This window comes from Microtus pennsylvanicus, chromosome 4 (assembly GCF_037038515.1).
Source record: "Microtus pennsylvanicus isolate mMicPen1 chromosome 4, mMicPen1.hap1, whole genome shotgun sequence".
Classification (NCBI taxonomy): Eukaryota; Metazoa; Chordata; class Mammalia; order Rodentia; family Cricetidae; genus Microtus; species Microtus pennsylvanicus.
Window position 1 is genome coordinate 51,698,639 of NC_134582.1, and position 144,179 is coordinate 51,842,817.

The following is a 144,179-nucleotide window of genomic DNA, read 5'->3' on the forward strand; positions in this document are numbered from 1 at the left end:
CGACATAAACACACACCCAAACACACAAATACATATACATCACAAACAAAATCACCACACACACAAACACACATACACCACAAATATCATACCACACCACACACATACTCACAAAACCACAACACTCCACACACAGAGACCATACACCACAAGCACATGCACACGTACACACGACACATCACACCATAAATACCATATACACACAGACCATACATCACAAATGCATCACACACACACCACATACATAGATCACACAGGAACACATACACACCACATATACATTAGTATTCATCCCCCATATCACACACATATACATACACAAACAGACACATACCACACATAGCACATACCATAAACGATAACTACACACATGCACAGTCATGCATGCACACATACACAAAACTATAAGAAGAAAGGTAAGAAATCAACTTTTCTTGTTAGCTAGAAGATAGCTCCTAAGAAGAAAGCCCTTCAAAGAGGACTAAAAGACTGGGAAAATATTTGCAAATGACTTATCTACTAAAAGACATTATCTTAACGCTAAGAAAATGGGCATCACAACTTGAAAAATGAACGAAAGATTTGAGATTTGTAAAGTTACCCTAGGAACCAAGAAGGATGATGTACAGGCAGCCAAAAATCAAATGGAAGGATTTTAGCTCATACATATATGTCATTCATGAATTGACATTTAGAATAATGGAGTCAGGCCAGTGATTCCAGCCAGTCTGAAGGAAGAGGCAGGAAGATCATATATTCAAAACCTGCTTGGATTGCAGAGTTGAGTCCAAAGGTAGCCTGCACAACTTAAAGAGACCCTGTCTCAAAGTTAATAGTGAAAAAGGGGAGGGGATGAGGATACAGATCAGAATTTGAACACTTGCCTAGTATTTACAAGGACCTAGGTTCTATCCTCAGCATTAAAAAGTTATGTAGCCATTAACCAGTAGTAACAATGGATAGATGATAGATAAACTAGATAGATAGGTAGATAATAGATAGATAGATAGATAGATAGATAGATAGATAGATAGATAGATAGATAGACAGACAGCTCCCACTGTATTCTTCTCGTGAGGGTGGCCACTGCTCAGCCCTGGCAACACTGAGTGCTAGTGAAGATGAGTAGCCATGAGAGCTGTCATTACTAAGGAGAATCCAAGGCACAGATACTTTGGAACACAGTTCAGCAGTTTTCTGGCAATGCAGCACATACTGATAGCATACAATTTGGCAACCCGCTTTCAAAATGAGTTGGAAACTTATGTTCACTTTAGCACTTGCGTATAAATGGTTACAGCTACTTTATTCAGAGTTGCTAAAAACTGGTAGCAACCGAATTATCCTTCCATAGGTGGAAGAATAAAGAAATGGTAGCACATCCATGCAACCGTACACAAGTCATCAATTCTGTAAAGAACTACTATCTATGAAAAGACATGAAAAATATTGAAGCCTATTGTCGATGAAGTCAGCTGATGAAGTCAGTCTATTATTCCAACTGCGTGCTAGCCTGAATAAGACAAAAGCATAGAGGTGCTAGCATAGGAGAGGTCAATATGGTTAAAGGTTGCTGCTTCGTTCTTAGAGGAAATGCAGAATGCTTTTGCGGCATGTTAAGAACTTAGGGCAGGGACGGCAATCTGCATGGTGCAGAGATGGCGTATACATGTAACTGTGTATTAATTAGAACCCATAAAACCAAGCGAACAGTGAAGCCACACTTAAACTCTGACCTTTAGTTAATGTGCATCAGTACTCCTCTTTTATTGATTTTTGTAAACATAACACATTACTGTAAGGCATTTATTACTGGCATTATCCCGAGTAAAGAGGAAGCGGTTCAGTAGACTACACAGCTTACAACCGATGTCTGTGTTTCTCAGTGGTGGGAAAAGGCTCAGTTGTGAAAGCGCTTGTCTCACAAGCAAGGAGACCTGAGTTGGATACCCAGAACCAAAGTAAACAAAAAAAACAGGCCTGGGAGCACGTGCAGTCCTGAGAAAGCAGACAGGAGAGGATCCCTGGTCCCACTGAATCAGCCAGCTAGGCTGGTTAAGTAAGCGCCATATTCAGTGAGAACTCTGTGCTCAAAATACGGTGGAGAGCAATGGAAGAATACACCCGATGTTGACCTCTGGCTGCCACGTGCACACGCCTATAGGAACATACACGTTACTTCCCCACATAAGCATACAAGTTAAAATTTAAACCCTCAGTCTACCAAGGCTGTAGAGCATCTGAGAAAAGAATGAAATGCAAAGAATCAATGCTTTGAGTTAAGAGATAGAGAACATACTAACTGGCCCCAGAGAAAGCAGAAACTGCATGTGATCATACTGTTCCTCCTGGATGCAAATCTGAGAGAATGAAACCCCAAAATAATACTGCTGTCCTCATTATCAAAACCTTACCCAAGTGGTATGATTTTCTGATCAAGTATTACTTTCATTGTATAGCCTTGTTTCTATGAGAGAATATTTTGCCCAGGAAGCCACATTTCTTATTCCTATATCCTCTTTAATCATACAAATCAAAGTTTTGTTTTTTTTTTTTAAAGAATCCAATCATCAGAAGCTGTGTTGCCTCAAAAACACGGATCACCTATTTAAAACACAAAGGCTTGTCTCAGGAAGGCAAGATCCTACCCTCTGATCCCAGACTAAACTATGGCTAACAGATGATGCCATGTCCTAGAAGCTCTCAGTGCACACAACTGAGGCACAAGGAGAAGGCACTTCTGGCCTGCAATACAGAATCTGTGGGCAGTTGGCTTGACAGCCACGCTCCAGCTCTGGCTTAGTGTGCACTGCCATCTAGTGGAAAAACTCTGTATCTACTCTGATTTGTCAGCTGAGCAGCTTTTCCAGCCCTAACTCAGCAACAGCTGTTAATATAGTGAGGATGACTCTACCATTTTAGCTGTTGGGCTTAATCAAGTGACGTCACACAAAGCCTGGGGCATAGCTATTGGTCAAAGCTGCACTTCAAAGATGCAAATTAGTGTTGTTTTCAGAAAAAGCAGAAGTTTCAAGGCCCTGAGCATGGAGATACGTTTGACTGAACACTATTAGGTTACTCTCTAAGTATGGTGGCGCATGCAAACCTAATTAGAGCATTTGAAAGTTTGTGAAGTGTCTAGCAGGAGCCCAACAGCCTTTATTTCATGAGGCCCACACAGGCCAATTAGGAGAGGAAGTAAGCAGAGTTCTGAGGCCATCCTCGAGTCTCTGTGGAGACTTCCATTCTCGGTGAGAAACCGGATAAAACCGGACATGGGGGTTGCACTTGGTTTCCACAGTGACTGGGGGACTGGTTTGTCTCTCCTGTCCAAGGCCCTCTAATTGCCTTTCTGCCTTTGGGCCTCATCTGTCTGTTCCTCTCTCATTCATATTCAGGACCATGATTAGAAGCCTTGAACAGAAATGCAAAGTGCTTCTTAAATGTAGACAATTGAAATATAAATGTTCCTCTCATGCACTATTAATTATTTTATAGCCTCCCCAAGCACCCTCTGTATATCTAGCAGCCTAAACGATGACCATAAAAGAGGGAGGGTATTATCCCAGGACTTCTGTCCCTGCTCCTCTGTTCCCCACTCCATCTGTACCCAAACACCCACTCTCTGGGGATCATGTTTTACAGAGAAAAAGCTGCATCCGTGATATGTTTTGCTTTTTTTTTCTGAAGAAAGAAAGAAAGACAGGAAGAAAAGAAAAAAAACTTGACTGCTCCTAGGCGTGGTGGTGGAAGAAATTTGTTGTTGATAAAAGGGAGAGCGTAGCCAGAGGCAGAGACATCTGGGAGAGTTCAGAGTGTACACGACCAGACTGAGCTGGACCGTGCAGGAAGAGGGGGAGGGGAAGGGAGAGGAGACAAAAGGGAACCAAGTGCAGCAGTCAAGAGGACAAAGGTACAAAAGGATGGCTAGTCAAAATGTCTAGATTATCTAGGGAAGAGCCTCTGGAGGAAGGGCAACCCAGCCCCTGGGTTGGAGAGTTGGGATAGAAGGCAGGGTATACCAGCTATATATACCCTGCAATACGCAGGGACTGAGGGAGCCTGGTGACCAGGCCCACTGATATATTAGGTAGACACCTCAGCCATTTGTCCCAGGATTTGAGACTTAATACTTTCTTTGTCAGCTGAGATTAGAAAGACCCCGACCTTTCTGTCACCCAAGCCCACCAATCGACCATGTGATTCTGGTTAAGTTCACCAGCACATGAGCTGTGAGCTACAGTTTCTCCATCTGCAAAATGGAGGGAGATAGCAACAGGAAATTGGGGTGTGGGACTTCAATTGAATGGCTGCTCAAGCATAAGAACCTAAGTTTGAATCCTCAGATCCTGTGTAAAGAGCCAGGTGTAGAAGTGTGTCGGTCTCAGTGCTGAGGAGGCAGACGGGTAGAGCCTTGGAGTCCACTGGCAAGTTAGCCTACCCAAATGAGTGAGCTTCAGAGGCAATGAGAGACTCTGTCTCAAAATGTAAGGTAGAGAGCAATTGGAAAGACCCCCAGCATTCTCACACACACACATATATGATATACATATGAACACTATACACGCATGAGCATCTACACAAACACACAAACAGCTGCAACAAATGGAGTCAAGGACTATACTTTTCCAGTGGCGGGTAAGGGCATGGAGAACTGTCTCTTGTGGGTGCTGTGACCAAAGTCATGAGTTTATAGCCTGTTAGACACTGCCCTGGAATAACTGAGTGACACAAATCAAGGGAGTGCCCAGGGTTTGTCTAGAACATCCTGTGGCTTTGTTTCATGACCAGCATCCACTTGAGTGCTCAGAAAGTGCCTTAGCTGAAGAGTGCCGACTGCTGATTTGACCACCACGGTAACTAAACACAGGTGAAAGGTTAACATCTCCTCCCTTCACGTCCTTTCAGTTTCCTGTTGATCAGCTAGGCATGTTAACCACTCAAGGACTATTGCCTACCCACCCTACCCACCACCTTGAAGAATGATGACACACAGATAAACTCCTGTCCTAAACCTGAAGTCACCTCACATTTTGGGAATAACTGGCCCTTATCTGATTGACCGTCTCACAGATGAGAACAGGGTGAGGGAGATTGGAGCAGACGTAAGCATCCTGTGGGAAGCCAATTAGTCCCCTGACCCCACTGTGATCACCTTGCAGAACCCAGACTGAGATAGTCACCAACCAGACCACACTTTGACCAAGACTGGACTGCTTTAAGGATACCTCTTGGTGCCCCCTTTTCTAGTTCCTTTGGTCAGTAGTCTGGAGAGGGTCTCATGGTCATGAATATCTTTACCTGTTCTTCCCAGTTGTTCTCTCTTTCCCTCCCACTGCGGCACTTCTTCTTCGTTGACATATTGTGATGGGTGGCTGAGCCTAGCCTTTAGGGGTGCTGAAACCTGGGGTTTTCTCTAAAATACCAGTAACATAGTAAAAGTACTTGCAATAATCAGGAAGTGGGAATCTTTTAAAATCATAAAATCCTGCCAGTTTCCTAGAAAGGAAAATGAAGGTGTCAGAGGCAGCAGGTGATGATGCTCAGGACGGCTGCTCTTTAACAGAATTCTTTGCAGAGACCTCTGCCCAGGTGCAGATGGGATCTTCTGCCATAGAAGAGATGAAACAGAGTCAGGATGAAACAAAGTCGGAGCTTATAATTATGAAAAGGATAGCATATACTTAGACTTAAGTGCAGGCATTAGGAAACACAGTTCTTTACAGAATTTTTGGAAGAACAAATTTTCAGCCATGCATGGAAACACTAAAATCCCAGGACAACTAAAACAATCTTGGATAATAAAAGGACTACAGTAGGTGTCGCCATCCCTGACCTCAAATTCTACAGCATTGAAATGTTAATAAAAGCAGCACGGTATTGGCACAGAAACAGACATAGTTGATCAATGAAATCAAATTGAAGGCATAGACATAAATCCACATACCTATGGATATCTGATTTTTTTTATAAAGAAGCAAAAACTTCACACTAAGGTGTAAAAGACAGCATCTTTAAAAAATGGTACTTGTAATTCTAGATGGATACATGCAGAAGAATACAAATAGATCCATATCTATCACCCTTCACAAGTTCAATTCCCAATTAATCAAAGACATCAACATGAGGCCAGACACACCGAGCTAATAGAGGAGAAAGTGGGGGAATAGCCTTGAACTCATTGGCCCAGGAGAAGACTTTATGACCAGAAACCAATAGCACAGGCACTGAGATCAACAGTTAAAATATGAACTCGGGAAATTGAAAATTTCCTGTATTGCAAAGGACGCCATCATTTGTGCAAAGTGGCAGGTTACAGAATGGGAAAAGATGTTCTATCAGCTACACATCTGATAGAGGGATAATATCCAAAATATATAAAGAACTAAAAAAAAAAAGGACATCAAGAAAACAACCAACCCAATTAAAAATGGGGTACAGATCTTAGCAGAGAAGCATTTCAAGGGAGATGAAACCAATCTTCTCAATTTCTTCTCTGGACATTGGCTCACTATCTGTACACTGTGTGCAGTAAAACCTATTCTCCCCAGGAGATGGAGTTTTGTGATTTAGAAAACAAAGCCACAGTCAATATCTTTCCTATAACATGTGAGATCCTGGATTCATCCTCAGCTTGAGGGCAAGAGGAAGAAAGGAAGAGTCAGGGCAAAACAGAGAGAATATGGAAGGAGGAAGAGAAAGGGGACCAGGTGAGAGAGGAAAGGAAAGGCTGAAAGGGAGAAGGTGAAAGAAATGAGAAAATATGGAAAAACATTTTGCCGAATTTTTTTTTATTGCCAAGACTCCAGAAGGAATCTCCACTTTTTTTTAATTTTTTTTTATTGATAAAAGAAGAATAAAGAAAAAAAAACAAATTTCCACCTCCTCCCAGCCTCCCATTTCCCTCCCCCTCCTCCCACGCTTCTCCCCCTCCTCCCACCCCTCTCCCCTTCTCCCCACTCCTCTCCCCCTCCCTCTCCAGTCCAAAGAGCAGTCAGGGTTCCCTGCCCTGTGGTAAGTCCTAGGTCCTCCCCGCTCCGTCCATATCTAGGAAGGTGAACATCCAAACTGGCTAGGCTCCCACCAAGCCAGCAGATTGCGTAGGATCAAAACTGCGTGCCATTGTCCTTGGCGTCTCATCAGCCCTCATTGTTCGTCATGTTCGTCATGTTCAGAGAGTCCAGTTTTAACTCATGCTTTTTTGGTAACAGTCCAGCTGGCCTTGGTGAGCTCCCAGTAGATCAGCTCCACTGTCTCAGTGGAAAAAGTTCTAGGATGATATGCAAGATATTCGTCAGTATTACCCTATCCTAGCGGAATCTCCACTTTTAAATTTGCATCTTTGAGGTCCTCAATGAGCTCCATTTAAAATAGATAGGAGATTGGCATCTTCAGGGATATAACAGAGCACAGGATAATTTGGGGACACTGTAGACATACAAATGGGTATGATGGGAAAAAAAGAAGAAAAAGCAGCCCCCTCCTCACTCATTTGACTACGTGGAACACTAACTCTAAAGATTGCAACCCTAAGTTCAGGAGGACCCAGAACTAGTAATGAGCCAAACTTCCTCAGCTCTCATCTTACTTTAAAATAGTAGTTTATTTTCTGAGTAATATCAGGACTACTAAATCAACCAAGAACATTCATCTGATAAAAGATATGCAAATATGTTTATAAATATACAGTATCATCTATTATGTTGACAATCCAGACAAAAACACTAATTTTCACTTAAAACTAAATTCTCAGTACAGGATGCAAATACAAAGACCTCTCTCTTTCTCTCTCCACCTCTTCCTCCTCCTCCTCCTCCTCCTCCTCCTCCTCCTCCTCCTCCTCCTCCTCCTCCTCCTCCACGCACGCACGCACACACACACACACACACACACACGTCAGACCATCTCTCTATCTCTGTCTCTCTGTCTCTCTCTCTGTCTCTCTCACACACTCTCTCTCTCTCAACACACATACAATCCATTTTATTTTCAGCTCCACAGATGGTCACAAATTGCATATATTATTCATACACACCCAACCCCAACTTACATTCATGTACAAACCAAACTTAAATATAATAGGAAGCTCCAATACTAAGACTTGAGTTTTAAAAACAAAAAGATTACCAGATTAATCTTGGAAATGTTATTAAGACACATATCATTGGATGTATTAACTAAGTTTTTTTGGTTTTTTGTTTTTGCTTGTTTGTTTTTCAAGACACAATTTTTCTGTTGTGTCTACAAAGCTCTGTGTAGAAGGAGCTGTGGGCTGCATTACTGCTGCCCAGCTCTCGGCTGCCTGGCTAGCTTATGCCCCGAAATAACAACACACAAACTGTATTCATATAAACACTGCCTGGCCCATTATATCTAGCCTCTTCTTGGATAACTCTCATATCTTGCTTAACCCATTTCTAATAATCTGTGTAGCACCACGAGGTTAATAATCTGTGTAGCACCACGAGGTGGTGTCTTACTGGGAAAGATTCAGCATGTCTGACCTGCGTCCATCTTGGGCTGGAGCTTCATCACATCTAACCTCACTTCCTTCTACCCAGCATTCTGTTCTGTCTACTCCACCCACCTAAGGGCTGGCCTATCAAATGGGCCAAAGCAGTTTCTTTATTAACCAATGACCTTCCTCCATCAGCTCTGTAGACCAGGCTGGCCTGAGACTCACAGAGCTCTGCCTGCCTCTGCCTCCCAAGTACTAGAATTAAAGACGTGTACTACCACCACTTGGCAAAACACAACTAAAATTTAAAACAACAAAATAATCCTCATCAAGATTTGACTAGCCACAACTCACCTTTCACCAGTTGCCCACTGCTACTGTCTACTACCCAACCCCAGATATTATCAGCTATTCCTTTTGTTGCCCAGATAGGTAGTTGGATTGTAAGGTTCAGAAGGCATTATATAATATATATAATTATATATAATAATCATCTACGATTATTAAAGGAAATAGTCTGATGCATTGTGGCAGTTTGAAACAAGGAGGTAAAGTTTAGAGCAATGCTTTTTGAAAGCCAATTTGACCTGCTATTAGCAAATTATAATTTTAATCTCCAACTTCAGGAAACGCAAGGGGGCAAGTGAACAGAAGACGGAGGCAGTCAGTAGCATGGCTGTTTAGAATGGGTTTGACACAAGGGGCTGGCCAGGCAGCTCTTATGTGGTCTAGGCTGTGCCAGAAGCCTCCGCTGGGAGTTGACACATAGCTCAGCCCTCAATTGCCAAAGGCAGGCTAACTACGGAGTATGTCCAGGTTTATAGTTCTTTGTTCTTGTTTCTGCAAGCACTGACTTCCTCTTTCCTCCTCATTTCTTCTCTTCTCCTCCTGAGGCTATTCTCCACACCGCTGTACAGTACCAAGAGAGAACAAAAATAAAAAGAAAGACTGATCAGGGTCAAAGGCTCAAAGGGCTGGTGTATGATGTGTCTGGTCCATCTGATGAGGCCTTGGGCTCCAGGATTTGCGACATCAATGATGCTAAATTAAAGGTTGTAATTCCAGAGTATGTGACAAGACATCAATGGCTCACTGTGGCTCAATTACAGCAGGGACAGTGTTATGGGGTTTACATGCAGCAATAAAGAAGAGAAGACATAGCCGAACGGGTCAGCAAGACTCTAAAGCAGACCATAGGAAGCCCAGCAGAGCTGTGATGAGCCGGTCCTACACATGAGTAGGAAGAACGGGCAAGGTAGGCAGATGTGGGCAATTGTGCTGGTGGGTTTATCTTAAACGAAGCTGCCTCTGGCTGAGAAAGCTTTATAATACCTAGAGAAATATGAGTCCATAAAATATGGCAGAGCTTTTGTTGAATAAGGAGAATGAGCCCCAATATGTGACTATGAATGTCAGGATCTGTCCAGTTTCATGGAGCCTTTACCAGCAGGCACAGCCAGAGTTGGCACACACTAGAAACACAGAAACATGTCTGAAACGGACAACAGCCTACATGCTGACAAGCAGATATAGTCTGTGGGCAAATGATTCAGTGTTTTCATTTTTATTGATCTTCAAATTCCATTTTCAATCTCGGTCAAACCATTTACACATGTGCTTTAGAAGCTCACCAGCTGTGCTGACCAAAGTAGTAATTGCTGCCACTATTCAACAGGGTAGTGTAGTCCATCAACTATTTCTTTCCATTTGACCAAACGTATGGTTTCAGGATGGCCCCATCCAACCTTTCAGTGTTCCCTCTTGCTGCAATCCGATGCAAAAACTGCAGTTCTGCTGACTTCCCTCAGCCACATTCCATCAGGTAGTGAAGCTGAGAAGCAGAAGGCTGCACTCAGCATCCGACATCTTCTCTGTCTCTCCTCTGTCCAGCATCACTATGCCCATTCTATAGGACTACAGATAAGGGTGGTCAGCTGCATGGCTGTGTGTGATAGGAGTCACATGCCGCCATGTACCAAGCTCCACTCTCCTTAAGAGGACTCTGTGGTCCTCTGTTTGGAAAACTACAGCTAGGGACTGGAGAGATAGTTAAGAGTACAGACATCTCACATAGAGGACCTGAGATAAACTCCTAGCATCCACATGGTGGCTCACAACCGTCTATAATTCCAATTCCAAGAGATCACACACCCTCTTTCAGGCATGCAAATAGAACCAGGTATACACACAATGCATACATGTATTTTTAGTTTAAAAAACAACTATAGCTAGTTGGAAGAAATGGGGAATAATTAATTCAAGAACATTTGCTCAGAATTGAAGGCAAGCAGAGATTCTGGCCATCTTGTGTTTCTTACTCAGAATTTCCTCACGGGTCTACCCTGTCCCACAGAAAGGGCTACATCCCTAGATCTCTAGATCCCACAGAGCAAGGCAGTGGTCGACAGACTCCTGACTGGGAAACCTGGGGGCCATGAATAATGTGTGAGACTTTAGAGACAGTACAAGACAGTCACTTCTATTGGGGCAAAGCATCTTCTCCTGGATGAGAGAGAGAAACACAGACCAAGATAGAGATCGATGGGGAAAGGGAGCAATAGAGAAAGACAGAGAGAGACAGCGACAGAGGGACAGAGAGAGACAAAGACAAGAACAGAGACACAGAGAGAGAAAAAAGGCTGAGAGAGATGGAGATAGAGAATGGGGAGCAAGAAAGAGAGAACGACAGGGAGAGAGAGAGACACACAGACCGAGACAGAGAGACACAGAGACAGGCACATAGAGAGACAGAGACATAGAGAGAATGCAAGCACAAGAGAACCAGTCCAGAGACAGGTCAAATCTCATGCAGGGAAGGGTGATGGGCTCCAACAAAGAGAATCTATGATGTGGGTTGTCAAGCAGAGGCCTGGGGCAAGTGTGCAGAGTAAAAGGATTCACTGGTAGGGGCAAAGCCCACTGGAACACCTATAAGAGAAAGAACTAACTTCCCAAAACCTCTGCAGGCAAACTCACAGCAGGATCATTCAGTGTCAGCAAATCTCTCACCCTTTCTCCAGCTTGTCAACTTTTAGATTTGTAGAGAGAAGTCAGATGCAATGCTCACGCCTACCTTTCCCTTGACTGACTGTGCAGTCTCTGCCAGGCAAGGCAGCTCCGTGGACAGACAGCTGCTGTGACTCCAGGTGGGGATGGAACTCGGTCTCCGGGTGCGCCTGCAAGTAGGTCTTAACTGGAAGGGAGCTGGTGCTTAGAATGTGGTGTTATTACTTAAACATGAAAACCAGGAAGATAAATCAAGTTGTCATCAAAGGATGGCAGAGAAATTAACCAGAAGCCAAGAATAGAGGGAACAATGGGGACACACAAAGCCACCCTTTTGGTCATGCTCCGAAGTTTTGTCTGTTCAACACTGTAGTTTAGAGAACAAGGTGACAGGTCCCAAATCACACAGCAGAGACCTGCAAAGCTGGAATTAAACTCTTGCCCATCCCGTTCCTTCTCCCTTTCCCTATTTACACAGAGTGCAGGAGGAGCAGGATCCTAGGCACCTGAAGTTTTTATGAATTATTCAGTTAAATGTAGAATTGGAGTAAACATGAAAAATGGATTTCGTTGTACACAAAAATACTAAAAATGGTTATTAGAGTGCAATCATTGCTTAGAGAAGGGATTAAATCAATTTTGTATTGACTAAAGCTGTGATTTCTAGAATTTATGCTAATAGAGTTTCTATGGCTGTTTAAATTAGTATGCATGCTTATCCTGTTTTCAGAGCTAAATCTAGACGTGTGAAGTTTGTTTACTTCCTGAGGCTCATAAACTGCCCACTCACCCAATCCCTGCTTCCTTGAGGAAATGTTTAAATTTGGAAGAAACTGCCTTAGAACGAGAGCCCAGAGTCACAGAGTGAGGAGGCAGAATGACTCCACAGGCCACTCAGGGGACTGTCATCTTCTTTCCCACAATCCTACTGAACTGGTGTCTATGTGTGTGGAACTGGAAGAACTGGAGACCCCTAGACAACCATGGATGCTCAGAAAACTCTCGCTAGGTCTGCCAGTGTAATCTCACTAACCGATGCTCAAAATGTCATGTTCAGCTCCTCCAAGATCCAGGCTTGGATTAATACAAAACTTTTCCAGTTTGGCTTTACTTCAGGCAAATACTCAGTCCTCTTGGGACTGATGGATCCAGAGCACCCTGCACTTAGCTTTCATCATTTTATTAGACCTTAGTCTCCTCTCGCTTTCTAGTACAGCACATTATGTCTTCCCTGCCTGGACCATTCCTTCTCTATCTCCGTCTCTCTTTTCTGTGTTACCAGAAATTCTTTTGTGGGAAGAAGTAGGTACTAAATAGGTGGTCATTAGTTTGTCTCTTAGTGAATTGCTAGGAAGTTGTTACACATCTTCAAGGAGTCACAGAAAATAAAGTTATGAGAGGGTGTGCAAGTGGTCTTTGGAAAAAAATTACACATGAAATATTTTTCTGGTTTTTCTACTAGCAGATGGTCAAGGACAGAGATCCTGACTAATTGTTGTGGTGCCGAATGTAACGGCAGGGTTCTATGGGGAACTTGGTTCATGTTGTGCCTACCTTTGCTCCAATGCAGAAGCCTGTGTGTGAGAGGAAGACCTTATTACTACTTACCTGCTGAGGGTGACCCATGACCTCTGGAATGAGTGAGGGAGAAGACTTGGCAGAATGTGAACCATAAACGTACTGTACATCCATTAGCCTGCTCAATAAAAAAAAAAAGCAAAGGTATGACCTTTCCGAAACTGAGAATCAGTGTGGGAAGTAAGCATTTTTAAAAAGCAGAAAAGCAGGGTACCAGCCCATGAAACAGTGGGGGTGAAACAAGAGGAAACTATCCTGACTATGAACAATTAGTTCTCGGCTGTTTACAGGAGTTAGGTTCGGTCCCAACAGTTTTATTTTTCTTTCTCTTTTTGACAGAGGCTTTCATACATCCCAGGCTGCCCTGAATTTGCTATGTGACAGAAAATTACCTTGAACATCTGATCCTCTTTTTTTCACCTCTGATTGCTGGGGATTACAGGTGTGTTCCACCACACCTGGCTCTCTTCAACATATTTTTTTTTTCTGACTGAATTACTCAGTCTCTCTAAATGGTTTGATTCAAGTTCATATTAGCTACATTTCCTTCACTGTACTCAAATAGCAGGCAAGAAATAACCTGTGGGGGAGAGGTCCATTTCGGCTCATGGGTTGAGGAAGAAAGTCCATGACGGCAGCGGAGGCAGTGGAAGGGAACTTCTGTCGTGGTTGGCAAAGGCTGTATGCTTGCTCATGTCACAGGAAGCAGAAAGGAGACAGGAAACACAGCTAGACTATAAATATCAGAGCATATCCATTAGTGACTTATTTCCTACAGCAAAACCCAACCTCTTTCCAAAGCTACCTGAAGCAGTACTGCCAATTAGGGCCAAATGTTTAAACACACATGCATATGAGAGACATTTCATGTTCAAATACCAATAGCCATGTGGGGTTTTCCAATGGCGTGTGTGTTTGTGTGTATATGTGAGGGGTTATAGATGTGGCATGTGTGCGTGTGTGCACCGCAATCCAGAGCTGTGTCTTTCTAGCTAAGAAGAGCAGAGTAGAAGATGATACAGGAGTGTCACTAGGAAACCACATAGGGTAGCCTCCCAGTGCCCAGTAATGACAGAATTGTGACCTGAGACTGCAGTGCAGTTCTGATCTACTGGGTGAAGAAACAGACATGAGTTCATTCCCAGGGTCTTCAGAATGAATCCGGACAGACAGCAGCAATTCAAACAGAGAGAAGCCTCAAGATCACACCCATGCACAGTAGCTTGAAGTGAATTTCAGACTCCAGAGGTTTGGCCAGAGCTTCTCCTGCTGGACCATGGTGCGGTGCAGGAGAATTGTCTGTATTCTGTCAGTCATGTTTTAAATAAAGCTGATTGGCCAGATAGGAAGTATAGGTGGGTCAACCAGACAGGAAGTAGAGGCGGGGTGATGAGAACAGGAGTATTCTTGGAAGCAGGAAGCTCCCTCTGCAGTTCTACCCAGACCACCGAAGAAGCAAGATGTGAGCTGCCCCGCTGAGAAAGGTACTGAGCCATGTGGCTAACATAGATAAGAATAATGGGTTGATATAAGTGACAAGAACTAATAAGCAGCCTGAGCTAATGGGCCAATCAGTTTTATAACCTAATATAGACCTCTCTGTGTGATTTTCTTTAAGACTTGCCAGCTGTGGGGTACCAGGTGGGAGAGAAACCCCAACAAGCCAGCCCTCATGTAACAGAATGGTGCCCAACGTCCGACCCGCATGTTAAAGGATCAGATGCAGGTGGGCACGGCCAGGGAAAAAAGAGCTCAAACAAAACCTCTGGAGAGGACATGTTGAGTCTTAACAGTGTGGATGTCTGTGAATGGGGCCTACCACATGTGTGATGATGTCATGTCACAGTATCAGGCTGTTCAACACCCTGACAGACATAATGTGGAGGCAATGGAAAATGAGGAGGCATCAGTAGCAGGAGGCATTGAGGTCTAGATCCCCCCAAAGTTGTAAATATGCCAGCAGAGTTGGTCCTCATTAGGCCATGCTCTCAAAGATATTAACAATGGAGTCCATGATTTCAGAGTTTAGCTTCACTCCCCCCCATCCCCGGCTTTCTTTGCTAGATGGGAATGGAACTTGGAGCCTCAGTCAGCCTAGGCTCTACCTCTATCACTAAGCAATTGCCCTATGGGGCCCAGCTTTCCTCTAAAAAAGAGGTAAACAAATAACAAACAAACAAATCCAGCATTATTCTAAGTTGTAAGACTTCTATAGAGGCAAGGAAGATAGATAGGGCACATAGGGATACTGGGGTGGGGCATAGAGATACTGGGGTGGGGCATAGAGATACTGGGGTGGGGCATAGGGATACTGAGGTGGGGCAGAGGGATACATGTAACATGAAAGTAGGAGAGAATACTTGAGGTGGAAAGTTTTACTGGGGTTGGGAGTGGGAGAGGAGGAGGTAAGAGAAAACTACAATGATTATTACATGAAAAAGTCCTACCTGTGGAAACCTACTTTGGAAGGTAACTAAAAAGTAGGATTTAAAGATGCATGATCAGAAATATGCTGGATAATGGTGCTCCAGGAAACCCTAGTCTATTAAACAGAAATCCTGGTACCAGGTGTCAGATCTCCCTATGAGTCATTGGTTAAGGAGGCCCAAGATCCTATTGCCATTGGTTTTGCTTGCCAACCAGAATCAGACATGAAGGCCCTGCAGCTGAAGACACCACAGACCTCAGTTCCAAGACAGAGAAATCAAGCTTCTACTGATCTGGAAATATCTTCCCTGCTGGTTAGCTTTCACAGTGGGGAAGGTACCATTCAGGCTTTGTGGGGGAGAATGTTAGCAATATTCTTTACCCAGCTGTGGAAACTGTGCTAAAATATCAGCTGCCGGGCAAGAGGCTCTCACAGGTGAAATAGTGGAATAATCAATAAAAGGGTAACTGCTTTCTCACTGGGTTTTAGGCCGGTGGCACTAGACGGAATTCATGCTTGGTATATAAACCTGGTCCGAATCCCATGACCGGGGAGGTCCTAGGTCCTAGGTGGGAAGTTACCACTGATGTGTTGCTAAATAAACGAGGTGTCAAACTGTCCTCCACATATTTATGTTTATACACAGAGGTTAGTATTACTCTCAGTCTGGGTCAAAAAAGTCTCTCTGCGCTGAGTGACACTGAATGCGGAGACTCATAAGGGTCAAAGTGATGAGATTCAGTACCTACCAATGCTGGATGCTAATAGGGACATTTAAAACATCCCCTCCAAGGCTTAGGGAGTAAGACAAAAGAGGGTACTGAGAGAAGGTAAGAAGTGCAGGTCAGGGTTACTCAGCAGTCCAGTGATGAACAGCTCATGAGGCTGGTTTTAGGGTTTCTCTATTGCCGCAATGAAACACCATGGCCAAAGAGAGAGTTGGGGAGGAAAGGGTTTGTTTGACTTAATGCTTCCATATCACTGTTCATTATTGAAGGAAATCAGGACAGGAACTCAAACAGGACAAAATCTAGAGGAAGGACCTAATGTAGAGGCCATGAAGGAGTGCTGCTTACTGGCTTGTTTCCCATGGTTCGCTCAGCCTGCTTTCTTATAGAACCCAGGATCACCAGCCCAGGGATAGCAGCACCCACAATGGGCTGCGTTCCCCATCAATCAGGCTTGCCTGCAACTTGATCTTAGGGAGGCCTTTGCTCAATTGAGGTTCTCTCCTCCAGATAACAGTAGTTTGTGTGTCGAGTTGACACAGACTAGCCAGCATAAAGCCCCCACTTCTTCCTGGGGTGCTACAGTCGGTTAGCGCCTCCTTAATGAAGAGTTCGCATTCCTGTGATGGAGTCACTGGTAATGTTGCTGGTTCAAGTAAATAACTGTAATCTATGTTCATGAAGCAACCTTACTGGTAAACAGTGGAAATAAAAGGGAAAGAAATGGAAGCGGGAGGGAGTGGCGGCTTGTAGGGAAGAACAGGTTTGGTAGGGAAAGAGGAATAAGAGAATATAATAATCAGTACACACACATACACACACATATGCATACACACATATATACAGATAAATGTGTAAAACTCTGGACACTCTCCAGCTCTTCCAACAACTGTTCACCTTGCCCAGATTCAGGCCACAGAATGTCACTGCTTTTCATCTTTTTTCTTTTGTTTGAACCTCCTAAGGAGCAAGCTTAAAATACTTACCTAGATTTATTTTTCTGCTCAGCAATATTAAGCAGCTTATTTAGATTCAAAAACCTCTGCTAACTCAGGCGCTTTGATCCCTTCCATCCATCACATTCCGACAGATGTTCTTCTCGAGCAGCCCAGCTAATTTTTCAAGCTCCTCGCTACACACAGTTGGTATCTCAATTCCTAACGAATCCCATTGTTCGCCACTTCTGCTTTTCGTAGTCTCCCAATGTCTTGGAAACGGGTGTTTCAAATTTTGCTCAAAGTCAAGAAGGTGACACCATTAGCAGTAACACTTTCTTCAGTTTATGACTTGCTCTTAATGTAAATCAGTCTCTCTTCTGCTGCCTGAGCAGGCAACGCTTCATCTGCACCCAGAGAGTCACTGATATTTAAAAATCGACTGACTGTATCAGAAAAAATATATGCAGATATGGATATAAAAATAAATACATAAATCTAAGTTTGCAGTCATGTTCTTCGCCCAAGGCATAGCTTTTTACTGGTACCTCCTCACTAAAATTTCCTTTCAAAATATCCATCATGTCATTTAAAAGACTAATGATCTGAAAACAGGCCTACCACAAAGCCCTGCTGACAGGCGCTCCATCTCCCAACCACTCTAATCCCAGCATTCCCCTGGGTCCACTATGGCTTCCTGGACGATGTCTTGGTGTCTCTGCTAATCTAGCCCTTGTGTTCCTATTCAGTTTTCTAATATTGATTTTTTTCCATGCTAAAGATTTTCTAGCTACTAGTTTCTTGTTACAAAAATTAGATATAGTTGAGGGAGGGCGGACAAAGTGTAAGAAAATATAAACAAGAAAATTAAAATGAAGATCTTCCAGGATGCTCACACCTTTGAATCCAAAATTAAAAATAGGAATTAAGCAATCTTCACACATTGCCTATCACATGCTTAGTTTTATAAACGTATGGGTTGTTGGACAAGCGGATTAAAACTACATTTTACCCAGAACAAATTCCATTAAAGGAATTTTTATTAAGAAAAGGGAACAAAAGATTATAAACAAATTTGGAGCAGAAAGAAAAATGCTTAAAGCCTCTTAAATTAGAAACCTGGCCACTGGGACATCAATTACCTATAATAGGAAGTCCTGCTAAAGAGACACGTTCTGCCCACTGAATCTTTCTACTTGACCAAATTATTTCCACCCCAGATTCCTCAGAACTTCTCTAAATTCTCCCACTGAGTCTAAGTCTGTTGTCCTCACCTTCCTAGTGCTGCGACCCTTTAATATAGTTCTTTATGCTGTGGTGACCCCAACCAAAAGAGTACTTTGGCTGCTATTCCACAACCGTAATCTTTGTACTGTTATGAATTTTAATATAAATACCTGAGACTGGACCCCTTTGGGGGTCGCGCCCCACAGATTGAGAACCATTGTGCTAAGCTGATGTCATTCAGGCATCAGCATCACCTTCTGTTGCCTTGCTTCTTGTTCTTCACCTTCTTGCTTTAACTGCCTAAGACCGTGTGATTACAGTGGAAAGGGCTTCTGATGTGATTAAGTGACAACAGCTAAGGTCACACTGAATACTCAGGGGGCTGTTCACTGGGATCCTTCGGTTTTATTTAGAGGCCTTCCTTCCTGATCTGGCTCCCGTTTCCTGCTGGGTATAGACAATTACATTAGCCTTTCAGATAGAAGTGATGGAGAACCAATTAGCTTAAGCCTCAAGTGTACTTTTGTCCGCTGTAATTGGGAAGACGAGGACAATCCTCCAGAACTTTATAAATTAGGGGTTCAAATGGCCTCTTTTCCTCTCCCAGGTGCTTATGAGTTTTTAAAACTTAAAATCTCAATGATATAGCAAAGGTTAAGTCCTAAATCGTCTGTGGGAAAGCTTTACTCATGTGATGAATTCAGTGACTAGTTATTTTTAGCAATCATAAGTATTCTCAATTAATTAGAATATGGAAATGGACGATCTGTGTGAACTGTAGAAAAAGTACCACGGGAAGGGAAAGGTACTGGAGGCTGGGCATTATCTGCTGTTAAAATGCCCATGAAGCCCAGGATCACATCTTCACAGGGAGACATATGAACAAGGGCAATGTGTGTTACACACTTAGGCTCCTCTCCCTTTAGGCACCATGAACTGTGTGTATGTGTTTGTCTGTGCCTACCCGTGGGTGTCTGCATGAGTGTGTGTGTCTCATTGGAAAAGGGAAAGAAAGAATGTGTCATTGCTAAAAGGAACTGTGTATGTGATAGCAAACTGGATGTGCTGGGCCCATGAGCATAGCTGCTATGCTATCTATTGAGTGAAATTGGACAGAAGGCAAAATTCATAAACCATCTGAACTTGGTGGGGGCTGACACAGTATTGAACAAGGTGCCACAAGGACACATTTTTAGTCATTCCAGTTTTCATTTTTCCACATACCCCTTGAATCTCATCTTCACTTACACAACCCCAAAGAAAGACTTGCCCAAAAGCTCCTCCTTACAACGGGAGAATTGCTCTTCCTCTTGGCATGGCCCTTTCTCATCCCCAGGATTTCCCTCCTGCACTTGGCCTAGACCTCACATTACTGGCTGCATCATCACAACTATCTAGGACTCTATAATAATCGATCTAAATAAATGATTGCTTTCCTGCTGTCTACCTGGTAAAAAGCTCGAGGCTCTGGAGATCCTGGTGGTGGAGGTGGGGTCTATTGCGATTCTGTGAAATGGTCGTTTAGACCCTTAGATATGGACTTTCGGCCTCACCTCAATCAGGGAAACTTACCTGACAGCCAATGCACATTCAATGGGCCGAAGTGATGAGAACAAGTGACTGGGTCCTTGCTCCTAAATGGGACATCTGTATCACTGTCTCCGAAGGCTCAGAACACATTTTGGAAGAAGTGGGAAGGTTAAGAGCTAGAGTATGAGGCAGAGGGCCACCTTCCTGGCATGACATGGCTGTTCTCACATGGCTGTTCTCAGTAGCTGCAACTGTCAATACAGGACCTGCCGGCCAAAACTCCATCAAAGACTGCGGTGGGGGCTCACAAGCTGAGGAGCTATTGAAAACTTGTGGGTGTTTCATATGGGAGAGTCATTTTCTTTTGGGTTATGGCCACTGTAGGTTGCCCTTTCTCCAGTGGATAGCCAAACACCTATGCATACATAAGACTCAGAAATACACAAAAAATAAAGGGGGCATCCAGAGGAGTTGGAGGGGAGAGTGGATATAATCAAAACATATTGTATACATGTGTGAAATTCTCAAAGAATAAAAGTAGGGAAAAACAATACAAGCAAACATTTCAATGAAATATAAGAGAGGGGTATACCCTAAGGGAAATGTGCTATGTACCTTCCACAGATTTTTAAGGGTATTATACTCATGCTGCAGTTATAAATGTCTCATGTAACAGTTTAATTATAAATTGCTGTCACATTAAAGAACTGTAAAAAGCAAAATAGTAACTGTCACCTTGATAGAAAGTCTTAAAGACTAGTAACTGATTTTGCAAATTGAAAAACCCAACTGCCTTACAGGCTAATAATAAGTCACTCTGTTGCTTTAGGAATATCATTCTAATTCTAGCAGCAAAGACCTCCCTCTACCCCACAAATACACTTGCTAGCATGGATCTTAGGTAATAGTTCAAACACTGTTTGCATATATAATTGGAGGTTCCTATCAAAATTACTTCAATCCAAGTAAGGACATGGGAACAAACTAACATGCTTTTTGGACTCTAATGTTTGCTCCACAGCTTGCATACAAACAAACCCAGAAATTTCAAGTTAATCAGTATCAAGCTTTCTTGCCATGTTATCAAACTATCTCACTAAGAAAATATGTGATCTTCTAATAGCTGATCTCTTAATTTGTCTGGAATTTCAATTGTTAAAAATTAGTTGTGTAGGTTAGCCAGAAATTTGACTTTTTCTGAAAAGACCTTAGCATACATCCCCTTCCCCGCCCCCTGCTTTCCTTATCAAGCCTCTCCCTCGCAATCACTATTGAATTTTCTACTGAAAATCCAGAAATATCTGACAGGCCAAGTCTGATCTGAACCTGGTGGTGACATCACCCCATGTGGCCTGTGTTGATTTTTTGAAGCCCTCCACAAGGGCAACTTTTCCTTTATCCCCATTTCTCTGCTCAGGACATTTAAGACTGAATAACTGAACAGATCACTGGGATCACTGGCCCCTCTTTACTCAACTGTGATTTTTTCCTCTACAGCCTTCATCCTCTGAATGGCTTAGTGCGGCGGTGCCCTTCAGCTGTTCCAACTGAGTCAATATTCTATGACACTCTAAATCTCAAGGCAGAGATGTGATTTCGACTCAGGACTGAATGAAGTGGAGTAGGGAAGCTGAGCACCAGAGGTGCATTTGCTGCTTGCTGCTGACTGCAGATGCAGCGCCAGCTCTCTCCAGCTCCTGCTGCAGCTCTAGCTGTGCTGACTCCCCACCGTGACGGCCTGTGCCCTGCAGTGTGAGCTAAAACATACCTTTCCGACCTTATGCTATTTGATCACAGCAACAGAAAAGCCATGAAGACAGAGAGAAAGCCTGAGAGTGGCCCATGCTACAAAGGAGGTTACAGGCCAGCTCCAGCTAATCGTAAGGCTGTGTCTCAAAAATCTAAAACATAATCAATTGAAGGAAGTAGAAAAGAATAGACACACAAGTCCTTATGCAGACATATTTGCGTGAGAAAATAACAAGGAGCTGAACTGCAGTACTGTATCACAAGTTTAAGTTTTAAAATTACCCAACACAATTTTTAAAATTATGTTTAAAAGGTTTTTTGGGATCTAGGAGGAAGGGCGGGCACTAAATGTGAAGGTGCAGTTTTGAAGACAGTGGCTGCAGGTAGTAGGTGGTGGTAAGCCTACATCAGAGAGAAACATGACTATCCAGGTCTGGCTTACAGCATAACACACTAGGGAGTGGGGAAGCAGTCCTCTAGCCAAGCCTAAGCAAGTCTCACTCAGCAGCATTTGCCTGCAGGGAATTTCATAATAGGGCAGAAATAATTTTCTGAGTCCTGTTTGCCACACGGGGTTCTATCTATACAACATTGAGTTTGCAAAGATCAGGGAGGCCGGGCGGTGGTGGTGCACGCCTTTAATCCCAGCACTCAGGAGGCAGAGGCAGGCAGATCTCTGTGAGTTCGAGACCAGCCTGGTCTACAGAGCTAGTTCCAGGACAGGCTCCAAAGCCACAGAGAAACCCTGTCTCGAAAAACAAAAACAAAACAAAGCAAAGATCAGGGAGCTGATACAATTTTATCTGAGAGTGAACTCCAAAACGCTCAGACTACAGGCCGAGCTCACTATCAGATCATGCCCACTTATTTACGTTTGTAGTCTCCTGTGTAACAGCACACACGAGGAGTCCATGAACGTCTCCAAGCTGAAGCTATTTACCACGATAGTTGGTCCTGTACAGAAAAAGCCTGACAACCCTGAGACAGGAAACACAAAAATAATGAAAATGTCCAACTCACCAACATGCTAATTATAAAGCTATGGAAACCCTGTCCAGAAGCGGAGCCTTCATTATCAACAGTCAGAGACTGGAGGAGCCAGCAGAGAGGGCTCAGAAGCGACCACAGAAGGGTGAAGAATTTTGATGATGAAAAATGGCACTGGCACATGAAGGAGAGGGGAGAAGGGAGCTGGCCAATTACTTTAGGCACAAATTCTAATGACTGAAAAGATTGTTTCCTCTTTATCATTTTTCTAACCTGCACTGTGTTTTATACCAATTGTGGGAAGAGAACCTGAGGAGAAGTGGATGGGGGAGGGACACAGGGGAGGTGTTGGGATGGGGCTGAGAGGAGAGCAGGAAAGAGAAACTCCATTTGGGGAAGTAAAAGAAAAAAAATAGAAATTGCGATGGTGAGGGAAATATACAGCAAGGACTCTCAGGGACACTGTCTTAGCAATCATGTAATTAAGGGACGTTCCCTAACGGTATGCTTGTTCTACAGCTGTGAGAAATAACAAGTGATGGAAGTCTCAGAAACTGCAGTAATTTAATGGTTATACATCTTGTTATTTGATACTTAATATTTATTGGGTCTTAAATAAGAAATACTCATTTTCCTTACAAGGTCACATGACTGTAATACATGAATGTGCAGGTACAATTGGGGGACCCTATCACTATGGATGCCCCTTTTCTTCAGAAATGCTTCAGAAAAGCTGGACACATTGATGGGAATTCTAGTCTTGAAAGGCAAACACTTTGGCAGGATGCATTACATGCTTGAGCTATATATAAAAAAAGATTTCAAATCTCAATCTGCAAAGAAAACCAATTTCCTGGGTAAGAAAGAGGGCTCACTGAGTGAAGAAAGGTGCCTGCCAGCAAGCCTGGCCATCATAAGGTGGCAGAAGAGACCCACCTCTTCAAAGCTGTCCTCTAACTTCCACGCCGCCCCATCTCTGCATGGACACAAATACGTGCAACAACCTCTTGTAACTTATTTTGTGACCTGGACGTGATGGACTCTCATGCTGAGTGACAGTATCGACGATCGCAGCTCACTGTCACCTCCCACTTTACATACGCAAACTCAGGAGAGCTGGGAACTGTAGTTTATAAAACAAAACCTCTATATTTGTAGTTCTAGGAGAAATCACCCTTTCTTGAGGCGCTGTTTTTCCCTCACCACTCTCCCCAGACCTTGTACCCCTCTCCATTTGTCTACGGGCAGAAACAACTGACTGGCAACTGCTCCCATCTACCACCTCTTGCAGAGATGCTCAGTGCTGTTTGTGGAAGCAGCAGACCCGGGGCACAGAGCCCAGGACACAGGGTACAGGGCTGGGCCTGTGCTGTGTACTGTTGAGTCCTGCTTTCTTACTACCCTCTGCCCACAAAAAGCTTTCTAAAAAACCAACAAAACAAAACAAAAAACAATTATTTAACTGTAAAAAGAATGTATCATAATGTATAAAACTTGGAGAAAATGTAAAAGCAAAGTATTATGTAAATTACATAGAAACTAAGGAACAAAAATGGGGACAGGGAGGAAGAGAGCAAGGGAAAGAGGAGAAGTGAAAAACCATCTTCATAACTGAAACCAGATCCACATGCATGAGAAGGAAAACCAGGCACTTCAGATTCAGGGGCTAAATGCTTTACTATTTCATAATTTTAAAACATATACACAATTCTCTTCTTATCTTTATACATTATAAGACAAATATACACAGTGAATTTTTGGCAGACCCAGAAGTCACTATGTAGCTGAGGATGGCTTCGAATTTGCAGCATATCTTCCTGCCTCATCCTCCGGAGTTCTGGAATTACAGACGTGAGCTACGATGGCCTGCCCTATACACGGTCGCTTTAAACAAACTCTCTATGCCAAGATTTAAGCAGTGGCATCCAAGGAGACAAAACTTGGCCACGATGTAACTTCTGGAGACCGTCTCTTCCTTGTTCACTCCTCTGATGTCTTTAGCATACACAGCAGCACCTTCTCACATTTTCTTACTGAGCCGAGTATCATGAAGGACCAAATCCACTTTCATTTTCTCCAGTACTATTAAAATTGAAAACAAACAAAAACAATTTAGTTCACTGTTTATGAGAAAAGATTAATAAATAATTAATAAAAGTGACTTAAACAGTTTGTTAAATGTCCCGAATGAGGGTCAGGATGGAACTGTCCATGTATAGGATTCCTGAGGCTTGGAGAGAAATAGTTTATGTGAGAGAATGTCTGGGGTGGGGGGAGTTGTTGATTCACTGTGAGCACAAGATTAAGATGACAAATTATTATGTGGGACAGAAAAAAAATCCAACCAGCATTGGAAGGCAAACCCATCCTAAATTACACTCCCACGCTTAGCTCTCTGTGCCATGCTCTTGAGACAACTGAATTCCTGCCATTTTTTCTCAGAATGCAAGTGCTGAATTCTGCCTTGGTCTGAAAACCAAACCTAATGCAGTCCTGAGAGAACAAAGCCAGCACACAGCTGAGTCCCACATGGACACATCCAGTATCATTCATACCCCTCAAGCCTTTAGTGCCTATGAACTGCATCTCCCAGGAAGTGACAGAGAAATCTTCCTGTCGGGTGCTGCAGTGTGCAGACGCTTGTGTGACCACGACACCGCCAGCATTCTGCGCAGATTCTGTGGGATACAACTTAAAGGACGAGTCTGGGTAAAACATGGTGAAATGGTTATTTTATGCTAACGAAAGAAGTAACTTCCATTTTCAGAAGCAATTTAAGCATTTTCACTAAAGGCTCTATCAGAGAAATGAACTCTGAAATATATCCCGACGCACACAGAACAACATACATTATCTGGATAGGTGGCAAGAACCAGGGTGGGCTCTACGGGTAATTAAGCAGACGGTTATGACCAAACAGTGGAACTAACTCCAACTCCAGAGTCCTCTAACCAACAGGAAACACGCTCCCAGCACAGCCAAGGCTGAGGTCAAGGTGACACTCTGGAAAGGGACCATTGTGAAACCTACAAGGTTGTTTATCAAAGCTTTCACATGACAAATATTGAAAAGGCTGGTAAAAGGCAAGCTGTAAAAAACCCATACTGACATGCTAACAGTCTAAGATCCTGAAAGCACTTCCGAAATCGAATTCCCATGCGTGTTTACGTATGTTTTTATGTGTGTGTGAGAAAAATCCTGTGACTGAACAGATGGTCTCAAATGATTTTTTAAAACACTTCAAACGTGTTCGTCGATTAAAAAAAAAAAGAAGAAAAAGAAAAGAAAAAAAAGACTAGGAATACTAAATATGAGAGCTGGTTCCAAACATTTCTCTCCTTATGCCCCTGAAGAACCATTTTAAGAAGGACTTAAGCAATCCCACAACTAAGGCTCAGGAAACATGCAGAAGAGGAGATGGGAGGTTCTAAGAGCCAGAGGATCAGGGAGTTGCTTTGAGATTGTACTTCCTAGAAATACCAGAAGCCATACCCATAAAGTTTCACTGACATGACTGCCTGAACATGAGCTGAACAAGATGGCACCAATGAACATGACAACCTCGACAGGAAAAGCCTAACAGGCCTCAGCCTACACAAAGAACCAAATTCAGTGGAGAGATGTTGGGAAAATCCCCAGAGAAGGGCCCACCAACTGGCTGTCCACTGCCAAATGGTCAGCTCTGAAAAATACATACAACTAACACTATATAGACTCAACAGGTTGTGTTTAGTAATGTATGTATACAATATATACAATAACAGTTAATGAAAAAAGAGGCTATGAATTCCAAGGAGAGAAGGGGAAATTATGGGACGGTTTGGTGGGAAGAAAAGGAAGAGGAAAATGTAATATTATAATCTCAAAAATAAAATTAAAAGAGTTTAAGGTGATACAAGTCTGGGGAAGAAAACAGTGAGTAGAAGCTGGTTTTAGTTGAGGAGGAAAACAGGGACAGACAGACTTTCCCCTGGGATCACATGGGAAGTGTTTAAAAAACTTTCAAATACAGGTAAAAGGAATCTGTATGACAGAAAATTAATATTTTGGGAATTGTAGTTGGCACCCATCAGGCAGGCAGGAGGCTGCCATCACAATAATGAAGCAGATGGAAGACCTTAATGCCACAGCCATGTAGCAAGAGACTGGTAGCTGGACTGGGTCCGAAAAAGCATGGGATAAAACCGGACTCGCTGAACTTAGTGGACAATGAGGACTGCTGAGAAGTCAAGAACAATGGCACTGGGTTTTGATCCTACTGCACGTACTGGCTTTGTGGGAGCCTAGGCTGTCTGGATGCTCACCTTACTAGACCTGGAAGGAGGAGGGAGGTCCTTGGACTCCCCACAGGGCAGGGAACCCTGACTGCTCTTAGGGCTGATAAGGGAGGGGGAATTGATTGGGGGAGGGGGGGGAAATGGGAGGCGGTGGCGGGGAGGAGGCAGAAATCTTTAATAAATAAATATAAAAAAAGAAAGAAAAAAATTTTAAGAGTCACAAGACAGAATTATTGCTGACTATGTATCCTGGATTCTTACATTCCATTGAGAAAAGAAGTGTTTAAATGTTCTGACCCTTATCTTATTTAAATGAATGCATCTATACTTCCCTTGTCAATAAATAGTTAACACTTTAAAAGAAAAAAAAAAGAGAGAGAGACTGGTAGCCAAGCAGCAGGGCTGACTACACTCAGCAGAACAGCAGGGGCCAGAGACACTCAGGATGGCTTTGCCCAACAGGCCAATCAGTGCTGTTCCACATTCACAGAATTTGTTTCTGATTAACTATTCCAGGAAGCTCCTTTACGTGTTACATGTTTTGGTGGCTTTTGAGCAGTTTCAAATTTTTTAACTTATTATTTTTATTTTGTTTTATTCTTTGAGACAGGGTCTCTATGTAGTGCTACCTGTCCTGGTCTAGCCAGATATGCAGACTAAGTGGCTTTGCCTTCACAAAGACCTACTTGTTTCTGCCTCCCAAGTGCCCGGATTAAAGGTATGCAAATTCATGTCCAACAGATTATTTTTACTTTTGATGGCCAGAAAATTAGGGGGAAAAGATGAAAGTATTTCTTTTTTTTACAAGTAAGTAAGTAATAATAATAAAGATAACCCTATTCATAACAAACTTCTCATAATAAAGGCCGACAAAGTGAATCTTGAGTACATAGCCACAAAAAACCTTTAGTGACAGGTATGGACCTGGACCATGGTACCAATTGGCTTCATTTTTCCAGGAGGTGAAGGTATGTCACAGCCAAGACAACTTGAGCGAGCTGCCATCAGTGCCGGCACAGACAGGTATCCAATAGGTGGCGCTGCCTCTCTTATTTCTGTTTCTCTGCAGTCATGACTGCTGTCTGTTTATTCCTCATAAAAGCCAAATGCATTAGGAACACATGTGGGACACAGGCTGTCACCTGACGATTAGACCTTTTGGTATGTTATTTAAACACTGCTTAGGGAATCATCTGGCTCTCCAAAAATTTCTAAATGAAAAAAAATGGGATTTTAGTGAAGAATTTCATTGGTAACAGAACCCAGTATTTTGTTTTGTTCCATGAGAAACTGTACACTGCTATTGTTCAAGCCTAATGGGGAAGTAAGGACTACATAATGGTTCTCTGAACAGCATCTACTTCTTTTCTTTAAAGGATATTTCGTATCTAGAAAAGAAGGTAGGCCAATACCTTGTGTTCCAAACAGATGGGCTATTATACACAAAGAGGCCCTTTCTCTAAGAGGTGAGACAGTGGGAACTACATCTAAGAAGTCTGTGCACTGGGTATCCCGAAGGACGTCAGTGTTGTGGCTTAGGATGTGGCTAATTAAGAACAGTCACAGCTACATGACTTCACACTCTATGGGAAACGTGAATAATACAGCCAGCAGAACTGGGTTTTACTAGCCAATATATAGACAAGGAAACTTCAAAAATCACAGAACATGAGGAAAGAGTATGGACTCTGGAGGGACCACTATGTCAAGTCACACAGTAAAAACAAAACACAACAGAAAAATCTCTGCTACTTATCACAAGAGGAACCACAAGCTCCACAGTCCAGTTACCTCTATTCCCATTTATATACGCAGCTGAAGAACAAAGGACACTGAATAGTCGTAGAAGAAAATAATAAATTCATAAAGGGTTTTTGTGGAAATGTTTATTACTTAGGGTATTTACTTATGTGCTCAAAAATTAGTGTATATTTTATTTTCTACTTATTTGTTCAAAGACCTCAACATGGTAACACATGTCTAGGTTTAAGACTTAAAGTTTCAAAGATACAGAACTAACAATCTTGCACAGTGATTTTCTCTTCTGGATGGACAGGAGTTGACAGTAGCCCTTCTACCTAAGCTGGCTTCATCAGAGAATTTTATTAAGACCAACATGTAAAGATCATCAAGTTCATTGTCTGATGGACTCAAGTTCAGGAAATAATCAAGCATCTGTATTATTACATTTGATACTGCTGCTGATGCTTAAAACCAAATACAGCAACTTTCAAACAACTGGAACAAAATAGACAGTTATTACCAGGCCACTACCGGATTTTTCCCTACACCGGGTATCCTGAACATGTGCATAAATCTAACACAGAAGAAGAGAACATACACCATCTTCACATATGCCAGGACATATCTGGTCAAAATTTAGAATAAATGTAAGAATGAATAGAAACAGACTTAAATATAGAGGAAAGTTTTAAAAAAAACCTGTTAGCTGGGTGGTGGTGGTGCACACCTTTAACCCCAGCATTTGGGAGGCAAAGGCAGAGAATCTCTGTGAGTTCGAGTTCCAGGACAGCCAGGGCTGTTACACAGAGAAACCCTGTCTCAAAACAACAACAACAAAAAACTAAAAAAGACAAAAAACCCAAAAGTTGTTACTATTCAAGATATTATCAAACCAGGGAAACCTACATTAAAACACTCTTCAGGAAAGGACTAGTAAAGGAGTAACTAAGAACTAAGGAACAAAAAGGGCTTGATGGCATACTAGATACTGCAGGATGGATCTGCACAACGACCTTGAACTTGAGAGCCAAGAACAGAGATTCAGTGAAGATGCGGAGTAAGGAAAAACTTCACAAGAGAAGGCGCCTGCCTGCTTTTGCTGACAGCCATTTTCATACTCATCTTCATTATGAAATTCATACCAGGAACAGATTAAATCTGAAAGTCATCATCCAGGGCTGCCATGCAGAAGTTTCCTTGCACATGAGAGATACTGCAAACATGAATACTGATCTGTTTCACTGATGGGTGTAGACTGCTTTCCCTGGATTCTAGCCTCCTTTCCTTATACTGCAGCGTTTTCCAAAACCCCAAAGTGTCTAAATTCATGTGACAAGCCTTGAAGTTTCAAAGGGGAGCTGTAACAGACTACATGGGACAAAGACTCCTATGACGGGGTCTACAGTGCTCCTCTATGTAGGAATAATATGATCTCAAGATGCTCCCTTCACCCACTGCTAAGATGCCACTAAGGCTTGATGGAGAAACAAAACCAGGAAGGATAATGTCAGCCAGCAAGGAGCATCTCTAATGCAAGGGTGAGACGAGCACATAGCCCTTGGGAACTTACCTGGGCGAACTTATGGATCTGCTCCACCACTGCAGCAAACAGCGCATGGACGCTCTCGTCAATCAGACTCTGCATGTAATGCACAGCCTCCTCATCTGAAAGGTCCAAACGGAACTTATCCTGAACCTAGAGGGAACCACAGACAACATCAACCTTTTCATGGGACAAGTCAGGAGATATGCTCTGCAGTGACAGGATCAAACTGACAGCCATCATCAAGATGCCAAAAGTTATGCCAATAAAGAGTTTTGAATGTATCTGTATCACTTCCAATTACAGACATGGCTTCCTTCTAAGGACAGAAATGCCATTACTTTAGCTCCAAATGCACTTTATACTTGAGCATTTCAGCTCAAGAGCTACTGAGTGACAGAAATAGACAAAACAAGGTGAGATCATATTAACAACTCCTGACACACCCATACCTTGATAGTCATACTTCACAAGAACGTTCTGTACCAGATATGAGGCATTTTCTTTAGTAAGGCTTACATGCAAGTGGTCAATTATTCCTATTTCCTGACGTGTGCGAGGCCACCTGTCATTGCCCTCTGCCTTCCTCAGAGTCTGCTGAGTCATCACACTTAAGCCTCTTCTCTTCAGCTTACATAACTTCCATACGCTGGCACGACACTCAACTTGCTGTTATGGCTGTGTAAGTTGGCACATTGCCTGAGGGGCCACGCTTCCAGCTCTGCTTTCCCGGGGATCCATGGAGCATGTATCACCTCAATATGCTTCCCCTCACTGCCTTTGTGTTCACTGGCTTGGTACCACATTTATCCATCTATTAACACACGCATTCTGGACGGTACGGAACAGAGACTGTAGGTTCTGTTGTGCTGATGTAAAGATTCATCCTAGTAGGTAGGCAGTTAAATTGACTGAGGTTCCAGCGAACACTAAGCACTCACTGTTGAACACTTGGCTCAGTTTTACTTACTTATATTTACAATATGAAATTGCCTTGAAGCAAAAAGCCGTAAGCTCAAAGTTTTATCCCCTGCTATTCGCCTCTCAGAGCTACACAGGCACTCTGCTTATGTATGCTGCTGGAAACGCAGTACCACTTCTTCATACCCTGCCTTACAAGGGCCACCTGCACTCTTGGTCACTGTTGTCAAACAGGGTACTCTAACACTCAGTACAGACATCAGAACATCTAAAGACATCCAAACAGTCAGAGTAGTTCCCCATTTGGGAAATGCCCAAATTGCCCGATCTTGGAGATCCACTTGCAATCTTGTGCCACAGTAGCCCCGTTTCAACTGCTATATTGTCAAGAAACAAACAGCGTCTCTTTAAGGGTCACTTAGCCAGCAACAACATTCTCACAATGGGTAATCATATTTTGAGGTGTCTACATTTCCTCTACCAAGTGATCTAAAAGCATAAATGAGCCAAAACAGGTTCAGTTATATGCTGCATGGACATCCCAGTCACCAATGGGCCACATATCCGAAGGTGTCCCTAGCAACAGTAACACTGGGAAGTCCTAGCCTTCGGACACAGCCGTCTCAGGCAGGGAAAGCACAGGAGTCAGTTTCTGAAGTCTCTGCTTGGTTCTGACTTATGCACTCACACCCTCATTGTAATGCACTTGGCAGCCTAGTGCCTTCATCTGCATGTAATATGCACACACCCCTTTCCAAATGATGCACCCAGCAACCTCAAAACCATTCTACACCTCCCAACCTGTACCAAGCTATACAAACTCCCATCTCTGAACAATGGTATAATAATTTTCCCTGCTCCCATTAACAATCCAATTTAGTTTTCTATTTACAGAAAAAAATTATTAAATGTGAATTTAATAAAATAAAATCCATAGACTGGCCTAAAGTTTCTGCACCATACAGGGATAATATAGCCTAAGTTGACTATATTCAATCATATATATATCTTAACAATTCTTAAGTTCACAGAATAATTCCTCCAATAAAGCCCTGAAACACATTTTTTACTATGAAGCACAGTGGTTTTGTTTAAGTTGGGTATTTTTTTTTTAAGTTAAGCATTTTTGAGAGTTCAATTTTACACAAGTTAATAGAGAAAGACCTTCGAATAAGAATAATTTAGTGCTCAGGATCTCTCACTCAGAAGCAGCTTTCAATTAAATAAAATGTAGACTTTCCCCATTAAATTCTTCCTATTGAGAAAGCTGGATGAAACTGGATACGACTCTGGGAGATGAAGGCAGAAGAACTATGACTTGAAGGCTAGCCTCAACTACAGAGAATCCTATCTCAGAATTAAACAACAAACAAAGCAGGGAGACTGTTTTCCCTGTAGCAACTTCTTAATAATATCATCATAAAAATAACTACAACAAAGGAACAAATCTGATTCATCCAGACAAAAGGAAAAGCTCTGACTTATCATTTTCTGGAGATCTTTTATTTGTGCTGTATTAAAATAAAAAACCAAAATTCCTTAGTGTAAAATAGATGAGGATTTAAATGAGTAACTTTAAAAAACAGAGGAAAACCAAATCCCCACCCACCCATGGCTATAGGGGACCCACCACTGGACACTGTAAACAAGGCATACAGCTGCTGCTGAAGCAAACCGGAGTCTCATGTCTCCCATGGTGCATCATGGGAAACCATGCCGTCTACAGGCTGAGCCAACAGGCGCCATGGGCAATCCAGCAGGAATCATGGGCAATTTAATTTTACAGGTTACCTCAAATACAGTCAACTATTTATAATACATATAATTTCTTTGTTTTAAAGTTTAGTAGGAAATCAATCCAAAGAAAGAATGTCTCCATTAAACTCTCTAATAGAAAGGAATGCCTTAAATTACTGAATAAACTTGGCATCAAAGTTTAGAGTTCTCCTTTTAATTACTGAAATAAAGGGAACAGCAACGACAAGGCCCTGGCTGTTAAGCAGTCATGTTTATATGTGGATCCATTAAACATCTTTACTCTATGCCCTCCCACACCGACCCTCTGAAGATGGCTATACATTTTTACAAGCCAGGAAGATTGAAAATCCCTAGAAGATCAGATCACCTTTTCAACTCGCCATCCCTAGCCACAAAGCTATGAACTGTTAGGGAGCACGCGTTCTGTTCCGAGGGCTGTACTCTTCAATAGCCAAAAGTCTTATTTCTTGCTGCAGGTTTACAAAATGTCTCCTCCAAATTGTCTCATAAAAAGTTTCTATCTTTCCCAGTGGGGCCATTTTTTGGCTACAGCTGAAGATGCCACCCCCACCTTTATCATCCACCACTGCCTAATCAGTTAGAACCTTTATTCATTCACTTTTCCCACTTCCCGTCTGTCCCTCTTGCTAGTTTCTGTGCACAGGGAAATGGATTCCTTTGACATCTATCCCACAAACACCAGGCACGGCTTCACAGACAAGCGTCAGCTCAGACACTGTGCAGGGGACGGGGAGGTGAACGGGAAAGCAGAGTACCAGCGCAGCCCAGCGCAGGAGCGGGTTTTCATTTCAGAGACCACAGGTCCTTAACATGGGTTACAGATGTGCTTTATGTACTTTTAGTTTTTAATTTTCTTATTTCCCCTGAGACACTGTTTCAGTATGTAGCCCACACTGACACGTGACCCAGGCTGGCCTCCTTCAGCTTCCCATGTCTATGTGTGCTCATCTGCTTATTGATTACGTAGCACGCTCCCACCTGTGTGCTGGGTGTGTCTGTGGAAGTCAGAAGATAACTTTCAGGGAACAATTTCTGCCCTCTACCATATAGGTTCTGAGATCAAATTCAGGTCAACTGTCTTGGCAATGAGAACCTTTACCTATTGAACTATCTTGCCAACCCAAAAGTGTTTATTTTCATATGATTTCAGTACTTTACACATACATTTTAATATTTATAAAACACATATTATATTTACATAATAAACTAATAGTATCGATTTGCTCAGGGCTGGATTATTTAATTCACCAAGCTCTGGTTATATTAACAACAAAATTAATTTTATCAAAACGTAGTTTTATTGATTAAACTATCTAACATCTTCGTTTGGGTTTAAGAGAATTATGACAGTTTTGAGTGAACTTATTAAATAACCGAGCTCTGCTTGACACTCTGACCCACTCTACGAGGCAGCCTCTGATGTGTACAGCTGGCAATGGTACACTAGCTCCTGGCCTGCAGGGAGGGAAAGCTCCCCAGCACAGGCTTCAAGGTGGTGGCCTCCGTGCATATCCCAGGTCACACACAATTATCTGTCACACATAATGTTTATATAACAGAAAGGTGCACACCTTTATCTGCCATGAATATTTCAGTAACATTAGTTCTCCTTCAGAAAGTGAAGACCCAATGGAAGAGGGGGAGCTGTGTTTATTTCATGGGGTCTGATGAAGGCGTGCAACAGCCTAAGGACACATAACTAAACCTATTTTATGTTCCCTGTTCTAGGCAGCATTTTGTCTGCCAGTGTTTGGCAGGCTTTTCTGAACTTAGGGTCTTGGGATTTACCTTAGATAAAGATCAGTGAATTATTGAAGGCCCATGCTAGAGACCTTCCTATTGGTGCTGTGGATTAAAGGCCAAGGCCCATGTTTAGGGGTTGAGCCTGCTAACAGCATTTCATATTTTAGGACAATTTTGTGCTCAAGAAGATAAATTTGAGTAACAAAATTGTTACGTGCAAGAAATCATTTCTCAAAGAATTATAAAGCTTGTTACTTACTCTACGAAGCCAAACCCAGGAAATGCTAGGGCCTACCAGCATATCTGACCTGCATCCCTGTGAACAAACAGCCTCATACACACTTGTGTGTTCGCCTAGCTGGCGTGTTGTCCCGTCAGCAACACGATGAAGTAATGGTGGCAACTATCACCTCAACAAAGTATAAAGCCTACTTCTTTGGAAAGAAGTAATTCAACTAATATGAGAAAAATTTCAATCAACTACAACACACATTTCAAGCACTGTTATGACAGTGCTGAGTCTATATTTAACTGGGTACTTCACATTTTGATAAAGGATCAGAAAGTAAAGACACCTGTTATGAAATACAGTTTCAAAAAATATGGCAAAATGCCCTTTAAAGTTCTATTTAACGGAAATAAAGTGGTAGGAATTACTAGTCTAAAAAGGTATCTAACAAATTTGCTTTCTGGCTCATTTTTCACAAAGGAATTGCTTTGCACTTTGAAACAGTGCTTTAAGGACAGCTGGTAAGAGAGTCATGTGACTTCCTGAAATAGGTGGTGGTGCAACAGAGGATGCACAAAGACAAGAACTGGCCGAAGAAACCGGTGCCTATGGCATGGCTTACTAGGCAGATACCACTGTCTGTGACACAGCTTAGCAGGCAAAGAAAATACTGTCCACACCCAGCAGAAATGGCTAAAGAAAACAATGACTATGGCATGGCTTAATTGGTCAAAGAAACCGCTGTCTATCGCAAGTCTGATCAACACTGCCAGAAATTTCCCAAATGGCTTCTGAACAGCCACACTCAGGGAAGACTGAATATGATTGAGATATGACAAATGAGTTTAGAAGAAACTACAGAAGAGATCCTTAACAGAGTGGATACAAGCGAAACACGGGAACACGTGAAGCTGGTGCAGGCATCCTTCACAGCTCAAGAGTTTTCCATCAGTCAATTATACTTCCTGATGGATGAGCTTTAGCCAGTAAAGGAAAAATAAAAAGACAAGAACAGGACACACAAACAACAACAACAAGAAATCATTGAATATTGCTGACTGGATAAAACAAGAAATGGAAAGGCCAATGTACCATCTGCCAGAATAAAACAAGCACCCTTTAAGAGTTTTTTGTTTGTTTGTTTTTCAAGACAAGGTTTCTCTGTAGCTTTGGAGCCTGTCCTGGAACTAGCTCTCTCTGGTCTTGAACTCACAGGGATCCACCTGCCTCTGCCTCCCAAATGCTGGGTGGGATTAAAGGCGAGCACCACCACCGCCCAGCTAAGAGTTTGTTTTCTTAAAGACTGAAGAAAATACCTCCACTCAGATACTTCTCCTAGCCTGCTAAGCCTGAGGAAAGAATTGGTCTTTTTCCTGTATAATCACTGCTGAACTTAATTTTCCAAAGTCCACTGAGCTAGACATAGATCTGCTGGTGTAAGCTGCCATCACCAGTTTTAAAGCCGGGGCAGCTCTATCTTGAAAAATGCTACTGTCTTTCAGAGATTTTATACTTCTGCGAGTTAAAAGCCCTTCACAATCTTCTCTGAGGACGAATACCAATCTGCATCATCATCTTTTACCTTTGGATACAAAATCTTTCTTCTATCTGCTCTCATCAGAAGCAGCTCCGAGAAGCAGATTAAAGGGAAGTATCCAAACCCTTCTCCCATTCCTGCTCAAATTCTAGTTAGGACAGCTGACCGACTGCTTGCATGTAGCAGTTTCCACTAGTTATCACTATAGGCTGCTTACAAAGAAAACAAATGGCGGGACTCTACAGTGACACAGCAATATCCAAAACAGAGGGGACAGAAAAGAAGACGACAGGGGAGACATCTAAATGATATGTGATCCACAGCATGGTCCACCTGCGACCAAGTCAGGCATCTTGTTGGCAATGCTGGGAGAGTTACCCATCTGAGGATGAAGAAGAGCAGTTCTCAGTGAGCTAGCTGTCCCTCTAGACTCATGCTACAGGTACAGAGATGAGGACAGATGGAACTGAACAGCTGTGCCAGAGAAGACTTGAGACTGCTGTGTCTGAAACATGAATAAAAGAAGACATAGGACTCTTCCTTAGATTCTGCTAATAATCTACGAGCTGGAATAAAGAGAGGGCATGCATTGTTAGTCTTTACCCAATTTTACTATGAAATGTAGATTGCATTATAGACAAAAAGAAGCACAAAATTACCTTTTTTACAGTTTTATCTGGTTCAAGAGCAATATCTGGGATGTTTGCATCAACCATCAAGGAGAACAAGTTCAAAATCAGATTGGAATACCTACAAGAACAAGAAAGAAAATGAAACCAGTGAGTGAGAATTTTAGGTTTCTTTGCCTTATCAAGAACACTTCCAAAAGTGTTGGCAACTGCAATCGTGTGATTCCTACTAATCCCAAGGAAGAGACAATATGAGTACACACACAACAGTCACTGTACTTCCTGAAGCTACAGCTGACTCTTAAGGGGGAGACTGTGTACTTCCTGAAGCTACAGCTCGACTCTTAAGGAGGAGACTGTGTACTTCCTGAAGCTACAGCTCGACTCTTAAAGAGGAGACAGTTTGAGTACACACACAACAGTCACTGTACTTCCTGGAGCTACAGCTGGACTCCATGGAGTCGCTCCTGAGTGACTCATGGGATGTTACTTCCCTTCCACTCATTTAGCCACAGCTAAATGACAACCTAGGTAGTCATAAAAAAATACTTGTCATCTAAAAAGACAGATCTTCAATGTTACAGAACTCTAATTGAAATGACAGTGTATTCCTCTTTGTTCTTATTTATAAAAATATTTTCTGAAAAAGAGGGTAATGTCATTATTAGATGGAAATTCTAAAAGTTAATATTCCATGGTATGAGACCCAGAAATTGTAATATGAAGGCCCCAGCTTTTCCCTCAGACATTGTGTGTATTTAAATGGAGACTGCTCGTTTGTTTCCCAGCAGCCCAGACCCAAATAATCACATAGAAACTTTATTAATTACAACAGTGCTTGGCCAATAGCTTAGGCATATTCCTAGCTAACTCTTATATCTTAAATTAACCTACTTCTATTAATCTATGTATCACCATGAGGCTGTGGCCTATAGGTAAGGTTCTAGTGATCTCTCCTTCAGCAGCTGCATGGCATCTCCCAAACTTCACCTGCACTCTCTATATAACTCTGTTCACTCTGTTCAGATTCTCTGTTCGGCTTTACTCTGTGAAACCACTGGCCAAAACAACTTTATTCATCAACCAATAAAGCAACACTTATACAGAAGGACACCCCACATCAATATTCACTCATATTGGCTATTTAGTCACTCTGTGATGTTGTTTGCAGTAAGGTATGGGAACCTCAGCTTGACATTAATAATTTGCTTCTATTTTCTCACTCTTCCTTCTACTGTAGAAGGAGAGAGAAGCCATGAGTCGCTGGACACAGACGCTGGGAACTTTAGGTGGTAAGCCACAGCCACACAGATTAATAGAAATGGGTTATATTAATATGTAAGAGTTAGCCAATAAGAAGCTAGAGATAATGGACCAAGCAGTGATTTAATTAATACAGTTTCTGTGTGATTATTTCGGGGTTAAGCGGCCAGGAACCAACAAGCGGCCTCCTTACATCATTCTACCAATGTTCCACTAGCAATTAATAAAACACGCTGTTTCCCTTCTGCTTTCAGTGAGACAGACATCCTTGGGCATGACTCCAGCTATCAATCTGCAACCTCTTGCCTGACCCCTTTCCCAGGGCACCCTGGCACAGCACTAATCACCTAAGGACCTCTCCTGTTCAAAGTCGACAGAGCCCCCCAGGAGTGCCAATCTGTGGACCATACAGATGGTCCTATGTGAGGTAGACACAATTGAAACATCTACCAAAATCTTACAGCTAACATTGTTCTGAATTACAAAGCACTAAAGGCTACAGCAGGGTCCAAGGCAGGGAAGTCTGTTCTCACTGCTCTTATTGTATTAGATTATTATTAGCTGCTCTAGTAAACAGAATAAGGAGAAATAAATACTTACAAATCAAACACACAACTGCTGCTCTTTGTACATGGCATAATAACCTGGTGAGGTTAGAGGCACAGACCCTGTAGGTTGGCCAAACCATCTTGACCCACCCTGGGATGGACTGCAGGCATAACTTACGCTAGGATTTCTGCTGGACTAGGAAAATTCCTTTTGCATAGTTAGGTGGAAAATACTTAAGAAGCCATGGATCCTGTCACTTCTGATTGTCAGAACTTTGTTCATATTCAAGTACATGACTTTATCTTTTTCCTGGTAACTTAAGTCATCCAGTCTTTTTAATCAGACCATGATGAAAGAAGCACAGAGTGACATTGAAGAAGAAAGGACAAAGTAAAATAAACCTTGTTCAAAGTAGAATGAGTCACTGAAGAGACAAAAAAAATGAAACCTGTGAATTATCTTGAACAGCATCCAAAACTGAGGTGGAGAAAGCATTAGAAGAAAATGGCTGACTAAGAGTGTACCTAAGGCAGGGCAGTGGCTACTACGCTGCTCGCCACCTCCTCCAGGGAGAAGGGATGGGTAAAACTCCTCCTGGGTAGCCAGCTTCTCAACTGGTAGGTTACAGATGGGATAATTAGTAGGAAAGCAAGGTATCCTTTGATGCTGGGTTCATCACTATATGTAGCAAATATTGAGAAATGCCATTATGTCTTTCAGAGAAAGGTCGGGCAGTAAACACACATTTCCACACTCATCCTAGTATTCTGAGACACACAGTCCTCACCTTCGCAGGTGGAGAAAGGCCGTGTAACACTGCTTTCGGAACTCTTGGTACTGCTCACTCTGCGTGCCGCCCATTCCTTCCACCATCTCTTTATTCAGCTTCATTGGAGGAGGAAGAGGCTTTGGATCTCGGCCCAAGATATACCCAAAATCAATGTGGAAGAGTTTGCCTGGATGTGAACAAGAACCTTGGTCATTTCTACAAGTGTCTTTACAAACGAGGAAGGAAATACTTTATTCAATTTGCGAAAGTGCCTCCGAAAAAGATTAATTCATTAAATTATTCTATACCTTCAAACATGCCCTTCAGAATACAGTGTAGTTTAACTCTTGGAAATGAAAAAAGCAAGCCTAAAACCATCCCAATTAATATTAATTTAAAATTTTTATCTTGTATATAGAATTGCAGAATCAAGGAGCAAACATCTGGCCAACTCAGAGAGGAATCAGTTTCAGCATCAGCAGAGAATCTCTTGTTCCTTAAGTCAAATGAACTGCTCTTTATGAGGCAGACAGCCACTTCTTTGATCTTAGTGCTCCTAAAATGAAATACCGACTGTTATGAAATGATGACTTTCAAAAAAAAAATCCTTCAAATTTCAAGGTGGAGAAATTTATGTCTAACAAGAGCTGAACACAGCTGCAATTCCTCCGAGAAGTCTTACATCATAATCTCAGAGCAGACACATAGGAATGGGATCGGTCCGCTTACTAGTACATGAAATCCAGGAAGCACCTAGTGATTGACAAGTTGCCATGAAGCAAGGATACTCTGGACTGAATTCTTAGAGCAGAGACTTGGCACTTAGTGCTGTTAACTCCTGCCTCAGCTTTTGGCACACAGGATGCACCAACCATTGAGGGATGGAATTAACTGGCTTAAAAAGCTAACTAAAGCCGGGTAGTGGTGGTGCCTGCCTTTAATCCCAGAACTCAAAGAGAGACAGGTGGATCTCTTTGAGTCCAAGGCCAGCTTGTTCCAGGACAGGCTCCAAAGCTAGAGAAACCCTGTCTTGGGTGGGGGTGGGGAGGATAAAAGCTAAATAAATTCCCCTCTAGGGCAACCTAACTGTCCTGTTTCACATGGAAATTAATCATCCACCTTATTTTTCCCATCAAAGGTACCAGCCTTGAGGACTGAATTTACCATTCATGAGCACAAGCAACGCTGTGCCAATCAATTTTCCACGCTAACTCCTGGTTAAGATGTTGGCTATGCCTTCCTGTTCTCTGCTATCCTGAGTGCTAGCAGTCACTTTGTCCCGGGGAGACATGCATCAGCGACTGGCGCAGAGACTAAGCTTGTAAACCCTGCAGGAGGAAGAGGCGGGGCCTACTAGGGAGCACAATTAACCAAAGCACTAAAGAAATTCCCATCTTCATGCAATGCTGCAGAGACCCATCCTAGTGTCACTGCGTGAATCATAATGCTGATGACCTGAGATGTAGAATCACAAGAGAATACTGTAACACAGCACTTGGAACACAGTAAGTGCTCTAAAAGCCAGCTGCCTCTCTGTCTCTCTCTGTCTCTCTGTGTCTCTCTCTGTCTCTCTCTCTCTGTCTCTCTCTCTGTCTCTCTCTCTCTCTCTCTCTCACACACACACACACACGACATAAGGTCAAAAAAACCAACCAACCAAAAGCCATTAAGGGCGCATGATTAACGTCTTAACTGGTTCTAAAGGGGAAAGCAATTAAAAATGATAATATTTATTCAAAATTAAATTAAGCTGTTTACCATCCAATAATCAGGTCCAATAATAAGTATTTATTTTAAATACTTTAATAACATGTAAAAATTAAAACTTTGAATGTTTCTCAAAAATAAATCCTGAGGCTGGCAAGATGATCAGCAGGAAAGGGCACCTACTGCCAGGCTGGTGATGTGAGCTTCATCCCAGGGCCCACCCCGAGGAAGGGGAGAGCAGGCTCTAGCAATCTGTTCTCTGACCTCCACATGCAGCCCACCCAAATAACTAACTAAATAAATACACAAGCAAACAAATGACAGTAAAATGTTAATAACGACGGCTTTGAAGATGTCTGAGCATCCAGAATTCACTGTACCCGAGACTCACCGATGACAGGAATTGGTACAAGTCAACAGAGAAGCCACCTACTTTTCCGCAACTTTTAGACATCTTTATCAGAAGAAGGAACTAAATGGTTACGTTGGACATTTTAGGGGAGAGAAAGTGTGCTTAACAGCTTAGCTGCAAACACCAAGTCTGGGAAATGGACCTGCCAGCACAGGCAGCAGGCCATGGGCGAATGGATGTTTATCCTAACTGCCTAAAGACTCACAGTGAAACAGCTGCACGTAAAAGCCAGCTTCTCTTCTACTCGGTCACTACCTTAACCTTTTCTAAATAAAGAAGTGGTTAAATCATGTAGGAACTAGGTTTGTTTCTTCTGCTATTTCTGGTGTAGATGGTGCAAATGAAACAAAGACAAGGAGCTACAGACTGAGCCATCCGATCATCATCAGACAAGGGGGCACACTCTGCATCAGCTCTCGGGGCTCCTGTAGCCTACAGAAGAGCACACGTTCCCTAAGCAGTTACTACAGACTGAGCCATCCGATCATCATCAGATAAGGGGGCACACTCTGCATCAGCTCTCGGGGCTCCTGTAGCCTACAGAAGAGCACACTAAACGATGCCCACTCACCTTTCTCCCCTACTCAACGTATGATGAGCCAGTAGGAGGCACTAGAAGTCACATTCTATTGTTACTATCCCGAATCCAGGCAGTTCCGAGCACCAGGAACTCTCCATGTGTCTGCTTTGCTCTATTAAGCCAAGGACCTTCATTCTAGCTACAGCCCAGACAACGTTTAACATTGCTGAAACAGGGAACGTTCTTCTAGAGGCTGGAGAGCAAGTAGGAGTTTTAACATCCTTCTTCCCTTTCTTGAACTTGTTTTAAACAGACAACAGAGGACATCTGAATGCCATGGTAAAGCTTACTACTTTGGCATCCTTTCATTTCTGAGTTCGTTCCCCCCCCCCCCCCCCCCCGGACAACACAGCCAATCTAAATGTTTCCAGCTAATGATAATGACAGAATGGCTGGCTATCCAGATGCTTCTTCAATTGTGATGCTGATTACATCTCTGCAAACACACCATGAAATGAAAATATGAGGCATAAAATAAATTAATGCACTGAACCCAAACTTCCAAACCCCACACCATGGCAACCACAGAATGCTACAGAGGGCCAGCTGTTTATTCCCAGGGTCACACAGATGGCCGGGAGCTGTGGCCCCTCATTTCTGCCCATGAGGGAATCACACAAATAAACATTCAAAATGAAGATTTTAATAACTGTGTATCACTCGCACACAGTCAGAGACAATCTGCACTTTGAAATCGTTTGGTGGCATCCAGAACAGACGGTGGGTCCATAGTTCACGTGGCATATACCTAAGCATCTTCACAGGGGCAGGACAGTCCAAATTCACACCCAAATCCCACACTGTGAATGGTATGTAGTTTTCATGCTATATCCATTGACACATAAATGTCATCAGATTAAATTTTACTAGTTTATATTACTTATTAAATCAATAAATCTATTTTCATTTTATAGTTATGAAAAACTATTCATATACGAAGTCATTATCAGGTTTGTGTTATACACCATTGCCTTAGTTAAAGTTTCTATTGTTGTGAAGAGACACAATGACCACAGCAACTCCTATAAAGGAAAACATTTAATTGAGGCTGGCTTACAATTTCAGATGTTTAGTTCATTATTATCATGGCAAGAACCATGGCAGCATGCAAGCAGATGTGGTGCTGGAGAAGGAGCTAAGAGTTTACATCTTGATCCCCAGGCAGCAGGAGATGCTGTACGACACTAGGCATAGCTTAAGTAGATAGGTGTTGTGGAATATTATTTTAAGATGTGTTAACATTTGTTTACACATTGGAGCACTTGTTTTAATGACACAAAGATGTGTTGTATTTCTTTATGTTGCATTTGTTTAACTCTGTGAAGTTGTGTTACTCTGCCTGTCTAAAACACCTGATGGTCGATTAAAGAGCTGAATGGCCAATAGCGAGGCAGGAGAAAGAACAGGCAGCGCTGGTAGGCAGGGAAAATAAATAGGAGAAATCAGAGAGCAAGAGAGACCAAGGAGTGAGAAAAGAAAGGGCCAGCCACCTAGTCAGTCACAGAGCAAGATGAAAGTAAGATTACAGAAGAAAAGGGAAAAGCCCAGAGGCAAAAGGTAGATGGGATCATTTAAAATAAGAAATGCTGGCTAGAAAAAGGCCAAGCTAAGGCCAGTCATTTAAAAGAAAGAATAAGACCCCATGTGTGATTTATTTTGGAGCTGTGTAGTAGGCCCCCTAAAGAGCCAAAAAAGCGAAAGCATAAGGCGAAATAAAAACTAACAACATATAGAACCTCAAAGCCTGCCCCAAGAGTGACACACTTCCCCCAACAAGGCTACACCTCCTAATAGTGCCACTCCCTATGGGCCAGGCATTCAAACACTTGAATCTATGGGGCCATGCCTATTCAAACCACCACAACCATGGAGCCTTCCTTCCACTTGAGAGCCATCAAGCTCTTGTTAAAGCATCATTCAAAAAGCAGCAGATAAAAGGAACTGTTTAATATATTAGACGTTTTCTTATCTCTGAAACTAGGAGTCCAACTAACTGTATGAGCCAGAAGAGGCATCCTTATCTCAGTCAGTCGGTAGTTCACCCTGGAGGGAAGCCATCATCCCTGGACCATGCCATATCTGTGAGCCTCACACAATAAGCAGGACAAGGGTTCTAGCCTTACTGTGTCCAGGAAAAAAGACAGAGGGTGTAAGTAGCCCAGAGGCATCAGAACTTTACTTTAGAGATAAATGCCTTCATTGTTAAGTCCGTTTTTTTTCCCCTCAGAATTTCTAGCAAAGTTAATTACACATAAAACTACAAAGCATAATAAGGAAGTTAAGGACAGGAGATACTCTGAAAAACTAACCCTTTAGGTCAGCAGTGACCAGTGTTAAACTGAGCTTTGTCAGAAGCCCTGAAGCAGGTCACTCTGAAGATCTAAGATAGACAGACAAAGACACCACTGGGTTCTCAGGAGAGGGTGGGCTGTTTTAGGAGCTACAAGTCAGTTCCCATTTAACCAAGAATGCTGGCATCCAGGGTTCATTTTTAGGTTAGTATCAAAAGCAACGAACACATACATCCCTTCAAATCTCCAGAAATAAAAATAAAAAATAATTCTTTATCAAAAGAGTTATGATAAATTCAAGCTTCATTTCATTTGAGTCCTGTGGTGGTATAATGAGAATCCCCCCAGAGGCTCATGTTTGAATGTTTGGTGGCCAGTTACTTGAACTGTTTGGGAAGGACTAGAAGGTGTGGCCTTGTTGAAAGAGGAATGTTTTGAAGTTCAAAAGCCCACGCCAGGCCCAGTCTCTATACATGCTGCCTGTAGATCAGGATATAAGCTCCCAGCTCCAGTGTCAGGCCAGTCTGCTTGCCTGCCTGCCACCACACCCCTGTCAAATAGTCACAGACTAACCCTCTAAAACTAAAGCGAGCCCGAAATTAAATGTTTTCTTTTATAAAAGGGGCTTTGGTCATGGTGTTTCACCACAGCAATAGACTAGTAACTAAAACAAGTTCTCCATGACCCATCACTGACTAAGCTATGGTTTTATCCACAGATATCAGCAGTGAATAACAAAAATCCCCTTTTCAATCTCATGCCAGTTTAAATCTGTAGCTTCCTGCTTTCTCCAGGCTGCCATAACAATTCAGTAACAAGTAAAACATCGAATCCTTTAAAAAACAAAAACCTAATTAACTGACTAACAGGCCTTTGATAAAGGCCTACAGTTTTATGGTGGGTATACAGTGCCCTCTGCTGTTTGTCTAAGGAAATACCCAACCAGCTAAAAGTACTCAAACCAAGAAATGAAAAATTAGAGAAATCTGTAATTGAAAGTCATGCTTACATTATCTTTAAACACACTTTGAATTATCCATATTTACAGAAGCACCTTATTTCACACGTGCCTCGAGTCCCTCGCTGGTCCTTTCCCAGCCCATCTATATTCCCTGGGACACTGTGAGCTAAATCTGAAGCCTTACACCTCACAACAGAGACCTTCACAGAGATAACATGACACCTCTGACTACTCTGCATAGCCGCCACCAAAGCAGACCCTCACGCTGAACTTTGTTTGCTATGCTGGCAATAAGAACAGAGTAGACAGACATTCCGTATCAGCTGTTGAGACAAGGTAGCTACATAGGAGAACCCAAAGTTCTCAACTTTTAATATGGTCTAAGATTTATGTTTATGGCATAATGGATCAAAAATGCACAAAGAAAGATGATTAAAATGAGGCATTTTAAAAATAAAAGAACGGAAATGTACTTCCTGCAGTGAACCAACAGTCAGAACTCACTCTGTTAAGGCTCAAATATCATACTATTTATATAGAACATAACTTGAAACTGCCTTGAAACATTGCCATATGTCCCCTCAGGTGAGAATTTTAAAAGAATGTCTCTGGTATTGTTGTTTAATTTTTTATGTTATTTAAATTCTTTAATGTTTTTAGACAGGCTCTCACTGTGAGCAGGCTGGCCTGGAACGTACTCTCATCAGACAGGCTAGCCTTGCGTTATAGTGATGGATTGCCTGCCTCAGTCTCCCCAGTGTTAGGAGTTTCCACACCCAGCTAGACTTACGCTTGCCTATAGGTATTGTTTAATTAATTAAGTTCCCTGGTAAAGAAGACTTATATGTTTACTGCAGGATATAACTGTATGAACCCTAGCTGGCTTGTGGTGGCACACGCAGAGGCAGGCAGATCTCTGTGAGTTCGAGGTCGGCCTGGTCTACAAGAGCTAGTTCCAGGGAAGCTCCAAAGCCAACCTGGTCTCAAAACCCACAGCGCCCCCCCCCAAAAAAAAAAAGAAAAAGAAAAAAACAAAACAACAAACAAAATACCTTGCATTTCAGAAAGAAAAAGAATGTTCTTCATGAACATTTCATGGAAGTTTGTTATCTAAAGAGGAAACCTGAGGCGCCCTCTGGTGGAAACTAATGCAGGCTCACAACTAAAAATTCACAGTCTGATTTCCACAACACTAAGACCTAGGTGAAAAAAAAAATACTATTCTATTTCATTTCAATTTTTAAAATTTTTTTTCTGGGTTTTCATCTAGGAGTTTCATGTCTTTTTAAAAATTGTTTTCATACAGTACACTTTGATCATATTCTTTTCTCTCCCTTTAGTTTCCTACCCACCCAACTTCTTGTTTCTCTCACCTCTGCAAAAAGAAAAAAACAACAAAAAATTAAAACCGAGATATGAAGAAAGAAAGAAAGTCAGTCAGTAAGACGAAACGTACCAAACCAAAGGAGACATAAACCCAGAGCCAAGCAGCAAGAGCTGCAGTGCTGGTAAGGCAGCTACTTTGCAGAGAGAATGGCTGCAGACCAGCTCAAGCCAGGAGTGGCGCGAACCACTGTAGTTCTGGAAGGAGCTAAAGAAGAGATACAAGAGAATATCTTCAAAATGAAAATGCTCTCAAAATCGTCATGAGAATTTATAAATATCTTTTGCTAAAGTGTTAAAGTAGCCCCAAACCTCTGTGTTTACCAAAAAGTCCTTTGGTCTTAGCTACTTCAGTGTGGTCAAAACAGAAACATGGCATCTCAGACACAAATTCAATAAAATAAATTTCACATACGATAATTCAAAATGAATATAGAAATTCTATTACAGTATGTGAGTTAACAGGGTTAGAATATTAGCAAGTGGTCAGATTGCATTCAACTATTCCATTAAATTCTGGCTACCATGAGAGAAATGCAAAAACACAGGAAATCATCTGCATATGAGAAAGATGCCTTTAACCAGTAATTTGAAAACCTAGTTTCTCCAAAAAGCTACAGACACTTGAATTATTTGTTCAGAGAAAGGACTACACAGAAGAGCAGAGCTGATTAGCTGCCCACTACTCCAACCCCGCCTTCCTGTCCCCCTAGCCAAGCGCTGCCCGCAGCTCTAGAGGCACAGGGCACAGTGTTAAATGACAGACAAGGCTCCTGCTCGCACAGGCCCTGCACCCTGACTGGGCGATGATTGATGAGCAGTCAGTAAGAGCCCCGGCTCTAGCAGGCCCTTAAAAAATACCTGTTGGCGTAAATGAACACCAGCAGCCAACATGAGGAAGACAGAATGAAGCAATGAGTACAGGGTGCCACGCTGATGCCCACCTAACGATTACAGGTTTGCTAAGAGCATCCTAATTCAGCTCAGACAATAGTCAAAGTCCGTCCTGCAAGGATCTGAGTGAGTAAAGAACTTTCCAGAAAGGGGAAACAAGGGTACTTGTCTTGTGGCAAGAGTGATGTGACATGCAGATAGAAGACGAGCTTGGGAGACTTTATGTTGGTGGCTTAAAGGAGGGACACTGAAAATGCAGAACTGGCATGTTACTGAGGGGTCCCGGAGCTGAGAAGAGACTTACAAACAAGGGTGATGGGTAAGGATGAGATGAGGCCAGGAAAGACATTAGTGGATAACGGTCTGGGCTGTTACCTTATGAAAGGAAAGGAGAGAAGGAGTAAGGCTGTAGGGGGGCAAAACTGTAGAGGGTTGCTGGTCCCACGTGATTAGGATGCAAGGAAGCAGCTGGCTCTTCCAAACTGACAGGAAGGAATGGAGGGGTGTCTAGAGCTGTACTTAGAGAACAGGCAGGTGATGTGAGCTGGAACCCCGTACTGGGAGGCTGAGGAAAGAAACTCTGAGAACAAACAAACAAGCTATCATGACGAAGGGAGAAAGCAATGATCACTCCTGGTGCTCCATGGAGAAGGAAACCGGGAGACAGCTGCTAAACCGAGGACAGCTACGAGTGAGAAGGAACAACGTACCTAGGCGTGCTCATGGAGTGTGGTGCCCCACACATGGCTCTCTACAGAGGCATGGCATGCAGGATGGGGCTAGAGGCTTCACTCACTGGCTCCCTGCTAACGGGTCCTTCTAGTGCCCCTCTTAAGGGACTTAAGAAGAATCTAGGGCAGTGACAAGGCTCAACAGCTAAAGGCACTTTCCACATGGGCCCAATGACTTCAGCTAGATCTCCTAGACCAACATGGTGGGCAGAGAGCTGGTTTCTGAAAGCTGTCCTCTGACATCCATATACACCAGGGCACACGTGCAACCACATACACATATAGAAATAAAGAAATGCATTAAAATTTTTTTGATTTTTTTAAAATCATTTTATATGCACAGTTCCTCCTCCATTCCCCCCCTTCCTATGCAACTTATTTTGTTAATAAGTTGATTCTAGGATAAAGGAAAAACACCACATACAAAAATACATCTTCTTTTCTCTGTCTCTCTCCCTCTCTTTGGTTTTCTGTTTTTTGAGACAGGGTTTCGGGCTGTCCTGGAACTCACTATGTAGACTAGGCTGGCCTCGAACTTACAGAACTCCATCTGCCTCTGCCTCCTGAGCTGGAATTAAAGGTGTGGGATACCACTGCCCGACCTAAAATGTGTCTTCTAATGGTATTGATTTGTTACCTGTTTTTGTTAACAGAAGGTTATCCAGGTGCCGATCTCCAACTCCAAGAATGTACGTAATCACACAGTAGCCAGCTGGAAGACAACAAAAGTTGGGAAAGACATATCAGCACACAGGTCACACACTCCACTGACCCTAACAGTAATCTGCGCTTCTTTAGTTTACACGTGGTTTTAGCGTCTCCAATTTCCCCACTAAGAAAGCTGTGGCTCCCTGGCCCTGGCTTTGTTAATTATTATCCTGAACACTAAAGAAATTAGTTATTTGCAACAGCAAATATTAAAGATTTTTGTCAAATTATTGAGTTTTTTTACTCTCAGAAGCTAAATTAAGCTTTGTGAACTTTAACTTAAGTATCCACTTAGCACGTCTCATTAGAAACAGATATGCAAATGGGGACTAAGTAAATACATATAAGGTAAACTGCAGTCATTATATATATAATCTCATAATCTTTAACTAGTCTATTTAGCCAATGCTCCACACCAGTATCATCTTTTCAATCCCTCCTTGAAATGAAAATGAGTTCTTATGACGATAAGCTGAATGGTGACTAGCACACATGACAGGAAATGACAAGTTCACCAGAAAGCATGGCCCTACTTCCTTCCAGGAGCAGACAACTTCAGAGGCCATGAGAGTCGCTCTCCAAACACAACTGTTAGTTCTGCTTAACATTAATAAAAATAATTATTTCTGACTGAGGCGTTCCCCAGACTTTACTTAATGATAATGACCTGAAACACGGAGACTTCAGCGGGAATTACAAAGCTCCACAATGGCCAAGCGGCAGAACGAGAGAGGGGAAGTCTTAACATATGAGATCAACTGCACGCACACTTTCACCTCCAGCATTTCAAGATTCCAAGGATTTCTTTTACCACCTTATACCTTTTACTTGTTTTCTTACAAGGCATTTTGATCTTAGCTTGTTGTAATTATGAACCAATATAGTATCATCAGTATGGCTGGCTTTTCTTCACTCGTGCATCTATGAAAAAAACGCAGCTTGAAACACCTACCACAGCTTTTGACGTAAGTGTCCATGACCTCAGCACTGATGCCATTCGGTCCAGTCTCGCTCGGGGCATACTTCCTAAAAAAGTTCTGAAAAGGAAGTGAACGCAAGTTTACAAACTGAGCACTTTCAACAGGTTAGGCACTACAAAACCATCGTAACATGAAGTCAGAGGGCAGTCTGAGGCTGAGGAAACAGCAATGGCAGCATCCAGTAATCCGAGCTGATGCAAGAGCCTAGAGACCTGAGGGTTACTTCCTGCACATGAACAGGTGGGCCTGCCCTTCACAGTGGGAGCCTGAATACACGAAGTGGAAATTCCACAGCACACCAAAGCCACAGGCTTCTCTTTTCAGCTTTCCCACACCTCATGAACCTGACGAAGGATCTGGATCTGGAATATATGAGGGAATCCTACACACTGATCATCTCATACAAAACACAATGAGGAGCGGAAGGAGGGAGAAGATGAGCAAGGAAGTCAGGACCACGAGGGGTGCACCCACCCACTGAGACAGTGGGGCTGATCTATTGGAAGCTCACCAAGGCCAGCTGGACTATGACTGAAAAAGCATGGGATAAAACCAGAGTCTCTGAACAGGGCGAACAATGAGGGCTGATGAGGAGCCAAGGACAACGGCACTGGGTTTTGATCCTACTTTATGTTCTGGCTTTGTGGGAGCCTAGCCTGTTTGGATGCTCACCTTCCTATACATGGACGGAGGGGTGAGGACCTTGGACTTTCCACAGGGCAGGGAACCCTGACTGCTCTTTGGACTGGAGAGGGAGGGGGAGAGGAGTGGGGGGAGGGGGAGAAGGGTGGGAGGAGGGGGAGGGAAATGGGAGGCTGGGAGGAGGGGGAAACTTTTTTTCCTTTTCTCAATAAAAAAAATAAAATATTTATATATTATATATATATATATAATATATATATATAAAAGAGAATGGTGATGGGAAGGAGCACTTCAAGGGAGTAAGGAGCCCTCCACAGGAGGACTAAGGAGCACATCGGAGGAGGACTATGGAGCCCTCCACAGGAGGACTAAGGAGCACATTGGAGGAGGACTACAGAACACTCCACAGGAGGACTATGGAGCCCTCCACAGGAGGTCTAAGGAGCACATCAGAGGAGGACTAGGGAGCACACCACAGAAGGATTAAGGAGTACTTCACAGTAGGGCTACCGGGTTTACTTTCAAATGTTCAACCCTGTATTCAAGCCAGAATACACAAAGGAAAGCTACACTGAGATTCCCAAAGCTAAAATCTCATCATGGGAGCGTGCCAGACCTTCCTAGTGGGTGCTACTGTGCAAGTGGAGGTAGACCTAGAAAAAGTGAAACTGCTGTGAAAATAACTCTTAGATTCAGTTGAATCTGAAATTAGAGAAGGCACATGGCTGCAGCGATCTACACACAGCAGCGATGGATGGAATCATCGGAGGAAATCTACACCTTTATGAATAGGTGACACCCCTGGACAATCTGATGGCTGAGGGAACCACAGCCAAACGAGGCACACTCCTGTGCCATGACTAGTGTTTGCTATAGTGAAAGGGCTCAACAGGATCAGATGGAAAAATGGCGGAAAATGATGTGGAAGCTACCTCTTCGAAGGGGATAAAATAAGTGTAACTTCTTGCAAGACCAAGGTGGTTGGAGTGGAGGGAAAGAAAAAAGAAAGAAGAAAAAACCTCCCCCAAATTAAAATTTTGCCATGATATGGGCACAACCATACAAATCATGTTTAAGATAAAATTTTGGTATAGACCTGTTTTAAGAACAAAAACTGAAAATAACTAAAAATGTTCATCAATTAATGGCTAAATAAATTACAGTATTTCCATGTTTTGGAGCAGAATGCAGTTCTAAGCTTTAGTCTGTATGGTGTATAGTATGGGGGTGGTGAGCTTTATTCTATCTGTTTATAGATAATGAGCCCCAGTTAGGTGCTGCACACAGTTTAAAGGCTTAAGCACTGAAATGACTAACAATGTAGCTTTCAACTACCAAGAGTTCTTACCTCTGTAGAGAACAAAGATGCAGAAAAAAAAGAGTAGAAAAGGAGACTAACAGAGTCCTTCATCATCATCTGTATTCATATGGATGTCATTACCTGAATGCTTCCCTCTGTGTCAAGTACTTCAGCAACAGGAACTGACTGGATGAACTGCATGAAGCCTACATGGAAAGAGACACATAGCAGTAAGCACCACACATCCGGCCCATCAGGAAGACCTGGTACACTGCAGTAAGCATCACATTGGGTACCTCAGGCTCCCATCAATCAGGAAGGTCTGACACACCGTGTTCATTCCATATGGGTTGGGTAACCAGAGAAAGCTAAGGCTCTGTTGGACACACCTTCCCACTTAGTGGACATTCTACTCTGTTCCCAGTGGACACCGTGCTAACTTTATGCTGGTTACAGAACTACTGGGCAACTTCATTTAATTAGTTTGATTCATCTGTACATTTTCCTAGGAGAATTTCTATCAGTTAACATTTAGTGATAGACTATATTAACTTGAACTTAGCATCCTGCCGTAACTTTAAAACAGCAGTACAAATGTGAAGTTCTGTCCTCCCACCCCAGACAGAAAGGACGCACACACTCCTTAGATTTTGCCAAGTGCTGAGAGTAGAAAGAGAGCCAGTCAACCTGGTACAAGATCATTAAACAACAGACGTGAAAAACCTAAGCATTTCTGATCTGGATTTGGTGGCCCTGACAGTCTAACAACTGTGGACAAAGGGTAATCCCTGCAGAGTATAAATATAGAAGAGAAAAAAGGAAAAAAAGCCTACATCCATTCACTCCAACAAGCATTTATTGATTTTCTATCATGTAGTATAAACTATGTCATATGTGGGGAATAAAAGATGCTTATCCCTAACTATACATATATTTTAAAGCTCAAATTTTACTGGAATAAATATCATAAATGAAAGAGCTCCATGAAAGTCAAGGAGGGAGATGGACCTTACACAAGAATGAAAAGCCACCAAGCACAGCAGGAAGAAATTTCATGTCTGGTACTGTAATTCTGTCAAAAGCTGGGGAAGTCAAAGTAGAACCTGTTATTGTTATTGTCTAAATGGTTACACTGTCAAATCTGCCTTCGAAATATTTGAGTCTATATCCCTGGGCTGGCTGCTCTCAACCGTGGAGTAGGCAGCAGAGGAGAGATGCAGAGTAAGTCAAAGTGCTGATAATAAGAGACTGAGGGCTCAACTCAGCACTCCTCTGTCTTTGTCCCGAGAGCACATAAAAGCTAGAAATAAACTTGTGTAGACAAGCTAGAAAGGCATGAAAAAGCACAACGGTGCTTTCTGGAAGATTGCTCTAGAAAATGAAATGGGGTGACATCACCAACCAGACTTGGGAGCGGAAATGGAGAGCTGAAACAGGAGGAGTGCTGATGTATAGAATCTACAACGAGCAACCGCCGGGCTCAAACTGTCCAGCATCGCAGAGACTATGTACACACAAAGGTGCACATCTGCACACACATGGACACACTACAACACGCAGCAGGCACTTGCTCAGTGACATCTGCAAGCCAAGTGTGCTCCAAGGCCTTTCTGGGCCACGGGAACTCCCAAAAGGACCATGCAGTCAGATGCAAGAAAATCTGTGAACTGTGAAGGAGGAAATGAAAGAGGGGGGTGCGAGCATAAAAACATAGAGGAGAGGAACACAGAGAAAGGGGGAAGAGGAAGAAAGGAGGAGAAGGAGGGGAGGGCAGAGGGGAGAAGAGAGGGAGATGGGAAGACATTCCAACATGGCTTCAGAGCTCTGAATAAGCTAAGTCACTCTCTAGCTTTTTTAAGGATTTTCAGTTTAAAAAGGAAAAGTATACTGACTGGAAACTGAAGAAAGTGATCGTGATGTAGAATGAACTCACCATGTTTGGTACTAGTGGCTAAGACCTTATAAGGTGTCAACTTCAGATCCAGATTCTCCTTCCGTAGCAGCTTTTGATTGAAAGATAAAACACAGTAAGTGAACGTAAAGACTGGAAGCAGGCTCATGGACATATCATAGCAAAGACATAAAATGAAGACAAGCGGAAATCTTACGGGTGATACCTAAACTCTCAGTGTCAAAATGAACTAATTTTCACCTAACTGAAATATGTCATACGCTGTCAATAAACATCACTGTTCTTCCTAATGCTTCGTGCTGATCTTCCAGGACACAAAGTGACACAGAAGGCAGAAGCAAAGAAAAAGGGGGTCTGTGGTTCTCTAAAGGTCAGAGACTGGGATGGCACTTGGCAAGGATCTAGCTTATTTAGATGGTTAAGTCTAAAACTGAGAACTTTGGAAAAACCACTGCATGTGCCTTCCCACTTGCCATGAGAGCCACTCTAAAGTGACGAAGAGAAGCTTGTTGGAGGTAAAGTGGAGACTGCCGAGCTGTGTAGCACTGTAAAGAAACGACACAAATGCTTGTGTGTCTGTGCACACGACAAATGGGGCACTGTTCCCACCAGCGTACTCAAGCCCACCTTGTCCATCAGGGAGATGATCTGCAGGATCAGCTGGTCTTGACGCAAGTCGTCGCCGTGCTTGAAGATGACCGGGTATTTGCCTCCGTCTTCTGTCTTAAAGAACAGCTGCGCAGGCATCAGAGCGCTCTGCAACAGAAAGACACCGCTGAACACTGGGTGGAGATTAGTGAACAAAGATCGACTCCATACAGAAGGAAATGCTGACGCTCCGCTATGTGCACAGGGGCAAAAGGCCTTAAGAAATGAATTGGCTGGGGGAAAGAAACTCGGGGTGCCAGGCAGGACCTACACACAAGGCAATTAGATCAGAATGGACAGGAGTGTAACCAGGTGGCAGCAGAGTGACCCAAACAGACTCTTGAAGCTGTTCCTCCTCTGTAAACCAAGGTTGCCCGTCTACTAAGACAGTAGGAAACCTCGGGGCTGAAGTCCGACACTGCTAGGGCCAGATACAGAGCTGGCTTTGGACAGATGTTCACCTCGTTGTTGTGGTGTCAGAGACCTACTGGAGCAATAATGTAAAAGAATGCCATTCAAAAATGTGCAGGATCACACAAAGTCAAGAATGCTACTTTTTAAAAAAAAATGTGTACAGTGTTCTGCCTGAAGGCCAAAAGAGAGCATCAGATCTCATTACAGGAAAGAAAGAAACAAACCCAAAACTTCTAGGAGTACTTTAAAACAACAGATGCTATGTTGTGCGCTGAAGCTCTCAGCAGCTGTGTGAGCTAGTGACAGGGTGCTGACACAGCACTAAAGGCTCCTGTTCTGCCTTACATGGTCTCATCTCCCAGGTTCAAGAAGCTCTTCCTCACCTGATATCAAAGAACATTGGTGAAGCTTAAGGCTGTGTGCTCCTAGAACCACAAACCTTTACCTAAGGGTCCCCAGATTATCCTGGACGCCTGATTAGCTTTCTACCTGTACAGTCAGGAGCAGTGAAAAGAACATTTGGCATACTGCTTAGAATAAAGGCGACTGCTACTTAAAAATTTAACCAAAGAAATATGAGTATACAGGAATGAGTATTTAAAAAAAAAATGGTAAATGGGCCTGATATCTAGCCACTTGAACTTACAAACTTTGAATATCTAATGTAAGCATTGAAATTTGCCTTTTAAAAATACCCTATATGAAATATAGTAACTGTGGCTCTGACTACTTTTCAAAGTAAATACTAAAAAAAAAGTTCCAGAGAAAAAAATGACATATTTTCATAGAAATGTCTCTCTAATTGAAACAAAAAAGATCTTAAAATTCAGTAACGGGCCAGAAAGACAGCTCAGCAGTTAAGAACACTTGTAGCATTTGCAGAAGACCCAGGTTCTATCCCTAGCTCGACTTCCAGAGGATCTAAAACTCTCTTCTGACCTGAGGGCACCAGACACACAGGCAGTACACACAGACATACATGCAGGCATAACACTCACATAAATAAAATATATCCAAAAATAAAAAAAACCACAATAATGTGAATAATAAAACATACGGATAAACAATAATGAAACAGGGAGAAATATGGTTTCTCCCTGAAATGTTTTCACTTTCTAAGGTGGCGGCTCTGCTGCATTCTCAATCATGGGCTCCAGGCGTACACGGGGATGACCTGTCAGACTTACCTTGAACAGGGTGGCTGTCTCTGGGATGATTCCTCTTATTTTCACCTGTGGCTCTAACGGCAATGGGATCAACTCCACATCCGACAAATTCATTTTTTCATTATCTCCAAGCAGCGCTTGAAGTCTCTCATTCTAGAACAAATTAGAAAGGAGTAATGAAAAATTAGTCCACAAGCACATAAAACAGACCTAAACCTGGGTCTAGTAATATTCTTTGCAAAGCACATAAAAGTATCTGAAAATTAGCAGCAACAAAGGCTCTGCCCTCAAGGAGAGAAGCAACCAGCGCCTACAGTCACAAACCACATTGTTTTGGGAGTCACCTGGACAACCCTCCCTTTCATAAGGCAGTTTCTCATTGCTGGTACTGGAGTTGTTTTTTGTTTTTTTAAATCTATGGTTCTTGTAGAGAACACTGTCAGTCCAAGTTACTTAATTTCAAGACATACACACACATGTGTATGAGTATGTATATAAATATGGGCATACACATCTTATACATTCAATATTCTATATTGTATGTAACTTTAGGTAAGTATAAAAGAGGCTTTAGTCAGCCTTAGTGTTCTTTGCCCTATTGCTGGATACATCACACACTCAGGACACATACTGGCCTTGAGATGGATCTGACCTGAGAGAGAGCCTCTTTCCTCAGGTCTGGCTTTAATGTTCCTGGAAAAACTATATAAGCTGCCAAGGGAGAGGAGCAATCAAACAGTTCTACCCAGATGCAACATTAGGAACCACGTTACCATCATCACATATGTGTGTGCAGTATATGTGTATATACATCCATACGCAGGTATGTGTATATGTAACAATCAAAGAAAGAGCAGCTATCAACTCGAGGGGAGGCATGAGAGGATTCAAGGGAGGGTAACTGGGAAGGACTTAAGGGAGGAAAGGGAAGTGAAAGGTGATATAACTTTATTTCACTTAGCAACATTGAAGTATATGGAAACACATGAATACGTATGTATGTATTTCACTCGAGCATGAAGCACAGGGTATACACGCAGACAACCGTCTCTATACACAACCCACTTGGTAGCAGCAGCATGCCTTCAGGAGGAACCTCCTGACGAAAAGCTAGACGTCTTCAACAGTGACAGGGAATGCACTTTCTTACTGCAGCTGAGGGAGAGCCAGGAACGTACATTTCCTTGTCCGAAGGATTTACAGAGTCACAGAAGTGCAGTTTCATTTGAAGCTTAATTCAGCATCACCAAATATTAGTCAAGTATTACATTATGCTACCCCAGCACATCTTTTTAACTTTAAGAAGAATATTTAATTAATTTGGAGGAAACTGCTACCTACTCCCGATTTTCAGTTTCATGAGCTCACAGACACACTGGACAGAACACAGACCTCAGAATCTGAGCAATCCGAGTCGTCTTTGACAGCCACTAAAGCTCATCTCCCAGCTTCAGAGCAATCCATTTTCTCTGAAGTCAACAGAACTTTGTAGTCTTTAAATAGGCAAGTCATGCTTTAAAGAGAGAAAACCTGACTTACGTCTCCAGAGCTAGAAAGTAACTCAAGTATGATTCATGCATAAGAGGTGTAAGTTCTAGAATCAGCAAGAACTAGCTGGTCAAAAAACAGTATTTAAGGATGACCAAGCACAAAATTACTTCCCTTCAGTAATACTCCAAGGTCCCTAAAGTTAAAACCAATTCTTAACTGGCAGAGATCTATTTAGGTGTCTCGATAAAGGTCATGAATAATATTCCTTCATAAAATGGATGGCAGATTGCTCACACGGAATCCAACGCTTGCCGTCCCTTTGCTGCTTCCTTGGGTTTTGCCCCTCACTGTTGCATCAGACTAAGCAATGCTGCTGCTGAGATCAAAGGTCCAAACTGTGGGCATGGCCACTGCCGGGGATATGCTAGAGATTGCTTCTCACTGTGGGGACAGGCATGGCCTATGGTGCTGGGCAAACGGCACTGGGGATTTCTTTATTTGATCATGGCCTATGATTCTTCTGAACAGCAAAGACTGCTGCTGGCCAGAGCAGACAAAAAGGCGGCACTGGCTCTGCAAGCTGCTCTGGTCCTTTGTTTTCTCAAAATGTTCACGTAAATGATCTTAGTCTCCGAACAGCTAGGTTCTAAGATGAGAGACAGTAATGCAGTACAGATGAAATTACACTTGGAGATAAACAGTTCCAAAACCTACTAGTTGTGTGACACTGGACCAACTGATCCCTTAATCCTCTATGCCTGCCGTTCCTTACAGTCAGGTCATATTAACCTATGATAACCACCACGCCATATTAACATATGATAACCTACAAAACAGGACCCCAATATCATCAGTGCTTCGGGCTTCTGGGACTATAATTACCCATAAGAAGTTACTATAAGGCCAGGCATAGTGGCTAATGTCTTTAAACTAGCACTTAGGAGGCTAAGGCAGCAAGATGAATTCAAGGCTTGTCTAGTTTACACAGCAAGTAAGAAACTATTTCTAACAGGAAGCAAACAGTGTAAGTTTGTACAATGTGCCAAGCCGACAAGACCAGAGTCAAAACTCCAGATTTCAGGATGTGAAGCCACTCTTAGCCATCAACAGGAAGTGACCCTGTGGCTTACCTTTTTCTTGCGATTTCCACTCTCCCGCTGCACGGCCTTCATCAGGTGCACCAGCCGGTCCACAAAGGTCTGCTGTGCCGCCAGCAGGGAGCGCATGACTCGGACCGACTTGTCACCCTGAGTGGGCAAAACGAGGAAAATCAGCTCTACCTCCACAGGGGGACCATTCCCTTCCTTTTCTAAAGCGATAAACTTAAAAAAAAAAACAGACTAGTTATTCTGACTGAGAAATAATGAGAAACCTGCTGTCCAGGGCAAGCGGCACCAACTGGTTAGGGCAGAAAATTACCTGAGTACTGAACAATCATTAGTCAATGCATAATATAAATGACGGTGTGACAGGACAGGATTTATTCACCCCAAAATGCTTCTGATTACGGAGTTAAAAAGAGTCTGATTCCAAAACGTTTTAAGAAGAAATCTCTTCAAAACAGAGAAATACCCAAATAGAACAAACGTTTATTGAGCAAAATGTCTTAAAAAACAGATGTCACCACATAGTAATCCCCAGCCCATAAAATAATATATAATGCATTTTCCCATTTATTTTTCCCAGCTACCTGGGAAGTGCAGCTGTGAAAACATCATTTTAAACACAGGATGTTCAGGCTCAGGGAGAGAGCGAGGCTATGATGGGGTGAGATGGAGGCTCACCTCTTAGAGAGCCTGATGCCACTCCGAGAGCTGTACCCAAGCTTAGTCTATTATCTGTGGTTTAGCTTTTCAAGAATATGAGACAGGAAACAGCAGATGCCAGGAAGCATCTCAGCAGCAGACCTGGAGAATGTCAGCTGCTTTTCTTTCCCCTTGCGCCCTCTGCTGGCTTGACCTGGACACTGCTTTAAAGAAGCAAAAGCAGCAAAAAATGGCCCCGTAATATCAGGCAAACTATCTGCTGAGTTTAGATAAGAAAAGAGGACAGAACTGTAAAATTAAAAGAGCAGAGATCTACTCATTGTTTTTTGTCCATGTAAAGTTTATTTAATAAAAGTCAAAACCCTGTAAGGGTCAGAGTAAATATTAGTTTAGTCAGTTTCCTATCCAATGATTGACCCATGCATTTCAAACCGGAGCACGCCCCCACACACTAGAAAATGAATAGCTATGTTTCAGCAATTTATTTATAATCATTGAACTTGGGATTTCAAATAATTTTCACATACCACAAATATTAATATCCTTTATTTAAAAAATAGGTTTATTTACTTTCATTTTATTTGTCTAGATATTTTGCCTGCATGTAAATCTGGTGCCCACAGAGGGCAGAAGAGGGTAGAGTGTCAGACCCCCTAGAACTGGGTTGTGGGTGGTTTTGAGCCTCTATGTGATGCTGAGAGGTCCTCTGGAAGAATAGCCAGTGTTCTTAACCACTGAGCCATATCCATAGCAACCTCTTCTATGTTTTTCTAAGCTCACAAGATCACTGTGAACCAGATCTAGCCAGCCCCTTGTAGCTCCTGAGTACCTTCAGCAAGGCTTGGCTGAATCTCCTCATGACGTTCAGGTACATCTCATGGGTCTTTGGATCTCTCTGCTGCGTGTCCTGATCTTCACACTCCACTATCACGTACCTTCAAAACACATTTAAGATGCTCAGAGGATGAGAAATGAAAGATTCATCGAGTAAATATTTGTATTATTTCATTAAAAAGATTAAAACATGGTTGTTAGAGTTTTTTGTCTCCATCCTTTTAGAAGTGAACACTAAGCAACAATATAAGCAGCCATCAATCAACAGGGCTAGCATCACTGTGGGCTATGCCTCATGTTTCCTACGTGATGCCATGGAAACACGCTCCACTATGCTATAAAATACCTGGAAAACTACTAGTGTGTTCCTCTGTCAATAAAGCTTGCACATCCACCAAGTAACTGTACAATAAACACATTACTTCCCCATCTCATACTTGGCACAGCAAAAGGTATTTTTACTCTGAAAACCCCCTGGAGCTACTTTCTCTCTGACATATTTTTGCAAGGTGACTAAAAGTTCAAGTTGATTTTTCTCTCTCCAATTTCACTGTTTCTCAAAAACGCTATAAAATCTAGAACTTTTCTATTATAAAAGTTGCTTTACATAGTTAACAAAACTTGCTTTCCTAAATATTAATTCCTTGAATGATAACAAAGGTCACACATACATTAATAAGTGAAAGGTAATTTAATGAATTTTAATTTAATGAATGTTCTGAGGGGAACGAACCATATATAAAACATAGGTGCAGGAAGTTAAAACGCAGAACCCTATGACACTTAATAGTTCTTACACCTATACTGTTTAAATTACAATGCTAAATTGTAAATCAGCTTTAAATCACTTTCAGTGGGCCAGATAAACAACCATTCAGATCAACCTGCGAGCCTTTTCCATAGTTACCTGTGGAGAGCAGGGGATGGTGGAGCACGTCTAATTCTATCATTTGGGGAGCAGAGTTATTAGTACTGGCAGGGGTTACATGAGATCAAAACTCAAAACTGGGAGACTATATATATATATATATCTCAGGATGGTACATCTGGTTGATTTAGGATATAGCTTCCAAAAGAGTCCATATGTTTATATCCATTCTTCCTCCTCCACCCTGCACCCCATCCTGTGTGTGTGTATGCATGTGTTATACGTATGTTCAGGAGCATGTGTATTAGTAGAGACACATGTGCATATATGTGAGGGTCAGAGGCAGACTGTTTTCCTCAAGAGAAGATTTCTCACTGAACCTGGAGCTCACTGATCTGTGAGGCCAACAGGCTGCTGAACTCTGGGCATTAGTCTCTGTCACCCCCAGGGGAGGCCAAGTGTCCTCCACTCACCTGGCTTCCTATGTGTATTTGGGATCCAAACTTATTCTTGAACAGCACACACACTGCCCTGTAAGCATCTCTCTACAGCCAGGCAGAACTCTTTCTATTCTGCTAAATTTACTCAATTCTACTCCAACTTCAAAACCACAAGGAACTAACAAATTCTTGAACTGGTAACATAGGTCAAATGTCAAGTCCTGGACACATACTGTCATCCGTTACACTGATACTAGAAGAATGCATTCAGCCACTTAGAGGATGAACCGCCTAAGACTAGAGAGCTCATGTGTCTTGTTCTCCACCACATCCCTGCAGGCTCACGTAAGGTATAATTTCTACCTTATAATATGATTTGGTTTCATATTCATCCAGTGAATTTTTTCAAGCACCAGAACTTTAAACAAAGATACTGCAGCATTTTTAAACAAAATATATAAAATAAACTTACCAAACTGGAATCTTTTTTCTTTAACTACTGAACACCCTATCAATAAATCCCCTATGATTTAAGGTGAATTTTTTCATGTAGTAAATAAAATTAACAAAATTTTTTTTCTCAAAAGCCAAGCAGGAGACATGTCTCAGTGACATGAATAGAAAGGGGTAAGGCGCGACACAGCCAAATCAAGGGAATGCAAGCCCAGGCTAACATCTATGCTGCCTATGGTCAGTGATGGTTCACATGTCCAGAAAGGCATCTTTAGCTTGTGGTCCTCTACCTACCCCTAACATGCCTGTGCTCAGGTACTCAATGCAGTCTGCTGTTTCCACTAAATGCTTATGATGCCTCTGCACCAGCCAGCCAGCCCGGCCCCACCAGGAATTCCAAATTAACAGCACACTTCTTCAACTCGAACAAAAAAATTCTTATTCCTCAACTTAACCACTTCAAATTTTCTTTAAAACACCATCCTGATGCCCCACGTCCAACAGCAGAAGTGTCAGCTTTTCGCTTTAAAACAGACTGTGCTTCCCTGAGCTTGCGGTGTCAGCCTCATCTCCCAGTATGCACTCGTACTCCAGACAGGTTAGTCCCCTTTGGGACTGCTAAGCACCAACTCTGTGATTTAGCACATATGGCAGCATCTGCCAAGACACCTTCCTTCCCTGTCTCCCCATGCTCCCAGTCTCTTTTCTGTCACCGCTATATCCTGTCTCTCTCACGAAGTCTACGCACCTTGCTTCTGGACTTACTTTGTGAGTGAACTCTTTTAGACACTTGTCCTGGCAATAGCTCCTTGTTTGTCATTGCTCCACATGTTTAACGCTCAGCACCTTCCTAGGTTGTGAAGGCATTGGTGGAAATGCCATACCTCTAACTCTTTCAGAGATGGCTGACGTGATCTCACAGACGGACAACTGTTTTAAAGAAGATAAGAGCTGTCCTCTCTCCTTTTCTCAAAGCTAAGCTACACCACAACAGCAGACATTCTTGAGGTCTGGCATTTCTAGAACAGTGCTGCAAGGAGTTGAAGCATGACCTGAAATCATATTACATCATCCTCTACGAGAGTTGTAAACTACAAATTAATAAAAGCAATAAGGACTAGCGGTGCTTTATAGAACATCTACAACATCATCAGACACAAGACTCTTTAGATTATAATTAACTCCATCTTGCCCAGTATTGTAATGCATGCTTACGATCACATCACTTGGGGGCTGAGGCAGGCAAACTTGACTTCTAGACCAGCACAGACTAAGAAACAAGATTTTGTTTCAAGAAACAATGAAAACAACAACAATAAACCAGATTGGATTCAAACTTCAGTAGTTCATACTGCCCACTTCTCAGGTGCTCAGAGGGCAGATGAACAGCTCTGCCCTCTTATCAAGAAAGACGGTTTAGAGGATGGCTCTGTTGTGGAGGATTCAGCCAGGACCCAAACGATATAAGCTCATATATTTTATTATGGTATTTTAGAATGTGTGGTCACCTGAGGACTACAGATAAGAATGTCAGAAGAGTATTTTCAGACTCCAAAAGCATCACTGTGATCTCACCAAACTTAAGCCTGGCTGCCTAAACTCATGGCTCCCCCACTGTTATAATTTTGTTTCTTTTCCTATGCACCTAAGTAGCAAACTCATCCACAAACAAGCATGCCCATGTCTGCAGGCCTCTCCGCTATGTTCACTACCTGCTAACTGCTGTGGAAACAGCTACGGCGTTTCCAGAAATTGAAGGTGCATGATCTCCATAATTAAACACCTTTCTAGGGCTTCAAGTCAACGTTCTGCTAAAGAAGAAATGAGTCATCTAATGTGCAAATGAGCATCATCTCCACAGACAGATGGGGACAAAACACCGGCGTCGAATCATTTCACAGTTCGCTGTCATCTAAAGGGGGAAAGCGACAATCTGGCCAGGCACTCAAGTAAGATGGCACCAGCAGGCTCACTCTTCCCTGGCAATTTCATTTTGTGGAGTAACTAACTTTCGTTACTTTCAAAGGTCTTAGAAGCTGGAGAAAACATGTCACAGCGTCGAAAGTTTACCTTCCTTCCCACATACTGCAGTGACTATAAAAATAAAAACCTGTAAGGATTTATAGATTCTGATGCCAACATTTTACAGACTCCAGACAGAACTGCCCTCTGTGGATTAAAATGTGACACTACTCGTTTTAAAGGGGCCGTCCGCACAGTTACTAGCCCCTCAAGGATTTAGCTAGAGCAGGAATCCTATTGAAACCACTGGAAAACAAATAAACACAAACAGCAAAGAAACCCAGAGTGTTCAGAAGAAAAAAGGACATCAGCAAAACTGGAAATTTTTATTCATCTGTTAGGCTAGAAGAAGCTTGGTGAGGTTCTAAATCCTCACACTTGGTTCACACTCAGGGGAAGCTTCATCACCTTAGAAAACTTAGAAATTATTTCTCATATAAGTATCCTACACTCATAAAATAGCAGTGTCTGCCAAAGTCAGGCGTCACTATCAGTCGTTTTTCTCACCAATGAATATTTCTAAATACATAATGTGTAGAGTGGGGGCTGGAGAGATGGCTCAGAGGTTACGAGCACCGATTGTTTCTCCAGAGGTCCCGAGTTCAGTTCCCAGCAAGCACATGGTGGCTCACAACCATCTGTTATGAAATCTAGTGCCCTCTTCTGGCCTGCAGTCATAATGTGTAGAGTGTTACATGGAGAGCTGTTACCTCTCCGAAAATGAATTGTTCAATGAATTAGAGACAAAAGAGAGAAACCCACATGGGGTCTGAGTCGGATGCAATGCTCCAAAGAGTGCGAAGAGGGGCTGCCCATGTTTTAAGCTCCCTGTAAATTCTTTTGTCGTTTCTTTTTTAAATATTTACTTAGCTTTTCACAAGGAAATGCTTTTTGTAATAGTGTGAACAGAAGTACACTAAAGCATTCAGATAGGAATGCAAGGAACATTAACTGTAGGTTTCTATTAAATCAAAATAGCGATTTAGCAATATGAGAATTTCTAAGTAAACTCTTAAATGGAAAACAGGCAATTAAAACTAGTCAAAATGTTCTGCAATGTATTTTCAAGGGCATCCTAACATTTAGTGTGAAGGGAATATATTTTTATGAATAATACATTCAACTGCTGAAGTAGACACCTGGAGATACTTGGCTTTCCAGCAGTTCAGTCATTGGACAAGGGGAAAACTCACAGGTCCCATTGGAGAAAATTACTCATGTCATAAAAATCACTGGTATTAGTCTTTCTTTGTGGCAGAGAAAACCATAAAGGCTTAGACAATATTGCTTATGCAGGCCAGGCATCTGCGCTTTTTACAAGCGCTCTGCTTCTCTTCCTATCTGAGAAAGGGAAAATTAGCTGAATCTTGATTCAACCCATACAACAGGGTTTTCAAACCCAGTCTAAAGTAAGATGGCATTTAAATTTCTTCAAGAAAAGGAAACTGTCTTATGATTACTAAAAAATGACAAGTTTTCAGAATGAACATGTATTAACTTGTGTTATTTAAATTAAGGCCATAAATTAAGTAGAGAATTGAATCGGAAATCATTTCTATGGTTAAAAACCCAACTTTCCGTCCAGCTCGCCCTAAGATCCTCTGCGAAAGTGGACAGGACTCATCTGTCCTCATTTAAACCCGTGATACTTCCCCACTGTTTCAATGTATTTATCAATATGGCCTCTGCCTCAAGATTCTAGAAAGAGAGGGAGCCATACTTCACACTAACTTTGGTACAGGAAGTCACCTCTCTGTACCTTTGTTTTACATTGTTTTCTTGCAAACCATGGTAACTACTCAGGGAAAAATGGAAAACAGTTCCCGAGACCCTCTGCAAGTGGCGAACAATCTATCCTAATCAGTACCTGCCAAGCTCAGTTAGAGCATCCTTCTGCTTCAGCCTCTTCATCTTTAAAATGAGAGAATGTAATTTTTAATTTCAATTACCATTTTTGTAGGATTCTAATTGTTTGGTAAATAATGTAAAAATACACTTCAAAAAAGTAATAAAATATTACATACTACTGAAATAACAACAATGACAACAAAAACAACAGACCAAACTGGGGAGGCACTTATAGCACAGTTCTGAAGATTAGCCGAAGAAGAAATGATGGCACTGACTTCCATGAACACAGCCGTGAGGGCGATGAGCGCCACAAGCACAGGACATTGGTGAGGACCTTTATTGTAAGTTTTCTAGGCTTACAGCATGAGGAAAGTAGTTCAAAGGGGTGATACAAAGCAAATAAAATTATTTTCACATACCAGTATAAATAATTAGCCAGTGTTGAGTTCTTACAGGCTCTTGATATCAAGAAGGTACATAGATCTTGCTGAAAAAATTAAAAGAAACACATATCACCACCTGTTACTGACAGAAGGAAAATGAGAGGTCCTAAGTTATGGTACAGATTTTCATACCTGAAGTTATGGTACAGATTTTCATCCAGCATCTATCTTTCCCATCCATCCTATAATCTACCCACTCCAAACTGACCACAAACCAAGACAATACATAAGAGGTGAAGGAGTTCCTTGTTCTCCTGATTAATGTATTTGGTAATCATTGTCAATAAAGACAATGAAAAAGCAATCATGGAAATAGTTTCAATGGATCTGAAAAGACAATGGTAAAACCATCACATCTAGGCCAACACAAGATGACAGTGCATAAAAAGGCCCTATGCTTGGCATGAAGCTCAATCACAGTGATCTGTAAAATAACAAATCTAAGAGATAAACAATAGTCAAAATATTCAACAGCTGTTGGGTACAATATAGAGTGTGAACCGAGTATGAAAAGCAGAGAATATCCACACCCAAGAAAAGGGTTTAACAGGAGTGTATGACAGGCTGACTGACATTTGGTTAGTTCGTGTCTGCAAAGTACAGACCTGAGGTCAGTGAGGATGTTTAGGAATAGATTAGAAAGTGAAGATGGCAAGTAAAGCAAGGTGAGAAATGTCTGAAACATAACGAAGAGGTTTGTGATGAAGAGGAAATGAGAAAGACAGAATTGACAGTAATTTCCAAATTTCTGGATTCAGTAAAAAGGTTCCTTTTTTAGATGCATTTAATTAACAAAGAGATTAAAATATTTCAAGGAAATACCTACAAGCATGCATAAAACAAACAACAGGAACCCTCACAATTCCCCCTTCACTCTCTGTGACGGACATCATTGTCAACTTGACATAAAATCATGTGGAAAGAGTCTAAATGAGGATTTTTCTAGTTCAGGCTGAGGGCATGTCTGCGAGGATTATCTCGGGTTATATTAAATGAGGAAGGAACTCCCATCCACTGTGGGTGGCACCATTTCCTGGGCAGGAGATCCTGAACTGACAGAGGAAGGAGGCAGGTAAGCACAAAGATGTCCGTATTAATCCACTGCTCCCTGCTCATGGCTGTGGTTTGGCTGCTTCCAGTTCCTGTTACTGACTCCACCCCCCACCCCCTGCAAAGCTGGACCTGGCATCATCTAGCCAAGATCTCAAAAACTCGGGTTTTATCATTTTTTACATTTAGCTGATCATATAAACTGATGTCTTTCTTGGAGCAGAAATAAACAAAGGGGAAGGCCAGAACACACGGCTCAGGTGTGCAGAAGGAGAGACTGGGTATCTCAGTCAGGAAAAAGAGGTGTGACCAACATGAAGGTGCTGGTGGCTTATATACTGTTAATTTTCTGAGGCTAAGGAAGAGGGCTGGCCACCACTCAAAAGGATCCCACTGCTCTAGGATGGATTGGATTACATGAACACTATGAGTAGCAGGCAGCCCCCAAAAAGTTGGTTTATCAGTCACAGAAAAAAAAATGTCAGAAATAGATAAAACTGTTTAAACTACAATTTGCTTGCTAGGTAGTAAGCAGGGTGACATTCTGAACACAACGTTTACAACCTCATCACGTCACAGCATTCCCAGCATAAGGTTCCCAAGGTGTTCACCTCAATTATTTCAACAGCTTCTAAAGAAAATCCCTGTGTTGACCTACGGGCCTGACATCAGCGACACCTGCTTCTCCCTGAGACCTCCTCTTTTCCATGCCCATGTCCTCACTCTGGACTGGCCCCCACTGTTTCTCAACATACACACAAGAGCTGGTGTAGCTTTTCAGATAACTACTAGTCAGGAAAGCTGCTTCTCTGTTTCCCTTCAACACTGAGTTCACCTGTCTGTATAAATTAAAAACATCTGCTTAGCGTATAGTTCTACAGAATAATACATTTCTATGGTACAATTACAAATACTGACAATTGCATTAACATTCATTAATATATGAAAACGAACATCCTGAGTCTCCCTGATAAAATATTTGAATTAGTTTATTTTCATATTACGTATAAACCTATGTATATGCTCAGAGCACCAATAAAATAAACCAAGTAATATCCAGCATATTACACGAGGGGGAAGGTCACAAAACGTACCATAAAGTCAGTTACTGAACAAAGTTACAATGGTTAGTTTATTAATCAAAACAAAGTCTTAAAGAACAACACAGAACATCGATAGACAGAACCTCCTGCACCATAATTTTGCAAAGCTTTTTACTAACCTCTAGATTTTCTCCATCTGAACCTTCTTTGGATTTCGATGCAGGAGGAGGGGAGGACACCGGAGGAAGAGGGTTGCTTAGAATTTGGGAGCTGAAAATGGAACAGAAGAGATAAGCAAGATGCAAAATGCTGTGTAATCATTTTATCTACAAGCAAGGGGCTGCAACTGTTTTGGAACTTTCCAGAGGAGAAAGCAATCACATAAACGAGTGTGGAGCTGTAAGGCTGCACAGTGAGGATGCCCACATGTGACTTTAACTCAGTTCTTCTGACTAGAAGGCAGGAATGGTCTCTAGGAATCTGTGCATATGTATTCTTGAGTTCACTTGGTGAGTTTTAGTTAGAAAAGCAAGAGTCTGTTTGGTACATGAGGGGAGACAGGAAAGAAGACAACAATATAAATAAAAGAGCAAGGATAGAGTGAGAAGGGACAAAAAGTCACCTGTAACAATAATCTTCCCTGAAGAGCCATACCTATCTACGTCTGCAGAACTGATTCCAGAATTTGACAGACTTTCTGACCCCGAACCCTGACTATCCTTCTTCGTAGGCTCCAAACCATTCTTTATGTCATCAAAGTTTTCGTATTTCAGAGCTTGGACCAGCTGCAGTAAGTACATCAGCAAATCCTAGAGACAAAGGAATGGAGAAGTGATTGGCATTAGAAGGTGAAAGCACACTAAGTGTAGACTCACTTATTTCTAGCAGTTGGGAAAACATGATTTGCATTTCTACCTCTTCCGTTTGTTGCCACTGGCATGTTAGTTACTAAGCTATGGAATTGCTGGGTGCATCCTTGCGTCTTTATTTATAAAAGACCAGGGCAGCAAAGACTGCAGAAACAGTCACAACCATTAAATAAGCAAGAGAGGCTGGAGAGTGTGCAGCACACAGTAAGACAGGAGAGTGCGCAGCACACAGTAAGATGGCCGGCCGATTTCTCTCCTTTTGTCATACAACAAAACAAGAAAGCAGGAAAGTATGAAAGGCTTAAAGCATCTGTGTCCCAGTCTGAGTCCCCTGATGCTTACTGCAGTCAGGAGGAGTCTGGAACTAAACACGGCCAGAGCCACTCCTCATCGGAATCTTCTCTAATGGGAAGCCTCTAAGTGGTGCTCACATTCAAACACTTTTTTTTTTCACTTGTAGGGGAATAAATTAACAGGAATATCAAGTAAACCACTTGCTCTTCCTTTATATAGTAACACGCTGGAAAATATAAACTTCCTCTACACATGGAAGATGGAAGCTTCTAAGTAAAATGAAGCAGAAGCAGGGGAGAAACAGATTTCTACCCAAGTCAATAAAACAACAACTTCTCAGGAAGCACAACAAATATGTGTAGCTATCACTGCCTTTCCCCAGAACAAACCAGTCCGTGCTGCAGAGAGCAGGGCTGCCACTAGTGAGAGCGCCGGCCCCTTCCCCGTGCCTGCAGACAGGAGCCATTGTCCATGCGGCTCTGGCTCTGCATTCCCACGCTCTTCTGCTGCCCCTGCCTTGACTCGTGCTGAGTTCTCTGTGTGGAATACAAACATCTCCTCCAGTGTGTCTCCACTACCATCCCCAATCAGTTCTCAAACAGAACTTCCCTGTCTGAACCACGGAAGGGTGAGAATCAATACTCTAAAAATTCCTAAATAGAATTATTAAAAAATTAAATTCTTATGCATATTAAGAGATATACTTTATGATTATGAGTGGTAAGGCCCTTGGAAAACATATGGCAATGCAGTTTGACATGATAAGAGCAAGACCCAAAGAGGATGGTTTCAAGAATCTTTCCTGACGTAAACACACACACTTTCCTGATATAAGTATGCCCATTCAAACACAAGTATAAACAAACAAGAACCATTCTGAACAAACTAAGACTGAATAAAACTACCATGAAGAACACTTCAGAAGACATTCATAATAAAAGCAAGGCAAAGATGTACATTATTTGTGCCTAGCTGCAATGAGAGGAGAGCAAAGAGACTTGAAAGGTATATGTAGTATGTGAGAGGTCCAAAAACATGCACAGGAACCAGAAGAGGGACAGTGAGGTGACCAAAAACAAACACCATACAATGACAGCTTTTTATTTTACCTAACAAATAATGAGAAATAAGTGAACATTTTGTAGCAGTAACTGTCATAACTGTAAGACAACACAATTTAAAAACTACAAAGGACTTTGTAAGAGCCGTGAGTAAAAATTCACACTGCCGTAGAAAGGGCTGAACTTCATAAAGCTGTCAATGGTCTCTTACTTTAGCTTAAGGTTAAGTACAGCCCCTTTGGGTGTCAGTGTGGTGATTTCTCAGAAAATTAGGAAGCAACCTTCCTCAAGACCCAGTAATACCATTTTTGGGAATGCTCAATTCCCAAAAGGATTGAGCATTCCCAAAAGGATTGAGCAACCAAAGGATGCTCAATTGTGCCACAAGAACTTGTGCTCAACTATGTTCATAGCAGCTTTGTTTGTCATAGTTAGAATCTGGAAACAACCTAAATGCCCCTCGACCAAAGAATGGATAAGGAAAAGGTGGTACATTTACACAATGGAGTACTACACAGTAGAAAAAAATAACGACACAGAAAGACAATTATCACATGTACTCACTCATAGGTGGTTTTTATTCATAAAACAAAGAAACCAGCCTACAAATCACAATCCCAGAGAACTTAGACAACAATGAGGACACTAAGAGAGACTTACATAGATCTAATCTATATTGGAAGTAGAAAAAGACAAGATCTTCTGAGTAAATTGGGAGAACGGGGACCCTGGGGGAGGTTTGAAGGGGGAGGGAAGAGGCAGGGAGGAGAGCAGAGAAAAATGTAGAACTCAATAAATATCAATAAAAATGTATATAAAAAGATTAAGATTCTTATGAAGGTTTTGTAAAACAACAGTTATTATAAAGATTATAAAAAAAAATCAATGTCCAAAAGTTAGACCAGTCAGTCCAAAAGGGCAGTTTTAGTTACCGATGGCCAATTGATACACTGATCGTGCCAAAGAGAGGAAGAGCCCAGATACAAAATGACAGCATGAAAATGTGTCTACACAGAGGACAAAGCTCCACCTAAAGCTCCATGGGGATGGAGACTCCGTGCTCAGGGCACCTCCCAAGGGTTCCATTAATGTCCTTTCATTAGCAAGCTCTGGTGTTAGTGGAAGCACTGGGGGAGAGGAGCCCATCACGTAACAGACCTGGAACTCAGTTTTCCTCTCACACCGGCCCTTGCAGAAATACTTTAAATACTTATGTAACCCTAACTATTCTATCTGTATATATTTCCCCTTAGAAATTCTCTCTCTCTCAAACACTCATATCAGACAGTAAAGCAAGGGTACAGTGAGCGTCACGCACCTCATCATCGGCCTGCCGCAAGCGGGCCACAGCGTACCGCCTCACTGTCGGGTTGGTGTAATGCGAGGAGAGCAGCTCCAAGGAATCCTCTACATCCATTGGCTTCCACTTTCCCAGAAGCTCCAGTGCCTGCTTGGCCTCCTGGGGTAGGTCCCAATTAACACACTTCAAGAACTTTGTCAAAGCCTAGAATCAGAAAGATTGGACATTTAGCTGGAACCATATCCTACTGCCAGGTGAAAGGTGAAGGCAGAGATCTATGTGGCTCTGCCAGGGGAACTTGTACAACAGAAGGGACCTGGTCCTGGAGCAGCACTGCAGGACACAGGACAGAAAGACACCTTCCCTGTAACTTGTAGTTTCCAGGATAAAAACACTGTAGGGCACTGTAAGTTTTTAAATTTGCTTTTGATGTTTAAAAATATTGGAGGCCTCAAGGCAAGGAAATAGCTGAGACAAATTGAACTAACTTTAACAAGGCTGGCAACAATCTTAGCTTTAAAACATCAATAGCATCTTACAAGAAACTCCACAAGTCAAGGTGACAGTTCCACAAGAGGCCTCACTCAGTATCTGATCAAGGTGGGTTCCTTGGTTTTGCTGCATAATTTCAAATGAAGATGAAACAGAAACCAGGATGTCTCTCTGAGAAGCAACTCTTTAAGACATGCAATTAAAACAAACACTAAAATCCAAACACCAAGACAGCTAGGTGCAGAGCCAGTCACAAGCAGTCTGTGTGGCAGGCGGCCAAATCGTCTTAGAAGCTATTTCTTTGGCTCTGCCACGTCCCCAAGTGTGCATGTGGCTGCCTGCAGGTGTCATTCCTGACTGTACATTAAACACATGCTCACTTCAGAAGGGCATGCTCCCGCTGTCCTCAAGGAAAACCCGACGGCCAGGTCTCCTGGAAGCACTGCTGGCAGGATGCACAGCTCTGTTAATTCTGTTACTACATCTACAGATCAAAGAAAGAAAGCTCTAATACTTTAAAATCCTGTTCCAACAAAACTCTACAATTTTCCCCAAAGTGCCAGCTCCACAAGCATGAGAGAGATAGTAGGGGAGGTGACGACAGAAAGGTCCTTGGAGCTCAAGGGCCAGTCACTGTAGACAATTGGTAAACTCCATGTTCACTGAGACCCTGTGTCAAAAAATAAGCTGGAGAGAGAGGATACATGCACACTCAACTCCCCAGCGCCCCCCCCCCCACACACATGGCAATAGCAGTATGAAGATAGATCATTATTAGCTCACTCCTTAAATCACACATAACCTCAATAAATTTAAAACTAAAATTAGTTAATCAGACTCTAAATTACCAACTGAGAGGTCTTACCAAGCAGACACTGTCATTCTATAGTGAAATTCTCCCAAATCCCCAACACTGTTCTTCTAGCCCAGGCTGGCCTCAAATCCATGATCCTCCTGCCTCCGCCTCCTTCAGCAAGCCCTACTGTCATGCGCCACTACAATCCGTGACAATGCTCTTCTAAATAAAGTTCTTCCTGCATTTCCCTTAGTCTGTTTCCATGATGCCACACACACCTGAAGTCTGAAAGGCTATCAAACAGCTTCTCTCTTCACTGTTTCCAACAAACTCTTCCAAGTTCAAAGGTGGTAAGTGACCTTAGCATACATTATCAGTACTTGACCCTATGACACCCCTGCTAGGAAGAGGTAGACAACAGTTATGCTATTCTAATGACCAATTTCCCCAACAGTCATAACATTTACAAAGAACTTATATATGCATGCATATAAAATATATACACAAATCCTATAATGAATCAAAAAACTAAACAAAGCAAGCAAAAAACCTACTACACCCAACCAAAAAGCCCTCATGTCATAACTTCCTCCCATTTGTCAGTTCTCATCTGTGAAGATTTATCCAGTAAAACGTTTAGAGCAATACTCAGTGGCAATTTCCTATCAGTCATCACTAGTAACTTCGTGCTGAGCCTAGTAACAATGCTACTCTCAACACTTGCTAACGGATTTGATTAGCTGACAATGTTTTCTTAACTCTCCTCTGGTTCTGAGCCCTTTGCTGTGACCTACGGCTCTCACAGCCACCCGCCTCGAGCATTTGCCACACATGATTCATGCCTGAACTTCTACACAACCACTATAAAATTCTACTTTGCTGCTGTTCCAATAGTCATTTTAAAACCCACATGCACACACATGAGAGAGAGGGGGGGGGCTAAAATCAGTTTATTTTGAGCATTCTTCTCCCACCTCTCTCTAGCCTAACACTGTTTCATCACTAACTATTGGAGTTTCCTAGATCTTCTAATCATGTTTCCTTTTCATCGTCAGCTCTGCTCCAATGTACCTGAGATCATCTTCCTTAAAGCCCCACATGCTAAACCACACTTCCTGACTCAGGTGCCCAAGCGGCAGTGAAATCCAATTTCCAGGTGGAAAACCAGGCTGTTTTCACGCCACTGCTCCTGCCTGAACCTGAACGTGTGCTTACACCAAAACTGGATAACCAGTGCCAACCAAATCCACTCAAACTTGGTATCTTCCTCAGTCCACAGCAAGCAGGCACTGCCCCTCAAACTTTATTACAGCAATTACCTATGCTTCCTCAAGCAGTATATTACTATTCCACTTCAACTGGATGTCAACATTTGTTTGTCTAAGATAATTTTAATGTATGTAAACAGAGCCATATGTTAAGAGACAGCTAGGCCAAAGGCAGATAATAAATACATCTAAGCTAAATCCACTTCTGTTCTGGTTCAATACCAACTAGTTGGCAACACAGAGATGACTTTTGCTCTGATGTGACTGTGTCAGATGCTGCCTTCTAAAAAACAAGTACATCTTCGCTATCTCATTGAGACGGGGCCTCCCTATTGCTTTTCCCCAAACAGAATCAAAGGACCACAGCTGCATTTTTGGGGTGGTTTTATTTTCCCTTGATCATTAGTAAAAATGTCTAGAGGTTAATTTAATACATAACCTATTCAACATACTTACTTTTTCTTGATTAGTAAGATAATATCTAAATTTCCAAACAAGATCTTGTTCTTCGTATGTGAGCTGCTTGGTTGGTGGATAACTCACAATAATCTAAAACAAAAGATAAAGAACTACATTTAATGCACCTAATATGCATTTCTATTTAATTTAATGTTTCATTTGCTTAATATTTCTGTAACATAATTATTCTGCGGGAGAAGGCCGCAGAGTCGACTACGGGAAGAATGTGCTGGGGCATCCATCCAGACAGCAAGTCATCAGGACACAGGAGCAAAGACGAGAAACCCGTTTTCCACATGAACATCTGATTTCAGAGCTTATTTAACCCAACCAGATAGTAAGGAGGGCAAAGTGGCAATGCCCTCTGCCATAAAATCGGTAGAAACAAAATGAACCCTCCTCTTGTCAAATTAACACATAATCCTGTGAGCTTAGAAACCAGTCTTCTTAAGGAACCCCAGGGATCATTTAAAAGAACACTAATGTCTGGGAATGTTTACAGTTTTCCAGTTTGTCTCTACAGTGACAGAATTACTGAAAACCCTGAATAGCTTAAAGAAAAAAAAACAACTACAACAGCAACAACAGCAAAAAACAAAAACAAAAAAACCAACATTCTGCAGACAACATGAAGCTGCTGAAGTCGTGAGGTTACATAATTCAAACTCTAAAATCACGTGTAATAGTGGCTATAATAAAATGCCCATGTAGCTGTTTTTATACAGTCCAAAACATCTCTTACATTTAGCTGATCTCTTGTGGCAGCATTGGGTTTGAGATCGTGGTCAGATGGTCCACTTCTTAAACTTCGAGCAAGCTTGTGGTGTTTGCTCTCCACTAGATTCTCCTGTAAATTATTTAGATACACAGAGAATGTAAACCTTACAAAGACAAATATCACAAGTCAAAAATAGCAAAGTCCTTTCTTAAAGCCATGTTATGAAGTCCAGCTATAGCCAAATAAATTCTTTCTTCCTCAAGTTGCTACTGTTCCTGTGTTTGTCACAGAAAAAGCAAACTGGGACCATGCAACCCTTACTCAACAACCCCATCCACTAGCTCTTCGTAGTTTAAGTGCAGTAGGTGCCCTGTCCTGCATCAATCAACCTTACTTTTAGGATGTAAATGTCTCAAGTACCCCATGGATTTCAATTCAAATAGCTGAAGTGTACTTACTACAAATCACGTCTCGATAGTTGAATTATGTGTATTACTATTTTAAAATACAATGCATGGGTCTAAGTTGTGTTTATTCTAGGGAAAAATACATTCTTAAAAGCTTTGCACAAGGGGCAGTGGTGGCGCACGCCTTTAATCCCAGCACTTGGGAGGCAGAGGCAGGCGGATCTCTGTGAGTTCGAGGTCAGCTTGGTCTAGAAGAGCTAGTTCTAGGACAGGAACCAAAAAGAAAAAAAAAAAGCTTTGCACAATAGCTTACCATAGACATTTGAGGATCAGGAACTTTTACTAACTCAAAACTTGTTAAAATTGGAGACGACTCATCACCATCCTAGAATATAGTGCAGGGTTAAAAGATAAAAAGAAGAGATTTTACCCAAGTGATAGTGGACATGATATTATAAAATGCTTATATTTAAAGTCTATTTTTAAAACATCACTGTTCCATTTATAACTCTTATTTTCTTTAAATTCCATTTTTAAATCTCTATCACTAATAAAAGATTTTGGCAAATAAAAGGAAAAATTATTACAGTTAGAAAGATTTGAAATCTGGAAACAAACTGTTTGTTTTTTATTGTCTGTGGCTACAATTTCAGAACTTGGTTTATTATAGCTATGGACAAGAAAACACCCCAATTTTTTTTAACTTAAATGGGTCCAGGTGTCACCACCAGGTCTTATTCAAGAACTCAAGCATCGATCACATTTTTGAACAATCAGAGACAGCAGCAACACAGCTTCTCAGGGGACAATACAAGCCATCACAGTGGCAAAAGCGCAGCACTAATTCTGGACATACATCAAGAATTAAAGCTGTCTTATCTTATTGGTGTCACCATGCTTGAGAAGTGAGCTTTTGTTTTAAATTGAACTCAGCATAATCCTGCTATAGGCTAATTATTGTAAAAATGTATTCCCTTGGGACTGTGTACCTAGCATTACGTTTTGCTATTTCCAGAGGTTAGTGCAATCTCAGTTTTACATATATGCAAGAGAATCGAGGGGGACTAAAGAAGTTTACTTCTACAACTTCACTTCAGTAATTGAGTCTTATAGGAAACAACAAATTCCCAAAGCTGTTGTTTAACAGGCTTGTTTGCGGTCACAACACCAGAAAACACATTTATCAGCCCAACTGTGACAGGTAATCTTCACTAAGACTATCTGTCTCCGGAGACAGGTGACAAGAACGTCTGTTTCCAGGAGACTGTGATGCACTAGCCCTGCAATCCTTACTCTGAGTGGGAAAATGACAGGATGGGCAGACAGACATTAATTCAGGAACAACTACCTACTTCTAGCCTGTTATTATTCCATCTATTGTCTAAGCTGCCTTTTAAAGACCGCTCAGTCTTTGAAAGAATCACCCAATTGGCAGGTTCTTCACACAGAAGCCCCATCCAAGAAGCAGTATGGCTTTAATAAACATTTATAGCACAAAATAGAAAGTAAATTTAAAACACATTGGTAAAAATTTTGCTCAATAACCTTTTCCTTTCTCTTTATAATAAACTAACGTATAATATTAAAAATCCTTCATTTCCACCCTTCCCAGTCTTCCTCATATATATAAGGCTGGAATCAGTTAAATTATCCCAGTGTTTTACCATAGTGAAAAGAACAAATAAGTAAGACATTAACTGGAGAAGGATCACAAAGTAATGATAAATTAGCAATGCAAACACAGATCCTTATGAAAATCTTTCAAGCAACCATCTTCGAAGTGTATAAGTCCCTGGAGGCAGCACCAGTAAGTGATATTAACATGCAAATGTAATTTACTACTTCTAATGAACAAAGATGCATGAATAAACTATATTGTGTGTTACAAGTGTTCATCTGTCAAATATAAAAATTTTGTTCTCATTTAATTGATTTAAACACTATTTCGATAATAATGAAAGAAACTTCACTAAATTACACATGAAGATAAAAGTATACTATACATACAAGTATATAAGTATACATTTATATATGAGTATAAACTTACCTATATAACTAAACATGTCTTAAGTATTTGTTTACATATGTAAGCATTTCAACATGAATTTAAAGCGAAAAATCTGAAATAGCTACCTCCTGATCACGAGGCTAATTCTTCCCTAATGAGTAAACATGAACAACACTCAACTCTTAATTCACTCTAGTAGAAACACTGTCTCCTAACTGTGAATAAACTATATAAATGCATGTCAATGAAGACTTTCATAAGCATATATAGTTCTAACACATTAGATACAGGTTAAATAACTGACATCAGAACTTTCAATGGCTTGCCAAGGAAACCATGATCTCCTACTTTATTGTGCAAGTAGACCGCTGTAACTAATGTGTCCGACTCACTAACTTGCAGAACAATTGATCAGAATGCTTGACTCACTTGCACACTTATTGAATTTTGTGACCCAAGGCGGCATGAACCAAACGGGCGGGCTGCAACTATGTGATATGACTGTGCAGAAGCAGATGCGGCTGAAAGCTACTGATTGCTCTCCTGCAACCAAACACTGCATCTCAGCAGGAGAGCCGTCATCTGTACCCAGCCCCGGATGCCAGGAAGCTCAAAAATTCCGAGGGAAATACCTTCTCATAGTAAACAATGCCATACTCCTTATCATCACACTTGACACAGCGAAACTCAACCATCAAGTACATGAAATTAGAGCTGCGTTTCTCACTCTAAAAAAGAAAACAGACAGAAATGACCATTTTCAACCTTAATACGAGTTTTCACCACAATTGAGCAACATATAAAATCAATCAGCTGCTACTTAAAATACAACTTTTGCCGCTATCCACATGCAGCAGCCCATGAGAATCACTGTTTTCTTCAGGAGAGCATGCACTCGGCAGGCGACACCCAAACTCCATAAAACTCCGGGTTCAATTGGCATTGTGGATTTCATGATTTCAAAACCTGAGGGCGTTTTGAGAACTATTTTATTTCAAAAATAAAGATGACAATTTTTGCTTGTAACAACTTTCAGCAATTTCACCTCAAACTACATAATTAACCTACTTCAGCAATTATTAAGTACACAGAAAAATAACCTTGTTTTCTTTTTTTTTTAACCAAAGAACTTAAATGATTTTTATCAAATTTTCACAACTTCTGAATGTTCATAAGATAACTTGTCATTAATGACTTTTTATCAACACTGTATGTGTACTGGGGGATATTTACTTTTCTTAACATGAACAAAAGTAGATTCGTTCTCTCTGTTGTATATATGTGTATGCACATACATATATATGTATATATGCATTTTCAAAAACATAAACTAAAATGATTTAACTAATCTTTCCAAAATACTTTCACTTATGTCTCTAGGGCCAGCGCATAAAATGACAATGTATAAACAGGTTACTTAAAGGAGAGATGGTTCAGGGGTTAAGAGAACCAACTGCTCTGCCAAAGGACCAGTGTTCGATTCCCAGCACCTGTAAATGGGCTGATGACGCTCTCTGCTGGTCTCTACTACACACACGGTGCACTGATATAAGCAGGCACAATGCTAACGTCACTGAAATTGTTCATCTCCATAAAGTGCAGTCTACTGTCTGGTAGAAAGCAGAAAGGAAGGCGGACACAGCCCAATGCTACATTTCCACATACAAAGAACCGACATGGAAGAAAACATACATGTTTTGAATGAACTGTTTATTTTAATGGAACTATTATTAAAAGTACAAAATTTTCTAGTAGTTTCTGTTGAGAACACATGAATTCATTTTTAAAAGATCTAAAAGTCACAATCAATATAAATGTTAAGAATTCCAAGATTCATTTAAAACAAGAACAGTGGGTGCCGGGCAGTGATGGCATACAATTTTTTTTTAATCCCAGCACTCAGGAGGCAAAGGCAGGTGGATCTCTGTGAGTTCGAGGCCAGCCTGATCTACAAAAGCTAGTTCCAGGACAGGCTCCAAAGTTACAGAGAAACCCTGTCTCGAAAAACAAAAACAAAACAAAACAAAAACCAAGAACAGTGTTCTTCACACTTAATCTCTATCATCTTTCTCTCTTTCCTTCTCCACTGCTGAGAATCCTTGAAGGTAAGTCATGTAAGGTGCATATCACAGTTGCCATCATCATGATCAGGTATTCTCCTCTTGGAATGTGATTCATAAAGTTGTTTCCATTCTCTAGACACGAATTCTTACATCAAACGTGGTATTCTTAAAACAAATACACATAATACTCAAATATAACTTTTTTATTAACTTTTTTATTTTTTGAGACAGAGTTTCTTTATCTAATAGTCCTAGCTGTCTGGGAACTAGGAATTAGCTCTTATAGACCAGGCTAGCCTCAAACTCACAGAGATCTACCTACTTCTGCCTCATGAGTGCTGGGATTAAAGGCATGCACAACCACAGCCAGGCTCAATTCTTCTGAATATAACTTTTGAAAAGACTCACTGAAGTCATCTTTTAATTAGATATTTACAATGGCCTGACACACAAGGTCAAGAAAATGTAAATTATGTAAATGGAATGTGACTGAGGGGCTAACATCCAGTAAGTAGTTAATGAATCAGGTGTGTGCTGGATGTCACGTGGTAACCTGGGGGAGGAGACAGTACCGCTGCAGCACTCACAAGCAATGGCAGGACTTGAACAACATGAGTGAGAACACACATGAGGCACTGAGCCTTCACATACGACAGCTAGTCCCTGCTAATGATCCAAGTTACTTTAAGAAAAACTCACAGCTAGGAAGTAAGGGCTTACTTACTAGCTAGCTGTCTAGCAAATACGAATTCTTTAAAAAAATTAACTTAGTAATCTACACTATTTTCTGACATAGGAAAGAAGACAACTCACCTCATTAATCATTTCTATCTCTCTGAATGTTAATCTGTCCAACCAATCCACCTTGACCATGTGTCCTTGCCGATGAGCCTTGGTCAGCTGCAGAAAGTAAACAGGGTTAATCTCAACAGAGACAAACAAAATGGAAATGAAGGGTAGCAACTGATCACTCAATCCTGACTTGAAAATCAAGAATCTATAACACTATGAAACCCAAAGCATTTTAGGAGGCCACATCAGCCTCACAGGATTGTTCACTGCATACAGTGTATTAAAATGATTATTACACTATTAAGGCAATATAATATAGATTACAGTAAGTGAATTCTGTCCTTCTGTTTGGGATCTACACTAAAGATAATCTTATCAAGTTGTACAAATACTTCAAATTCTTAAATGATCCAAAATTCAAAACACTTTGGGCTCTAAATATCTAATCCTGAGCCTGCCCTAAGAAGCCCTTCTACATATTCAATTCCACATACAAAGAGTTCCACTCATCAGAATACATGCATGAACACTCCTACACATTAGAGTCTATGTGTGTAAATCTACACATTAGAACACCAGATTCCACATCTACTCCTCAGACTCCCACATACAAAGCTAGACACAAATTCTTACATAAATCATGGTATTCTTAAAACAAATATACATAATACTCAAATATATGTATCAAAGCCACATACAATATCAGATATGTAAAAAATTAGGCAAGAGACAAACATTTTTCTAAAAATGGAAAAAAATCATTAAAAAGAAGTTTTTAAAATCAAGCCTGCTCAAAAAAACCAAAAAATAATAATAAGTAAATAAAATCAAGCCTGCAATCTTAGTAAGCAAGAGAAGAACACAGCCCTTCCTGAATGTTATCTAGATGTTCTATAGCTCTTATATTTTATTATCATACATAAAATCACAGTAAAAGATCCTCTAAAGGAGAATAAAACACCTTTTCCCTATTCTTCTCATTTGTAATGTAACAAACATTCTGAAGAAATGAATTATACACAGAAAGGCAATTCTCGGGGCCCAACAAATCATTACTCTAAGATTTACGTGCATACACACGTGCCTTTATTTTAGGAGACAACAACAAAGGATTTAAAATTCTAACATCGCTGACGCTTGAGTGCCCTGAGGTCTTACACACTGTCTTGCCCGAGTTTCTTAAGTTATATCACAGTGGCTTCAGGTTCATAGAGAAGTCAAGATAAGCTACAAACAAGGTCCTCAGATTAGAACTGGCTCTGACACTGTGTAAATTTTAAACATCAGCTTTACTTATATATCAAAACTCTTAACCAACAAATTCATAGAATGAAGGAACGCTGGGCATCAAAACCTTATATCACCACTTCTCTTAGCTCATCGATTTCCTCTTCACTGTCCAAGACACAGCAGTATTCCCATAAAGACATCAAACCGTGCCCTTAACTGTTACCTCACTCAGAACTGAAAGCCAGAACCACTAGTATTCTTAATCTTCCCTGACACCATCACTGAGTTCACAGTATTTCAGAAAAAAAAAAAGTGACAACCTTATGTAAAAGGTGTGAAGCTCAGGGGCTAGAGAGATGGTTCAGAGGTGAAAAACATTTGCAGCTATTGCTGAAGACCAGGGTTCAGCTTGCAGCACCCACATACTGACTAGCACTTGTAACTAGAGTTCCAAGGATGTCAGTGCCCTCCCCTGGTCTCTGTAAGCAGGAGGCCCACAAGTGGGCTGCGTTTTTCTCATAGACTAAATCTAGATGTGAAGTGTGTGTGTGTGTGTGTGTGTGTGTGTGTGTGAGAGAGAGAGAGAGAGAGAGAGAGAGAGAGAGAGAGAGAGAGAGAGAGAGAATGTGTTTGTGCATATAAAATGTAGAAGTAAAAAGTGGATTAAACTAGAAAGAGATCTTTAAAAGGGGAAAGGACAAGAGAACCAAAGGGAGGACAATGGACTATGTGGGACAAGAAAGCAAATAGGATACTTGGGAGAAGAAGGGGATTAGTAAATCAGAGGTGGGAAGTGGAAGCGAGGGTAGAGTAAGAACAAAGTAGGACATAATGACGGACTGTAACATGATTTTGATGCTAAATTAAACAGTTAATAAAGGGAGAACACCAGTGGGTGAACAGTATAATTACACACAGCAAGGGCTAGCTAGATACACTGTTGGCTCTGGTAGAACATCACACAGATGTGTGAGCTACATCAATGAGAATAAGAAACATCCAGAGGACCAGAGACCAAGCAGTGTGGCTTAGAGACCAAAGAGAGTGTCACACTGCAGCTGGAGGCTTGGTTCTACACTGACAAACTCTTCAAAATCTGTCACTTTTGAGCCTATGCCAATAAATATTATTTTCTATCTATGCCCTAACATGCAGGTAAATGCAAAACATGGCAAGCAGTATCATCCCATAGAGCTACTAAAGGCTGATATGAGTAATTTTTTCTTTCCATTACATAGCATATAAATTCTTACAGATTTTTACTACTACTTTGTTCATATGAAAAAAAAATGTTTATATAACTTCTGTATTTTCTACTGTAAAAGCCAGTTTGGAACGATGTGACTCTCAGGCACCCCCACCTGCCTGTCTTTGCTATCTGCTCTGTTGGTACATGGTAATTACGCAACTTGAGGTCCTCCAGCTTCTGTTATTTACTCGACATTCGGTCTGTGTTTGTGATCTAACAGTTGCTCCCCACAATGATTTGCTAGGAGGAAAGCACTGACAATGGTGAGCGGTTTCCTGACAGGAAAATGAAGAGAGGTTTCCGTCTTCTCCATGATGCACATCCAGACACATTGGGTACTTTCTGGAGCCGTCTGTACCGGCTGAGTCTATGTCGCTGGTAACACATGTCACTCCCTACACAGGCGAGGCCTTGCTTTCAAAGCAACCACAAAGGTCAAGCATAAATTATGTTACAGACTTCAATTGTAGGAGCTGTTCAGGAAGCGATGGGAACACAGACTCTAAGAGCTGCAATCAGAAATAGTGTGTAATGTCTGTATGCCTCGACAGAGAAAAATAATGAGGAATTCAACTATGAATGGAAAATCAGGAGTCATTTACATATGTTATGACGACTATTCAAGAGCTCCTACATTGCACCTTGACATTTAAAGAAATTCTAGATATTTTTCAACTTAGCTACAGAAGTTCTACAGAACTGAAAACGTCTCCCAGGAATCTGCCCTACTGACCAGTATAAAACACACCCAGCTAGAGGCCCACGGCATTTACTTCATTATTTCCCAGCATTCCTGAAGAAGCTATCGTCCTTAGAAACACGGAGCTGGAGCTGAGGCATCCAGAATGACTTCTCTGAAGGCTGCGCACCATGGTAGGAATGGTGGACTGGGTAGAAAACTCTTCTAGATCATTCACCCAAATTCAGTACAACAAATAACACACTTCAGCTACCGAGGTCCCTTTTACATTCTTCAGGCCATCACGGCTTTTATTTTTAGCTCAAGGCTAAAGAAATAATAATTATAAATAATTAAATATTTATTTACATGTATGGGAATTCACACAGCTATAATCATTAGCACAATGAAAGCTCCCCAGAGCCGTTATTTCATCTCTTGTTGGTGCTGATAACAACATAGCAAACAGGAGTAGACCTCCAGTTTACAGCCGTTTCTAGTTCCCTCCACTTCTACCGATGCTGAGGATCAAAGGCGACTTCTGTCAACATAGGTGAGTGTAGACAACTTGTATGTGGTGCTGGGATAAGCTTCCATTTCATTCTGAGTCTGAAATGTCAGTGACCTACATCTTTCCAACAAGATCTGCACCCTGCTAAGCAGCAGGGTGAGAAGTCCAATCTATTAAAAATGCTTGTGAAGAAATCATCCTTGCTAGGTACCCATTCTAGGAAGAGTCAGCAAGTGGCACTCTTTGTCAGTTACAGAGGATTCTAAAGAATTCACAAGAGCCATACAGAGTTGGAGAAGGTCAGTGTCCTCCAAACAATGGGATAATTATTATGCCCTAACTTCATCCAGAGTTAAGCAGGAGTTGCAAAGGCCATTTAAGTAAAAGAATCAACTAGAACCAACAGCAACATGGCCAGGAAAGTTCTTGGATTCCTAATCATATATTATCAGATATTGTAGACGATGTCATGATGAAGGACAATCTCACAGATCAGTGGGTGTGGATAAAAGTACAAAGGACAGAGACTACAGAAGCTCAGCTTGCCACACAGCATCCAGAGCAGGAGCAGCAGGTGGGGTCCTATCAAACAGCAGCCCTTGGAGACAGAGGAGCTCCCTGATTGGCCCAGCCTGCTGTGAGCACCTCAAATGCTAAAGCCATGACTCTGGCAGAGCCAGCACTTATGGCTCACTTATATCGAGTGAGACGAGCTATGTAGAAGGATGATAACCAGGAAGGAGAATAAAAATCTGTCAACTTTTAACCCTGCCCAGGACCTGTTCTAGCTTAGAAGTAGAAGGGACTAATAAAAAAAATTCATAGAAATAAAGTAATAGAAACATTCACCTGGAAGCTAGAGGACAAAAACAAACCAAACAGAACAGCAGAATGGCACGATCAAACAAAACTGGACTTAGCCAGTTCACACTGCTGCCCTCAAACATATAACAGAAAGTTCCTGACAATGAAATTCATGCATAGTGGCCCACACCAACCACCAGAAAACATGTCCCAACCGGAACTGCCCTCATTTGCAGAGTGACAATTACATGCCTGAAAACTGCAGGGGTTGGTCATAATGTAAGATCTACGTGAAAATGGAACCCACAAAACCCACTGCCACAGTTAGATGGTACTTCAGACACAACCATAATTGCTACACTTTGCTCTATCCTAAATAAACCTGCTTTCTTTCAGTTCTGGTCTAAAGTGTTCATTATTTCACCAGCTTGCCAAATCCCCTATCCAAAACTGTTCACATGAGCCAGCAAACTGGGCCAGAGCAGGCCTGGGACGATGACCTCCACAGAAGTAGGCACATATCCAGACCAGGGACATTTGTGAATTCAGGACTGAGTCAGCGACCTGGGCTGGAGCAGGCCTGAGACAGCAAACTCCACAGAAGCAGGTACAGGGGAGCAACTGCTGAGCCAGAGCCAGAGACCACTGTGGGTCAGGGCATGAATCTGGGACTTTTGAGGGAGTGAGCCTGAGCCAGATCCTCTGTGGGTCTGGACTCAATGGAATATGGGACCTCTAAGGGAGTAAATCAGAGCCAGACCGTTACAGGACCGACTCCAAGACAAGGACCTCTGCAGAAGCAGATCCACACCAGGGACATTTACAGAAAACAGGTCTGAGCTGGCAGCCTAGATCAGAGCAGGCCTGAGACAGCACACTCCATGGGAGCAAAGCAAACCCTAGGAGCGCTGAGCAACCTCCTGGAACACAGAATGAAAAACGGGGTACCTAGAACAGTGGCACTGAGTGTACCGTGAGGAACAACCATCTGAGCACCTAGAAGACGTATCACCAGAGTGACAGACAGCCCCAACCACACCTATTAGAGGAGAAGATGAGTAGACAAGGTAAGAACGCACGCAACACCACAAAGAGCAACACGAAACTAGTGAAACCTAAAGATCCTACAACAGCAAGACTTGAACAACCAAATACAGATGAAGCAGAAGAAAAAGACATAAAAAATAACTTCAGGAGAATGTTTGAAACTCTTAAAGAGGAAATGAGAAAGTCCCTCAAAGAAATGGAGGAAAAGAAACAAAAAATTGGAAGCCATCAGCAAATCCTTTAAAGAAAACCAAGAAAAGGCAATCAAACATATGAAAGAAACTATTCAAGACTTAAAAACTGAGATAGAGACAATAAAGAAAACACAAGAGGAGGAATTATAGAAACAGAAATAATGAAAAAGACGATCAGGAATAACAAACGCAAGCATAAACTGTAGACTACAAGAGATGGAAGGGAAAATCTCAAGCATTGAAGATACAATAGAGGGAATAGACTCATCAGTCAAAGAAAACATTAAATTTAACAAAAGCCAAAGTATCCAGGAAATATGGGATACCATGAAAGGGAGAAATTAAACACTTCCTAAAATTCAATGAAAATGACCACACAACATATCCAAATTTATGGGGCACAATGAAAGCAGTGTAACAGGAAAGTTCATAGCACTAAATGACTACATAAAGAGGCTGGAAAAATCCCATACTAGTGAATTAACAGAACATTTGAAAACTTTGTAACGGAAAGAAACAAACTCCCCCCAAGAGAACTAGATGGCAGGAAATAAATTGAGAGTTGAAATCAACAAAATAGAAACAAAGAAAACAACACAAAGAATCAATGAGACAAAGAGTTGGTTCTTCGAGAAAAATCAACAAATAGACAAATCTTTATCCAAACTAACCAAAAGGTAGAGAGAGAATATCCAAATTAACAAAATCGGAAATGAAAAGGGGAACACAACAAAAGACATGGAGGAATACAGAGGATCATCAGGTCATATTTTGAAAACCTATACTCCACAAAGTTGGGAAACTTAAAGGAAATGGTCAACTTTCTGGATAAATATCATTTTCCAAAATTAAATCAAGACCAGATAAGCAAATTAAATGGACCTATAACTGCTGAAGAAATAGAAAAAGTCATCAAAAGTCTCCCATCCAAAAAATGCCCAGGACAGGATGGTTTCAGTTCAGAATTCTGTAAAATTTTCAAGGAAAAACTAATACCAATACGGCACATAAGACTACTTCCTAAATATAACCTCGGTAGCAGAGACACTGAGAGAATCAATTAATAAATGGGACCTCCTGAAACTAAAAAGCTTCTGCAAAGCAAAGGACACGGTCAACAAGACAAAACAACAGCATACAGAATGGGAAAAGATCTTCACTAACCCCGTCTGATCTCCAAAATATACAAAGAACTCAAGAAATTGGACACCAAAAGATCACATAATCCAATAAAAAAATGGAGTACAGACCTCAACAGATGAATCTAAAATGGCTGAAAGACACTTAAGGAAATGCTCAACATCCTTAGTCATCAGAGAAATGCAAATCAAAACAACTCTGAGATTCCATCTTACACCTGTAAGAATGGCCAAGATCAAAAACACTGATGACAACTTATATTGGAGAGGTTGTGGGGTAAAGGGAACACTTCTGCATTGCTGGTGGGAATGCAAGCTGGTACAAACCCTTTGAATGTCAGTGTGGCAATTTCTCAGAAAATTAGGAAACAACCTTCTTCAAGACCCACTAATACCACTTTTGGGTATATATCCAAAGTATGCTCAGTCTGCCACAAGGACATGTGCTCAACTATGTCCATAGCAGCATTGTTTGTCATAGCCAGAATCTGGAAACAACCTAAATGACCCTCCACCAAAGAATGGATAAGAAAAATATGGTACATTTACACAATGGAGTACTATACAGCCAAAAAATCTTGAAATTTACAGGCAAATGGATGGAGCTAGAAAACATCATTTTGAGGAAGGTAACTCAGACCCATGTATGTGCTCATTCATAAGTGGTTTTTAAACACAAAGCAAAGAAACCAGCCTACAAATCATAATCCCAGAGAACCTAGACAACAATGAGGACACTAAAAGACATACACGGATCTAATCTACAAGGAAAGTAAAAAGACAAGATCTCCTGAGTAAATTGGGAGCATGAGGACCATGAGAGAGGATTGAAGGGGGTGGAGCAGAGAAAAATGTAGAGCTCAATAAAAATCAATAAAAAAATATTTAAAAAAAACTGTTTACATAACCCCACAGGTAATTAAAAGCACACATCTGTTTTGTGTTGCCTCTTTTCTCTGACACTTAAGAAATTTTCTTTTTCAGCAGACAGGGAACCTTTCAAATCCCCAGAAGCTATGCGCATGCAGCCATGCTGGCCAAGCCCCACTGTTGTTCCCCATAGGCCTTTTTAGCACAGGTGTAGCGCGATTTTCTGCTACTGTACTCTTCCTCAAGTTTAAACGTCATTACTTTACTCTTTCATCTCTAGTACCTTTCTTTTTTTCTTTTTTTTTCCTTTTTGTTTTTGTCTGTTTCTTTGATTGAAACAGGGTCTCACCATGTAGCTCTGGCTAACCCAGAACTTACTATACAGACCAGGCTGGCCTTGAGCTCACAGATCTGTCTCCCAAGTGCTGGTATTAAAGTCATGTTCCGCTGTTCCTGGTCTAACACTTTTCTTAAGACTGAAATAAATGGACATAAATAAATACTGACAAAAAATTTTATTCCTTGCCCTAACATGAAAAGTGTCAGCGGCAGACAAGGCAGACAATCAGACAGACAAACTAAGGCTGTTTCACAGATTTCTACTATCTAAAGATGTATCTCTGAAATAAACAAAAATAATGAGTTTCATATATATATATATATATATATATATATATATATATATATATCTCAAAATCCAACTTAAACTATGAAATAATTTGTAAGTAAGACACACTACAGCCATACATGAACTTCGTCTAAACAACTAACACGTGCATGTCAGAGTCCACCTAGGCATATATATTTAATTCTTAGCTAGCAAAGAAGTTCCATCTAAATTTTTCTGTCTTCTTGATTAATGAAATCTCGTCCACAATTCTTCAATTTTACTTTTAAACATTCCTCATAAATCTCATTATTCAGGAAGAGTAGTATTTGACATATAAAAGTGCCATTTAGTTAAGCTTCTCACAGATTAATCTAGTTATAAAAGCATGTTACTTTTTCCCCCTCGGGCAGAAACTATAGCTGTAAAGACAGAGAATTGATTTCTCAGAACATCAATCAATAACGTTTTAGGGCTCAATATCACACTGGCATCAACAGAGTCTACTCAGGGCCACTAGTTTTAAGACAAGTCTAAAGGCTTTAACAATATTGGAGAACTGTGAGCAAACCAATGAATTATCGAAAAGATGCCACTCAGCAAACGAGGAAAAAAGCGACAAAATGCCCCAAACCCTGGCTGTATCACTAAACAGTGGTGATAAGTAATCAAATCAAACAAGCTGTTCATAAAAGGTATGCTATCTAGAACAAAAATCATTCTTTATGAACTTCATACAAAATATTTTCCGTAATGTTACTGGCACCACTGAACAAGCCTGACAGCCTTGAAAAATCTCAGCAATTGCCTTAGTTACTTTTCCATGCTGTCCCCAGACACGATGAAGAGAGCAACTTAGACAAGAAAGCACTTAACAGAGCTTTCAGTTTCAGAGGACTGGAGCTCATGATGGTGAGAGCTTACATTTTGATCTGCAAGGAGTTAAAGAGAGCTAACTAGGAACGGTGTGGGCTTTTGAAATCTCTAAACCTGCCCCAATGACAGACACACTTCCTACCCCTTCCCAAACTGTTCCACCAACTGGGAACCAAGTATTCAAACACATGAGACTATGGGGACCATTCTCACTCCAATCACAACAGTCGTTATATATATATTTTTTTTAATCATTGTCACTTTAAAAACATCTAAAGGGATAAATGAAACAAGATAAGACACTTTCACCCAACCCAAATGTAATGGCCAGGAGTGTGCTTTTCCCATTTATAGAGTAATGAGTTTCTCTATGAACTCTAATTAGTCAAAAATTCTTTCTCTGTAAGATAAGCATTTTAAAAGCAGAAGCTGTGCTTGCTCGTTGGGATTAAAATCCACTAGGACAGTCAGAATATGTGAAGAGGGGCGTCACTGCTTCAAGGGAGAGAGTATCTGCGGTGCACTTCATACTGCATGCTGTCAAGTCTCAACTGTTTCCCCATTAGCACTAACTCCCTAAAAGTATGACGGGTTCTTCTCGGTGTCTATGCTATCCTTAAGAATGTATGTATTCTTTCAAAGAAATAGCTGTGCTTCATTAAGTCTTTTCATTTGTTAGACAGTTCACACTTCAAGCTACCATTCTTCTATTGTATTTTCTCTTAATGACTTAGATTATAGTTGAGCAGCTTGATCGAAGGCAGATTGCCTTCCATTCAGTTTTTACAAACTACCATGTAAATGATGTGAACAGCATGTGCAGTGCAGTCCTACTGTTAATTACAGACAGCACTTAAAGAGTATTCGCCCCATAATCTGCAACCCCATCTAGGCAGCATACAGCAGGGTAGCTTGTTTGTCCTGCTTCTGTTGTCCCCTGGCTCCTGCTGCAGGAAGCCTGAGATCCAGACCCTGACCCAGTGACCAGATTTGGTTCTGAAGTCCACGGTTCCCCTCTTTACTGCTGGCATGCACAGTTCCCCACCCCCCCAATATCCCCGCACAAAACATGAAACGTTTTTCATCTGCTTGTACTTTCTTTGCCTCCTCTTAATCAAACTGTCAGAAAGGAAAGCACACGGCAAAGCATCACGCAGAGCTGCTAAATGAGGGGAGGGCGGAAGCTGCTTCTGCACTAACCTTTCACGTCCAAAGACACAGGCTCAATATAAATCAGACACCGGAGCCCAGGGGTCACAGTCAAAGCCCCTGGAGGACATGCCTCCTATCAAAATTCTTACAGTATGACAAGCTGAAAAACAGAGATGAAGGGAACAGTGGACACACTGGGCCATCATTACCAAGAAGCTGGTCCAGACCGTGAAAGTCAACAGACAGCCCCGAAGTCTAATCTCTTACTATGTTCACAAATCAGCTGAAACAGAAGCAAGCATTAATTATAAAAGTTTAAAGATGGAAGAGAGGAAAATGAGCAAGATGTAGGGTGCTGCCTATTTTAATACATACTTTTTTTTCTATTCCCTATTAAACTCTAGGATATCCAAATTATTAAAAAGAAAAAAAATGAAGCCAGGCAGTGGTGGGGCATGCCTTTAAACCCAGCACTTGGAACGCAGAGGCAGGCGGATCTCTGTGAGCTGGAGGCCAGGTTGGTCTACAGAGCTAGTGCCAGGACAGGCTCCAAAACTACAGAGAAACCCTGTCTCGAAAAACCAAAAAATGATACCTAACCTGAGCACTATAAAGATTACTTCTTTTTCTCATATACATTTTTCCCCAAAGGAAAACTAGACAGATTTATAAAACAGTCTAAATCATTATAGAGATTTATTCCATTAAAATTACTATAAAAGGACTGTTTAAAATAAAACAGACTTAGATAGTTAATCATATTATAATTAGAATTTCACTCCATAGTTAAGCAAAAGTCAGAGTAAAAGCATTATTCCAGGTCGGAGTTGCCAATGCCTGCTTAGTAATTACCTAATACCGTGTTTTCATGGGCTACTTAATGGCTGGTCTTCATTTCACAGTCCCCAGTATCCTTTGGTAGCCAGACTGAAACTATGTTCTTGTGACCCTTAAAAACCGAATCTTTCACATTTTAGTAGCCCACAGAGTACACATGCGATGATTCTAATAAAATATCTATGTGTAAATCACGAAAAGTAACCAAATCCAAGTTCGCTGCTGATAAACTCTTAAAGAGAGGGCGGACCATGAGAGGCTTGTGAACTGTCCTACACCCCCAGGAAGAACACGGGTGGACCTGGAAAGGAGCAGCTGAAATGCGTTTTTACTCAGCTGGAGAAAGAAAGGAGCTGAAGACTATTCCAGGGGCGCACTCAGTAGGGAGCTCTGCTACCCTTTTCACCCCAAACAGCAATGTGTCTCTTTCTTAAGAGACATACCGATGGAAATATGGGAGACCTGCACTTCCAAATCTCACGCACATCTAGATAAACGGCCATACAGTACGTGATTTCACGCACGCAGAAGTCCACAGACAAAAAGTGGACCAGCCGCCATCAGGAAGTAAGGGAGGATGGAATAAGGGTGACAGCTGAGTACATGGAGCTTTTAGGGGTGAAAATGTCCTCAAGTCACACAGCGAGGAGGATCATGGAGCATATATATGCCTTTCAAGAGCGAAGGCTCATGAACCATATCAAAACTGTTACTAACTTTAAACTAAGATGACAACTGACAGGATCCACAATAAAAAGGCACACGAATCCACACCCGTCAGAGTTCGCCTCGTCTCAGAAGCCCACGTACCTTAGCGAGGCGGCTCATCTGATCCTCGGAGAGCGTGCTGCTCGTTCTGCCCGGAGTTCTTGTGGGTTCAGAGCCATCTGCCTCCACGTTAGGCCACACCTTCAAGTCATGCATTCCTTGGCGAAACATGCTGTAGGGAAAGGAGTTCAGAGCAGAGGTAAACCGAGGCAGCTCATAATGAAATGTGTGTCAAGCTTGTCCGGCTTCAAGGCCCCGATGGTTAGTGCAGCACTGAACTAAGCTACTAAAAACCGCAAATGTCTCCTCAAGCTACTCTTTCTCCCTTAGATGATCAGAAATGAAAGACGTATATAGAAATGACCTAAACCCAATGCATATGTTACCAGTGTGGAGGGAACTCCTTCCGGAGCAGACTTAAGCAAATGTGCACCTTTCGTATATGGCTCCAGTGGCAAACCAAGGTAAAATCCAGAGCATAAGTGAGCAGTTACTTACAGGAACTTAAGTGACCATAATGCAGCCAGACATGGGTCTGTCTCATCCCAGAACAGACTTCCGCATGGTCACACGAATGCAGCCCGCTTCAGTTAGCCTTCCACAGTCTACATAAGACCCCCGGATACAATGAAGCCACATAGTCAGGACAGAAATGCATAAAAATAAATGGCTGGAAGATGCGTGAGGGGACAGTGTGAATCCCAGGTGAGGGTCCCGAGACTCTCCCTACACCCTCCTCCTACAAAGAGTGGCAAGTCAACATGGCCAATCAACGGGGATCCCTCTCTGGAAGTATTCGTAGTTGTTATGAGGAAAATGGTGTCAGCCATGCTTGGAGGCCAGCACTCAACAAGCACCTCAGCAGACTTCTTAGAAGAGCAGACACCAACTTTCCAGCCAATAGAACAACATCACATTTACAGGATGTAAATGAAACTAAGTGACATCATTTTTCTGTAAGCCTGCCTGGGTTTGGTACCAACTGTGCCATCTATGGCATGCATGGCTGTGACTATGAATAAATAATGTTCATTCCTTAGTATACATCTTCTCATTAATAAAAACATCATATTACAGATTTTCTTGTTATTACAAAAACACATAAACACAGCCTCTTATACAGTGAAATTTTTTTCTCTTTTCATCTCAAACAGACCAGATAGCCGAGACAGGGGGATCACAGATTCTAGAGTAACACAGACAGTCTAATGAGAACTTGTCCGAAATGAAACAAAACGCGGTACAACCTTGAAGCAGGCCCTGAGGAACTGGTTGCAGTGTAGTATCTAAAGCACTAGTAAAAGGGGGATCCTCACATACACCTTCAGAAAGAGCACGTGGCAGCCCTTCCTGCTCTCTACCGCTCCGCTCCTCAGCAAATACTCTGGCTGAATTTAACTAGAAACAAAAAGCCACATTTTGCAGGAAGAAAGTTGGTTTACTAAATGATTTAGGCACCTTGGGACAGATCTAGAAAAGAGTTTAAAATGGGGAGTTTGTGAGGGGAATGCTAAGTGCCGGTAATGAAGCAATCACACCACTTTCTTTGGACACTAATGAAAACTTGTCTAAAACTACACTGTTCCCACCCCCCAACCTCCCGGTGGTGAGGCAGAGGATGCGCACTGCCTTACAACCACTTGGGAAATCAAGCCAAACGAACGAGACAGGGGACCAGCACAGCAGGCCCTTCTTCAGCTCCATCGGAGGCCCAGTACCAGCTGTGGATGCGGCTCAAGCTGGCAGGGCCAGGCCACTGTAGCAGCCCCTGCCAGGACCGCAGAATTCACACCCACCTGCACATCGCCTGTAGTGTGCCTGTGCTTCTACCAATGCAAGTGATAACCAATCTGCTCTGAAGCTACTCAGAGGTCTCTAAAGTTAGATGCTCAAGTTAGAGGCATTGGCTTTGGTGGAACTACTGCACAAGATCAGTCTTTAATAATTTATTAGCACTCACTAAGAATTCCCCCTTACTGACTCACACAGACAAAACAGATGTTGGCAAAGAGCACCAGCTGGTAGTCACTGTGCTACCTTCCATTGGAAGCTTCAAGGGCCACTTTACTAAGTGCATACTAGGGTCCTTTGGAGAAAGAGGCCACTGAAGACATCTGAGAAAACTATGGCCCAAAGCAGTGATGCTCAAAAATCGCACAACTGCGGCAGAGGGCATGGACAAACAGCATGAACAGGTTTCCTAAGACTTAATCTTAACTCATGGCAAGCGAACAAACTGAACTCCTAGTTATTACCACTAACTTTATGGAGAATTTTACGATTTAATTTGCCTTTCAGGCACATGTTCCACTCCCTCTGGATGGGAGGCACCTGTCTCAACAACATCACCAAAAAAGGAAGTCTTGCTGTGTGAACAACTGTATTTTAAAAAATGGACAAAAGATAGCATTAAATTAATTTACAGAAAATTGTCAAAACCTTTTAAGATAATTCTTATTTATTGATGTCTAAATTAACGTTTTTAAACTTTAAGGACCAAAACTAAGGCATATGGCAAGAGCCAGACAGTTCAAGTCCCTAGGACTTTCCATTGAAAGGCACGACATCTTCAGTGTCCAGATCTGGACCCGAAGCTCTCAGTCCCAATGACTTTAGTCTAATAGAAATGGTCCTCGCATTCACTCAACAGTAGAGCAGTATAAATTGTGTCTTGGTTCATTTAGCTGCTGGGATGGTTACTTCTGATTGACAAATCTGTAGGGTGTAGAACCTCCTAAGAGACAAATTTGGGGGCATACCTGTGAGGCTGTGTCTAGATGGGGTTAAGTCAGGCGGCCCACCCCAGTGTAGGCAGCAACATTCTACGAGCTGCTATTCCAGACTACATGAACAGAGGGAAAGTAAACTGATCCTCAGCTTTCATCTCTTTGTTTCTGACAACAGATGCAATGGGACCAGCTGCCTCACACTCCTGCAGCCACGCCTTCTCCACCCATGATGCACTGAGCCCTCGAACTTGGGTACCCTTGGGTTGCTTCTGTCGGGAACTGTGTCCCTGATAAAGCAGTGAGAGGAGTAACGAATACAGCACATCCTGTAGAAAATGCATTCATTTCAGACTGGTTTTCAGAGAGAAAACCAGACGGCGTAAACAATCAAAGTTCTCTAGGAAAGAAAAAGAGCCCTTTGTGGACTAGTGGACAGAATGCTTACCCGTATTTTCCAAAGAGTGACACAGTTGTTCCTCCCACTGGCACAGCTTCTCCTGGTCCATACACGTCCCATATAGTCAAGGCCACTTGGGCATTCCTGGGCAGGTCAGGGTATTTCACAGGGAGTTTTAGCCATTCATTCCAACTATGGAAACAAAGTCAACAGAATAAACATGTATCTTTCTTTCAAATTAGCCCATTAAAAAAATGGTTCAGTCAGAGGAGAAAGCTCCAAAAAGATTAGGTTTATATGCTAAAAAATAATGTGAAGAATTGAAATCGCCTCAATTTTGCTTGTTCAAATATAAACACAGGAATTTTGAATATAGCTCCTGAAATAAGTATATCAAGACATTTAATCAGGACACTCAAGCTGAGCAGTGTGACATATGCCCACAGTATCAGAATTTAGCGCGAGGCAGGACTGTTAGTTCAAGGCCAGTCTAGAGATTCATGAGTTTGTCTGAGTCCAGCCCACACTATAAAGTGATACCCACCCCCACCTCCAAAAAAAAAATCTAACGGAAAGCCAGGCGGCAGTGGTACATGCCTTTAATCCCAGTGGTGCATGCCTTTAATCCCAGCTCTAGAGGGATTTTAAAACAGGAGGAGACAGCTCTCAGACACAGTCTCATTCTAAGATTCCTAAAGGCAGGATCACCGTTTCAGATTAAAGTCAAGATAAGGGCTGCTTTGCTGGTCCAGTCTTCAGGTTGAACCCAAATCGAATCCTCTTGCTGAATTTTTAATCAACTGTGCATTATGTTTATTCACCATTTCCGTTCTGGTGGGTTGGGCAGAAAATTCACCTTCCAAATACTAATAGCAGACTTCATAAAAGCTGTTTTTCCCCAATTTCAGTCTATTTTTTTAAAACGTCAACTCTCTTATTACATACCCCAAATATTTTCTCAATCTATTTTCTACAGTTGTTTTAGATCTTTTATTGATCTATGTTTTTTTTTTTAATTTTACAACCTGCAAACATATAATAGCAAAGCAATGAATGAAAGAGCTAGCAAATGAGAGGAGGCAAAGTTGGTTTTGTTCTAAGTTCTTTTGGGCATTGTGAGGAATAGTGAATAAAATTTTTCCATAACAAAAGAAAAAGGGAAAAGTAGTATTAACCAAAGATGATGACATTCTATATTCAAATATATATATATATATGTATATATATATATATATATGTATATATATTTGTTTGTTTTTTTGTTTTTCGAGACAGGGTTTCTCTGTGGTTTTGGAGCCTGTCCTGGAACTAGCTCTTGTAGACCAGGCTGGTCTTGAACTCACAGAGATCCGCCTGCCTCTGCCTCCCAAGTGCTGGGATTAAAGGCGTGCGCCACCACCGCCCAGCTTCAAATATATTTTAAATTGCAGAATTCTGGTCCATTGTTTTAGATGTAATGATGGTACTATAATAATGTTTCTGTTCTTGTGTTTTGTTTTTGTTTTTTTGAGTCAGACTGGCCTCAAATTCACAGAGATCCATCTGCTAGAGCCTCCTGGGTGCTGGGATTAAAGACTGGCCTCAAATTCACAGAGATCCATCTGCTAGAGCCTCCTGGGTGCTGGGATTAAAGATATGCATCACCTTGCCTGGGCATATTATTTTCTATATTTTTATATAGTTGAAATTTCCCAGAATAAAATGTATTAAATATGTGTGTGTTGTGTGGATATAAATATTTATACATACTTGACACCAAAATGAACACTAGAGAATTTATACTACTGAAATCGTTGATTTGGATGTAGTCTGACCAGCAATGTTCAAGCTTCCTCGCTCTGAAAGCCTTTCCCAGGTTCCGGTACAGCAACAGAGCCATGTGACTGTGCACGTGGCCATGCCTTGTCGTCCGTGACACTCTGAGCATAGCTAACTTCTATGGGCACACACTTGGGGCTGGAGAGACAACTCTGTGGTCAAGAATATTCATTGTGCTTACAGATGATCTGGGTTCAGTTCCCAGTATCCATGTGGTAGCTCACAGCTATCTGTAACTACAGTTCCAGGGGACTGAACACCCTTTTCATGGTATAAATACATATATACAGGCAAAACCCTTTGCACACACACATTTAAAAAAAAAAGTACCAAGTACCTATGCATCTGTCATTCCACGTGACTGCAGAATAAAACTGACTGCACACTAGAAATGCCCCCGTGAAGTCTCTGAGATAATAAGCATCAGGAGATTAAAGATCCACAATACTATTGGAAAAACAGAGTTTTCTGTTACCTTATGCTGGCCCTCCGTGCCAACAATGAACTGCTAGTATAACGTGTAAATATATGAATAAACTACGAACTTAAAACTAAAGTTTCATTTGGAAAACAAATAAAGACTATAAATCTTACCTGAACCTATGACATAAGATCTACTTCTAAAGATCTAAACAACAAGATGGCCATTTCAAACTATCTAAAGCATTTGTATTAAAGGCCATGGAACAGCAGAGAGTCCAGACATGGTTGTACTCTGATTGATGGTGGAAAAGAGTAAAATGCTTAGTTTCCAAAATGTCAACATACTAAATACAAACATGACGTAATTACACACCAACACAACTATCTTTACATGCTCTCAGTAGTCTAACTAATATTTATAGTTTCATAGGTATACAGGTAAGAAACTCTATAGTAATTCCTGCTAAACTGTCTCTACTTTGAACATTATTAAAGCTATGGAAGAACAATATACAATCTTTCACATGGCAAATGAAAAAAGAGCAACAGCAAAGAGAACAACTTACTTCCATCTTGTACTAAATGCCTTGTAGGATGTCCTGACTGGTAAGGCCAGAGGTTTCCCCTCAGCAAAAACTTGACAAGTCACATACAAGTCAGAGCACGTCTCTTGGTAGAGCCCAGAGAACTTTAGCATCGGATCTTCGAGGACAGCTTTGTAACTCTTCTGCTCTCTCTTCCCTTCCAAACTTCCTCTGGAAGCACAAATAGACTGTTTCAGATGTGCAGTTTTAAAGTACGCAGGGGTATATAAAAAGATAAGAAGTTTATGTCTGCTAAAGTAACTATAAACTATCTAATGACAACTTCCTATTTCTAAAGTAACATCACTTTTATAAATGGTAAGGAACTCTGAAAACCCTAACATTGCGAAGCTTATTCTAACTTCCTGAAAAGATTTCTCTTCTTCGGGCTTCATTTTAAACCTTGTCACCTAATCTTAATCCAGGCTTTAGGATTAATTTCACTGATTCTAGCACCTGGGGGCAGAGGCAGGGAAGTCTCTGAGTTCAAGGCCAGCCTGGTTTCAAAAGCAATTTGTTCTCTCCACGCAGGAATCTGTTTTTTTTTTTTTTTTTTTGAGACAGGGTTTCTCTGTGGCTTTGGAGCCTGTCCTGGAACTAGCTCTGTAGACCAGGCTGGTCTTGAACTCACAGAGATCCGCCTGCCTCTGCCTCCCGAGTGCTGGGATTAAAGGCGTGCGCCACCACCGCCCGGCTCCACGCAGGAATCTGAAGTCTTCACCCTCAAGAAGGCTCTCACTAGGCACGGACCTCACATTTCTCTACCTATCCTCAAGAAATGGCACTGGGCAAAGTTCTGACAATATATAAAGTACACAGCAAAACTGCTCTTGCCCGGAAAGGTGAGCTTCCCTACTTATCCAAATGTTTCTACGGTGCTGAAGTTACCTTCTCTGGGGTCTTTTCTTTCCCAGTAGGGTTCTCATTTCAAGATGTCATGCCCTTGACCTGTATTTTAAAACTGCTGCCACAAGATTTTATTTAAAGACTCGACTCCCTCTCAACGTCTCTACCTTTAAAAATGCAAACTGTCCAAAGGTTCAATCTATGTCTCTGTTATCTCGCATGTAGTTAAAACTGCACCTATATTCTCATTTATCCCATCCTCAAGATTTCCGAATGCCCCATTCCACCTTTCAGCCCTGCTCTAAAGGAAAAATCTGCTCCCTCCCTCTTTCTTAGGTGGGGAGAGTTGTTTCCTACGGTTTGATTTCTTCTGCGTAAAAATAGATTGCAGTACTCCCGCAAAAGCTGAATATGCAAACTGCTCCGTGCCCCTCTGGGGAAGCGCCGGTTACAGCCGATTTCCTCCTAGGACCAGCCCCTCTCCCGGGCTGTTGCCCGCCCCTCACCGCCCTCACTCCCCCGGGGCTCTCACATCTTCAGCTGCACGTTGATGTCCAGGTCACAGCTGTAGATGTAGTGGAACTTCTCTGCCTCCCCCATGGCCAGCACGGAGAGCAGAAGCCGCAGAGACAGCCAGGAACGCGAAAGACTCCAGAAAGAAGCCGCCGGTGCCTCAAAACACGGAGACTTCCTGTCCCGCCCCTCCGCGCGTAACCTAGCAATCCCTGTCCCCAACGCAATACAAGCGACGGAAGAAGCCCGCGGCGGGCTGCAGTACGCATGTGCAAGAGGAGCCTGCCATCTTGCTTAAGGGCAAGTGGGAGGCCAGGAAGCGTGGCTTATGTGGTTACATACCAGTCTTCCTGTTTTGACAAAACTTTTTTTTTCTTACTTGAGTCAGAAGAGATATTCTGCGCAAAAATAATGTAGTAACATTCACCTGGTTCAAACCAAATAGAGAAGATGCACAAAACTATTTTGATTAATTTATATTCCAGTCTCCATTAAAAAAGATTTAATTATTAATTGGCTGTTTCCAGCCATAGGTTATTTTGTTTGCTTAGTTGAGTTTTTTTGTTTTGTTTTGTGTGTGTCTGTGGTGTGTGTGTGTGTGTGTGTGTGTGTGTGTGTGTGTGTGTGTGTGTGTGTAGAAGACAACCAAAAGGAGTAGACAAAGGCCGAAAACATCTGGGTTTCATTTTGACAGCCTCAATATTTGTGTTTCAGTGCTTTGTATTGGATATATTCTGATCTAATTAGCAGTTCAGGACCGAATTCTACAGCTATAGACTAGAAACCGCCAATAATAATTGGAACTGAGTTTCTGAACCTTCTGCATTCCTGTAACTTATTCTAGTAATATTTAATACACTCTAACACTTTGATCTTCGTTTACAATTATATGGCTCAGAGGTTAAGAGCATTGCCTGCTCTTCCAAACGTCCTGAGTTCAATTCCCAGCAACCACGTGGTGGCTCACAACCATCTGCAATGGGGTCTGGTGCCCTCTTCTGGCCTTCGAGCATACACACAGACAGACTATTGTATACATAATAAATAAATATTTAAAAAATTTTTTTTTGTTGAGGGCCGGGAGGTGGTGGCACAGCTTTTTAATTCCAGCACTCGGGAGGCAGAGGCAGGCGGATCTCTGTGAGTTTGAGGCCAGCCGGGTCTACAAGAGCAAGTTCCAGGACAGGCTCCAAAAACTACAGAGAAACCCTGTCTTGAAAAACGAAAAAAAAAAAAAATCTTTGAAATAGTTTGCTAGATGCTTCTGTTTTCTGTACCTTCTGGGTGTAATGTGTATAAGCTTAAAATAGAGGCCTGAGTCTCAGTAGTTTACCCTGAGGCAATACCTGGTTGCAGGAAAGACCACAAACTGAGATTACCCAGGTGCCACCCAGGAACAGACCATCCAAAGGTAATTCCTAACATTCCAACTCTTGTAGATAGGTTCACCTGCCAGTCAATCTGGGGTCCTGAAACTTAGAAATCCCTCATCCCCACCTTTACTACTATAAAAACCCAACTCTAACTGAGCTTGGGGCTCTCAGATCATTCTAATATGTTGGACACATGGAGAGTCTAAATTTGCAAACTTGTGTAGAACAAGGCTCTTTGCTTTGACATAAGGGACTGGGTCTCCTTGTTGGTTTTGGGGGAACTTTGCAGTTCTACGCATAACATAATACACTACTGATTTTAATAATTCCTATTTATTTCTACAGGGTCCATCGAAAAGTCTACTCTTCTGGATGTCTCTCTCACACACAGCATGAATACATGCACGGCACCCACATGTGCTGTTGTGTCAGAAACAGTGCTGGTGCAAGCACACCAAGTGGAGTGGAGGCAAGAAGACCACTCTCTGGGAAGCTGGTTTTCTCCTGCTTGTTGATTCCGGGGATCAGAACTCAAGTTGTGTGAGTTCCTAGTAGAAAATGCCTTTACCTACTGAGTCTTCTTGCTGGCCTTGTATATTTATTTCTAGGTACCACATTTTAAGACAATAACACCAGGGCTGGAGAGATGGCTCAGTGGTTAAGAGCATTGCCTGCTCTTCCAAAGGTCCTGAGTTCGATTCCCAGCGACCACATGGTGGCTCACAACCATCTGTAATGAGATCTGGTGCCCTCTTCTGGCCTGCAGGCATACACGCAGACAGAACATTGTATACATAATAAATAAATAACTAAATAAATGAAAAGCAAGCTACTGTGTACACTAAACTTATAAAAAAAAAGACAATAACACCAAAGTAATCACAATACAAGTTATTTAGAATTTTTAGTGGTCAAATAATAAAAGACCAAAGAAATTTCGAGTGGAATGAGGCTGTTCAGATTAGAAGAGGGAAAAATGGTAAATGCATGGTATTGTTCCCAATGTAAATTCTAAAAGTTAGTCTTTGGTGAAATAAAGACCACATGTATATTATCAAAGATCATGATGACTATCCTTCTATATAATTGAATACTTAAACAAACAAACACAAATTTGAGTTGTGTCTACATGTAACTATCACCAAATAGAACATAGAGAAATTATGTTTTCAACAATAAAATAACGGAGACAGTGGGGCTGATCTATTGGGAGCTCACCAAGGACAGCTGGACTGAGACTGAAAAAGCAGGGGATAAAACCGGACTCTCTGAATATGGCGAACAATGAGGGCTGCTGAGAAGCCAAGGACAATGGCACTGGGTTTTGATCCTACTTCATGTTCTGGCTGTGTGGGAGCCTAGGCAGTTTGGATGTTCACCTTCCTAGACCAGGATGGAGGGGGGAGGACTTTGGACTTTCCACAGGGCAGGGAACCCTGACTGCTCTTCAGACTTGAGAGGGAGGGGGAGAGGAGTGGGGGGAGAGGGAGAGGAGTGGGGGGAGAGGGAGAGGAGTGGGGGGACGGGGAGAGGAGTGGGGGGGGAGGAGTGGGAGGCTGGGAGGAGGTGGAAATTGTTTTTTTCTCAATAAAAAAAAGAAAATTAAAAAAAAGAAATTTATAAACATCAGAGCTCTGCAACAGTAAACAAATTGTGGCAAGTATTCTGTTTTTTACATACTTTGGGCAGTATTCTGTCTTTTACATACTGTGAAACTGGATCTAAATCAGGTTTTTAAAACATTACTAATTTTTTGGAAACTCTGTGCATGTGTCTGTGTGAGGTTCTGTCACATATATACGGTGCCTATGGAGGCTGGACCCTGCAGCTGGAGTTATCCAGTGTTATGAAGGACCCCATGAGCATCTGGGAGCTGAACTCAGGTCCTCTAGAAAAAGCAACAAATGCTTTCAACCATTGGACCACCTCTCTAACTCTGTGAAATCCTGACATGTGAAAGTAATTAAATTGTCTTGTTCTAGGGTGTAAATTGATTTGGGAATAATTCAACTTAACTTATAAATTTAAGCATATATATATATCATACATATATATTACCAAATAAGTGTATAAATTAAATACATACACTTTGAATAGGAATTTAATAAATTAGAATTTTTTGTTGGAACTCTACAGCATCCAAAACTAACTTCTTCCTGAACTAGCTCTTTGAAATTTAGCAAATCTATATTGTATTAACAGGGCAAGTTCACTTTTCTATCCTCTCTTTTCTATCTAGAACAACATGCCATATTTGGTAGTTCAACTATCATGACATTATTTGACTTTAACTTGGCTCCAAAATATCTTTATATTTTACTCTAACTCTATCCTGCCACTAGCTTATAGCAATTAAAATAATAGTAATTGAACCCCAAGAAATCATGAAGCACAATATAAACGTATTAATAATTCAAGAAAAGCAAAGCACCATTAGGGATTGTCTTGGTAATCTGTGTATGCATGATAAGAGTCCCATAAACTCAAGCTGATAGTGTCTTTCCTAGACGACACATAAGTCAGATTATTGGTGGATTTTAGTATTAGCATCTAATTGGCAAGAAGCATCCATAGGGAATATGGGAGCCTCAGGCATCTTCACTCTGAAAAGAATGATATTTTCTTCCTTTTCACTCATGAATATAATACACACTAATAATAATGCAACACGATTTGTACTGAAAACAGCCACAATTGCCTGTCTGTAGAAAAACAGCTAACAGCTGTGGGTGCTTTCTTTGTTTAATGGCCTGCTCCACTGACTGTGTGATCTGGCATTTAATTTTCCTTTGGAGGTGCAATTTGTATTTTGTTTTTGTTTTCCATTTCATTTCCATTTCATGTTTAATTATTCTAATAGCAGTTTTTAATAATGGTTTAGAAATGTGTTCATTTTGATCTCTTCTTCCAATTGCTCGTGACTCACAGTGATAATCAGTTTAGCTTTTGCCCATTTCTAAGATCCAATTTATTCTCTCTAGCTTGTAATTTAAGAAAAATGCAATTAGAGCTTTAAAAGCAACTCTCTATTATTGGGCTTCCATCATGAACAAATTATGATACTGTAAGATTAAGAGTGCCTCACAAATCCTTTTTCTCTAATTAAAATTTCCCTTATAAGTTTCCTAACACCCTTAAGTATTTTAAAATTCAATAACTTAGTGGAACATACAATAGTGCTAAGAAATGCTAGAAGTCTTACCCTAATTCAAGATGTTGACAATTTTTTTCAAGTGACAATGTGGGAATGCAGGGGCTTAATAAATATTCACCAGTCATTTCAGTGAAGGAGCCCCCAAGGCCCAGGGGAATCCATTCAAGAGTATAATTTGCATTAGCTATAAAAGAGAAAGGATAAAAAATGGGTTATTCAGAAAATATTGACTCATACTTAAATCCTTTTTTTTTTTTTTTTTGCAAAACAGGATTTTTCACAGAACCTGGAGCTCATTGTTTCGAGTAGCTGAAGAGTCCCTGGGATTCTACTCCCTCCACCCTCCCAGAACTAGGATTAGAGACATGTACCCAATTTTGCATGAATTCCAGGTACTTGTACTTAGAGCCTGATGCTTGCACAGCAAGCACTTTACACACTAAGACATCTTCTCAGGCCCAATTCTATATTTTAGAGTTATTAAATTTTCACTTTTCTCTTGACTGAATTAGTTAATTGACAAATAAGGAGCATTTTTCACTGATCACTAAACCAAGCATTTCCTATAAACATATTATCACCAACAACACTTTTGCTGCTACATTGATTCTTGGCTTCATTGTGATTACAGTTTGCCTGATTTTTCTGGCTCCAGCCTAGCACACCTTCTAACTTACTACAGTTCTAGCATCCAAACTTAAAGAGGCAGAACCAGTTTTATATACATTCCTGGACACTGCATATTTGTGAGAAATGATGAATTGCCCCTCTCCTCTTTGAACAGAATGAACTGATAAAACCCAAGCTCTGAGAAGTGCAGTAGGACCACAGGTCTCTATATCAGGTCTCCAGCAGCACAGAATTCATGGAAAAAACTCACAGTGTGCTGGCAATCATAGGCACAGATTCCTAGATCCCCAAGTTCTGCTGATTACACTCTACAAACTACTGCACTTTCTCAAGGGCTTTGAGACTCTTTGCATGGTCCTGACCCTTGGCTTGTTTTATTCATTTCCAGGCTTACCACATAGTTAAAGTTCCTAATTATTAAATTATCATCCCCTAGGAAAATTCTGATCACACATTGTCTTTTCTATATCCCTAGGTACTTTTCAATATTTTAGCTTGCTTAAACCTTTCCAGTTAAATAAATGTTTTCTCATCCTTGTCATTATACATAGTAATGTCAATACACATAATGATAAACTAGAAGTCTAGGATCATATCATATACTATAATATGACTCATTATCACCATACATATCATACCTTGACTTCAAGATATTGGACACTGTCAAGTTCTTTTTATTTTCACGCAGAAAACACTGTTTCTTTCCTGAATTATCACAGTGGCTTTCTGTGACAAAGGCAACATCATGTAAGTGCCGAATTTCATCATTTTCCTTGAGGCATCCGGAAAACCACAGTTTTCAATCCTATTGGTGGACAGACTATAGCCAAGAGACTCAATCCAGGAACTGAAAACTGAAGAAAGGAAAAAGTATAGCTCTTGAAGTCTTGGTCATCGAACCTCGGTGTCATTTGTCATACTCCATCTCTGTTTTAAATTCTAGTTGGGCACAGATGTCATGTAGATTTGTGTAAAGCTCCGAAAGTGGGCAAGCCAGAGTGTAGGAAATTCCTCAGTCTTTAAATCAATGCTTGGGAAACAGACTCCTATATGGACTGTGATATAAATTATAAAGACATTTCATGTTGCTAAACAGTGAGGTTCAGGATTAAATTATTAAAATATTTAGTTACATTAGCTAATAAGCTCCCTAACTACTTGGCTCATGTCTACTCTTTTCTAGTTTCTTTATATCACCTCTTTGATTAAGACCTCTTAAAATCTTTAGGATGTGGCAGCAAGGGAAGGCTAACCTCTATTAGAGGTTACAAAGGCAATTTGTTCACTTGACATAGCAAAAAATTTAGCCACCATCATTTTTTGCTTAGTAGATAACCAAGTGAAATCAGAGAAGTGCAAAGGATTAAGGCTGAACAAATGAAAATATTTCAGCATGACCTGAATTAAAGTTGTTGGCAAAGAGAAGCTGCAGGCCAGCTGGAAGAAGACACGGTTTATGTTTGGCTGGTATCATACTTGTTTTTCTCTGGTTGTCCCAAAATTGGAAGCTGGGGAGCAGGTGGAGCCAGGAAAGCTGATAATCATGATCATTTCAATTAGGCAGTTACTGAGGTTTTGTTTCTTGGACTGGCTGGTGCAGAATGTGGGTCACAGTGCTTTTTGTGTAGGGTCTGACTATTTTCATTTGTTATGTCACTTTCTATGTCTGATGAGAACCAACTCCAAAGTTCTCAACATGATATGAACATAAGTTCCCACCCCATGCTGAGCTTTAAGCACCCCCTTCCTTTGTTAGCAGAGCTTGAATTTAATTTGTAAACAACCGTGCTCACCCTCCCTTCTCACATACAAAGATGTCACAATAAAATAAAGTCTGGAGACCATATGGAGACTTTCAGATATGATTTGATAATACAAGGTAAAAATTAGAGTTGGCAGAAGGGAAGAATATGAGGTTCCTGCATCTTTGGCAACAAAATGGAGTCACCAAATAGTACCGCACTTTCCGGCGTCCAAATATCTTATGAGCTAAATCATAATTATATTTGAAGTTAAGCCACTTTAATTTTTATGTTACTATAAATTAGAGATTACTACTCGTAATAGAGCATTGAAGTATATTTTACAGACTGTCATCTTTAAGTGCTTGTTTCAGTTTATCAAAAATCTCCAAATTTCATTAAGACCAGACCTTTTAACTACTGTGGACCTTGGGATAATTTCCATGCTTCTCCCCATCCTTTACCAAAGAAATTCCTGTGAGAATTTTTAAATGAGTAGACTGAGTCACCCAAAGCCTCTTAGTGCTACATCAGTTGCTCAATACTAGCAAGTGGTATCACTCAAACCCTCCCCCTTTGTCTGAATCTGAGGCACAATCCTGTAAAACCAGCACTCAGGAGGAGATCACAGTTCAAAGCCCTATCCCAAAACACAAGCAATCCCTCCACATGTTTGTTTTTCACGGAACTTTCAAGATATTATAAAAATTTGGTTGAGAACTACTACCCCTCCTAATCCTAAACTCTAAACTCTGTTAAAAATGACTTCATGTCAACTCTATTTGCTAGTTTTTGTGAAAGTAATGCTGTGCTTCCAAAATTCTGATGCTGAATGGAAGTACTGACACAAAGGTGGATAAACTGGATCACGAGAGTAGAATGTTCATGGAGGAGATGAGAATTCTTATACATAAGAATCCAGAAGAGGCCAAAGAACTTGGTACTCTTGTTATGGGAAGAGAACTGATAGATTCCAACCTGGAAAACAACCCACCCCTGGCCCTGACCCTGACCCTGTTGACATCCTGTCTCCAGCATCCATAGCTGTGATGGTTAAGCCAGCAGATAGCAGTAATTTGGAACTAAGACACCAGAACACCCTATTGCCTCCTTGTTCAGAGCACTCCAGAAGATAAAGAAGGAGGAGGTGAGATAGCACTTGAAACACAGTTGCATTTATATGTTTATTAATAATTTCAATAAGTTAACGAATTAATTATTTTCAGAAAGATTTTATTCTATTTTTATTTCTTTGTATGGATGGGAGAAGATGCTGCAATGGTTAGAAGGGAGTGAAAGATCCCTGGAAGTTGCAGTTATAAGTGGTTGTGATCCACCCTATGTGGGTGATGGGAACAAAAGTGTGGCCTCTGGAAGAGTAGCTAGTGCTCTTGTCTTTTTATTCTTACAAAACAATAGTAATTGTGATACTGGATATATGATTTATTTGATGAATACCTAAAATTTTAGAAAGCTAGAGAAGTATGATTTTCAAAAGTATGATGTCTTTATTGGGTTTGCCAAGTTGGCAACCAAATATCTGTAACTGGTATTATACACATACTTTAGTAAGTAGACAGATTACCAATATAAGAAATGAATGAGTAATGAAGACTAGCTCCGGTCACACTGAATACAGGTATGTCAGTCAATGAGAGATCACAGATAGGTCTTGGAAGAGTATAAGAGAGTAGGTAATGTCTTAGTACCAGCAAAACTATGGCTTTTATTAATACTGTAGCACAGCACGTTTTTGACAGCTGTGCTAAGGATGGTGGCCTATGAGAATACAGCATACATGATGTGTAGTATTTGATAATGAAAAAAGAAGACTGTAATTGGCTTAGATATTTATTATGCTATATTTTTATTATTATTCCAGTGTAATAATGCTCATAAAAATTTTCATTGTAAAAAGTATGGTATATTGTCTCATAGAATTTGTGTTTTCTAGATCTAACAATGGAGAATCATTTCTATGAACATAATTTAATTTCCACTTTGTTGAGTTCATTGTGGTCTCAATAATTATATTATAGACACACATAACATATGGAATACACTATATAACAGTACATAAACATTTCTCTTTGTCTATATATGAAGATATATAAATAGCCATAGATATACGGATATATGTATAGAGAGATTAGATAGAGCTAGATAGGTAGGAGAGAGAGAGAGAGAGAGAGAGAGAGAGAGAGAGAGAGAGAGAGAGATTTTTCTAAAGAATGTGAACACTATATATATATATGGTCAGATTTTTTTTTTTTTGGATTTTTGAGACAGGGTTTCTCCTTAGCTTTTGGTTGCTGTCCTGGAACTAGCTCTTGTAGCCCCCGCTGGCCTCGAACTCACAGAGATCCGCCTGCCTCTGCCTCCCAAGTGCTGGGATTAAAGGCATGCGCCACCACCGCCTGGCCTATGGTCAGATTTAAGTGTTTCAAGTGGCAGATTATTCCCTGAAGATCTATGTAACTATGATTTATAATGTTTTCACAATGACAAAACTCATCTTGCATCACATTTCAAAGAACATATTCACCTTACAGATGTGCAACTGTAACTTTTTTATTGCTGTTATTTTGTTTCCTTCCCTGTGAAATTGCACTCAGACAAGGCAAAGTTCTATTTCGGAGTTTATTTTCTTTCCTGCAGCATGTCTGGCTTGTGGCAGATGCCCAATAAATATCTGCTGAAACTGTTAATAGATGTCAGGTGCAATAATAAATATGCATGCTGTTCTGCAGTGGAAAATACAAAGATAAATTAATTTTGGCTCCCAGCCACTTACATAAGATGAGAATGCAAATATATTCATATTAATAAGCACAGGGATTTCAATGATACGTGGAAGTTTGAAAGAGTTGTAACTGAAGATCAAGAAGGACTACATAAATGACTTAATTCTTGAAGGAAGACAATGAGAAAAGGGAACATCTTTTAGGGAAAGGGTGGAGATACATGAAGGAATATATCGTGAACAGGAACCACTGATTGTTGTAGAAACAATGCTCTTCAAAGGAAAAAATCCTTTTGGTTGCTATTATTTAAGGACATTGCAACTGCAAATTTGTCTACATGATTTAATGTATTTGCAATCCTACAACAAACACTAACGTAGAGTGGGAAAAAAGGCCGGATTGTATATTCTCAGCAGAGGCTAAACTGTGAATCTTCTCTTTTCAGCTTTCATTTTGCAAACAAGTCTTTTTGTGTTCTATTTGATACTGTGTATTTGCAATTTTGTGCTCTATGTTAATGACTCAAAGTTAAAATGGATTCCCTATGAGGTTCTTAATAACTCAAAGCTATGGTGTGCTTTAGACAGCAACTCCTGAGTTGGTTAAGTTTCCTTTAGACTGCAGCTACAGCACTGGTGATCATAAGCTCAGTGTTCATTAGTCAATATGATATATTAATTAAGGGGTTTTATGTAGAAACATAGACATTGTCCATGTGGAGGCTTGAAAAAGAGTGGCTGCCATTGACTCATATATCTGAATCCTTTGTCACCAAGGAACGGCGCTATTGGAGAAGGACATGACTTTGTTTGGAGTAGGTTTAGCCTTGTTGGAGGAAGTGTGTCACTGGATGTGGGCTTTGAGGTTTCCAAAGACCACACCACACCCAGTCCAGGATTCCCCCATCTCTCTCTCTCTCTCTCTCTCTCTCTCTCTCTCTCTCTCTCTCTCTCTCTCTCTCTCTCTCTCTCTCTCCTCTCTCTCTCTGCCTGCTGCCTGAGGATAAGGATGTAGATCTCAGCTACTTCTCCAGTATCATGTTTGTCTGTGTGCTGCTGTGTTCCTCACCATGATGATAATGGAGTAACTCTCTAAAGCAATAAGCAAGGCCTCAATTAAATGCCTTCTTTGTAAGTGTCGCTTTAGTCATGGTGTCTCTTCACAGCAATAGAACAATGAGCAAGCAGACAACAAATTCATCAAATTATGAGTATTGTGCCAGAGGTTACCAGGAACATAGTCCTGATTCTACATGGCACTAGCAGTTCAGATGTGCACATTTTCTGTACACTTTGTCTTTATAGAGCTACGAAAAAGGGAAATCAAATATATCAGTATTGGGAAAAGATAAAGGTGTGATCTGAATATATGAGAAAGCATGTTATTCTGAACTAGCACCCTCAAACATTGAAAAAATGGTAACAATGTCAAAAGTAAGTAAGACCTGGCTCCATGTCTCACAAGGTTCTGTGAATAGCCAAAGACACTTTGGTTTCATTTCATGGTAAAAGAAACAAATTTGCACAGCTGTACCCTGGTTTGACTTGATGTCTCTAAGAACACGGAAGTCCAGGTGTTTTATTTCTCATTTGAATCTTTTTTTCTCTGAACAAATCTTATCTCCAGCCCAGACAAGCATGCCTTTCTTCATGGTAGGAGTATTTGCTTTCAGAATTGCAAGGTGATGCACAATTAAAATTGAAGACTCTGGAGTTCTTTCTCTCTCTTTCATTCTAGAGATTCTTTCATTCAGTGCTTATATCCATTATTACCTGAATTCTCATGTGGACTTGGTTGTACTGGCCTCGATCTGACTCGGGGCTAATCTCTTCCCTTCCCATCCCTTTGGGGAGCCTTCTGAAATTGTGCTGTGAGATCAGAAGGAGAGGCACTGCCCCACTTCTGAGTAGCTCCTTATCTTTGCTTTTCCATAGCATGTCTGTCTCCAGATAGGAACTACCCTCTCACACACTGCCTGGTGTTTCTTTTCTTTTGATAATTCAGTGAAAAGCCAAGAGGTAGATGAGATATAATTCTGGTCTTCACTCTTCCTTCAAACTGTATCTCCTTCATCCTCATTCAGGTTGGCACTGCCTTGTCCAATGCCATAGCAGGAACATGGCGTTAGACCTATATTTTTGTGGGGATTGGGAAAATATCTTAATTCCTTTTAAAATCAAAAGAAAGGTGACCATAGCCAACTGGAACGGCTTTTATTTTATATGACACACTCACCAACTACACTCTTCAGTGTTTCCATATAAAGAAAGTAGGGGATGAGCTGCAGTCCACAGAGTCATGTATGGCTTTCCAAGCCTATGGCCAGAGTCAACACATCCTTTCCTAACTTATCCTCCTGAGGACCAGAAACATGCTATTATTTGTTCAGGACCCATTTATTTGGGATTCATTCACTTAGGCCTCAGTTTTCTTTGTAATCTACACTGTAATATGTGGAGTTGGTTGACCGTATTTTGAAAAATACTAGAGTGCTAAAGGCAAGTGTGTGTATGTGTACACACACACACACATGCACACATGTATGCTTATGCAGAATTAACAATAAGGAAAGGGCTGGGATAAGATTGGCATACAATACTTCTTGTTTTTCCACGGGATTGCAGACATTGAAGATGGATAGTTTACATGAAGAAGTTATTATCAATCCAAGTACAGGAGAAAGCCATCCTTCAAGGTGCCAAAACCTGGGACAAAAAAGTAATACTGGGGCAGATGAACTGCATCCTAGGACTCCTCTATAGGAAGAAAGATTGCTTAAAGTTAGAGAATGACCTTGACCCAGGAAGGTCTCTGTCTCTGTCTCTCTCTCTCTTCTTCCCTCCCTCCCTGCCTGCCTCTGTCTCTTGCTCTCTCTCTCTCTTTCTCTCTGTCTCTTACACACACAAACACCTCTAACACCATAATCTGTAGACATTGTTTATCTCACACAATTTGATGTGCCATTTAATTATTTTTAATAAATTGTTTTGGAGAATTTTATGCACTAGTAAGCTGTATACTATTTACATTATTTCTACTCCTCCTTCCCCCTCCAACCTCCTCCCAATTAAACTTCTTCTTGGATCCATGACATCTTCCTCTATAATTATTATCTCAGCGGTGTCTCTCTCTTTTGAAATAGAGATTTACACCCTAGAAGCAGCTCAACTTCTCAACTTTGAAGACTATCTCTGTGCAGATACACCTTCTGATTGATGGGGTGTTAAGGAGGAAAGGGGAAGAAAGAGAGGATGATTTCATAAATTCACTCTGGGATTCAAATCACATAAATGGCCCTGCCAGCCTCCTCCTGCATAAAATTTGGTATTTCAGAGGATTATTCTGTAGGTGTGCATTCTTTCACTGCTTTGCAAACCCTTCTCCAATTATAGGCTCAACCTCTTAACCTATTGAACTTGCAAACTTGCTGTCTTTTGGCCACTTCAGCCTTCTCATATAAGGAAGAATATAAATTAAAAGTATTGTTTTTAAAATGTTGAATTTATTGTATTTCTTATGAAAAAACAAGACTTTAATTCAGTTTTCTCCAATGGGATGCCCTGAGGTTATTTGGTTTACCATTCAGCCCACTATTTAAAATATTAACAATTAATAAACACAGGGATTTGTAAATTCTCACTGTCACCCACAAAGAAGCCATTACTCAAAATATAAGCAATTTAGCATCAATCATTTTTCTTTTGCATGTCAATGTCTGCCACTATTCTTGGATATTTAGTGAACACTAGAAGGCTAGGCTCATATCTTATGCTGAAGGGCATGTGCTGGAAAAGAAAATGCATGTGTAACAATAGCAAATAATAAAATAAGAAGTACCAACAGACACAGCAGCGTACCTCATGAATTCTAAGTGTTCCACACAGACGCTGAATAGGTAAAGCTTATGACTTATGTATAATACTCACCTGAAATACACATTTGCTTTTCATGGTTGTAATCATCTCATCCGTAGAACATGCAAATCCCTGGTTCAAATAAAATGGAAAAGGGGAAGGTCTCTTTCTTGTTCTGCTGAGATTGTTTCTGATGATGAAAAAAGAACTATAAACAACAGAAAAAAATCACTTATAAAGGCATTTTTACCTCTTTTGGTCTTTGTGCAAGATTTTATTAAATATCTTTAGAGAAAAACACCAATTCTCCAGGTGCAGTGACCAAGACTTTATTCTTAGTTGTTTTACAAAGTGCAGGTTTTCTTTGTTAAAACTGTTTTTATTGAGCTATATATTTTTTCCACTCCCCTCCCCTTTCTACCCTCTCCCATGATCCCCATGCTCCAAATTTATTAAGGAGATCCTGTCTTTTTCTACTTCCATTATAGATTAGATTCTCATCATGTATGTCTCTCTTAGAGTTCTCTTTCTTGTCTAGGTTCTCTGGGATTTTGAATTGTAGGCTGGTTTTTCTTTGTTTTATCTCTGAAAGCCAAAGTGCAGGTTTCCATATGGAATTTTCACATTTAATTTTTGGTGAGTCTTCCTGCCATCTTTGAACCCATTTCCCTGCTGTACTCTTTGGCCCCTGGTACTTTGTACTTTGATCCGCTATCATCTTTACTGCTTCTTTCAAACCCAGTCTCTTCAGACCCTCTCTTGTTTCTTTGTCCTTTATATTAATGCCCACATGGCCATGTATGTTAGAGCCAGAGACTACAGATAAGAGAAGAGTTACCTCCCATGTTTCCAGCTCCATAGGCAAGTTCTCAAGTTATGATTTGACTGTTCATTCAAGGTGGAAAGGATTATTCTTCAGAAGGGGTTCCTTCCACTGGAAAAACTTTTAATTTGTGCCGTGAAAAGAATTTCCCGAAATTCTGAAGTTGACTGTTATTATGAGTATAGAGATGCATTCAAAACATAGTCAGGTCACATGAAGCACCTACACAACCAAGTTCTGTCAAAGATCAAAACAGCCTGGGCTTAATGTCACTGCCAGACATTTTCTTTCCATTTATTTATATAGCTGTAACTACTTTTAGCTTAAATTATAAATAATTAAACATGCTAAGATGCTTTTGTTATTATCACAGAACTATTGAGCAGGGAGATACCCTCTTGTAGAGGGTCACAACAGAAATTACCCAGCAGTTGTAAAAATTACAAGGTGAAAAAAATCACAAGATGAAGAAAACTACATATATCTAAAGAGAACTGCCCGACGTGAGAGTGCACACTTCTAATTCCAGCACCTGGAGACTGAGGCAGGGGTATTTCTGTGAGTTTGAAGTCATCCTCAGTGCATAGGCTAGTCAAGCTCATACTGGGACAGACAATTACACTCTCTTAAATCCTTTACTCTCATGAGGAAAGGGAGGAGAAGACAGCAGTCATTGTAGTGCAGGGGGAAAGGAAAGAATGCTCCTGAATCTGCTGACTAAACCCAAGATATCTTTCCAGAGCTCTCTGAAAGCACTTGAAATCTACTTTGGAATCTAATAACTAAAGAAATTAATTTTATTCAAATTATTGAATAGCAAGAACACTCCAGACTAAAGTTGTAGCAGGGTTGCTTTATATTAGGCTTCCAGAGTGAAGAATAGACCTGCTATGGGTAAGGGAATTTTTTATTTTTTTAGTTTTTGGTTTTTCGAAATAGGGTTTCTCTGTAGCTTTGAGGCCTGTCCTGGAACTTGCTCTTGAACAGACTGGTCTCGAACTCGCAGAGATCCACTTGCTTCTGTCTCCCGAGTGCTGGGATTAAAGGCATGCACTACCAGTGCCCGGCAGGGTGGGGGAATTTTTAAGTTGGAACTTTCCCAGGGCACTGAAGGGCACGACTGGCTCACTATAGTCCTCTGATTTCATCTCACATGATTCTTTAGGCCTCCTGAGATGACACTGATCACAGAAACCAACACAGACCCCAGCTGCAGCTGGACTAGGGATTGAAACATAGTCCTAGGAAGCAGCTTAGTCCCCATGTGGAAAGAATGGCCACCCTCTAGGAATGGTTCTGACATTTATGTGGTCGCCGAATACCACCAAGGCCTCAGATTGCCATTCCAACCATGACCATTAGTGGCAATGCACGACTCAGACGTCACGTCATTACCCCAGTTGTGGTAGAACCATGGACCTCAACATGGCCATTAGTAGCAGCTGGGTCTAGACATCACCACTGCCCCCATCGGCAGCATGGCCCTGAGCACTAACTTGGCTCTTGTTCATTGGTGTCTGTACGGCCTTCGATGGCAACAGAAGCATGACATCAGTACAGACCCTGGATGCAGTGGGGTCACAGACCCTGGCATGGCCCTCAGCTGCAGCTCCGGCCCAGACACAGGCCACTCAGACATGGCTGCATCCTGGTTCTCCAATGCCAACCTGAACTCAGGTGGTTGGTTTGACTCCAGGCTTCTTCATAGCCCTTGGGGGTAAACTGAGCCACTGAGTCAATCTGGACCCTGGCTGTAACAGGGCCACAGACCCAGATATGACATCCGCAACAGCCTGGGACTGGATGACACCCTGGCCCCGGGTGGTATCACTGGCCACCCATATATGTACGGCCCCTGCTGTGATGTGAACCATCATTCCTCTTAATAATGGATCTAGTGGGGGACTGGAGAGATGGCTCAGAGGTTAAGAGCACTGACTGCTCTTACAGAAGGCCTGAGTTCAATTCCCAGCAACCACATACATAGTGGCTCACAGACATCTGTAATGAGATCTAGTGCCCTCTTCTGGTCAGCAAGCATACAGAAAGATAGAACACTGTATATATAATAAATAAGTAAATCTTTAAAAAAATGGATCTAGTGTATAGCCTGACTCACTCACACACATTTTCCTTTGTTGGTTTACTCATGGAAGGCTTCACATTGCTCTGCAAGATAGTTTTCCAAAAAAAGGTAAAAACAGTAACTTTTATTTACATATAGAAATGAATGTGTGTTAATAATTATCTTCTTCTCATTAAGCATTGAAAGTACTGGAATTCAACAACTTCCTAACTATATGCAAAGTATAAATACAAATTCAACTGTGATCTTGGTAAGTCAATTGCATTTATTTATAAGAATTTTTTGGCATTGCAAATTATAGCTGTAAAACATCAAAATAGGTCAAAGTCAATAGAAAACTAATATCATATAATCTCAGAGAGTATCACTAGGCAGAGTATAGTTCTCCACTAAAGCACATTTCCCCTTACACTGCCTTTAGAGTCAAGTCTGCACTCATCAGAGTTTTTACACAGGCCCCGGCTGCAAATCCTTCAACCATTGTTTGTTGTCCTTCCTCCTTTGTGTAACTTTATTTATGTTTTTCTTCAGAATTTTGATTTTAAACTCTCAGCTCCCAGTCATCTCATAATGTAACCTTATTTGAACAAAGGGTATTAGCAATCTTGCAATGTTAAGAAGCATACAGAAGCGCAAAATGTCAATTCCGGTGTGACTGCTGTCCTTAGAAAAGAGGGGGAATTTGTCAACCACAGAGAGACTATCACATACAAGTGAAATCACATAAGCTAAGAAACACACAGGTTTTAGGCAAATGACCAGAAACCAAAGCAACACAAAATAGATTCTTTATCATAGTTCTCTGATGGAATTAACCTTGTTGGCCTTGATCTTGGACCTTAAGACACTAGTGAGTGGAGTGGTATTTTGTAGACCTATCCCAGATGACTAATTGTCCCTCCTTATGTCGTGATTCTATCATTCCATCTTCTCTCAAGGAATTCACATTGTTTTCTCTGTCCAGAACACAACCCCCACCCAGAGCAGTTGTGTTTTTCAGGTACCTAAGTAATGTCTACCCTTCCTTAGTAGCTATGATCCATCCACCCTTTCTTCCCCTTTCTCATCTGCCTGTCAGCACTGTAAGGGAGAGCTTCTGTAGTCAGTGTATTGCTTCCTACACTTATCATTCCTTTTTACAAATAGGTCTGGTTATTTTCTGAAGTGACGAGTTACAAAATATTATAAATAACAAGCTATCAAACACAGAAGCATTACTACGGTGGGCTATACAGAGTCAGATTTCCACCAGTCACTGGTCACACTGTCTTCATTAACCAATGTATAATTTCACTATCTGCATGTTTGTGTTTAAAGGCAACTTGTTTGATAAATGTTTTCAATATGAAGTGCTGAACTATTATAAAACAGCACTATAACTCTTGCCTGAAGGAAGGCCATCTAACACAAGCATTTCCCCAGTAAGGCATATGTCAACCTTCTTATACTTATAAGCACCTACTAGTACAGCATTGAAGTGCTACATTTGGAAGGCATTTCAAACAGGGAAAATCCAACAAAAGTCAGAAATGGGTAAAAAAAGACTATAGGAAAGTCATTTGTTTAGCATATAATATCTGAAGCAAGAAGACAGAGACTTGTCTTGTTTGGCATCACTGGCAATATACATGTTGGGCACTGTATATTCATTTTGGCATTGTTCAGGTTTATGCCTTAGTTACTGTGGTAAACACCACAACCAGAACTACAAGGGTTTACTTCATCTTACAGGTTCCAAACTGTCTTCATGGAAAGTCTAGGCAAGAACTCAAGGCATAGCCTTAAGCAGCAACCATGGAGGAATGCTGTACTGATTTGTTCACACATTATAGTCCAAGGCATAAGAGCCATATGCTTTGACTTATCCCAGCAAGACCCACTTTCTGATACTAGGTTGTGTTGTAGTTTGATTTTTGGTGCCATGATAACACTCTGTCCAAGGCTAAGTTGGGAAGTAAAGAGTTTATTTCAGCTTACAGATTAACATCCATCATCAAATGAAGCCAACAAAGGAACTGAAGCAGAGGGCATGGGAGAATGCTGCATACTAACTTCCTCTGTCTGCTTCCCCAGGTGCCACTGTTAGACAGTTCAGGCCTATTGCTCCAGGGATGGCATTCTCCAGAGTGGACTGGGGCTTACCTGTGTTGATTTAAATGAGAATGTCCCCCATAGACTCACATATTTAATGCTTAGTACTCATTTGTTGGAATTGTTTAGGAAGGATGAAGAGGTATGGCCTCATTGGAGAATGTTTCACTTGGTGGGGGAGAAATGGGGATTGACTTTGAGCTTTCAAAACCCAATGCCATTCCCAGTTAGTTTTCTCTCTGCCTTGTGTTTGTGGATCAGACGTGTGTGTGAAGGGCGGTCATCACTTTTCTAAAGCTGTCTGTCATTTAGGGTCATCTCTGGAAGAACAAGGCACTGTGGAGGAGAAAGGGCATTATTCAGTGTTAAAGTTTCTACTTTAGACCTCATTCTGCTCCCCACCTCCTCTGTCCCATCTTACCTCATCTCTCAAACTTTTCAGAATCAGGCAGGCTGCTCGATAAAGAATAACACGGGGCACAGGGGAGTCTTTCCTGTTTATATTCCTTTTCTGTTCATCCTGCCTTCTTCTTGTAAGTTTATTCTTGCTAAATGAGCTGCGAGAACTCCAAACTTAATGCTTCTCGGAATCAACAGTAAAGAGTTCCGTGTTGCTGACAGTGTTTGGAGTTTTTACCTCTTTGGGAATACAGCCTTTTCCACAATGCTGATGCGTGGTTTTTTAGGCTGTGTTAGTTCTGTGAAGTTAGTTCTGAATGTTTTCGTAATATTCCCCTGGTAGTTAGAAGCGGGAAAAGATTTATTTTAAAGGGAAGAAAAATAGATCATTATTTCAGCCCCAGAGTCATAAGTTAAGAAAGGAAACTTGGAATGTGTTAGTACAATACTCTCAACTCAAACTCGAAACCACCCCAGGCTCTGCCCAGATCATTTCAGTTACAGAAGGGAGTTGCTGCTACAGTCATAGTTATATTGTTTTCTAAAAGGAAAAAAAGGCAATTTAACTTTAGACTCTATTATTCAAATATTTTCTACTCTGGAATTTGGAAATAAAGGCTTATGTATATCAAGTTTCTTCTAATTTCCGAATCATTTATGTGTAAACAATGAATTTCATTTCTGTGGTGTTTCATGCACCCCTTTTTATTGATGCATAGTTAATATGTCTTCGAATGTAAACAATTTTGCCTTTTAAAAATCATACAGTTGTAACACACAAAATATACTTAAAAGGTTCACTGATTTGCATGTTCCCTAAGAGTGTTCTTATCAAACTGTGTCCAACAATGTTTTCCCATAGAACATTAAAGAATCTATGTGGTATGTATTTTCTCATGGTACTATAAAAATACAGTATTACCAACAAGACCATCCATCCCCAAACAACTACATATTCGAGAATACATTTTAAAGTAGTGGTTCTCAACCTTCTTAATGCTGTGACTCTTTGATATAGTTCCTCATGTTGTGGAGACCCTCAATCATAAAATTATTTCGTTGCTACTTCATAACAGTAATTTTGCTGTTCTTATGAATCATAATGTAAATATCTGATATGCAACACCAACCATGACCCACAGGTTGAGAACCACTGTTTTTAAGGTATCATTACTATTTTGGATTAAAATTGCATATTCACATTTCAATGGGAAAATCAGACATATCAGTCAAGAAACATTCACCACTAAGTGGAGTAACTGTGGATGCTCTTAAAGCTAAAGCATGGTCTCTACAGAGTTGTGAGACATAAAATGTGAGATTAAGGGTGCAAATATGAGCTAGAAACATGGAGTCCCTACTTTCAATGTAAAGACACATGTACTTACATGTTTTCACAGTGCGCTGAAAAGTCCAGGATGTGAAAGCTGCCTATTTTTCTACCTTTACCAAACAGACAAAAATACTAATGTGAATGTGTTTGGAAACAATCTTTTGAAATAAAGACAAAGGACAAGAGCTCTAACCTAAGAAAAGTAGTAGGAAGATAGGCTCTTTTCCTCATCTGCATAGTAGCCATCAAGAATGACACAGTAGTTTATGACCAGGAAGTTCATGACTAATCCTCTTCTTCAAAGGAAATAGATGGTCCTGATGTCTGTCACCCTAGGAAGGCAACAGCACCAAAGATAGACAATCGGGAAAAGCTAGCCAAAATATACAAAACCCCAGCAGCTATCATCTTCGTATTTGGATTCAGAACCCACGTTGGTGGTGTCAAAACAACTGGCTTTGGCATGACCTATGAGTCTCTAGATTATGCAGAATGAGCTCAAACATAGACAGGCAAAACGTGGCCTTTATGAGTAGAAAAAGACTCCTTGAAAACAGCGAAAGGAACACAAGAACAGAATGAAGAAGGTCATGGGGCCCTCAAAGGCCAGCCAACGTTGGTGTTGGCAAAAAGCTAAAGGAGTAGATCTATGGTGACTTTATGTGCCATATCATGCAGACAATTTCCTAGAGAACAAATAAAGTAAAAGCTTAAAAGAAAAAAAAAGAAGTAGGAAGATAAGGGAAGGAGCCCATCAGGTGGGACATACATACACAACCCCCGTTTCTCTATTACACATAAACCTGAACTCCTTGTTAGAAAAGACTGAGGGTCAAGGATGTTGCACCCTTCTGTCTTCAGAACCAAGGACACATTAAGCATAAATTTTCACATCAAGAACTAGGAAAACTACAACCTAAATGAGGAAAGAAAACAGATAAGAACATTGCCACAAATAGTATGTTTAAAAGCCTGACAAAGAATTTAAAGCAGCTGCCATTGAATGTTTTGATTATGAGTTCTCTTGAAATAAATAAAAACATGTAAAACCCCAGCAAAGAAGAAAACATCTAAAAGAAATCAATGGAACAAAATATTAGAAATAAAAGACGCGATTAACAGGCATGAAAGCTTAATACATAGATTCAGAAGCAGCAAAAAGAATCTGTATCTGAGGGCAAGTCAAGAGAGTATGCCTTACTTGACCGAAGAGAAATGTACTGCAAAGATTTGAGTATCAGAGATCTGGAATAATTTCTAAAGCTTTAGAATTTCCTAAAGAGTAGAGAGTAAAGAGTTGTTCAGAGAAATAGGGACAGGCATGTCCTTAAAGTTGGTGATAGATGTAAGTAATGTAGATTAAAAATCTGAACCTATCCCAAATAAGGAGGTCTGCAGCATCGCCTCCTCTCATGACTATAGGAACCAGAGCTAAAAGAGTTACTAGCTTCTGGGTTGCAGAGCACACTAAGGTATGCTTTCCTGTGTTACCTGAAACAATCTGTGGCTGGAACTGAAAAAAAAAGTAAATAGATGAAAATGCCTTTCTGTGGGATGAAACACATGTGTCAAAAGAAGTCAAGATAAATATATAAACAAGCGTTTGCTGTACCTCCACTTACTTCCCCTGTTCTGGATCACAGTGTTTTCTGAGCCTCAGCAATCTTGAGTATTAAAGCACCTCCACTTCTTCCATTTTGTTTTAAACATCTCCTCTTGTTGTCTTGAATTAGCACAAGCAGTTACCTCATTCTTGTCATTAATGAATCTTGCACAAGGCATCATGTTCCAGTGGCTGTGGTCTGAACCTTTGTGCTGCGTGGCTAAACACGCTTTTCTTCTCTACTTTAGCACATTCTTTATTCTCTTATTTCACTCATAAGGATATACGCTTCTCCTTTTGCTCAAATTTCATATTCTAGCTTGATTGTTTCCCCTGTTTTCCTCCTAAACAATAACCATTAATGACACTGTTCAAATGGAACACCCTTTTCATAAAGTGCCATAATTTGGGCTCACATAAATCAAGATTAACAGGCTGTGTCATAGCAACACACATCAGTCATCTAAGGAATCTATTTCTTGTTTCACTGGGGTCTTCAGGGATCCCCATAATCACTCTGGGATTAGCTCTAAGGACCAATGGCAGTTCTGAATACCCCCAAATATAAGCCAAACAGCACTCTACCATCCAATTAATTCTTGCCATGTAGATGCAGAAAATACTTTTTTTGAAATTTTAAAATTCTCTTTTAATTATATATATCAGGGAAAAACTGTTAGATGCATAAAAATCATACTCAATGAATTGTATAAAATGATAGTTTATGAAGCCAGAAGAGATATTTTCTATGGGAGTCACCAGATCTATCTTTGTGCTTTGAGAGTGGCCCAGATTTCTTCTTTATCTTCCAGAAGGGTCATTATGTCACTGTGTGGAATAAATTGTTGTTCATTTGTTTTATTTTGCTTTTCTCTTGTTCTTGGGAAAACCAAAACCAAAACCAAACAAACAAAACCACTAGCTGACCAATTTTATGTACTTCAAGGTTCATACATTTTAATTTCAATATAATCATTTTTTATTGGTCTCCCTACCAATACACACATTTTGTCTATATTGTGTCTGAATGACTCTATAGACCAGTATTGTGTCTGGATGTGTAGTCCCTTTTGGTTTGTTTGTTTTTTATATTAGATATTTTTATTGAATTAAAATGAAAAGTAAACAGTTGATACTTGCTTTTGACTACTTATTTTTCTTTTTTAAATTTATTTAACATTTTACATTCCATTCATAGTTCTCTTCTGCATCCTCTATTCCCCCAACCCCAACTTTCCTCCCTAATCTAACCCCATCTGCTCCTCCCAATGGGTAAGGGCTCCCATGTGAAGGCAAAAAAAGTCTGGTCCATTAAGTTGGGGCAGGCCCAAGCCCCTCCTCACTTTGTTAAGTTTAAGCATGGCATTCCACCATAGGGAATGGGCTCCAATAAGCTAGCTCATGCACCAGGGATCGATCCTGGTCCTATTGGCCAGGGGTCACTCAGGTAGTCCAAGTTTTTTTTTATTTATTAAAGATTTCTGCCTCCTCCCTGCCACCGCCTCCCATTTCCCTCCCCCTCCCCAGATCAAGTCCCCCTCCCTCGTCTGCCCAAAGAGCAATCAGGGTTCCCTGCCCTGTGGGAAGTCCAAGGACCACCCACCTCCATCCAGGTCTAGTAAGGTGAGCATCCAAACTGCCTAGGCTCCCACAAAGCCAGTATGTGCAGTAGGATCAAAAACCCATTGCCATTGTTCTTGAGTTCTCAGTAGTCCTCATTGTCCGGTAGTCCAAGTTTTATCACTGTCTTCCACATACAGAGGGCCAAGTTCGGTCTGATGGAGGCTCCACAGCTGTTGGTCTAGAGTTCATGAGTTTCCACAAGTTTGGTTCAGCTGTCTTGTAGATTTCTCCATCATGATCTTGGCCTCCCTTGTTCATATATTCCTTCCTCCACTTGTCCAATTGAATTCCTGGAACTTGGCCTCGTTCTTGGCTGTGGATCGCTGATGCAGACAATATTAAAGTACTATTTAATATGCTTCAACATTGAAATGTTGGGAAGATAAACAAAGAAAAACAACGAATTAAAGCCATACTGGGGGAAGTTTGTCTCAGTGGGTTAATATTTCCTTTATTTAGAAGAGAAGATAGAAGTCAAGCCCTTCCCAACACCCTCAGTTCAAAGACGGAAAGTATGACACGAACAAAAGAATCATTCAGTTTGTCAAATGATACATTCAGAAGAAGGTGATACGTTATTTAAATTGTATTTCTAAGAAATCTTGAGAAACTAGTAACCCACTCTTTTATCTCCTACTGCTGAGACTGAGTGAGATAAGGACTCTCTTTCAAGCTCCTGGGCACGTCAACACCTGTTAACATCTCCTTTGCTACCCTTGTCAACACATGGGAGTAGATGAGAGAAGGTGCTTAACTCGTGTCAGAGGGCAGTTGTGAGAGCTACATATCTATATTATGAAGGACTACATGTCTATATTAAATATTGGTACCCTGCTGGGGACCTGCTTCAGCAACAAGGAGTTGAGGTCCGAAAGAGGATGCGTGGAGTCAGTGGGGAGGGGGAAGGAGCCACACTATCCAAGGGTAAATCAGGATGGCTGCCAGGCGCCTTTAATTGAGAAAAGATTACACCTTTTATACAGTAGGATTAAATAGGAGACAAGGGACTTGTGATCTGGGGTTTGACTTGAGACCAGGAGTTGAGGTAGCTAGCACTGACCTTGACAATAGGCACCAGTTTTTCTTACTAGAGATAAAAAGACTGGTTGCTTTATCAAGCAGGAACTTTCCTCAAGCTCCCCAGGGAAATGAAGACCTTTATCCAAATGCCTGACCTTGGGAATACTACAGTTTCTTAGTCTTACTATATGGACCTGTTCCCCTCATAATTCTCCTAAAAGGGAAGGTTGTGATATCTTACTCTTTTCCCATTGTACTGTACCATTCTGATTTCTCAGTATTTATTAACTGAACTCTTGCCTTTCATGGCCTCAGGCTCTGGATCTGGATTGTAGGCATTTCATCCTGGGGATCAGGTGTGTCTAGTGAATCTCTAACTTTCCTGACCTTGGTATAATTAGGCGGGCACAATGGAATTCCTGGTTCCACGGTGGTGGGGATTTTTTCCCAAAGAATTATTTTGTTTAGAGAGGCTAACATTGTACACATTTTTACCCTTTACCAAAGCCCACAAAAAGTTTCCCAAAGGGAAAGGCATTGATATTGAGAATCATTAAAAATGAAAATAAAGGGTGCTGGAGAAGTGTGGTCTGCAGTGTTGAAATGCTGGAACTTTGTCACACATCCATGGTCACCATGTGGTCCATACCAGTACATAGTTCTACTCTTCTGTCACTCCTTTGGACAGAAATGATGGAATTTTTTCCATTCTTCAACCAGGAGCCATTAGAAGAGGAAGACTAACTGGACTCAAGAACCTTTCATCTCCCAGGTATGAGGGAGTTATGGCAATACAGAGCGCTGGATTTTTATTTTCATTTTATTTCTCAAAAAACCCTTTCTTTTCTCCTTTAGAGGAAACTGACATAAAATACTGTTTTCAGTTAATGCGCAAGGAAGGCCTAAAGAGAATGGAAAGGCTCTCGTGGAACACCTGCAAGGCTATCACCTAGGATGGCCAAGCTTGTGAGCAGATGCCACGCAAACCCAGGCCAGCCTTGGACAGGGCTTAGCAGCCCAAAGCAGCTAGTGGCTCTTCCTCACGATGACCCCAGTTCAGAAGGGAAGGTGATTATACACACATTTTTTTTTTTGCCTCAAAAGTCATGGAAGAGTGCATTTTGAAGTTGTTTCTAACAAGCAAGACTGAGAAAAAGGCAGGTAGGCTTAGCTATAAATAGTTCCCAGTTGTTCGTAGCATCTCGCTCCTTCCATTATAATGACAGGCCATAACATCACCACATTTTGATTTACATGAAGGATTTTCCTCAAATCACATGAGAAAGAGTATATATTTTGTATTTAGACATAAAACCTAGGAGGGGAATGGAAGAAAAAAATCAATATTTGGTAATAGAACTCTTGGGTTCATTATTAAATAAAACGGGGAGAAATGTCATAAAACTACATCACTGGATTGGAAGCTTTCTGATGAAAAATGTCGAAAGCCATCAAGGCTGCCTGCAACATATCCTCCTCTGAAGACTTCCTGAAACAACAGCCTGTGTTTTCCTTGAAGTTTCCCAAGAAAAGTCTACTGGTCCTAGCAATGATAGATAGCATTTAAGTTATTCTTTGTAAAATCTAAACATGGCCACCCAAAATTTCTTCTTTACATCTTTAAATGTCAGTATGGAGGTATGAAGGCCATAGCTATTGTGAGTCATAGCATTTAATTTTATTGCATTTTGATGACTTCAAGAAGAAACCTGTACCCAGTACCAGTTACTCATCTGTTCCTTCCCTCGTTCTCTGAAAATCATAAATCTACTTAAAAATAGATTTATCTATTGTGGATTTTTAATACTTTTTGAATCAGGTGATATGGACTAACTTAGTTCATATGGGCTGCTACAGAATATAAACAGTGTATGTACCTTATAAACAAAAGAAGTCACTGTCTCATCGCTCTAGAGGCTGAGAAGCACTACGGGCACTAGCTGATTTGGTTCCCGAGCCTCCTCTCTATCAAATGGCAAGGTTTGCTGGGTGGTACTGGCACAAGCCTTTAATTCCAACACTCGGGAGGCAGAGGCAGGCGGATCTCTGTGAGTTTGAGGCTAGCCTGGTCTACAAGAGCTAGTTCCAGGACAGACTCCAAACCTACAGAGAAACCCTGTCTCGAAAGCAAAACAAAACAAAACAAAAGCCAAAAAACAAAGCAAAACAACAACAACAAAAGTAACCAAATGGCAAGGTTTGATGCCGTGGCTCTACAGGGTGAAAAGGACAGAAGTCTTGAGGTCCTCCTTTTGAGCACTAATCTCACTCATGAGCATGAACCAGTCACCTTCCAGGGACCTGACCACTGAAACCCATCACGCTGTGGGGTAGTATTTCAAGTGATAAATTTGGATGGTGTTCTATCTTGATTCCTAGTGCTGTGATAAACAACACTATGACTGAAATTAGAGAGCAAAGGGTTGGGTTGCAGATTACAGTCTATCATCAAGAGAACTCAGGATAGGAAACTAGGAGCAGAGGCCATGGAGGGGTGCCACTTACTGACTTGCTCAGCCTAGTTTTGTTGTGATATGAGCGGTGGGCTGCGTCCCGCCACCCAGCTAGCTTTACCAGAAATAATTACACGGAAACTGTATTCTTTTAAACACTGCCTGGCCCATTAGTTCCAGCCTCTTATTGGATAGTTCTTACATATTGATCTAACCCATTTCTAATAATCCGTGTAGCCCACGAGGTGGCTTACCAGGTAGGATCTTAACCTGCGTCTGTGTCTGGCGGGAGAATCATGGCGAATGCCTGACTCGGCTTCTTTCTCCCAGCATTCTGTTCTGTTTACTCTACCTACCTAATTTTCTGTCCTATCAGGCCACACAGTTTTCTTTATTAGTTAACCAATGAAAGCAACAGATAAGATACAAGACCCACCTCCACCATAGTTTCTTATAGCACCCAGGACCACTTGCCCTGGGATGGCCCCACCTGCAAAGGGATGGCCCCTCCCACGTCAATCACCAATCAAGAAAATGCCCCTATAGACTTGTGGACAGCAAGTCTGATGAAGGAGTTAATTAGTTGTGGTTTCTTCCTCCTACAGAGTTCTAGTTAGTGTCAGATTGACAAAACTAACCAACTCAGGTGGGAAGGGAATTCGAATTCAAAACAATTCTTTGTGTCAAACTTCTTATGATAAATACCATATTTTCAGTTTGATTAAAGCCATATGTGTCAGTATTCAACTGCTTTTGGTGATGAAATGATGTACTGGCTTGAACCTACTACATTTGTTTATTCACTCAACAAAGTTGGCATTTGAGTTGCCTGATCTCTGGCTATTGTAAGCAGGCTGCTACAGTCAATGACATGCAAGACTTAGTGCGCATGTGTGGTTCTAGTTGTTTGGGGAATATTCCCAGGACTGGAATTGCTGAGCAATAGGGTAAATGTATACTTAACTGTACCCGCACAAAATAAAGGCAATGCAGATATCAAAGAATATTTAACACTTTAATGTTAAACTTACAGAACCAAAGTTCCAGCGTAGTACAGGTAGGGAGGAAAAAAAAGGGGCGAGCCGCCTCTCCGCGCACCATTTATTGGCAGGCATTCGCCTGAGGCAAACCCCGCCCTCTAAAGGGGGCTGGCTTAACCCCTTCACTTAACTTTTGGGGAACTGTGTACCTGTTTTCCCAAATGACTATACCACTTACATGCCATGTGATGATTAGTTTTTTTTTAATTCCTTTTAACTTTTATAGATTCTTTGTGGATTACACATCATACATTCTGATCCCACTCATCTCCTGATCCCCTCATATTTGCCCTCTGCCCTTTTGTGACCATCTCCTGAAACAAAATTTAAAAGGAAAACCAAAACCAATCCAAATCAAACCAAGATAAACCAAACAAATAAAAAAAAAGAATTTTGTCATAGAAGCTGCAGTGTGGCCCATCGAGTCACACAGTTTACCCTTGAGTCCATTCATCTTTAACTTGCAAGTGTGCATTGCCATGAGCCACTGGTCTGGCTCGAGACCTCTGTCTCTGTTACGTCACCAATAACAGGCTCTCACTAGGACTCCTCTTGATATCCTGTTGTCCTGTCTGGGCTCCAACAATTCATAAATGAGGTGAATGTTGGAGGTGCTAGGACTCCGGATTCAGATATGGTCCTCAGCAGCAATCCAGCCTGTCTACCATCATGGCCCCAGGCGATCGTGTGGGTCACTCAGATCGTCACGGCCCCCTAGGCAGTGCAGCCCTCAGATACCAACGTGCACTACAGGCCTTTACACAGCCCTCAGGTGACAACTAATTTTTTAATTCGCAATTTCCCACAATCTGAGAAGAGAATCTCAGTGGAGGAATTGTTTAGCTGACTGTCCTGCAAATATGTCTGTAAGGGATTATTATCTTGATTGTTGATTGATGCAGGAAAACCCAGAGCAGGACACTGCTTTATTATTTGAGATTTTGATTGTGTTAGAGCAAGGAAAGCTCACTGAGCACTAAGAGAGCTGGCAAACAAGCAAGCAAGGATCCCTGTATTTTTGTCTCTCTGCTCCTGACTGTGGATGTGATGTGACTAGCTTCTTGAGTTCCTGCCTTGATTTCCCCTCAGTAATGGACTGGAACTTGGAACTGTAATCCAAATAACCCCCCCTCTATCCCTCTTCCCCCTTTCTTTTTGTCTGTCCCTTCCTTCCTTCCTTCCTTCCTTCCTTCCTTCCTTCCTTCCTTCCTTCCTTCCTTCCTTTCCTTCCTTCCTTCCTTCCTTCCTTCCTTCCTTCCTTCTTTCTTTCTTTCTTTCTTTCTTTCTTTCTTTCTTTCTTTCTTTCTTTCTTTCTTTCTCTTTTTGTGAGACAGGGTTTAACTATATAGCTTTCGAGCCTGTCTTGGTACTCACTCTGTGGCCTTGAATTCACAGAGATCCACCTGAGTACTGGGACTAGGGGCATGTGCCATCATTGCCCAGCTAATTCCCCCCCCCCTTTTTTCCTTTTGTCTTTTTTGGTTTTTTGATACAGCGTTTCTCTGTAGCTTTAGAGCCTGTCCTGGAATTAGCTCTTGTAGACCAGGTTGGCCTTGAACTCACAGATATCCACCTGCCTCCGCCTCTGACTTCTTAAGCTTCCCTTTCTTAGGTGACTCTTTGTTGTCATCAGAGTGTTTCTCACAGCAGTACAAAGGGGACTAAAACACATGGTGAAGGATGCTTCACTTTTTGAGAACCACTTACTGATATTTCAAAAAAAAAAAAGCTGTACTGCTATGTGTTCCTAGACCCCATATGAGGTTCCAGACTGCCCCATCTGACACAATTTGGTGTTTTCTTTGTAGACATAGTAGTAGCTGGGACATTAGTTTTTTATTTCCATGGAGACTAATAAAATTGAGTGTTCTTTTATATGTTCCTTTGTTACTTGTATATGAATCACACTATATTTTTATATAAAGAAATGTCTACTCACTTCCCTGATTTTCAAAATGGTTTTTAAATGCAGAGTTTAACCACCATTGATGTATTCTTGAATCAAAAGACATGATTTGCAAATGTTTTCTCTGATTCCAAGTGTTGCCATTTCCCTTTCTTGATGGTGTCTGTTAGAACACAGGTTTTAAATTTTGATGAAATTTATTTTATTTCTCCCTTTTCTCTGACACCAGTGGTGTGTCTAAAAAAATGTTGCCTGGTTCAAGGCCACAAAAATTTTACATCCAGAATAAATTCATTCTCTAGGAGATTTGTTTCTAGCTCCGACTCTGGTCTGCGGTCTGTTTTGAATTACACTTTCCTTTGGGTGAGATATCAATTCAACATCGTTCCTTTGCCTGATAATATCAAAGTGTCCCAGTATCATTCGTTGAAAATATTACTCTTCTCAGAATGTGCCGGCACCTTGGTTGGAAATCAGGTAACCATAAGAACCAACGTGGATTTCTAGAATCCCAGACCTATTACTTGGACGTGCATGGTCACTCTAAAGCCAGTACCACACTGATGTATCACACTGTCTTGGAGCTGTTCACTTTGTAATATTCCTTCCTTGAGATGATTTCTTCCTCTTTCAGAGAGACTGGTTACTTGGCATGTGCCAGCATTATAGATTTGCCAAATAGTGTTTCAGAATCACTGTGTTGAAGGGAGCTTGGTGGTTTGGCGTCTCAGGCAAACCTTTTAGCAGATGGTGACTCTAAACTCCAGAGTCTTCTCTACCAGATGTGTTTCTTGGGGTTTCCTGTGTCTGAAGCTGTGGGTTTAAGAGACCCTGCCTGTGTGCCTCTCTGCCACAATTGCCTCAACTTTGTTTGAAGGGGATCAGATATCAGGATCTGTGTACTTCTGCCTGATGCTGTTCCTAAGCAAACAATCATCTCAATTGTATTATGTATTATTCTGTGTTTTTGAGTTTTCTCAGCACCACTACAACAAAGCACTACACTTTCTCATTTCAACATTATTGTTTTAAAATTTACTCAATTAGATTCATGTAGTTTTGTGTTGTTCATTTGTCTGTTCTATTATAATCCATGTGAGCACACTCTTTCATGCATTTATTATTTAGAAAGGTATTTAAGATTTTTCCTTTTATAAGCAATATTGTATGTGCGTCCTCATGTTTACAGGTAGCGGTGTTTCTGCTGACGACATGTATCTGGGAAGCAACTGTGGCATCCGTCTTCCTTCACTAGATATTGAAAACTGTTACCCAAACATCTTCACAGGGCCCTTGTTTCTAACAACCACGCTAGCATTGCTTTTGTTGTCTTCTTCATTTCCACCATTCTGATAGCTATGTAACACAATCTTTTTATTCAATTCTCATGTGCCTGATCACCAGCAAGACTTTTAAAAGTGAACGTTTGCTTCCCTTCCTGCTACCACATGTTTAAAACGATACATTGCCGAGTAGTGTGGGGTTTTCCTTACAGCACAAAATTGCTAATTCTTATTTAGCTTGAGGTTAAATATGACTCTCTAAAGGGCCATTTCTTCCTGCTGCTGCAACTGTAGCTTCTGCTGTCCCCATAGCCACCTTCACTACAGCTGCAACAAGCAGTTACTCTGTGCCTGTTATTTGAATTCTCACGAGAAACTTTCAGAGATATGGAGCTTAGGAGTAGAGGTGTTTGAGCTTTCAGTTTTCTCTTTAATTTCGGAGTATTTGTACATATACTTGGGCATGGTATCTATGCTTGACTACAGAACCCACCTCTATACATAGGCTTCAGGGGATGCCTTATATTTGTAGTGTGTTTTCATTCTAATTGTGACTATTCACTGAAGTCAAGTGTGGCATCATGTTGATGCTCAGAAAGTTTCTGATGTTTGGACTTCAGACTTTTAGGTGAAGGATGTTCAGTAAATATAATATTTAACATTTATTTATTTTTGTGTGTGGTATACATGTCCATATATGTTCATGTAGTATCGGTATGTTTGCAAGGTCCACACATACACATGGAATCATCATTGGATATGTTCCTCAATCCGATCTCCATCTTGTTGTGTGAGACAGGCTTTCTGAATGAATTTTGGGCTCACTTACTCAGCTAGACTAGATAGCCAGAAAGCTCCAGGCATTCTTTTGTTTCTACCTCCTCAATTCTGAAATTACAGGGTCTTAGAGCCATGACTTTGTACACGAGTACTGGGATTCTGAACTCAGTTATTGATGTTTGCAAAACAAGTGCTAACAGGAAACCACAATCCCAACTTCCTTTTTATAATTAATGAATTCGTGATAGCGAGGCATGATCTCAGACTGGTCTTGTGTATCCTAGGAAGAAGCCCTTCATGGAGTTAGACCCCCAACTCTTTTTTCGTTTCCCTTGTATTTTGAGAGAAGGTCTCACAGAACTTCCAGGCAGACCTGGATTATGATCTGTAGCCCATGCAGTCCTTGAATCCCGAGGTCCGCCTGCCTCAGCATTTCATACAATAGATTTTCATCACAAGGCTTTGACAGATAACTTTCACCTTAAAGATAGGAAAACCAAGGTGGAAAGGGATTGATGTTCCTACAGTTACATTCTTCTAAAAAAAAGTAGTTAGTTTTCAATGCTAAATTATTAAGATCACTATCCCCAAGACCTTTGTGTCTATTAAGATCTCTCTCTCTCTCTCATTATTTTCTCCACATTTATTGTGCTGCTCTCACTGACTCAGCAACTTTTCAAATTTATATCAGAAATATTTCAAGTTTTCCATTTTTAAGTACATTAAGGTAATTGGGGTTTCTTAACCATACTCTTGGGGTTTTGTCTTATAGCTCTTCATTATTGTCAGTGATGAGTCATTTAGTCTATAATTTGAAATTGTATCTTGGAGAGTGAATTATGTCAACTAACTCAGGAGACTGAGTCTGTGTCTCCGTAGGTAGTGTCAGTGACTACATCTGAAGGCTTCCTGAAAACATTCAGAATTTCCATTGTGTAGTCTCTGCATGTTGAAGTAGAATCTCAACTAGTCTAAACTGCCATACTGTTCTAGAAACTGTGTTGTCGCTTACGGGATATTTTATGCATAAAATAATTGCTACTTGATTGGTGGCTTGTTCTGGCACTTTAGGTAGTGATAGCAATCTGGGCTAATTTGTCTTTCTTTATCTAGCCTATTCAACCATCATGCATTTAACCCCCATCATGTGGCAGGTATTTTGCTTGGCCCTGGGGTAATTATGTGGCATCTAATACTTAATGAGTTAGTGGTATAGGTGCCTCGAGTACATCTTATCCAGCCTCTGAGACAGCAACTGGCCCAGTTTTACAAATGAGGAAACTGGAGTTTAAGAAATTAGACAATAGGCTCAAGGCTACAAAATTTGTGAGTGCTGAGCACTTGATCAATTACACAGTAAGCAGTTGCTAGTTAGGCTAAATTAATGTGCTGGGATACCTTTGTTAGAGTCTTAAAGGAAAGAACAAAAGAGGAAAAAAGAGGTGCCACCAGGATAGATGAGGGAAAAGAGGTCTGACTTGACCATCTGAATCTGATGCTCTGGGAAATCTTAGGCTTCTGGAAGATGCCTAACCCAACATTAGAGATGTTGGAGATCAAGAGTTGAGGGAGAAAAGAGTAAGCTTAAAAATTTGCCTGTAACAAGACATTTATTAGCTTTAGTTATACTAGATTGACAGAGTAGACACCAGAGGGCTGGCTCAGGAAATGCACACTGCATGAATACCCTGAGACCTATCCTTAGCTACTCACTTCAGTCATACTGTCATTTCCTTGGTGACATTAAAGAGCCAGTAGTCACCCGTAAACCGGCACCCTAATGTCCACATGCTGTAAGCTGTTCTCTGACCCACATTGCCTTGCAAGATCAATATAAATCGATTGTGATTCGATTCACAGTTTTTATTAAAGGTAAGGTATGACCAAGAGGATTAGTCCTTATCAACATGGCCACATAACACTGTATAGTTTTCTTTTCCAAATTTGCCTTTGCAAATATTAACTAGAAAAAAAATGATTCTCTTGTGATGGAAATCACACAGCTCTAACTTCATGGACCCCATGACTACATTCCCTCCAATGTCAATTAATTTTGCTTCCTGAAGCATATTCTTTCATGTGTAGTTTCATCCACGCTGTGTGTTATGCCCGGAGTGATTAGAGGTCTGCTAACTTGGATAAAAATAACAAATTAAAAACAGAAAAAAATCCAACAAAACATAATAGCTTTTCCGGAGCAAGGCCAGTACTCAGTCTATTTTCTTTCCATTTTCTATGTTTTAATTTATAGTGTAAATTAATCGCCTCTCTCCCACCCCTTGATAACAATGGTCTTCTGCACTCTATTAACCCCAGGTTCTGGAGAGAGGCAATTTCCTAACAGGTGAATTAACACTAGATAACATTACCTCAAATGCCAAGTCATTTAATGTGTAATTGAAAAAAAAATGTCTTAGGAGGGAGTAAGAGTATGGCTGCCTCTTTTAAAAAAAAATTATAAAGAATTTTTCCAAACTCTAAACTCCCATCTCCCCAGGGCTATTTCCGCATTAACAAAACACAAGAATGGCTCCCACCACCAGGACTGGGGGCGGACCCCTGAGTTCCAATTACTTTTGTAGCTGACAGTTCACTGGACTGTTGAGCTGCATTTTTGCACCATTATGTGGAAGTGGTGAAGCCAGACAGCTGTGTGCGCCTCTCTCTTTGATATGCAGTGATTAGACTGTTCCGCTAATGGAAGGTGGGAGAACATTTCTAGAGAAAATGACTTCCAGTTGTGGGGGGCACCCTGGAAAAAATCCCCTGGAACAAAAGAAGAAAGAGCAACCTTTTTGTCAAAGGATTTAGGTGTTAACTAAGCAACACTAAAAACGAAAAGTTGGAATCTTGAATTAGCGCAGGCATAACTGTGTTTGTTACCGATTCATAAAGCAAACAGGTGATTCAGACAAGTTCATCAGTCAATAATGAGGGCTTGCAGGGATGGACACAAGAGATTCTGTGTACTGGAAGAATTCCACACTCTCTCTGCTAGGTGAGTTCATTGCGGATCCATGACGAGGCCTTACAGGGACCGGCAGCTTGACTCTTTGTCCTTGAACTGTCTTCACCCGGGAGCTGAGCTTTGGCTGTAGGTTTCAATTCCTAGACCCCTTTAAGGTGAAGCACCCAAGCCAGCCTCTCTGGTCTTTCCGTCTTGTCCGACACCCACAGGCTTCATTTATCCCTTTTCTTTCCAATCACATTTTTCCCACTTTAACTTTATATTTTTTGCTGTTTGTGTGAATTTGACATTCCTTTTATTTCCTATACTTTCCCCATTCTCTTCCCAGTGTGAATTGAAAATGGCGATTCTCTATTATGTGTGCTGCAAATGACTGCCAATCTTTTGCAGGTACTAGTATAACCAAATGCCTTTTCATTCTTTTACAGTCTTGAATGCTTGGATGCCCTTTGCAGTTTTTGTTCCCTCCAGCTAGGGTTACAAGAGAAAGAATTTGGGGAGAGAAAATGTTGAAAGTACACTTAAATATGTTACTATAATGAAGGAGAATTTTTAATTGAGTTTTCATGCTCTTGACTTATATAAGATTTATACAATAAGTGTCTATATAATGGTTCTCTGATCTTGTTTCTTGTATATGACAATTTAAACCACACAGTCTTATCAGGATTCTATGGTTACTGTAATTTGCAAACAAATCTTTAAAATGCAAGTTTGACAAAAGACTTTGTGCCCATTGTGCCATTGAGAAGTGTGTTGCCTCATTTAGATTCTGACAGACTTTGGTGTAAGTTCTTTGTTTCTGAGATGGCAGAACATTTGAAGTAAGGACACATGAGAGTTTGTCATCATGAGAACGTGGTGTGGACAGACAGAAAAGCATTCTTTACAGTTTTTAATATACTGGTCTTATCTTCATTTTTTCCACTCTCGGGAGTTGATAATTTACAAGCAAATGAATGCAAGTTTTACAGTTTGTTGTAGAACCTCAGGATTACTGTTTTTTAAAAATCACATTTTAGTACTTTTTCTACTAGTATCTCATTGCATTGCACACAAAGCCCAATCTTGAAGTACTCGCCAGCTGTAAGGAAAAAATGAGGGTGTCATGTCACCTTGGAGGAGAGCTGGTGATTTGAGATTCAGTCCCTGTCCTTCATGTCAAGGAGCATAATGCACTTGGAAATTATTTGTGATTCTCCACCTATTATAACCAATGGAAAAAATGAAAAAAGAAGAAGAAGAAATGACAATCTGAAAGGGGCCATTTCAAAAATGAGATTTTTCCATCTCGCCAGCTTGAACATGCTGCCTTCCACATTATCACTGTCATTAACATTGTTAGTTTGATTGCTGCCACCATCAGGCCCTGAACATCTAAGAACTCTCCAAAAGAACACCTTGTGTATTTGTTATATGGTGGAAAATGCAAACACTAAAAACCTTTCAACCAACACTTGGAAAAAAAAACATTTTATAAAGTATTTAATTGACTTTTAAAGAAATGCCTGACTTCTCTGGCATGTATTTTGCACAGCCATTTATTAACAAGGCATGTGACATATAAATGATGTTGGGTAGCAGATATTTGGTAACATAAACAGTGGAGTTGCTTCCTGGTGTGCAATATTAGTATGAGTTGGATTTTTGCAAATAGAAGATTGTTTTAATCAAGGAAAGCTTTTGGATAAACTTGAGCTGTCTAACTTTGGAGACTACACACTGGGGGACTGGAGAGGTGACTGGGCTATAAAGAACACTGGCTGCTCTTTCAGAGGCCCCAGAGTCTGTTCTCAGCATGGCAGTTCACAACTGTCTGTAACTCCATTTTTTTTTTTTTTTTTTTTGGAGACAGGATTTCTCTGTAGCTTTGGTGCCTGTCCCGGAACTAGCTCTTGTAGACCAGGCTGGCCTCGAACTCCCAGAGATCCACCTGTCTCTGCCTCCCGAGTGCTGGGATTAAAGGCGTGTGCCACCACTGCCCGGCTTGTAACTCCAGTTTTAAGGGATCTGGTAGTATCCTCTTCTGACTTCAGTGAACACTAGGCATGCATGTTGTGTAAGGACAAGACAGCCATATGTCCGTCAAAAGATACATGTTGGGGCTAAAGAATAACTGATAAGTAATCTTTTAATATTCATTTTAGAATTTTTTGTCCCTATTTTTCTTATCTATAGTTTTAAAGGTTTGTTACTACTGAGTGTGCAATCTTTTTTGTTTAATTATGTTAATAGGGTATTTGAGATAAGCTCTATGCATGCACACTGCAGCTCCGTTTACTGATGAAATATGAAGTATGTGGTGTGCTTTGACCATGTTTTTTTAGAAGGAAATCAGAAAGGAGTGAGGAGATGAAAGAAGACTAGAAACTGAAGGACCCACTTTCTAAGGCAGGAGAAGATCGGGGGTTGCAGTGCATGGTAGGTGGACTTGGCCCTGCAGTGCTAATACGAGTGAAAGCGTGAATTTGGAGGCTGTGTGGTACAAGGGAGTAAACAATGACGTATGTCACTTCCTGGGCCTATGGCAAGGCTGGGATGGTGGCTTTGTTATCCTTTTGTTTGTTAGAACTTTCTCCCTGGTGTCATTTGTCAGATCCACGTCTCTCACCGCAAATGTGATCTTTGGTGCTATAAACAAGTTTTGTTTGTTTGTTTTGTTTTTTAATGGGGTTGTGATTAAGGAAGGTAATAACATAATTTTCAAGTCTCATGTAAGCATGTCCTAGATAATTTACGTCTGGTTGCTATTGTTATTTCTTGTAGAACTTTTCATGACTATGAGAATTTAACCCAGGATCTCATGCATGCTAGGCAAGCCATTTATCACTTAGCTACAGTTCTACCCTTTTTTTCTTTGAGACTTGTTCTTGTAATGTAGTTTAAACTGCATTTGGACTCGCTGTATGGCTCAAGCTGTCTCCAAAATAATTATCTTGCCTTCATTATTGTGTTCTGGGCTTATAGGCTCCTGCCACCATCCCTGGCCATGAAAATATTTAGCTTATATATTATTTTATTGAGACTACAGGGGAATTCCAATTTTATTATACAATTGTATTGCACTCATTAAGTTATTATTTAGAATAAGTTGACGCATGTGAGATTGAGTCCTTGCACATTTCAAAGGTAATAGTTGACCCTCATTCTTTCTGTAAGCATGAAGTGCAAACTAGTCATGAGGGATAATTTCAGACATCAAATAGTCAATATCCACATGTTTATTTCTCTGTGTGCTATTCTGTAACTTTATCTGTAATTGAAAACCTCTGCCAGGATTTAAAATTTTACTAAATGCATTTTTGATGTTTCATTCTGAATATACTTTATCTTGAGTTATAAAAGATGAGGACTTAGCGTCTGGAAAATGATGTTCTGGTGGTAGCTTAGCTGCGACTTGAAAAAAACCCACCATGTTTCCTGTCACTATTCATCTGACAGAGACTTCCCTTTCCTGCTTCAAGAGAAGATTTTCAAGCTGTCTGCAGCTAGCTGCCAAAACTTTTGGATGAATAGGAAAAAAATGCAGTCAGATGCCCAGATGTTCTTCCTACATGAGGCCACACATTCAGCTATCTGACACAACCAGGTGCCTGAAGATGAAGCCAGCACATCTGGAGTGTGTGTTTATGAACTTTTAAAGGAGATACATAGATGTATATGCTATAAGTATTAACACAATTTGAAATAACCAGCTTTAAGATTAAAATGTGCAGTTTAGAGGAACATTGAGATATTGTCCGTATTACATGTAATCTTATGACAGAATGCTGGTGATCTCAGGATGTCTACAAATGCTGCTCAGGAAATGTCTAATTCTAACTTAATAGGTTTACCAAACAATATATCCATTGCTAGTTTTTTTTTAGCTTTTTCTTTCTCAGGGTCTCAACTTTTCACTTCAGTGTTACCAAGGCCATCTTATTGTCAGTGAATTTAAATGAACCAATGACAATAAGAGAAGGCTTGCTTTCTTCCTCTGTCTCTGGAAGTGTGAATTATAGTGACAAATATAGTGTGAAAATTTATAAACAATGCCTGTATTTAGTAAAATGCTCTTTTGAAGTTTATATCTAGATGTTCAAACATATAATGCATGTTTAACATGAAAAAATATACTAACAGTACTTGGGAGCCACACAGTAGCTGGTGTTACAGTCCTAATTCACTAGGATGTCAGAATCCCATTCCTAGGTGGATAGATGAAGCCATCAGGTTTTTCTTTTTTGGGAATAGAGTTACTCTGTGTAGCTCTGGCTATCCTGGAACTCTGTGTGGAGACCAGGTTGTCCTTACTCACAGAGATCTGTCTGACTGTGCTTCCTGGGGAATGGGAGTAAAGGCATGAGTTACCACTGCTCCGTATCTGTCAGATTTTAAATTGAGCAGATAGATCCAGGCAAGAAGAAAGGTGGGCATGAAGGGAACAGGGCAGAGGGAACAGTGGATGTGGTGGAGGATAGTAGGCTGCTGTGTTCTTATTCAATGTGACAATCAGTCTTCTGCTACTGAGCCAGTTATTAAGGCAAACAACTCGGAAGGAGGACAGGATTCTTTGGACTCTGGACCTCAGAGGTTTGGGTCTAGAACTGCTTGGCTCTGCACTTTGCACCTATGGTGGCACAGTGAATCATGACAGAGTATGTGGGGAAGGAGGTATGTTCCCATCATGGCAGTCAGAAAACAGAGAGAACAAAGGACTGCGGGCCCATCATATCGCTTCAAGGGTATACCCATAATTACCTCAGTTCTTCTCACTAGACCTTGCCTCCTAAAGACTCCACCACATCCTAGAAGGCTGATGATCAAGTCTTCAGGAGACACTTGGATATAAACTGGCCTTTGGGGGACACTTAAGATCCTAACCATGACACTCCACTGTGTTAGAGGATTAAGAGCTGGCTCATCGCGGAAAGAGCATTGGACTAAGAGTGAGGGAGTCTACAAGCACTGCTGAGTTCTGTACTACAGAGGTGGACATATCTCTGTACTAAATGGTTAAGTTTCTTGGCAGGACACATAGGTACGGGTCCATTCCATCTTGACTAAATGTCAGTCAGTGAGTTGGAATTTACTTCTGTTCCTTCAAGGTTATTGTCAACAGTTCAAATAACAGGTGTGGCTAATATCCAGACCTGGTATTTCAGGTATTAAGCAGTAGATCTGTTTCTACCTCAAACAAAACTGTAAGGATCCAACTACATTCCTATTCCCTTCTGGAGATAACTATGGATTCCACCCAGGGAGTGATTTGCCTATAGAATGTTTTGGTGTAGGGTGTGAGTGTTACTTGTCTTGTTCTGGCAACAGAATGTTTAATTAAGAATGTAGCTTGTAATCTTTCAAGTGGTCTGTTCATTTCCTTGTATCATTTTAATGCAGTTTTTTTTTAAAAAATCTTAGTCCTATCTTTTGGAGCTAGGGTATTTAAGCAAATGAAAATTAAATGTGGGTGATTTTCAGTATTCCCTGGAACTCCCTCCCCATACTATCCTATGTTTTTGTCTGTTATTTCTCCTATATCTATGTTCGTTTAGCCTAATAATTCTAACTTTCACATTCCTATCCTGGAACATATGAACCCACCACGGCTAGGAGTCTGGTAGAAGTCACCCCCCTAAAAGGTGGCCTATGACTGTTCCTGAGGTTAGCAAGCTTGACCTCTTTCCTTTGTGTTCCCTTCTCCCAGTACTTATTTTCTAAGCAGGATTAAAATTTTATTGTCTTATAGTTAGTGTTACAGCCACACTTAAAGTAATGAATCCCATTATTTAGGGCACTAACTCATCAATCCCTTGTTAGTCTACGTCAACCCCAGCAACAGGTGACATATGTATATTGATCTAAGTTGAAAATAAGGCAGCAATTGAGAGGAGAGAGAGAGAGAGAGAGAGAGAGAGAGAGAGAGAGAGAGAGAGAGAGAGAGAGAGGAGAAGAAGGAGGAGGAGGAGGAGGAGGAGGAGGAGAAGAAGAAGAGGAAGAAGAAGAAGAAGAAGAAGAAGAAGAAGAAGAAGAAGAAGAAGAAGAAGAAGAAGAAGAAGAAGAAGAAGAAGAAGAAGAAGCAGCAGCAGCAGCAGCAGCAAGGGAGACGCATTAGTGCATGCAAAGACAGAGCTGAAGAAAAACAGGTGAAGTGACCAATGAGGAGTGGAACAGAGCACAAGACCAAGGCTACTGGACTAGGTTCGAGACTGTTAACACTCACAGTAGAAGCTTCTTCTAGTCATCAGCAACCTGAATGAGTTTTTTAGTGGGAGCTGAGAGAGAACTTAGCTTCATTCTTGGATTGAGTGATGCAGAACATAGGGTTTATGCCTGGGAAGGTGATAATCTCAGCACAAGGTGGCATCAGGAGGGTACATCTCTACCCCACCTACTTCATCTTGCCTGTAATGCAGAATTCTAAGTGGTATTTGAGTAACTCATGCTCATTACAAAGACTGTACCGCTTTAGAGATCTGTGAGCTGGCATCTAGACAATGGTGTGGGTCTGGATCCCCTTTCTTTTCCAGCTAAAATTATGAATGCCTTTTCTCCTTTAAGAAATAGATTTAATGCAACAGCCAAGCTCTGTGATAAATTGTCTGAAACTAGTGTGGACCATCTGGCTGTCATGAATGGTCTTAAATAAATCGAACCCAAAGTAAGAAATATAAGCAGACAGTAAGTTCCGTCTTACTTGAGCTTAAGAGAATGCAGAGTTTAAGAAAAAACACGCTCTGACTCTCAGAGGCTGTTCATTGCAATATGGAGCATCGACTCGTCATAGAAAATTATAACACCCTGACTAGTCTAGACTGTTGAGGCAAAGATAGTCTTGTGAACGACTTCACAGGTCTTAGAATGCCAGAAGGCCCCCAGGTTACCAACCTCTCTGCTCCTAAAAGCCACAGTCACAAACTCACTTTTTATTTGGCCCTGATGGAAATTTAGGGATTTCAAGCCCTTGTCTCTTGAGTTCTTTCTCTTAGAGGTCCAAATTTCAAAACATCCTTGTGGCTTTTGCACTCATTCATCCTTAGGAATTTGTTGAATGTTTGCTATGTTTCAGACACCATGACACCGCAGGTTCACAGAGAAATTGTCCATGATTCCTGTGAACATGTGGTCTAGTGGATAGATGCTGGGAAAACAACACACGAGACAGTCAGCCATGAGGCTTGGGCAAGGCTTCAGTGTGGGGATGTAGGAAAGGGTACCAACTCAGAAAGGGGAAGATGGAGAAGGCATAACACACAGGAGGCTGTTTATTGTAAATGTGCAAAATGGTCCAGTTCAGGGACTTATTATGCCTTCTAGAAAATAAAAGAGGTTCTTAAGAATGAAATGAAGCTGTGAGAGATGGATAGCCTAATTTTATTAGTTGATATTGTGATTGATATCCTTGTTCTGAGCAAAAGAGATGTGGTCAGGATGTATTGTATGTGAGAAGAAGAGAGAGAGTGAACACATAAAGATATATTGACATATGAATGAAGATATGTTTGAATTTATATCTGTCACCATAAGTAGGGTGAATATTTGTTAGTGAATGGGAGTTAAACTATTGTAATAAATAAAACCAAAATTAATTTGCTTAGCAGTATTCATTGCTTATTTTTTAATCAAATAGCTCCAAGGTTTGTATCCCAGGTGAAAAGGCAGCTATTCTCTGCATAGAGATTCAGAGAATCATACAGTTTCTGCTACTTCTCTTTCATGTTCAAGAATTTCTGTCAGTAGTGTATTTAAGCAAAAGAGTGGAGTGGGGAGAGAGGATAAAGCAAGCTCATTGCTTTCTTAAGGCTCTGTGTTCTGTTCTTAATGGATTGTTCAATATTGTCATGGGATTTCATCACCACACTGACAGTAGTAAGAGACAGGACTTTAAGAGTAGATGCATCACCAGGACTGAGCTCTGAGTCCTCATCAATGGGACTAGGACCTTTATAAAAAGGCTTGATGGAGTGCAGTTGTTCAATTCTGTCTCTTCTTCATGTGATGCCCTAATGTTCATCCCTTATTGTTTTCCCACCATTTTCCACCTGAGGAGGGCTTATCCCATTTTGTCCCTCTGTCGTCTGCTATATGTTAGATACAGCATCTATTTCCTCTGGAGGATCCCATAGCATGATGCCACCACCCCTGCAAGACAATACCCCTGCCAGTACCCTGAACTGAGAGACATAACATTTCACCTTCCGGAACTATGAGAAATAAACACAGTTTGTTTGTTTTTTGTGTTCAAGTTACTGAATCTCAGCGGCAAGAGGAATGGATGAGAATGCTTTTCAAAGGTGCTTATACCCCTCTTACTCCTATTTGGTTGGCTAATGATAATTTTCACAGTTTTATCAGCCTACAGAGGTAACTGGATGGGAAAGTAATCTGGGCCTGTACCCAGGGAGGTAAAAGTAGGTTTAGGTTGGCAGCAAGCATTTTTTACAGCTACAAAAATTAAAATTGTTAAAAATTCATATAATCTTCATTATTGTGAATGGCTCTAATATTATAAGCCTTGCCAGTGTGCTACACAATTTTTTAACTGTGGGATAAAAATATTAATTGGACATGCTTAGAATAGTGAAGTCAGATTAATGTTTATGTGAGGAAGGCCTGGTGATTGTGTGTGAAGGCTAATTCAACATGTGTCCCCAGTTGGACGTGGTTTCTGCAAAACAAATAGAAAACAGAGTGAATCCAGCAGTAGCCTGCACCAAAGCAAGTGCACAGGAAGGAAATGACTTCTGCTCTTGAATTATTTAACTCAATATTCCTTAGTAACATTTTGGTGCTAATCTTAAAAGACACAGGAATAGAGAGAAAAAAGGATTAGGATGGATGTGTTGGTTTTATTAGGTAGAGTCATCTAGAAAAGGCTTTGAAAAAATGATTCC

At 41.1% G+C, this 144,179-nt stretch overlaps 1 protein-coding gene and 1 pseudogene across 1 annotated transcript; one reads left to right on the forward strand and one right to left on the reverse strand.

Moving 5' to 3' along the window:
• Positions 1 to 24,284: 24,284 nt before the first annotated feature.
• Positions 24,285 to 100,577, reverse strand: Pik3c3 (phosphatidylinositol 3-kinase catalytic subunit type 3). Its single transcript, XM_075969092.1, has 25 exons — positions 100,418 to 100,577; positions 99,022 to 99,210; positions 96,263 to 96,406; positions 93,131 to 93,260; positions 81,147 to 81,233; positions 78,903 to 78,998; positions 76,576 to 76,647; positions 75,880 to 75,984; positions 75,135 to 75,227; positions 72,141 to 72,326; positions 69,253 to 69,407; positions 68,778 to 68,868; positions 66,482 to 66,549; positions 60,424 to 60,529; positions 58,959 to 59,075; positions 56,359 to 56,490; positions 54,737 to 54,865; positions 54,131 to 54,200; positions 52,339 to 52,403; positions 50,228 to 50,312; positions 49,205 to 49,279; positions 39,627 to 39,795; positions 37,058 to 37,148; positions 30,217 to 30,342; positions 24,285 to 24,708 (listed from the first exon to the last, which is right to left on the reverse strand). The coding sequence occupies exons 1-25, from the start codon at positions 100,483 to 100,485 to the stop codon at positions 24,694 to 24,696; spliced, it is 2,664 nt and encodes an 887-aa protein (XP_075825207.1). The 5' UTR covers positions 100,486 to 100,577; the 3' UTR covers positions 24,285 to 24,693.
• A 20,331-nt stretch (positions 100,578 to 120,908) lies between these two features.
• LOC142848683 (small ribosomal subunit protein eS24-like) lies at positions 120,909 to 121,272 on the forward strand (annotated as a pseudogene).
• Positions 121,273 to 144,179: the final 22,907 nt, after the last annotated feature.

Coding starts and splice junctions, on each gene's coding strand:
- Pik3c3 (XM_075969092.1), bottom strand. CDS start 100,485: ATGGGGGAGGCAGAGAAGTTCCACTACATCTACAGCTGTGACCTGGAC. Junction 75,228..75,879: donor CCACAAGAGATCAGCTAAAT/GTAAGAGATGTT, acceptor CTTTTGTTTTAG/ATTATTGTGAGTTATCCACC. Junction 69,408..72,140: donor TGCGGCAGGCCGATGATGAG/GTGCGTGACGCT, acceptor CTTTGTCTCTAG/GATTTGCTGATGTACTTACT.